This window comes from Crinia signifera, chromosome 7, assembly GCF_055691185.1.
Source record: "Crinia signifera chromosome 7, ASM5569118v1, whole genome shotgun sequence".
NCBI classification, from domain to species: Eukaryota; Metazoa; Chordata; class Amphibia; order Anura; family Myobatrachidae; genus Crinia; species Crinia signifera.
Window position 1 is genome coordinate 169,478,531 of NC_139223.1, and position 144,179 is coordinate 169,622,709.

The 144,179-nt window shown below is 51.4% G+C and overlaps 1 protein-coding gene across 1 annotated transcript; it reads left to right on the forward strand.

Annotated features, from left to right (window-relative positions):
* The first annotated feature begins 17,033 nt into the window (after window positions 1-17,033).
* Window positions 17,034-102,095, forward strand: CFAP221 (cilia and flagella associated protein 221). The gene is made up of 24 exons (XM_083154312.1): window positions 17,034-17,163; window positions 25,833-26,008; window positions 26,119-26,219; window positions 26,520-26,606; window positions 34,033-34,128; window positions 34,698-34,798; window positions 39,397-39,500; window positions 47,355-47,523; window positions 51,330-51,453; window positions 52,015-52,126; window positions 52,231-52,336; window positions 58,295-58,382; window positions 59,553-59,642; window positions 60,386-60,481; window positions 65,528-65,621; window positions 65,701-65,798; window positions 69,449-69,529; window positions 70,154-70,261; window positions 73,784-73,948; window positions 76,449-76,592; window positions 78,122-78,213; window positions 88,590-88,682; window positions 89,204-89,284; window positions 101,871-102,095. The coding sequence occupies exons 2-24, from the start codon at window positions 25,873-25,875 to the stop codon at window positions 101,995-101,997; spliced, it is 2,493 nt and encodes an 830-aa protein (XP_083010438.1). The 5' UTR covers window positions 17,034-17,163; window positions 25,833-25,872; the 3' UTR covers window positions 101,998-102,095.
* Window positions 102,096-144,179: the final 42,084 nt, after the last annotated feature.

A 144,179-nucleotide genomic window follows, 5' to 3' on the forward strand; every position in this document is an offset into this window, starting at 1 on the left:
ATTACAATAACAATGCGTACACACGGGGGGGGCACAGCGTACACACGAAGGGGGGGGCACAGCTCACACACAGGGGGCACAGCGTACACACGGGGGGGCACAGCGTACACACGGGGGGACAGCGTACACACGGGGGGGCGCACAGCGTACACACGGGGAGGCGCACAGTGTACACACGGGGGGGGCGCACAGCGTACACACGGGGGGCGCACAGCGTACACACGGGGGGGCGCACAGCGTACACACGGGGGGCACAGCGTACACACGGGGGGCACAGCGTACACACGGGGGGGGCACAGCATACACACGGGGGGGGGGGCACAGCGTACACACGGGGGGCACAGCGTACACACGGGGGGCACAGCGTACACACGGGGGGCACAGCGTACACAGCGTACACACGGGGGGGCACTGAGGGGCGATAGCGTACACACAGGGAGGCACTGAGGGGGGACAGCGTACACATGGGGGGATGCACTAAGGGGGTCACTGCATACACACGGGAGGCAATGAGGCACTGCGTACAAATGGGGGGGGCACAGCGTACACACGGGGGGCAATGAGGGTGGACAGAGTAAACACGGTGGGCACCGAGGGGGGAGAGCGTACACACGGGGGACAATGTGGGTGGACAGCGTACACACGGGGGGCAATGAGGGTGAACAGCGTACACACGGGGGGCAATGAGGGTGAACAGCGTACACACGGGGGGCAATGAGGGTGGACAGCGTACACACGGGGGGCAATGAGGGTGGACAACGTACACACGGGGGGCAATGAGGGGAGACAGCGTACACACGGGGGCAATGAGGGGAGACAGCATACACACGGGGGCAATGAGGGGAGACAGCGTACACACGGGGGCAATGAGGGGAGACAGCGTACACACGGGAGGCAATGAGGCACTGCGTACACACAGGAGGGGCACAGCATACACACGGGGGCACTGAGGGGGTACAGCGTACACACGGTGGGCACTGAGGGGGGACAGCGTACACATGGTGGGCACTGAGGGGGGACAGCGTACAAACGGGGGGCACTGAGGGGAGACAGCGTACACATGGGGGGCACTGAGGGGAGACAGCATACACACGGGGGTACTGAGGGGGGACAGCGTACACACGGGGGTCACTGAGGGGGGACAGCGTACACACGGGGGTGCACTAAAGAGGCACAACGTACACATGGGAGGCAACAAGGCACTGCATACACACGGGGGCACAGCGTACACACGGGGGGCACTGAGGGTGGACAGCGTACATACAGGGGGGCACTGAGGGGGGTCAGCGTACACACGGGGGGCACTGAGGGGGGTCAGCGTACACAGGGGGGGCAGAGCGTACACACGGGGGGGACTGGTGGGGACAGTGTACAACCGGGGGGCACTGGGGGGGGGCATCATACACACAGGGGCACTGCAGGGGTACAGCACACATATGGGGGTACTGGGGGGGTACAGCGCACACACGGGGGGCACCGGGAGGGGCACAGCGTACACACGTGGGCACTGAGGGGGGACAGCTTACACATGGTGGGCACTGAGGGGGGACAGCGTACACACGGTGGGCACTGAGGGGAGACAGCGTACACACGGGGGGCACTGAGGGGAGACAGCGTACACACGGGGGGCACTGAGGGGAGACAGCGTACACACGGGGGCACTGAGGGGAGACAGCATACACACAGGGGGGGGCACTGAGGGTAGACAGCGTACACCCGGGGGGGGGGCACTGAGGGGAGACAGCGTACACACGGGGGGCATTGAGGGGGGGTAGGGGACACACGGGGGGTGCACTAAGGAGGCACAACGTACACATGGGAGGCAACGAGGCACAGCGTACACACGGGGGACACTGAGGGTGGACAGCATACACACAGGGTGGCACTGAGGGTGGACAGCGTACACACGGTGTGCACTGAGGGGGGTCAGCGTACACACGGGGGGCACTGAGCGGGGTCAGCGTACACACGGGGGGCACTGAGGGGGGACAGCGTAAACACGGGTGTCACTGAGGGGGGACAGTGTACACACGGGGGTCACTGAGGGGGGATAGCGTACACACGGGGGGTGCACTAAGTAGGCACAACGTACACATGGGAGGCAACGAGGCACAGCGTACACACGGGGGACACTGAGGGTGGACAGCATACACACAGAGGGGCACTGAGGGTGGACAGCGTACACACGGTTTGCACTGAGGGGGGTCAGCGTACACACGGGGGGCACTGAGGGGGGTCAGCGTACACACGGGGGGCACTGAGGGGGGTCAGCGTACACACGGGGGCACTGAGGGGGGTCAGCGTACACACGGGGAGTCTGCGTACACACAGGGGGGCAGAGCATACACATGGGGGGGAAGCGTACACACGGGGGCACTGCAGGGGTACAGCACACACATGGGGGCACTGCGCACACACAGGGGAGCACCGGGAGGGGGACAGCGTACACACGGGGGGCACTGGGAGGGGGACAGCATACACACGGGGGGCACTGGGATGGGGACAGCGTACACATGGGGGCAATGGAGGAGGGACAGCGTATACACACGGGGGCACTGGGGGGACAGCATACACACACAGGGGCAACAGCATACACAGGTGGCACGGGGGGGCAGTGTACACATGGGGGGCACTGTGAGGGGGATAGCATACACATGGGGGGCACTGGGGGGGAGCGTACACACAGGGGGCACTGGAGGGGACTGCGTACACACGGGGGGCACTGGGGGAGGGACAGCGTACACATGGGGGGCACTGGGGGAGGGACAGCGTATACACATGGGGGCACTGGGGGAGGGACAGCGTATACACATGGGGGCACTGGGGGAGGGACAGCGTATACACACACAGGGGCAACAGCATACACATAGAGGGCACGGGGGGCAGTGTACACATGGGGGGCACTGGCGGGACAGCGTACACATGGGGGCACTGGGGGCCGAACAGCGTACACACGGGGGGCACTGGGAGGTGGACAGCATACACACGGGGGGCACTGGGATGGGGACAGCGTACACATGGGGGGCACTGGGGGGGGCGAAGCATACACACAGGGGGCACTGCGTACACACAGGGGCACTGCGTACACACGGGGGGAACTGGGGGAGGGACAGCGTACACATGGGGGCAATGGAGGAGGGACAGCGTATACACACGGGGCACTGGGGGGGGGACAGCATACACACACAGGGGCAACAGCATACACACAGGCGGCACAGTGTACACATGGGGGGCACTTGGAGGGGGATAGCATACACATGGTGGGCACGGGGGGGCAGCGTACGCACAGGGGGCACTGGGGGGAACAGCGTACACACGGGGGGCACTGGGGGAGGGACAGCGTACACATGGGGGCACTGGGGGAGGGACAGCGTACACATGGGGGCACTGGGGGAGGGACAGCGTATACACACGGGGGCACTGGGGGAGGGACAGCGTATACACACACAGGGGCAACAGCATACACACAGGGGGCACGGGGGGGCAGTGTACACATGGGTGCACTGGGGGGACAGCGTACACACGGGGGCACTGGGGGCCAAACAGCGTACACACGGGGGCACTGGGGAGGGCAGCATACACACGGGGGTACTGGGGAGGGCAGCATACACACGGGGGCACTGGGGAGGGCAGCATACACGGGGCACTGGGGAAGCAGCATACACACAGAGGGCTCTGGGGGGCAGCGTACACACGGGGGGCACTGGGGGGACAGCGTACACACGGGGGGCACTGGGGGGACAGCGTACACACGGGGGGCACAGCGTACACACGGGGGGCACTGGGGGGTACAGCGTACACACGGGGGGTACAGCGTGCACACGGGGGGCACAGCGTGCACACGGGGGGCACTGGGGGGTACAGCGTGCACACGGGGGGCACTGGGGGGTACAGCGTGCACACGGGGGGCACTGGGGGTTACAGCGTGCACACGGGGGGCACTGGGGGGTACAGCGTGCACACGGGGGGCACTGGGGGGTACAGCGTACACATGGGGGGCACTGGGGGGTACAGCGTACACACGGGGGGCACTGGGGTGTACAGCGTACACACGGGGGGCACTGGGGTGTACAGCGTACACACGGGGGGCACTGGGGTGTACAGCGTACACACGGGGGGCACTGGGGTGTACAGCGTACAGACCACAACGTAAACATGGGGCACTGGAGAGGAACAGCGTACACGCGGGGGGCACTGGGAGGGGGACAGCGTACACACGGGGGGGCACTGGGAGGGGGACAGCTTACACACGGCGGGGCACTGGGATGGGGACAGCGAACACAGGGGGCACTGGGATGGGGACAGCGTACACACGGGGGGCACTGGGATGGGGACAGCGTACACACGGGGGGCACTGGGTTGGGGACAGCGTACACACGGGGGCACTGGTATGGGGACAGCGTACACACGGGGACGGCACTGGGGGGGTTCAACAGCGTACACACGGGGGCTCTGGGGGGACACCGTACACACGGGGGCACTGGGGGGGAGACAGCGTACACACGGGGGCACTGGGGGGGAGACAGCGTACACACGGGGGCACTGGGGGGGAGACAGCGTACACACGGGGGCACTGGGGGATGAACAGCATACACACGGGGGCACTGGGGGATGAACAGCGTACACACGAGGGCACTGGGGGACGAACAGCGTACACACGGGGGCACTGGGGGATGAACAGCGTACACACGAGGGCACTGGGGGACGAACAGCGTACACACGGGGGCACTGGGGGACGAACAGCGTACACACGGGGGCACTAGGGGATGAACAGCGTACACACGAGGGCACTGGGGGATGAACAGCGTACACACGAGGGCACTGGGGGACGAACAGCGTACACGCGGGGGCACTGGGGGACGAACAGCGTACACGCGGGGGCACTGGGGGACGAACAGCGTACACGCGGGGGCACTGGGGGGGGCGAACAGCGTACACGCAGGGGCACTGGGGGGCGAACAGCGTACACGCGGGGGCGAACAGCGTACACACGGGGGCACTGGGGGGCGAACAGCGTACACACGGGGGCACTGGGGGGCGAACAGCGTACACAAGGGGGCACTGGGGGGCGAACAGCGTACACTCGGGGGCACTGCGGGGCGAACAGCGTACACACGGGGGGAACAGCGTACACACGGGGGGGGAACAGCGTACACACGGGGGGAACAGCGTACACACGGGGGGAACAGCATACACACGGGGGGGAACAGCGTACACACGGGGGGGAACAGCGTACACACGGGGGGGAACAGCGTACACACGGGGGCACTGGGGGGCGAACAGCGTACACACGGGGGCACTGGGGGGTACAGCGTGCACACGGGGGGCACTGGGGGGTACAGCGTGCACACGGGGGGCACTGGGGGGTACAGCGTGCACACGGGGGGCACTGGGGGTTACAGCGTGCACACGGGGGGCACTGGGGGGTACAGCGTGCACACGGGGGGCACTGGGGGGTACAGCGTACACATGGGGGGCACTGGGGGGTACAGCGTACACACGGGGGGCACTGGGGTGTACAGCGTACACACGGGGGGCACTGGGGTGTACAGCGTACACACGGGGGGCACTGGGGTGTACAGCGTACACACGGGGGGCACTGGGGTGTACAGCGTACAGACCACAACGTAAACATGGGGCACTGGAGAGGAACAGCGTACACGCGGGGGGCACTGGGAGGGGGACAGCGTACACACGGGGGGGCACTGGGAGGGGGACAGCTTACACACGGCGGGGCACTGGGATGGGGACAGCGAACACAGGGGGCACTGGGATGGGGACAGCGTACACACGGGGGGCACTGGGATGGGGACAGCGTACACACGGGGGGCACTGGGTTGGGGACAGCGTACACACGGGGGCACTGGTATGGGGACAGCGTACACACGGGGACGGCACTGGGGGGGTTCAACAGCGTACACACGGGGGCTCTGGGGGGACACCGTACACACGGGGGCACTGGGGGGGAGACAGCGTACACACGGGGGCACTGGGGGGGAGACAGCGTACACACGGGGGCACTGGGGGGGAGACAGCGTACACACGGGGGCACTGGGGGATGAACAGCATACACACGGGGGCACTGGGGGATGAACAGCGTACACACGAGGGCACTGGGGGACGAACAGCGTACACACGGGGGCACTGGGGGATGAACAGCGTACACACGAGGGCACTGGGGGACGAACAGCGTACACACGGGGGCACTGGGGGACGAACAGCGTACACACGGGGGCACTAGGGGATGAACAGCGTACACACGAGGGCACTGGGGGATGAACAGCGTACACACGAGGGCACTGGGGGACGAACAGCGTACACGCGGGGGCACTGGGGGGCGAACAGCGTACACGCGGGGGCACTGGGGGACGAACAGCGTACACGCGGGGGCACTGGGGGGGGCGAACAGCGTACACGCAGGGGCACTGGGGGGCGAACAGCGTACACGCGGGGGCGAACAGCGTACACACGGGGGCACTGGGGGGCGAACAGCGTACACACGGGGGCACTGGGGGGCGAACAGCGTACACAAGGGGGCACTGGGGGGCGAACAGCGTACACTCGGGGGCACTGCGGGGCGAACAGCGTACACACGGGGGGAACAGCGTACACACGGGGGGGGAACAGCGTACACACGGGGGGAACAGCGTACACACGGGGGGAACAGCATACACACGGGGGGGAACAGCGTACACACGGGGGGGAACAGCGTACACACGGGGGCACTGGGGGGCGAACAGCGTACACACGGGGGCACTGGGGGCGAACAGCGTACACACGGGGGCGGGACAGCGTACACACGGGGGCACTGGGGGGGGGACAGCGTACACACGGGGGGCACTGGGGGGGGCAGCGTACACACGGGGGCGCTGGCTGCATACAGGGACAGTGGGGGGGGGGGACAGGGTACACACAGGGACATTGGGGGGACGGATTTACCTGGGTGCAGCTGCTCCTCTGATGACCAGGGTGGCTTCTTTTTCCCTTCCCGGTGGCGGAGGCAACTCAAGGAGGCACCTGAATCTGGTCCGCAGGCTGTGGAAGCGCCTCAGTCCCGGCGGTACCATGGGGTGGTCAGCGTCTGGGCAGGAAACATAATAATAATATTAAAGGGCACAGCGTTCACACGGAGGAGGGCACAGCGTACACACACGGGGGGAGCACAGCGTACACACACGGGGGGAGCACAGCGTACACACACGGGGGGAGCACAGCGTACACACACGGGGGGAGCACAGCGTACACACACGGGGGGAGCACAGCGTACACACACGGGGGGAGCACAGCGTACACACACGGGGGGAGCACAGCGTACACACACGGGGGGAGCACAGAGTACACACTGGGGGGGAGCACAGCGTACACACTGGGGGGGAGCACAGCGTACACACTGGGGGGGAGCACAGCGTACACACTGGAGCACTGGGGGGGACAACGTACATACGGGGCACAATGTACATACAGGGGCACTGGGGGCACAACGTACATACAGGGGCACTGGAGGGGAACAGTGAGGGGGACAAACACACACGGGGACAGTGAGGGGACGGACACACACACACATGGAGACAGTGAGAGGACACACACACACATGGAGACAGAGAGGACACACACACAGGGACAGTGAGGGGCATGCACACACACGGGGACAGTGAGGGGCACGCACACACACGGGGACAGTGAGGGGCACGCACACACACGGGGACAGTGAGGGGCACGCACACACACGGGGACAGTGAGGGGCACGCACACACACGGGGACAGTGAGGGGCACACACACACACGGGGACAGTGAGGGGCACACACACACACGGGGACAGTGAGGGGCACGCACACACACAGGGACAGGGAGGGGCACGCACACACACGGGGACAGTGAGGGGCGCACACACACGGGGACAGTGAGAGGACTCACACACACACGGAGACAGTGAGAGGACACACACACGGGGACAGTGAGGGGCACGCACACACACGGGGACAGTGAGGGGCGCACACACACACGGGCACAGTGAGGGACGCACACACACACGGGCACAGTGAGGGACGCACACACACACACAGGGACAGTGAGGGACACACACACGGGGACAGTGAGGGACGCACACACACACGGGGACAGTGAGGGGCACACACACGGGGACAGTGAGGGGCACACACACACACGGGGACAGTGAGACACACACACACATGGAGACAGTGAGTGAGGACACACACACATACACATGGGGACAGTGAGGACACACACACACAGGGACAGTGAGGACACACACACATACACATGGGGACAGTGAGGACACACACACGGGGACATGAGGGGCGCACACACACACACACACACACACAGGGACAGTGAGGGGCGCACACACACGGGGACAGTGAGGGGCGCACACACACACACACGGGGGCAGCGTACACACGTTCATAACCACAGGCAGAAACTATACATGCAAGGAGGCGCTTACAGGTCGGGGGGAGGTGTTTGATGTGTGGAAGGTGCATACACCAATACACACACTGCCCACATAGCCTGCTAGCTCCATACTGACTTGCCACAGGCAGCCGCTGCCGCTCTGTTCCCTGTGCTCTCATCTCCCTGGCGCCTGTAGCTCCGTCTTCCCTGGCTCAGCACAGGCGCCGCTCTCTGCACACTCACTCCTCCCTGGTGCCGGCTAGATCACACTGCCCCGGCCGCTCACATAAAAAAAAAATACATGCGTCTGCGGCCGCGGCACCCCTGGGACATCGCTGCGGCACCCCAGGGAGCCGCGCGGTGCACAGTTTGGGAACCACTGCAAGTTTTCTGCCCCCCCCCCCCCTGCAAGTGCCAACACGATGCTTCAGCAGCTACAGGGACTCGAAAGAACTTCAACTCCCAGAATCCCCCATCCAGGCGCAAGGATTCTGGGAGTTGTAGTGCGAGCCTCCTGTGACGGCAACTGGGTTGCCTCGGCGTCCTGGGCTGGTTGGTAGGGGATGGAGGATGGAGGATGCCAGGGAGAGGAGAGCTGCCTAACGGGGACACAGGTACCGTTCTGCTTTTCTTCATCAGCACTCAGGACACTCATCCCTGCTAATTCAGCAGAGCCCTCGCTTCTCCGTCGGCCATCTTGGTACAGCCAAGTGAAGCCTCTCAGAGTACTCCCCCTGGTGGTGGCTTTTGCGCATGCGCAACAAGTTGGAGCTCCTATCTCTATAATGGGGCATGTTTCACTAAATTATAAAAAAACTGTACCTATCTGAAAATCCTCAACCCCAAAAGGCACTCCACTGGGACAATATCTACCTAATAAAACAAACCCCAAGTCTCAATTGTTCCTCTACCCCGAGTTATGCCTTCCCAAAAAAACCCTCATAGACTAACATGGGTGACAAAGTGTCATTTCTGAAATGGTCAGAAAAAAACTGGCAGTTGGAAGTTTAGATCGCTCCCAATTGGTCATTTTTTAATATTTCGCCCTGAAATTTGGCACGCAGCACCGGTTGACGATTCTACGCGTACAAGCCAAATTTCAGCTCAGTACGCCCAGTCACTTTTGAGGTGCAGTCCCTCAAACACCATGCCCCCATCCGAAAAGTTCCCTATGGGAAAAATCCGTTCGTTGGATTCAGCCTTAATATAAGGGCACTACCGTGCCCTTATAATATATATATATATATATATATATATATATATATATATATATATATATATATAGAGAGAGAGAGAGAGAGAGAGAGAGAGAGAGAGAGAGAGAGAGAGAGAGAGAGAGAGAGAGAGAGAGAGAGAGAGAGAGAGAGAGAGAGAGAGAGAGAGAGAGAGAGAGAGAGAGGAGAGAGAGAGAGAGAGAGAGATGTGATCCATGTGCTGGGTAGAGAAGAGCTGCTGCCAGGTAATGGGGCCCCAATGGACCCCTCTCTTACTCCCTGTGTCAGGCATCGCTGGTGTCCTGGTTGGCAGCAGGAGGTCCCAGCATTCACTGCTGAAGTTGCCGGGTCCTGCTCTGTAGTCTCCAGCTGGCTCCCTTCTGCCAGCTTCAGGTTCCTGTGTACTAGCGACTGGGGCTACCGAAAGGATGCGTGCATCGCTCTGTGCTAGGTTTAAAGGGACAGGGGCGCCTGCTGCGGTCCCTCCTGATACATTACAGTGATACTTAATATTTGCGGCTAACCCCCGAAAACGGGTGTTTCAGGGATTTAGCCGCAAATATTGTATGATAAATGTGCCCCTTAGTGTTCAGCTTGTGTGCCCTGTTCCCGGTTCCTGCCAGCTCTGTTCTACATTCCCTGCTTCTGCCATCCCTGTTCTACGTTCCCTGTTTCCGCCATCCCTGTTCTACGTTTCCATTTCCTGCCATCCCTGTTCTACGTTCCTGGTTCCTGCCATCCCTGTTCTACATTCCCAGTTCCTGCCATCCCTGTTCTATGTTCCGGTTCCTGCCATCCCTGTTCTACGTTCCCGGGTCCTGCCATCCCTGTTCTACGTTCCCGGTTCCTGCCATCCCTGTTTTACTTTCCCGGTTCCTGCCATCCCTGTTCTACGTTCCTATTTCCTGCCATCCCTGTTCTACGTTCCCATTTCCTGCCATCCCTGTTCTACGTTCCCGGTTCCTGACATCCTGTTCTACGTTCCCATTTCCTGCCATCCCTGTTCTATGTTCCGGTTCCTGCCATCCCTGTTCTACATTCCCGGGTCCTGCCATCCCTGTTCTACATTCCCGGGTCCTGCCATCCCTGTTCTACGTTCCCGGTTCCTGCCATCCCTGTTTTATGTTCCCAGTTCCTGCCATCCTGTTCTACGTTCCCGGTTCCTGCCATCCCTGTTCTACATTCCCAGTTCCTGCCATCCCTGTTCTATGTTCCGGTTCCTGCCATCCCTGTTCTACGTTCCCGGGTCCTGCCATCCCTGTTCTATGTTCCCGGTTACTGCCATCCCTGTTCTACATTCCCGGGTCCTGCCATCCCTGTTCTACGTTCCCGGTTCCTGCCATCCCTGTTTTATGTTCCCAGTTCCTGCCATCCTGTTCTACGTTCCCGGTTCCTGCCATCCCTGTTCTACATTCCAGTTCCTGCCATCCCTGTTCTATGTTCCGGTTCCTGCCATCCCTGTTCTACGTTCCCGGGTCCTGCCATCCCTGTTCTATGTTCCCGGTTACTGCCATCCCTGTTCTACTTTCCCGGTTTCCTGACATCCTGTTCTACGTTCCCATTTCCTGCCATCCCTGTTCTACATTCCCAGTTCCTGCCATCCCTGTTCTATGTTCCGGTTCCTGCCATCCTGTTCTACGTTCCCATTTCCTGCCATCCCTGTTCTACTTTCCCGGTTCCTGACATCCTGTTCTACGTTCCCATTTCTGCCATCCCTGTTCTACGTTCCCTGTTGCTTCCAGCTCTGTTCTACGTTCCCGGTTCCTGCCATCGATGTTCTACATTCCCGGTTCCTGCCATCCCTGTTCTACATTCCCATTTCCTGCCATCCCTGTTCTACGTTCCCGGTTCCTGCCATCCCTGTTCTACGTTCCCGGTTTCTGCCATCCCTGTTCTACATTCCCATTTCCTGCCATCCCTGTTCTACATTCCCAGTTCCTGCCATCCCTGTTCTACGTTCCGGGTTCCTGACATCCTGTTCTACGTTCCCATTTCCTGCCATCCCTGTTCTACTTTCCCGGTTCCTGACATCCTGTTCTATGTTCCCAGTTCCTGATATGCTTTTATTATATTGTACACGCCATTTCTGGTGGGAGAGATTGTCCTGAAGCAATATTACACTATGGCAGGGTTGCCAACTTGCCTACCTTTCCACGGGCCGGGAGGGTACCCTATTTCCGGGACCCTCCAGCCATTCCGAGAGGGTAGGCAACCATGCACTATGACACCCCCTTGTTATCTCTAAATGACTATTATTTGCTTTATTTAATCACTGAAAATAATTAACTTTTGGGGGAATTATTTAAAAAAAAATCAGTAACTGTTTCCTAGCACGGCGCCCGCGATATTAAGTCGTACGACATAGAATCGCATCACATCGCATGCCATACACCCGATGCGATTTAAAATTGTATAAGCACCTATACAATTTTTAATTGTATAAGCACCCTAATGGGGGCTTACAATGTTTAATGCACCCCCACACCACTATCAATGCCAACCCGAAGCGTGGCGAGCGCATCGAGCCCGTTGAGTGGCGGCGGTACGCGTCCTCTGACCTTTTCATACCCCCCCTATCCACATCAGCGTGGAGTTGATTTTATATAGTGTGGCGAGCGCATCGAGCCCGTGAGTGGCGGCGGTACGCGTACTCCGACCTTTTCATACCCCCACTATCCACTTCAGCGTGGAGTTGATTTTATATAGTGTGGCGAGCGTAGCAAGCCACCGAGCCCGAAGCCTGGCGAGCGGACGCGGATTACTTTACATGCATTCCGCGTCCCCTCACGGGGCTCGCTGCACTCGTCACACTATATACAATGAACTCCACACCGACGTGGATAGTGGGGTATGAAAAGGTCGGAGGACGCGTACCGCCGCCCCTCACGGGCGCCCATTAGGGTGCTTATACAATTTTAAATCATATACCATTGTATATTCCATACAATGGCATACAATGAGACGGTATACAATTTTAAATTGTATAACATCGGCTGCCATCACGTAACTTCGCATCGCATACCATCGTATGCCTTATGGTCTGCGATGCGATGGGCGCCGTGCTAGGAAACAAGTACCAAAAAATCTATTAGCCAGTGAAGTTCATTCCCTGTTATCCCGACTATTTACTCTGCGGAATCTGTGCTCATGGCCCATTATCAGGGATTTGCTGTGTTTACTAGAGATAGGTAGAATCACTCATTGTGTAAACACCAGAAGCAGACACGTCTGGACACACACATCCAGTACGTTCTGCGTCGGCATCTAATTAATAAACAGCCGCAGGATTGGTAAGTGATGGAGATTACTGGAATACGCCACAGAATTCCTAAAATACGAGGCTGTGTTAACGGTTCCCAGGTCCAACGAGTTACACGCTAAGGGATAATAACCCAACTTTCCAAGAACATTCTTGGCTTTGATTCTGTTTATTGTGCCGACATGTAGATACAGTCAACACACTTGCCACATTTCGATGGGAGGTCTCCGGTCCGGGATGGCCACGCATGGTGCGGCAGGGAGCCGGGTGGGTGGGAGAGCCGGGGAGAAGGAGCAAGGGTGGGAGGACGAGCTGGGTTGATAGAGCCCGGGCTGGTCGCCTGGTGTGTGGGCTGGTCCGCTGGTGGGTGAGCAGGCTGGTCCGCTGGTCGGGTGGGTGTCTGGTCTGTTGGTGGGCGGGTGTTCGGGCCGGGCACAGGACGGAGGCAGCCTGTTCGGCCTGCGCAGTGTGACCTCTGACGTCGTCACGCTGCGCAGAGCCGCGCTGCCTGGGATGGGAGAAGGTATGCGCAGTCTAATCCCGAAATCCCGGGATTGGAGTTTCCAAATTGAAATCCCAGCGTTTTGGGGGCCAAATCCCGGGATACCGCTTATCCTGATCCCGGGATTGGCCACCCTAGTCCCCGGTATGGCTAATATAAGCTTAAAGTAGCCATTTTGGATTCGGCCTGTGGAAAACCGTAAATGGCTCTCTAGCGGCAACATTTTTTTAAAAGTACTGCTGTGGTTGATGTAGTCTGAATCCTCGGAATGGGCAAAGCATTAAACAGCCTTCCTCAGAATAATCTTATTGCGCCCAAACAAAATCCATCAGATTAAAGGCAACAGACAAAGACAGTAGCATATTGAATAAACAGATTTTTTATGTCTACTCTTAACAACCGTCAGCTTCTCGGTGCATCTGACATGGAATTAATGATAACTGTTACAAAGCCGGGAAGGTGATAAAAACTCTTCCAGCACAGAGTCTCCGCTGTCAGAGACCTTATTAACAAACGGAATTTAAAGGGGAATTGCTGACGTCAGAGAAGATCTGCAAAAAAAAATGATTCAGCCAGATAGTCAGAAGCAGCATCCTTCAGACCTGCATCGGTTTTAATGCCATCACAAATTCATTTTGGGCCTTATTCTGGTTCACGTGCTAAGCAGCGTAAATTTGCTGCTTAGCAAGCCATCTACTGCTGCCCCCCGGGCGAGGGAATGCCCACCCCTGCCGCCGTGAAAATTTCCTCGCCACAGCGTCCGACTCGGAAAATGGGGTGGGCGGCTGCCGTCCCTTGATGCCAGCGTTCGCACAGTTTTTGTACGCAGTTTTTGTGGGCATGCCCAGGAAACGCTGGGCATGCCCACGGTCCCCTGCCCACCTACATCCCACCCCCCGCCCCTGAAGGTGTCGGCACAGTGGCCTGCACATGCGCATATACCTGAGAGTAAACTTAGATGTGCGTGTGCCTTCCACATCATTGGATGGCAGGCTGTGGGTGTCCCCCCACTGCCTGCGAATGGATGTTTATGTTAAACATCCATTAGCAGCCCGTGCGGGTGTACCGGCATTCACAGGGTGGCATCTGGTGGACACACAAGGCTGCGGATTTGCAGCCATGCCAATCAACCAGAATAATTCCCATTACGCCACACAGTAATAGTACCCTTTACACATTAATTCCACGGAGTAATAGTGCCCTTTACACATTATGCCACACAGTAATAGTGCCCTTTACACATTATGCCACACAGTAATAGTGCCCTTTACACATTATGCCACACAGTAATAGTGCCCTTTACATATTATGCCACACAGTAATAGTGCCCTTTACACATTATGCCACACAGTAATAGTGCCCTTTACACATTATGCCACACAGTAATAGTGCCCTTTACATATTATGCCACACAGTAATAGTGCCCTTTACACATTATTCCACAAAGTACAAAGTGCCCTTTACACATTATTCCACAAAGTACAAAGTGCCCTTTACACATTATGCCACACAGTAATGGTGCCCTTTACACATTATATGCATAAAATGCAATTCAGATATTTAAAGTAAAGGTACTTGTTTCCTAGAACGGCCACAATCGTGAGTGATCGTGGCTCTTAATTAAGGGACACGATCCTCACGATGTGGCCGATTTTTTACAATTTTTTCACTTTGAATGACAGAAATCGGGTCAATCGGTCGGTCGCGACCAATTAAAATCGGCCGCGATGCGACCGACCGATTCACCCGATTTTTCCATAGACTTCAATGTTAAAAAATCTTTTAACATTGAAATCGGGAGGATCGCGTTGGTCTTGTGCCATTATAATGGCACAAGATTAGATGGACTTGATTAAGTCCATCTCACATAGGGAAAAATGATAAAAAAGGTGAAATGGGCCAATATGACCCATTTCACATTTTTTATGTGCCCGCCATGACCCCACGATAGACGTCAACCCGAAGCGTGGCGAGCGCAGCGCGCCCGCGAGGGGCGGCGGTACGCGTCCTCCGACCTTTTCATTCCCCTACTATCCACGTCGGCGTGGAGTTGAGAATATATAGTGTGGCGAGCGCAGCGAGCCACCGAGCCCGAAGCGTGGCGAGCGCAGCGAGCCCCACGAGGGGACGCGTATACCTGTGAAGTTATACGCGTGCGCTCGCCACGCTTCAGGCTCGGTGGCTCGCTGCGCTCGCCACACTATATATTCTCAACTCCACGCCGACGTGGATAGTAGGGGAATGAAAAGGTCGGAGGACGCGCACCGCCGCCCCTCGCGGGCTCGCTGCGCTCGCCACGCTTCGGGTTGACGTCTATCGTGGGGTCTAGCCCACTTAGTAACATTTGGGGGGGCAATTGAAAAAAATCTGGTGAAAAAAAAAAAAAATCGGGTGAAAAATCGGTCGGTCGGATCGGTCGCATCGTATGCGACCAAATCGCATGCGATGCGATCGATCCGATTTTTTATCTTACGACCACAACGATCTAAATCGTTGTGGCCGTGCTAGGAAACAAGTACCAAAGTAAATGTGCTATGATGTAAGATAGGAAGAGACAGAGCACAAACCTGATACTGTCCAAGAGACTGTAAGGTGGGGAGAATATTTTAACAGCACAAAAATTCTGGATTCTAATATACATTAGGTGGGTGTAACATATGTCTTTTTATCAACTAAAACGGGTGGAGGCACAGGGATAAGGGCACAGCGATGACAAGAGGCACAGAGATAAGAACACGGGGATGACCGGAGGCACAGGTATAAAGGCACAGAGATGACAGGAGGCACAGAGATAAGAGAACAGGGATGACAGGAGGAACAGGGATAAGGGCATGGGGATGAGGGAGCCTCAGCACAACCACAGTTATAAGGACATGGGGATGACAAGAGGCACAGGAATAAGGGCACAGGGATGTGCCGCTAGTTAGTGAACGACATGTATGTTACAGGCTAGTTAGTGAACGACATGTATGTTACAGGCTAGTTAGTGAACGCCATGTATGTTATAACCTAGTTCAGTGGTAGCCAACCCTAGCCTACGAGAGCTACCAACAGTTCACATTTTCCAGACAACCTAGCTGCTGCACAGCTGCACTCATTAATCACTGACACATTTTAAAAGATACACAGATGGAGCTAATTATCTCACTTGTGATTCTGTGAGGAGACCTGCAAAACATGCCCTGTTGGTAGCTCTCGAGGACTAGGGTTGGCTACCCCAGAGCTAGTTAGTATGTTACAGGCTAGTTAATGAACGACATGTATGTTACAGGCTAGTTAGTGAACGCCATGTATGTTACAAGCTAGTTAGTATGTTACAGGCTAGTTATTGAACGACATGTATGTTACAGGCTAGTTAATGAACGACATGTATGTTACAGGCTAGTTAGTGAACGCCATGTATGTTATAAGCTAGTTACTATATGTTACAGGCTAGTTAGTGAACGACATGTACAGTATGTTACAATATAATTAACAGCGCCGGGAACAGAACCTCGTAGGGTCACAGGCTGGAGGGACCCTGTGCCTCCTTGCCCGGCCCGGAATCGGACCCAGAGTAATCTGATCTGCAGCTGCAGTGCCGGCAGGTATATCTGCTCCTCCCCCCTCACATGCAGTACCATGGTCTCCCAGTAGCCGCCCTCCCCTACCCAGCGCGCACTTGGTACAGCCCGACGTCCTCTGTCACCTTGGCAACGCGTCCTCCTTACAGGAGGGAGGGGGAGAGGAGACACCCGGCCGCAGCATGTTACCCGAGCAGTGACCCGCAGCTCCAGTATGTTCTACCTGCTGTATATGCTCTGTGTACAGACTCACACATACATACCATGTACACAAGGTATATTATACATACTACACACATATACACTGTATATACATAGTACACCCATATACACTGTATATTATACATACTACACCCAAATACACTGTATATTATATACATACTACACCCATATACACTGTATATTATACATACTACACCCATATACACTGTATATTATACATACTACACCCATATACACTGTATATTATACATACTACACCCATATCCACTGTATATTGTACATAGTACCCCCAAATACACTGTATATTATACATACTACACCCATATACACTGTATATTATACATACTACACCCATATACAGTACACTGTATATTATACATACTACACCCATATACCCGGTATATACATAGTACACCCATATACACTGTATATACATAGTACACCCATATACACTGTATATTATACATGCTATATAAGAAACTGTTAATAAATAAATAAATAATACTACACCCAAATACACTGTATATTATACATACTACACCCATATACACTGTATATTATACATACTACACCCATATACACTGTATATTATACATAATACACCCATATACACTGTATATTGTACATAGTACCCCCAAATACACTGTATATTATACATACTACACCCAAATACACTATATTATACATACTACACCCATATACAGTACACTGTATATTATACATACTACACCCATATACCCGGTATATACATAGTACACCCATATACACTGTATATACATAGTACACCCATATACACTGTATATTATACATACTACACCCAAATACACTGTATATTATACATATTACACCCATATACACTGTATATTATACATACTACACCCATATACACTGTATATACATAGTACACCCATATACACTGTATATACATAGTACACCCATATACCCTGTATATTGTACATACCACACCCATATACACTGTATATTATACATACTACACCCATATACACTGTATATTATACATAGTACACCCATATACCCTGTATATTGTACATACTACACCCATATACACTGTATATTATACATACTACACCCATATACACTATATTATACATACTACACCCATATACAGTACACTGTATTATTATACATACCACACCCATATACACTATATTATACATACTACACCCATATACAGTACACTGTATGTTATACATACTACACCCATATGCACTGTATATTATACATACTACACCCATATACACTGTATATTATACATAGTACACCCATATACACTGTATATTATACATAGTACACCCATATACACTGTATATACATAGTACACCCATATACACTGTATATACATAGTACACCCATATACACTGTATATTATACATACTACACCCAAATACACTGTATATTATACATACTACACCCATATACACTGTATATTATACATACTACACCCATATACACTGTATATTATACATACTACACCCATATACACTGTATATTATACATACTGCACCCATATACACTGTATATTATACATACTGCACCCATATACACTGTATATTATACATAGTACACCCATATACACGGTATATACATAGTACACCCATATACACTGTATATACATAGTACACCCATATACACTGTATATTATACATACTACACCCAAATACACTGTATATTATACATACTACACCCATATTCACTGTGTATTATACATACTACACCCATATTCACTGTGTATTATACATAGTACCCCATATTCACTGTGTATTATACATACTACACCCATATACACTGTATATACATACTACACCCATATACACTGTATATTATACATAGTACACCCATATACTGTACACTGTATATTGTACATACTGCACCCATATACACTGTATATTATACATACTGCACCCATATACACTGTATATTATACATACTACACCCATATACACTGTATATTATACATACTACACCCATATACACTGTATATTATACATACTACACCCATATACACTGTATATACATAGTACACCCATATACACTGTATATACATAGTACACCCATATACACTGTATATACATAGTACACCCATATACACTGTATATTATAAATACTACACCCAAATACACTGTATATTATACATACTACACCCATATACACTGTATATTATACATACTACACCCATATACACTGTATATTATACATACTACACCCATATACACTGTATATTATACATACTGCACCCATATACATACTACACCCATATACACTGTATATAAATAGTACACCCATATACACTGTATATTATAAATACTACACCCAAATACACTGTATATTATACATACTACACCCAAATACACTGTATATTATACATACTACACCCATATACACTGTATATTATACATACTACACCCAAATACACTGTATATTATACATAGTACACCCATATACACTGTGTATTATACATAGTACACCCATATACACTGTATATTATACATACTACACCCATATACACTGTATATTGTACATACTACACCCATATACACTGTATATTGTACATACTACACCCATATACACTGTATATTATACATACTACACCCATATACACTGCATATTATACATACTGCACCCATATACACTGTATATTATACATACTACACCCATATACTCTGTATATTGTACATAATACACCCATATACACTGTATATACATAGTACACCCATATACACTGTATATTATACATACTACACCCATATACATACTACACCCATATACACTGGATATTATAAATACTACACCCATATACACTGTATATTATACATACTACACCCGGCATATACACTGTATATCGTACATACTACACCCATATACACTGTATATACATACTACACCCATATACACTGTATATTATACATAGTACACCCATATACACTGTATATTATACATACTACACCCATATACACTGTATATTATACATACTACACCCATATACACTGTATATACATAGTACACCCATATACACTGTATATTATACATACTACACCCATATTCACTGTGTATTATACATACTACACCCATATTCACTGTGTATTATACATACTACACCCATATACACTGTATATTATACATAGTACACCCATATACTGTACACTGTATATTGTACATACTGCACCCATATACACTGTATATTATACATACTACACCCATATACACTGTATATTGTACATACTACACCAATATACATAGTACACCCATATACACTGTATATTATACATAGTACACCAATATACACTGTATATTATACATACTACACCCATATACACTGTATATTATACATACTACACCCATATACAGTGTATATTATACATACTACACCCATATACATACTACACCCATATACACTGGATATTATAAATACTACACCCATATACACTGTATATTATACATACTGCACCCATATACACTGTATATTATACATACTGCACCCATATACACTGTATATTATACATAGTACACCCATATACACGGTATATACATAGTACACCCATATACACTGTATATACATAGTACACCCATATACACTGTATATTATACATACTACACCCATATACACTGTATATTATACATACTACACCCATATACACTGTATATTATACATACTACACCCATATACACTGTATATTATACATACTACACCCATATACACTGTATATTGTACATAGTACACCCATATACACTGTATATTATACATACTACACCCATATACACTGTATATTGTACATAGTACACCAATATACACTGTATATTATACATATTACACCCATATACACTGTATATTGTACATAGTACACCCATATACACTGTATATTGTACATAGTACACCAATATACACTGTATATTATACATACTACACCAATATACACTGTATATTATACATACTACACCCATATACACTGTATATTGTACATAGTACACCCATATACACTGTATATTGTACATACTACACCCATATACACTGTATATTATACATACTACACCCATATACACTGTATATTATACATACTGCACCCATATACACTGTATATTATACATACTACACCCATATACACTGTATATTATACATAGTACACCCATATACACGGTATATACATAGTACACCCATATACACTGTATATACATAGTACACCCATATACACTGTATATTATACATACTACACCCAAATACACTGTATATTATACATACTACACCCATATTCACTGTGTATTATACATACTACACCCATATTGACTGTGTATTATACATAGTACCCCATATTCACTGTGTATTATACATACTACACCCATATACACTGTATATACATACTACACCCATATACACTGTATATTATACATAGTACACCCATATACTGTACACTGTATATTGTACATACTGCACCCATATACACTGTATATTATACATACTGCACCCATATACACTGTATATTATACATACTACACCCATATACACTGTATATTATACATACTACACCCATATACACTGTATATACATAGTACACCCATATACACTGTATATACATAGTACACCCATATACACTGTATATACATAGTACACCCATATACACTGTATATTATAAATACTACACCCAAATACACTGTATATTATACATACTACACCCATATACACTGTATATTATACATACTACACCCATATACACTGTATATTATACATACTACACCCATATACACTGTATATTATACATACTGCACCCATATACATACTACACCCATATACACTGTATATAAATAGTACACCCATATACACTGTATATAAATAGTACACCCATATACACTGTATATACATAGTACACCCATATACACTGTATATACATAGTACACCCATATACACTGTATATACATAGTACACCCATAAACACTGTATATCATAAATACTACACCCAAATACACTGTATATTATACATACTACACCCATATACACTGTATATTATACATACTACACCCATATACACTGTATATTATACATACTACACCCAAATACACTGTATATTATACATAGTACACCCATATACACTGTGTATTATACATAGTACACCCATATACACTGTATATTATACATACTACACCCATATACACTGTATATTGTACATACTACACCCATATACACTGTATATTGTACATACTACACCCATATACACTGTATATTATACATACTACACCCATATACACTGCATATTATACATACTGCACCCATATACACTGTATATTATACATACTACACCCATATACTCTGTATATTGTACATAATACACCCATATACACTGTATATACATAGTACACCCATATACACTGTATATTATACATACTACACCCATATACATACTACACCCATATACACTGGATATTATAAATACTACACCCATATACACTGTATATTATACATACTACACCCGGCATATACACTGTATATCGTACATACTACACCCATATACACTGTATATACATACTACACCCATATACACTGTATATTATACATAGTACACCCATATACACTGTATATTATACATACTACACCCATATACACTGTATATTATACATACTACACCCATATACACTGTATATACATAGTACACCCATATACACTGTATATTATACATACTACACCCATATTCACTGTGTATTATACATACTACACCCATATTTACTGTTTATTATACATACTACACCCATATACACTGTATATTATACATAGTACACCCATATACTGTACACTGTATATTGTACATACTGCACCCATATACACTGTATATTATACATACTACACCCATATACACTGTATATTGTACATACTACACCAATATACATAATACACCCATATACACTGTATATTATACATAGTACACCAATATACACTGTATATTATACATACTACACCCATATACACTGTATATTATACATACTACACCCATATACACTGTATATTATACATACTACACCCATATACACTGTATATTATACATACTACACCCATATACACTGTATATTATACATACTACACCCATATACACTGTATATTGTACATAGTACCCCCAAATACACTGTATATTATACATACTACACCCAAATACACTATATTATACATAGTACACCCATATACTGTACACTGTATATTGTACATACTGCACCCATATACACTGTATATTATACATACTGCACCCATATACACTGTATATTATACATACTACACCCATATACACTGTATATTATACATACTACACCCATATACACTGTATATACATAGTACACCCATATACACTGTATATACATAGTACACCCATATACACTGTATATACATAGTACACCCATATACACTGTATATTATAAATACTACACCCAAATACACTGTATATTATACATACTACACCCATATACACTGTATATTATACATACTACACCCATATACACTGTATATTATACATACTACACCCATATACACTGTATATTATACATACTGCACCCATATACATACTACACCCATATACACTGTATATAAATAGTACACCCATATACACTGTATATAAATAGTACACCCATATACACTGTATATACATAGTACACCCATATACACTGTATATACATAGTACACCCATATACACTGTATATACATAGTACACCCATATACACTGTATATCATAAATACTACACCCAAATACACTGTATATTATACATACTACACCCATATACACTGTATATTATACATACTACACCCATATACACTGTATATTATACATACTACACCCAAATACACTGTATATTATACATAGTACACCCATATACACTGTGTATTATACATAGTACACCCATATACACTGTATATTATACATACTACACCCATATACACTGTATATTGTACATACTACACCCATATACACTGTATATTGTACATACTACACCCATATACACTGTATATTATACATACTACACCCATATACACTGCATATTATACATACTGCACCCATATACACTGTATATTATACATACTACACCCATATACTCTGTATATTGTACATAATACACCCATATACACTGTATATACATAGTACACCCATATACACTGTATATTATACATACTACACCCATATACATACTACACCCATATACACTGGATATTATAAATACTACACCCATATACACTGTATATTATACATACTACACCCGGCATATACACTGTATATCGTACATACTACACCCATATACACTGTATATACATACTACACCCATATACACTGTATATTATACATAGTACACCCATATACACTGTATATTATACATACTACACCCATATACACTGTATATTATACATACTACACCCATATACACTGTATATACATAGTACACCCATATACACTGTATATTATACATACTACACCCATATTCACTGTGTATTATACATACTACACCCATATTTACTGTTTATTATACATACTACACCCATATACACTGTATATTATACATAGTACACCCATATACTGTACACTGTATATTGTACATACTGCACCCATATACACTGTATATTATACATACTACACCCATATACACTGTATATTGTACATACTACACCAATATACATAATACACCCATATACACTGTATATTATACATAGTACACCAATATACACTGTATATTATACATACTACACCCATATACACTGTATATTATACATACTACACCCATATACACTGTATATTATACATACTACACCCATATACACTGTATATTATACATACTACACCCATATACACTGTATATTATACATACTACACCCATATACACTGTATATTGTACATTGTACACCCATATACACTGTATATTATACATACTACACCCATATACACTGTATATTGTACATAGTACACCAATATACACTGTATATTATACATATTACACCCATATACACTGTATATTGTACATAGTACACCCATATACACTGTATATTGTACATAGTACACCAATATACACTGTATATTATACATACTACACCCATATACACTGTATATTGTACATAGTACACCCATATACACTGTATATTGTACATAGTACACCAATATACACCGTATATTATACATACTACACCCATATATTCTGTGTGTTACCGGCTTAGCGGGATCTCCTAGTAGGGCTGCTGACCTATTCTGTGTGTTACCAGCTTAGCGGGATCTCCTAGTAGGGCTGCTGACCCATTCTGTGTGTTACCAGCTTAGCGGGATCTCCTAGTAGGGCTGCTGACCCATTCTGTGTGTTACCAGCTTAGCGGGATCTCCTAGTAGGGCTGCCGACCTATTCTGTGTGTTACTAGTTTTTCACAATTGGAGGTGGGATAATGGTGCATATGTACCAATGGGGCCGAAAAACAGACGCCGTCTCATTCCTTTTCACTCATATGATTGATTATCTATAGTAAATGTATATCCACTGCCAATTAGTTTACCACCTCTCCTGTTAGTACCTCTTTATATAATAAAACATTTTTATATTTGGTTATGTTTAATATTTTGTGCTATATACCCTGAACCCCACTGATGATTTAAAGTATACACTTTGTTTGATATTATGTTGCATTTTATTTCACCAGACACTGCTTCCCCTTCCTCCGCACTGACCGCTGCGTAATCATGGAGGTCGCCCAGCCTCCTACAGTGGACTTTGCCGTAACTGACCAAACGCTTGGGAAACGGTCACCCCTTTTTCTTGATAGCTTGGTGCGAGAGCCGCAGAGGAGACCTGTCTACAACCACCTGCTGGAATCAAGTACGTAGCACTGCTATAGGTGTACCTGTGCGATAACCCCACCCCCTGCTTCCTGCCTAGGCCCCGCCCACACACAAGTCATTACTAGGAATGATTTTATATCTTTGCAGAGATTTACGCAAAACTCGTCAGGAACGCGTCAGTGGAGGCTGAGCCTGGAGTTCTTCATTTTGGGGGATACGAAATTGGCAAATGTCACCAGCAAACCCTTGTAAGTGTCATTTCAGTAAATCTGCCCTATTTACAAATCGTATTTCTTTAAAAATATGTCCGTACCCATTCGTATCGATTCCTATTACGAATACGACTGAGTCATATTCGTATTCTTAGTATGTTTCCCCATTATGGAATGAGGCTTATTCACACCTTTTCTTTTAGAGCATTTGCTCCTAGTTATTTGAATTACACAGGTTTGCTGTTGCTTGTAGTCCCACCCCCGCTGACAGCGGTTCTAATCCGTGTGTATTTCTAGGTGATTTGTGTACACAGTGTAATTATATCTGTTTTCCAGAAACTGCTAAATATCTCCTCTGATGTCAGCAACCTGCACATCATCCCCCCGCAGAACAAGCACTTCACAATCAGCTACACGAAGGCCGTGAGTATCATTTGCACGTGACTGATTTCCTATGAGGTGATTGGCCTCCCCTCCTTCAGTGTCTGGATATATTTAAAACATTAACGGACATGTATAGTAAGCGAGATGGGGGGGGCAGTAGCGCACGCAGGGTGGTTTCTGAGTACCTAGAAACCCCCCCATGAGTCTAAGGGCCCTAGGCTCAAAGCTGAGGGTCCCCTCTTTCCATGGGTACAAGAATTTTACAAATCGGCCCTTGGGAATCGGAGATATCTGACTTCAAAACAGTGGTCCCCATCCAAGCCTGTTAATTGCTCTTCCCAGTCAGTTATTTCAGGTTATGTCTGACTTAGGGGGATATTCAATCTCCGTCGAGCATCTCCCGTGGGGGAGATGCTCGACGGGCCCTATTCAATGCTGTCTTCCCCGACAGCATTGAACAGGGTTTTCTTCCAGAACGAGCCCGACATCTCTAGCTGTCGGGCTCGTTCTGCCGAGAACAGCCGTGAAGTGACGAGCTGCCGGCTGCAGCTCGTCACTTCCCGGCCGCAACTCGCGGCCACGCCCCCTTCTCGCCCCGCTGCAGGTGGGACATTGAATCCCGCCTGCGTGTTCTCGGTCGAGCTGACCGAGAACGGGACTGGGTCACGGCAGGCGAGCAAGCTCGCCTGCCGTGACCTACAGATTGAATATCCCCCTCAGAGTTTTTCTGAGGTATATTCCAAAAGCTGGGACTCTCCCCCTTTGATGGACACTAGTAGCTTGTCTCTACTGTTCCCAAAACCAGAGATATCAGCCTTCCAGCAGCTGGTTACTGCTCCAGCTCCACACACCTGGTATGTACTGTAGTTGTATATACTCATTGGCAGATTGCTCTGCCTTCTGAATTCTGGTCCCCTAGTCCATAATACCATTTGGTAGGTGGGATTCTCTAGTTTTTAATTCCATTAAAATCTAAGAAATCTATTTCCGGGAACTGGAGATATCTGCAGTCAAGCAAGCTGTCCTCCCACCAGAAAATTATGAATAATAAGCCCACTCCACTACACACCCCTCCTCTGCATATTAAACATCCTCTACCACCCTGGAAGTTATGTATCAGGGCCCCTTCATTCAGCCCAATGCCCCCTTCTCCCACCCCATCTCCCATCATCTGTGCAGTAAAGGGGTAATTAGTGGAATTTACTGATCCAGACCCTACATGCTGAGCGGTTGATATAATACCCCCTACCACCCGTGGGACATCAAAGCTTCCCCCACCCCTACTGCTGGAGGATCGGTAGGGGCCCCAATACATTGCTATGCCCAGGGGTTTACACTGCTGTTGACGCCCCTGTATGTATATATATCTATGTATATGTATGTAAATATATATATATATATATATATATATATATATTTTTTTTTAGTTATTATTTATATACATTTGGTCTATCTATAATACTTTAACTGACCCGGCATATACTGGGTCACCTAAGTGTCCATCTCCGTGCTTTGCTCCGCCCCTCTGGAAACCCCCTTCTGAAAATCCTGCGTTTGCCACTGGGGGGATTAATCAGTGGCGGCCCATTCAGATCGGGGATGAGGGCAGGAGCTCTGCCACTGGGGTCTGTTACCACTAGGGGGTGGGACCTGATAATTCTGGTGATCTTTTTCCACTGGGGGGAGGGGTCTACTTTTGATGGGGGTGGGATGGAGGCATAATTTTGTAATGGAGGCCCATGGTCATGGGGGATAGGGAATGGGAGGGGGTGCAGAATAAAATAATTCAAAATAGTGTATTAGAGTAGATGCAGGGTAACCGGTGTAACTGCAGGATGGTGGCTGGCTGCGGTGGAAGGACAGTCTGCATAGTGTATTAGAGTAGATGCAGGGTACCCGGTGTAACTGCAGGAATGTGGCTGGCTGCGGTGGTAGGACAGTCTGAATAGTGTATTAGAGTAGATGCAGGGTAACCGGTGTAACTGCAGGATGGTGGCTGGCTGCGGTGGTAGGACAGTCTGCATAGTGTATTAGAGTAGATGCAGGGTAACCGGTGTAACTGCAGGATGGTGGCTGGCTGCGGTGGAAGGACAGTCTGCATAGTGTATTAGAGTAGATGCAGGGTACCCGGTGTAACTGCAGGAATGTGGCTGGCTGCGGTGGTAGGACAGTCTGAATAGTGTATTAGAGTAGATGCAGGGTAACCGGTGTAACTGCAGGATGGGGGCTTGCTGCGGTGGTAGGACAGTCTGCATAGTGTATTAGAGTAGATGCTGGGTAACCGGTGTAACTGCAGGATGGGGGCTGGCTGCGGTGGAAGGACAGTCTGCATAGTGTATTAGAGTAGATGCTGGGTAACCGGTGTAACTGCAGGATGGTGGCTGGCTGCGGTGGTAGGACAGTTTGCATAGTGTATTAGAGTAGATGCAGGGTAACCGGTGTAACTGCAGGATGGTGGCTGGCTGCGGTGGTAGGACAGTCTGCATAGTGTATTAGAGTAGATGCAGGGTAACCGGTGTAACTGCAGGATGGGGGCTGGCTGCGGTGGTAGGACAGTCTGCATAGTGTATTAGAGTAGATGCAGGGTAACCGGTGTAACTGCAGGATGGTGGCTGGCTGCGGTGGTAGGACAGTTTGCATAGTGTATTAGAGTAGATGCAGGGTAACTGGTGTAACTGCAGGATGGTGGCTGGCTGCGGTGGTAGGACAGTTTGCATAGTGTATTAGAGTAGATGCAGGGTAACCGGTGTAACTGCAGGATGCGGGCTGGCTGCGGTGGTAGGACAGTCTGCATAGTGTATTAGAGTAGATGCAGGGTAACCGGTGTAACTGCAGGATGGGGGCTGGCTGCGGTGGTAGGACAGTCTGCATAGTGTATTAGAGTAGATGCAGGGTAACCGGTGTAACTGCAGGATGGGGGCTGGCTGCGGTGGTAGGACAGTCTGCATAGTGTATTAGAGTAGATGCAGGGTAACCGGTGTAACTGCAGGATGGGGGCTGGCTGCGGTGGTAGGACAGTCTGCATAGTGTATTAGAGTAGATGCAGGGTAACCGGTGTAACTGCAGGATGGTGGCTGGCTGCGGTGGTAGGACAGTCTGCATAGTGTATTAGAGTAGATGCAGGGTACCCGGTGTAACTGCAGGATGGGGGCTGGCTGCGGTGGTAGGACAGTCTGCATAGTGTATTAGAGTAGATGCAGGGTAACCGGTGTAACTGCAGGATGGGGGCTGGCTGCGGTGGTAGGACAGTCTGCATAGTGTATTAGAGTAGATGCAGGGTACCCGGTGTAACTGCAGGATGGGGGCTGGCTGCGGTGGTAGGACAGTCTGCATAGTGTATTAGAGTAGATGCAGGGTAACCGGTGTAACTGCAGGATGGGGGCTGGCTGCGGTGGTAGGACAGTCTGCATAGTGTATTAGAGTAGATGCAGGGTAACCGGTGTAACTGCAGGATGGGGGCTGGCTGCGGTGGTAGGACAGTCTGCATAATGTTCAGGTAGGATAGGAACGAGTGAAATATGATGGGGTACTGTGGAGGGTTGGTCCACTAACCTAACGAATATGCCATGACGAGGACATGCATGGTTACATCAGCCCCACCTGCAGCGCGGCATGGTGTTACCCAGGTGCACATGTTACATCAGCCCCACCTGCAGTGCAGCATGGTGTTACCCCGGTGCATGTTGCATCTGCCCCACCTGCAGTGCAGCATGGTGTTACCCAGGTGCATGTTACATCTGCCCCACCTGCAGCGCGGCATGGTGTTACCCAGGTGCACATGTTTACATCAGCCCCACCGGCAGTGCAGCATGGTGTTACCCAGGTGCATGTTACATCTGCCCCACCTGCACTGCGGCATGGTGTTACCCAGGTGCACATGTTAAATCAGCCCCACCTGCAGTGCAGCATGGTGTTACCAAGGTGCATGTTACATCTGCCCCACCTGCAGTGCAGCATGGTGTTACCCAGGTGCATGTTACATCAGCCCCACCTGCAGTGCAGCATGGTGTTACCCAGGTGCATGTTACATCTGCCCCACCTGCAGTGCAGCATGGTGTTACCCAGGTGCATGTTACATCAGCCCCACCTGCAGTGCAGCATGGTGTTACCCAGGTGCATGTTACATCTGCCCCACCTGCACTGCAGCATGGTGTTACCCAGGTGCATGTTACATCTGCCCCACCTGCACTGCGGCATGGTGTTACCCAGGTGCATGTTACATCAGCCCCACTTGCAGTGCAGCATGGTGTTACCAAGGTGCATGTTTACATCAGCCCCACCTGCAGTGCAGCATGGTGTTACCCAGGTGCATGTTACATCTGCCCCACCTGCAGTGCAGCATGGTGTTACCAAGGTGCATGTTTACATCAGCCCCACCTGCTGTGCAGCATGGTGTTACCCAGGTGCATGTTACATCTGCCCCACCTGCACTGCGGCATGGTGTTACCCAGGTGCATGTTACATCAGCCCCACCTGCAGCGCGGCATGGTGTTACCCAGGTGCACATGTTACATCAGCCCCACCTGCAGTGCAGCATGGTGTTACCCCGGTGCATGTTGCATCTGCCCCACCTGCAGTGCAGCATGGTGTTACCCAGGTGCATGTTACATCTGCCCCACCTGCACTGCGGCATGGTGTTACCCAGGTGCATGTTACATCTGCCCCACCTGCAGCACAGCATGGTGTTACCCAGGTGCATGTTACATCTGCCCCACCTGCACTGCGGCATGGTGTTACCCAGGTGCATGTTAAATCAGCCCCACCTGCAGTGCAGCATGGTGTTACCAAGGTGCATGTTACATCTGCCCCACCTGCAGTGCAGCATGGTGTTACCCAGGTGCATGTTACATCAGCCCCACCTGCAGTGCAGCATGGTGTTACCCAGGTGCATGTTACATCTGCCCCACCTGCACTGCAGCATGGTGTTACCCAGGTGCACATGTTACATCTGCCCCACCTGCAGTGCAGCATGGTGTTACCAAGGTGCATGTTACATCTGCCCCACCTGCAATGCAGCATGGTGTTACCAAGGTGCATGTTACATCTCCCCCACCTGCAGCGCGGCATGGTGTTACCCAGGTGCACATGTTACATCTGCCCCACCTGCAGTGCGGCATGGTGTTACCCAGGTGCACATGTTACATCTGCCCCACCTGCAGTGCAGCATGGTGTTACCCAGGTGCACATGTTACATCTGCCCCACCTGCAGTGCAGCATGGTGTTACCAAGGTGCATGTTACATCTGCCCCACCTGCAGTGCAGCATGGTGTTACCCAGGTGCATGTTACATCAGCCCCACCTGCAGCGCAGCATGGTGTTACCCAGGTGCACATGTTACATCAGCCCCACCTGCAGTGCAGCATGGTGTTACCCAGGTGCACATGTTACATCTGCCCCACCTGCAGCGCAGCATGGTGTTACCCAGGTGCACATGTTACATCAGCCCCACCTGCAGTGCAGCATGGTGTTACCCAGGTGCATGTTACATCTGCCCCACCTGCAGTGCAGCATGGTGTTACCCAGGTGCACATGTTACATTAGCCCCACCTGCAGTGCAGCATGGTGTTACCCAGGTGCACATGTTACATCTGCCCCACCTGCAGTGCAGCATGGTGTTACCAAGGTGCATGTTACATCTGCCCCACCTGCAGTGCAGCATGGTGTTACCCAGGTGCATGTTACATCAGCCCCACCTGCAGTGCAGCATGGTGTTACCCAGGTGCATGTTACATCAGCCCCACCTGCAGTGCAGCATGGTGTTACCCAAGTGCACATGTTACATCTGCCCCACCTGCAGTGCAGCATGGTGTTACCAAGGTGCACATGTTACATCTCCCCCACCTGCAGTGCAGCATGGTGTTACCAAGGTGCATGTTACATCAGCCCCACCTGCAGTGCAGCATGGTGTTACCCAGGTGCACATGTTACATCTGCCCCACCTGCAGTGCAGCATGGTGTTACCCAGGTGCATGTTACATCAGCCCCACCTGCAGTGCAGCATGGTGTTACCCAGGTGCATGGTACATCAGCCACACTTGCAGTGCAGCATGGTGTTACCCAGGTGCATGTTACATCAGCCACACCTGCAGTGCAGCATGGTGTTACCCAGGTGCATGTTACATCAGCCCCACCTGCAGTGCAGCATGGTGTTACCCAGGTGCATGGTACATCAGCCACACCTGCAGTGCAGCATGGTGTTACCCAGGTGCATGTTACATCAGCCACACCTGCAGTGCAGCATGGTGTTACCCAGGTGCATGTTACATCAGCCCGACCTGCAGTGCAGCATGGTGTTACCCAGGTGCATGTTACATCAGCCCCACCTGCAGTGCAGCATGGTGTTACCCAAGTGCACATGTTACATCTGCCCCACCTGCAGTGCAGCATGGTGTTACCAAGGTGCATGTTACATCTCCCCCACCTGCAGTGCAGCATGGTGTTACCCAGGTGCATGTTACATCAGCCCCACCTGCAGTGCAGCATGGTGTTACCCAAGTGCACATGTTACATCTGCCCCACCTGCAGTGCAGCATGGTGTTACCAAGGTGCATGTTACATCTCCCCCACCTGCAGTGCAGCATGGTGTTACCAAGGTGCATGTTACATCAGCCCCACCTGCAGTGCAGCATGGTGTTACCCAGGTGCACATGTTACATCTGCCCCACCTGCAGTGCAGCATGGTGTTACCCAGGTGCATGTTACATCAGCCCCACCTGCAGTGCAGCATGGTGTTACCCAGGTGCATGTTACATCAGCCCCACCTGCAGTGCAGCATGGTGTTACCCAGGTGCATGTTACATCAGCCACACCTGCAGTGCAGCATGGTGTTACCCAGGTGCATGTTACATCAGCCCCACCTGCAGTGCAGCATGGTGTTACCCAGGTGCATGTTACATCAGCCCCACCTGCAGTGCAGCATGGTGTTACCCAGTTCTTTGCTGTTTTTGCTTTTCTAACTAAACTGAATCAGGCCCATAGTGTGTACACACTGAACAATTTTCATTTGTCGTATCATATGTATTGTTATCGGCAAATGTTGTCTAGTGTGTGGCCAGCTTCTCTGATAGGGAGGAGGGTAATGCTGGATCTGTAAGTGACATAGGGGTTTACATGAAATGATGAATGGGGAGATGAATGGGGAGATGAATGAGGAGATGAATGCTTCGCTATATTGTAGCATTGGGTGACTAATACTGACTTCAGGCTGAAGTAGATGAAGGATAATAATACTCAGGTTAGAATAGCAGTGCGCTTGTCCTGACTGTGTCAGAGACTGTTTATACATCAATGTTTTCCTCCGGTAAGACAGAACGATGACGACGGTGACCGGGATATACATAATAACCCTCTTCTATTGCAGAATCCAACTGACTTTATGTATTTGTCTCATGTGTTTGTGTAATTGTATTGTATTTACATCCCGAATACAAGGCCAGACCTGACCCTTTCATGTTACATCCTACAGAACAGACTGGTTCCGGGCCTGGCTATTACTGTCCACGTTCGATTCATTGCTGATGAATGGAGATATTACTACGATTGTATTCGTGTTCACTGCAAGGTAAGACTACATGGAGGGAGTGTTGCTGTACGGCAGGTCTATGGCGTATTTATAGGCTATGTATGGGGGTCATAGTGGCAAAGAGAGGGGGGTTGGAAGGCTACTAATTACCCAGGACCAGGACTAGTGGGACCAGTTACCTGACAAATGGAGTAGTTCTTCTCAACCCAGCACACGCTGCTCTGTGTTGGGCTGCAGTGTGGCCAAGCAGGTGCTTAAAGTACGGCATATTTTATTCTAAAGGTGCATGGCCACGCCTTCCACAATTAAGCCATGCCCCCGGAAAAGTACCTAGGCCCAGACTGGCTCTCTACTGCCCTGCATATTGGGCATGTGCAATGGGAATGGTGTGTGTATATTTAAATATGGTATATATGGGGTATATATATATATATATAGGCTGTGTATGGAAGACGTATTGGGCATGTGCATGGGGGATATGTCGTAAATACTTGGGGAAGTAAGGCGGACGTGTAGGCGGTTGGCCGCTGTGTATAAATGCATCAGGCTTGTGAATACTGGCTACCATCTGTCTATACTCTATCTGACCCAAATGGTTCTGTTCCCAGGGTGACGAGACTCTGCTGGTGCCCCTGCACGCTTATCCAGCCATAAACCTGACAGACTTCCCCTCTCACATAACCTTATCTGATGTTGCTCTCGGACAGAGGTGAGCTCCACAATCTATCACAGGATCAAATTGAACGACAAATATTGATTTTTCTGTTTAGTGTTTTCCTGTTTGCGCAGTGTGGGAGGGAGGGTTGCACCGAAGTATCAGGGAGCCGCTATATAATAGCGGGTAATGGCAGGATGTGCGCTTCGGAGGAAATTCTAGTCTTAAAAGCCTTAGACAATGGACTGTTATGAGGACCGGCAAACAGATCCTCTCAGAAGGAGATTGGGTTACTTGTGATTACACAAACGTTCTCCTTCTAGAACACAAATTAGATTTCAGCGCTGATAATAACATGAAGTACTGACTGATAGGAGCATGGATGGTCTCGGATGAGACCACCGCCTGATAAACTGCTGTCTGTTTAATAGACTTCTCAGGCCGGGAAGTGAGGAGCAGATGTTGTGTCATGACTGCAGCAATGCGTTTAGGTGTTAAGTATACCAGTTGTGAGACCAGCGCTGTCTCTCGGACAGGATGAAGCCATTTGTTTTATCTCTGGAAGGACTGTTTATAGAGTCCTGAGTGTGTTTCCTTTGAAGCATTGGCCCGAGACCATGTACTGACAAGTGCCGTATGTAACGCAATGAAGTGTTTGATGTGTTTATATATTGAGCAAGACTGTCAGTAAGTGCATACAATCTACTGTCTGTCATCTGTCCATACAGCAAATCAGTGCTGTTATGCATCATGTAGGTGATAAGAGAGCCCCCGGATCCTGGTTCTGGTTCTATGGAGCAGGCAATACATAGTCTCACAGCAGAACCCGGAGCAGGTAGTCCAGATTGATCCCAGTTACTGTGGCGTCTTATATGTAAGTGATGAGGATGCTCTGAATGTGGAAAGTTGGAGATGTTAAGGGATTTTTAGTTTAATTAAAATGATAATATTGTCCGGGAGCGAGCAGCTAGAGATGGGTCAGAGGCCAGACAGGACCAGCGTAATAGCTTGGAGATGACGTCTGCTGGGACTGAGACCGTAGGGGGAAGTAATAGAGGAGTGTAGAGAGCCAGCTTCATTAGGGCTGTAGATAGGGAGATAGAGAATCACTGTGGGTAAGTAAATGGATGAGGAGTAAGGGACGCAGGCTGCTAAGTTATAAAAGTGATGGGAGACATATTGTCCTATGCACAAAGAGAATACATTTATATTGTACATCTATGTCATGCTTAAATAAAGAAAATATATATATATAAAAAAAAAAGTGATGGGAAACTCAGCCTGGAGTGTAGATAGACGATAAGTGGATGAGGGGTAAGATAGGCAGGCCACAAGTTATCAAAGTGATGGGAGACTCAGCCTAGATTGTAGATAGATGATAAGTGGATGGGAGGTAAGATACTGTAGGCAGGCTGCAAAATCATCAAAGTGCTGGGAGACACAACCTGGAGTGTAGATGGATGATAAGTGGATGAGGGGTAAGATAGGCAGGCTGCAAAATTATCAAATTGCTGGGAGACTCAGCCTGGAGTGTAGATAGATGATAAGTGGATAAGGGGTAAGATAGGTAGGCCACAAGTTATCAGTGATGGGAGACTCCGCCTGGAGTGTAGATGGATGATAAGTGGATGGGAGGTAAAGGCTGCAAAGTGGATCTATGGGCTACTTTACAGGCTAATTTATAGGTCCTTGTTTGCGTTTCTTGTACCTGATTTGCCAAAAGAACTAGCCACACTCTGAGAGTCCTTCCGCTTCTAAAGAATGAGCCCTTCAATAATAGATCTAGTGATGAGTTATGAATTAAGGGTTACCCATTTGGACAGAGGGAGACTGCTGAGGAGAGTCCCACTGAGATGTTGCTTCTCAGCAACAATCTGCTCCAAATCCCTTGCCACTGGTGCTGGTGAGTTGCTGATTTTGGCCACTAGGCCTGATGTGCCTCCTACCAAGGTGTTACCGGCTACCAGTCTTCAAGCTCCTGTGGGCACACTAGCTTCACCCAATATATGGGCTTCTCCAAGTTTGACTTTGTTTAGTAGGACAGAAGGTGATCTCTTCTCTTTAGGCAGTCCCACAACTATTTATCAATTTTGGAGATACCTGGTGGGAATCAAAATTCCAATTCCCAAGTTATCCCATGTCAAGAACGGACTAAAAAGTACTTTTGAAACCTATTCTTTCCCCACAATGAGGTGACACCCCTGGGTGTGAGTTACAAAGCTCTAGGCACTGGTATTGGGTGCTTTAAGTTAATTATTTTAATTCTCATTTCCTGAATATTGAATTCTGACTGTTGAGTTACAGTCGAGCTTGGCCAAAACGGCCCAGGATTCCGACTGTCGGGACGCCCTGAGATAAAATCCCAGATAAAATAACGCCCATAATGTCCTAACATCAGGTGTAAGATTTTGCTGTTGGTGGAAACATGGTCACACATCAAGGAGCGTAGTGGGATCAGATTTCTGCAGGGGGGACACCAGCAGCTGATATTCATCACCAACTTGTTGATGTGTACGGTAATAACGTCATGTCACGGAAATAGGTCACAACCTTTGATAACGGAAGGAGAAACATCGCCACTCGTTTTGAACGTCTGCACTTTCAACCCACATTCTTTCATGATGCCCGTCTCATTGCACTATATGCGATTGTGACCAGAGGCCTTTGATCTTTGCCAGGTCCACCTTTTTTTACCTAAAGTCAACATACAGGTGTTGATGGTAATGGTTGCTTGGGGATACTATCATCAGCATATCTATAAAGAGTGCAGGGTAAGCAGTCGTTTTTTAGAACAATGCGCAGTTGAAAGATATCGCCCATTTAGGAAAAATCTTGCCATTGCGTGTGACTCGTATCAGGCTCCTCGTGTATTGTAGTAGATCCTTAGGTGTGCAGGTATCTAAGAGTCTTGCATAGCTGTCAGTCCCATCAGGTATAGCTTCTGCTTAATTCACTCAGTTATCCAGGCTCAGGCTGCCAAGACAACAGCCAAATACATTTCTCTATTTATCAGTAAGATCTCAACAGCATTCGCTGCTCCAATCACTGTAGACACAACCGTGGTAATTATTTATCACGGTAAATAGAGACATGTGTTTGCTTTGGTAACCATGAATGTCCACTTGCCATAAAAAAATCTATTATTTAGCATAACTTTCAATGGAAACCAATTAAACATATACTGTAATCTCCTTACATAATATAATAGAAAGTCTCAGAAGCGCATCTGTCTGAACGCGCTAATCTTGGAAACCGCTGGACACAATTTTTGTGCAGTTTTCACTATTATATAGTGCAGTTCTCGAGGAAGGTTTAGATATATTATTATTAAACATCGTCCTATCCCATATGGGAGCCAAGTTTAGTGAATCAAGTTGATGAAAAATCACTGTGGAAGGGCCAGGCAGTGTATGTGAGAAGACTTGGCGAGGGGCGGGGCGGGTGATGTCAGCACACCTGGCAACAGTAAAATGAAAATGCATCAATACTCATAAAGAGGAAAGCTCCCATAATATATAACCAAGTAATAATAATAATCACAATAATCAAATATCCAACAAAATTCTTAATCGTGTTTTATGTGTCCAATATAGAAGAAATATAGGATAGTGTAAAGTTGTGTTCTGTATTTGCCTCTGATTGTGTACCTATGATGGTGACCACAGAGTGAGAGATTTAGGCTGGCAGCTGACCTTTTGAAAGAGGGGAAAGAGGATACAACAGTAAATCCCTCTTTGGTTCTGCTGTCAGCGGCCTGTCTGTAGACACTGTAGAACTAATCAGACTTTTCCAGGGTGATTATTGCTAAAGTCATAAACAAAGTGTCAGGTAACACGTAACTATCAATTAATTCCAAATATATTTGCTGCATATAGTCTTTCTCGCTTTGTTCATTTGTTATGGTGTTTTCTGTTATTAAACAGGACTCACTAAATCACCATCGAAAACACATGATAAATAATTGAAATTAAAAATGTAATATAATATAATTTGTATTTGACAAAACGCAGTATAAGTAGGATAATACATTGCACAGAAAAGTGTGATTGTTATAATCTTCAATCTCCATAGTATAGCATGTATTAAAAAGGACATCAAAAGAGATAGTGGAGACTTTATGACAAAAAATTCTAATTGCATACTCATGGATTGATGCTGACATGCGTTTCGCCCTTTGACATAATAAAAGGCAAAACGGCTGCATGGTGCTATACCGGTCACATCTGCACCAGTTTCCTCCAACAAGCCCAGGTATCTGCCCAACTCCATCTCGGCACCACTGATAAGTCTGACTGTCCGACAGCCTTATCAGTTGTGCCAAGAGGGAGTTGGGCAGATACCAGGGCTTGTTGGAGGAAACTGGTGCCATGCAGCCATTTAGCCTTTGATTTTGTCAACAGGCGAAACGCACGTCAGCATCAGTCCAGAGAACCCAGAGTTAATAAATACATTTTTCTCAGGTAATGAGGAATTGAGACTGATGTAGAAGGTCCAGTTTTTGTCATTTATTCCAGCAATTTACAAAAATATATTTTAAATATGAAGGATACATTGTTTTGATAGTGAAATTTGTAAAGTACAATTATAGAATTATGTGGTCCCATAATGAACACGTGTCTGCACACTTATGATCTCTGTGTCTTTCACCACAGTGCACAGCATGTTATCACCTTACGCTGCAGCTGCCCAATTGATTTTGAGTTTTGCATCATTTCTACACAGCCTCATAAAGATTTCCACATTGCTCCAGTGTCAGGTATGTATCGCCATGACCAGTCCTGTGCTGCTGAGAGTCATGAGACCAGTCCTGTTTTATAGGTCCAATGGGAGTAATGCAAAGTCCGGGAAAAAAGATTTATCGTGCCCAGTTACTATAGTGCTATCTGTGAACATTTCAAATGGAAGTAATGGGAAGGGTCTTTCTGTTTAGTTTACGTCTGTCTCGAGATATGTCAATCCTAAAATAGAGATGGGGAAATGTAAATGTCCATACAGTCGCAGGGTGAAAACTGTGTGATACCATTTGGAATTACCTGGATTTTTTGCATGAATTGGTCAGAAAATGTGATCTAAGTTTCATGTAACATCAGATCACATTTTCTAGCCACTGTATTTGCATCTATACTAATGGGAATCTTTTATTTTAAACTTCTGCCAGATTTTAAAGGATAAATACGCCTGGTGCCCTCTTAGGTAATTTCAAATAGACATAGGAAAGTAGCGGCACTCTTGGATTTAGAAAAGAGAAATACACTAAGCAAAGTGAAACGTTTCGATTTTAATTCACAAAACCGTCATCAGAAATAAAGCATACAAAAAGGTCTTCCCTTAAATAACATATTCTCGATCACCCAGTGCAAATCACATGTGAACAACTACTCCTGCAGTTCCGGTGAAGCCCGTAACAGTGCACAGTCCCACTGTCATGACATCATTCACCAGAGTTCCGCCACATGGTCAGAAATATGGCTACAAATAGGCGTATTTTTATCCGTTCTGCTTAGTGCATTTCTCCTATAGAGTTAGATTGCCGAGCGTAGCGAGGCCCCGTCCCCGAACCTTGGCGAGCGAAGCAAGCCATGCCATGCAATGGGACATGGCACATTTATACGGAAGGGACCTTTTGGGGCGGTACCAGGAAGTGGTGACAAACACTCAAAGGTGGCTACAGCATCTGACTCCATGCAGCCGTTCCCCCCCCCCATTACAATAGGGTCACTCATAAAGACCCATTTAAGATCTGTGATTGCATTGAGTCTTTGTATGCAGTTGCTGAGATTAGACCAGTCCTGCCAGCTGAGACATATTCTTGCACATTCTCTGTAAGAATACAGCAGAGAATGCCATTAGTGTATATCTATGAATACCACAGTATAGCGCTACCTTTTATAAGGACACCACCGTGAACTAATAAAAAATTATTAGTACTTCCCTTCCTTTGAGTTTGAGTGTGATTTCTTTGTGTTTCCTGATCGGTTGACTCTGTCAGTAGACTCCGAAATGTATTTTCCAAATGTGTATATGGAAATAGAGAAAGAAAACACTGGTTGTGTATCTGTAGTTGTCTTATTCTTTTTATATTATGTTTGCGAGGCTTGAAATCAATGCATACCTCACTTACATAATATCAGACATTATAAATCATATAAAGGTATCTTTCAAAACCAGTGGGTATCGTACCCGTACTCACGATGTGATGGCGGTGTAGACTCGTATCAAGGTATCTTTTCCAGATTCTTGTTCAAAAACAATGTATGGTACTTATGTAGTAACTGGGCTGCCGATTTTGAAATCGGGTCCATCGCATCGCATCGCACCCGACCAAATCGCATGCGATGCGATGCGATGCGATGCGATGGACCCGATTTTTCCATAGGATTCAATGTTAAAATGGACTGAGTCCATTTTAACATGGAATTCAATGGGAAAAAGGGGTCCTTTTCATACCCCTACTATCCAAGTGGGCATGGAGTTGGACATAAACCTGTGGCGAGCGTAGCGAGCCACCGAGCCCGAAGCGTGGCGAGCGTAGCGAGCCCCGCGAGGGGACACAGAATACCGTCCCCTCGCGGGGCTCGCTTCGCTCGCCACGCTTCGGGCTCGGTGGCTCGCTACGCTCGCCACAGGTTTATATCCAACTCCATGCCCACTTGGATAGTAGGGGTATGAAAAGGACCCCTTTTTCCCATTGAATTTCATGTTAAAATGGACTCAGTCCATTTTAACATTGAATCCTATGGAAAAATCGGGTCATCGCATCGCATCGTATGCGATGCGATGCGATATCGCATCGCATCGCATCTGATTGTATGCCTTAACTTAAGGCATACAATCAAAAAATCGGCAGCCCAGATACTACATAAGTACCCAATGTATTTATTGATAAAAATACAATACAGAATAAAACGTAATTTTATTCTGTATTGTATTTTTATCAATAAATACATTGTTTTTGAACAAGAATCTGGAAAAGATACCTTGATACGAGTCTACACCGCCATCACATCGTGAGTACGGGTACGATACCCACTGGTTTTGAAAGATACCTTTATATGATTTATAATAGTATTCAAGGAAGAAAAAAGATGACTCTTTTTTTGGGGCACAACTTATAAATGATCTATTATGATTTTTTTAAATCTACATATGAGAGCCCCTACTCATGACACTACACAAGTCACTACTACATGAGAAGAATGTTACAAGAATTACATTTTTTTTTTATATATATTTTATGCATATAGGTAAGGGAGTGGGAACACCAAATGAAAAACAGTAAAAATCCGTGAAAAATTAATAGAGTGTTACAGCCTTGGTTTGAGATGATCTCAATATTGGGGTAATTTCCCCTGAGGCATTGATATAACCAGGCTGTGATTTATATAAAGTGACAAATTGTGCTGAAAATAATAATAAAGAAAAATATATTATAATAAATAATATAAACGTGAAAGATATATAAATGGTTAAAATTGGCGAAATATCGTTGTTATCAGGGTTAACAAGGCTTATGGTCCTGTGGTAATTTACGACGCACTGTCTAAACTGTAGATTATTTCGGCGGAGCCAGAGGGGGAGATTGTTCAAATATAGGATGGCAGATAGAGAGTATAAAGTGATCTCCTGACTCTCAAACCATTCCTGCTTTCCGGCCGTGTGCCACTTGGGCAGTGAACGGACCGAATGAGGGGGTGTGGTATATTTTGAGATCAATTGGAGATCAGTGGAAGGAAGAAAAAATAGGGATCTGCTGTTGTAGCCTGGGTCCAGTATTACCCCTGTTAGAGTATCCAGCGCAGGAGGTCAATCTGTAGCCAGGTACAATGAGAGTCCCTTATATATGGAGATAAAGAAAACCCCTTGTGGGGAAAGATTGTTGATTTATATAGTACATATATCTCTTAACCACTATCCACAATTTATTCTATTGGCCAAATCCTATAAGCTATATTCAAAGTTGCACTAATATGGTTGATCCTTTAATATAAATCAAAACTGTAGTCCATATCTGAAGCAAATCGCTGGCTAGTAAATATATGGAGATTAATTACACAGATAACGTATTATTAAACATAGTCACCACAGATGTTTAGACACAACTAGTTATTTTGGTACTATATATACAGAGTTGCATACCCTATATAGGTCCACCTGTGCGTCACAATGAATATGTATGTGTGTAGTAATTTCCTGCGATGTGCTCTTTAAAAATCAAGAAAGAGAGAGCTCTGCAGCCCCAAGCCAAATGTGGTATTATTAGCCCCAAAACAATACAAGGATAAGTAATTTGCTAATTGCACATAAGTATTAGTTGGGTGGCTCTTCTGTCACAGTCAATAATGATACTATGCAGTTCAATATAAGTGCAACAATCGCAAGAATCTAGCCATATCAGATTATATGGAGTAACATAACAAATGGATCACTTAGCGTGCACATCCTCTGGCTCCCATTTTCCAGCGTCAATCTAGCCCATCTGTGCCCGTCACCCGTCTCTGGACGCGCATTTCGCCTGAGCTTGTTCACCTGCATATGCTGTGAATCCAGCAGCGTGTTTTATACTGTTTATCTTTCGCGGGTGTCTAGTCCCCTCCTATTGCTGGACAGATGCGTTCGGCATTCTGACTATGTAACTGGCTGTCCCCACTGTCAATCTCTTAACGGCAACCATGGCAACTATATGCGCCGACCACTGACAATGATGTGATGCGTATGAAGCACCACACGATAGAGGTAAATCTCAGGTACTACGTGCAAGTGCCGCACGTAGCGTGGAGGGGGAGGGAGTGGGTGAACAGGGGAAGAGATTGACAGCGGGGACAGCCAGTTACATAGTCAGAATGCCGAACGCATCTGTCCAGCAATAGGAGGGGACTAGACACCCGCGAAAGATAAACAGTATAAAACACGCTGCTGGATTCACAGCATATGCAGGTGAACAAGCTCAGGCGAAACGCGTGTCCAGAGACGGGTGACGGGCACAGATGGGCTAGATTGACGCTGGAAAATGGGAGCCAGAGGATGTGCACGCTAAGTGATCCATTTGTTATGTTACTCCATATAATCTGATATGGCTAGATTCTTGCGATTGTTGCACTTATATTGAACTGCATAGTATCATTATTGACTGTGACAGAAGAGCCACCCAACTAATACTTATGTGCAATTAGCAAATTACTTATCCTTGTATTGTTTTGGGGCTAATAATACCACATTTGGCTTGGGGCTGCAGAGCTCTCTCTTTCTTGATTTTTAAAGAGCACATCGCAGGAAATTACTACACACATACATATTCATTGTGACACACAGGTGGACCTATATAGGGTATGCAACTCTGTATATATAGTACCAAAATAACTAGTTGTGTCTAAACATCTGTGGTGACTATGTTTAATAATACGTTATCTGTGTAATTAATCTCCATATATTTACTAGCCAGCGATTTGCTTCAGATATGGACTACAGTTTTGATTTATATTAAAGGATCAACCATATTAGTGCAATTTTGAATATAGCTTATAGGATTTGGCCAATAGAATAAATTGTGGATAGTGGTTAAGAGATATATGTACTATATAAATCAACAATCTTTCCCCACAAGGGGTTTTCTTTATCTCCATATATAAGGGACTCTCATTGTACCTGGCTACAGATTGACCTCCTGCGCTGGATACTCTAACAGGGGTAATACTGGACCCAGGCTACAACAGCAGATCCCTATTTTTTCTTCCTTCCACTGATCTCCAATTGATCTCAAAATATACCACACCCCCTCATTCGGTCCGTTCACTGCCCAAGTGGCACACGGCCGGAAAGCAGGAATGGTTTGAGAGTCAGGAGATCACTTTATACTCTCTATCTGCCATCCTATATTTGAACAATCTCCCCCTCTGGCTCTGCCGAAATAATCTACAGTTTAGACAGTGCGTCGTAAATTACCACAGGACCATAAGCCTTGGTAACCCATTTGTGACTGTCACCTGATAACAACGATATTTCGCCAATTTTAACCATTTATATATCTTTCACGTTTATATTATTTATTATAATATATTTTTCTTTATTATTATTTTCAGCACAATTTGTCACTTTATATAAATCACAGCCTGGTTATATCAATGCCTCAGGGGAAATTACCCCAATATTGAGATCATCTCAAACCAAGGCTGTAACACTCTATTAATTTTTCACGGATTTTTACTGTTTTTCATTTGGTGTTCCCACTCCCTTACCTATATGCATAAAAAATATATATAAAAAAAAAAAAAAAAAAGAAAATGTAATTCTTGTAACATTCTTCTCATGTAGTAGTGACTTGTGTAGTGTCATGAGTAGGGGCTCTCATATGTAGATTTAAAAAAATCATAATAGATTATTTATAAGTTGTGCCCCAAAAAAAGAGTCATCTTTTTTCTTCCTTGAATACTATTGTAACTACCTATGACTCTTGGGAGCACCACCAACGAGAGGGATAGGACCAATTGGTCCAGTTATTATAAATATGTTGGTCTATTTAATTGTGATAATTTGAACAAAATGTCAGTGCTAGTCACCCCCCTTTTTTCCTGTCTATGATTTATAATGTCTGATATTATGTAAGTGACATTGATTTCAAGCCTCGCAAACATAATATAAAAAGAATAAGACAACTACAGATACACAACCAGTGTTTTCTTTCTCTATTTCCATATACACATTTGGAAAATACATTTCGGAGTCTACTGACAGTGTCAACCGATCAGGAAACACAAAGAAATCACACTCAAACTCAAAGGAAGGGAAGTACTAATCATTTTTTATTAGTTCACGGTGGTGCCCTTATAAAGGTAGCGCCATACTGTGGTGTATCACCCCTCTTTTTTTCTTCAATTCCATATTTGGGCCTTAAAGGTTAGACCCTGTTGATACACTACCAGCTGCAACCCTGTGAGCGCCTGAGAAAAATCCCGAACCCCAAATTCGTATCTATGAATACCGTCCATGTTGAGTCCAGGTGGACATTTACTCCCTGTAGATGGACTGACTCCTAACTGTGAATGAGGCCCTTGGTTGTGACGCGGTAAATACACTGATCTCCATGACAACACATCTGTATTATTTATGCTGTATTCTCCCTAATGAGACTGGGTGCGCAGGATTTCCTATTGTTCTTTATCCAAATTAAATTCAGTGTAATAAAATAGTCATTAGAATTTACTTGTGTTAATCATTTCTTATGTGTTTGCTTGGTTTTATCATTCACAGCAGGATGTGTAACTAATAGTCGCCATAACCAGATTACTGTAATAACTCGGTGAAATGGGTCCAGTCTTCATCATTACGACAAACCTGTCATGCTTATTCATAATTAGCCAATAAGCTTTCTGAGTTTTATAAACGCGGAAATTCATTGTAAAATAAGTCACAATATTAAATCTGTTAAGTTATAGCAGCAACAACAGAACGACCTAAGTAAAATTAGACAGTGGTGGGATTCATCCGGTTCGCACCGGTTCTGCAGAACCGATACCTAATGTTCTATTGGTTCTGCAGAACCGTTCGCTAGCGCCGTCCGCTACTTGTAATTTAGACAGTTGCCAGCCGCAGACAATGTAAAGCTGTGAGAGCTGAGCGGAGAGCAGTGCACTGCCCGGCTGTATGCACAAAACAGGTCAGCGGCTATTGTGAACGCTCCCACTGGACCGCGAGCTAATGGGAGCTCACGATCCGGCAGCCAATCAGAATCGACAGTGGTGGCTCCTTATAGGCTGCCGGGCCGCAAGCTCCTATTGGCTTGAGAGTTCAAAAAAGCCTTGGACCTGCTTTTCAGTATATAGCCGGGCAGCCCAGCGTTCTCTTCCCGGTTGTCACAGTTTTACATTGTGTGCGGCTGGCGGTGGCGTTACATATAAAATGCAGCAGCATTTCACTCCCCCTTGACAACGAGAAATTTACACCCCCCCCCCCCTTGGCATCCAGCATGAGCCCCCTGGCATCCAGCTTGAACCCCCTGGCATTGAGCATGAAGCTCCTGGCATCGAGCAACCCCCCCCCCCCTCCCCCCTAGCAGTGAGCATATAGGTAAGTGGCACTTATGTGTCAAATATGTGATGGGCATCATGGTGTGCGGCATAATGTGTTATGGGCATTACGGTGTGTGGCCTTATGTGTAATTGGCATTATGGCATGCAGCTTTATGTGCAATGGTCATTAGGACAGAGAACCTGTTGTTAATTTATTTGAATCCCACCACTGAAATTAGCTATATTCATTTATTATAACCAACCTAAACTAGAACGGGGAGTAACCTGGTAGATTTGCTGCGAGCATAGACCACGCCCCTTTTCTGGAAGACCACGCCCGCTTCCACTGCCACCAAGGTTGGGTGGCATGATATCCTGGATTTTAAAGTATGAATGCAAACAATTCGGCTCTTCACCAGGGTCGGGCTGAGACCTGGGACTTTGTCGTCTTGCTATTTCCAGCAATTTCCCGGGACGCAGTCTGAAAGGGGTATTAATCATTACAAAGTGTTTTTTTAGGATTTAACCCTGAACTGTCCACATCATATCAGGGAAAGGAGCTTTATGATTCTGACACAGATGGTTACTTTGTCTTCCATCTGTTTCAGGCATTATTCCCGCGAATGGCGTAGTGGATGTGATTGTGACGTATACACCTACGAGCTACGGAACAGCTCAGGTCAGCCTGGAGTTACTGATCTCTGAGTTCAACGCTAAGCCGCGCTGCTGTGTCATTACTGGGACCTGCTCCCCAAATCTGTCTGCAGCTGATAAACAGTAAGTACCCCCTTTTCAGTCTGCGACTGGGTCAGAGTTGCGTCCTAATAAGGCTTATTCACTAATGTGTAATAAAGGTGCAGATTATAGACTTTTGCTTCTCTACCAACACTGCCATCATACAAGGCTGTAGGTGCCCATGCCGCGTACCCTGCTAGTAGATATATCGCTTCTCCATGCGCGGATTTGTGCCTTACAAATCCAGCTTTGCCCAAATCTGCTCAAAAACGCACCAGTGAGTGGGTGTATGGAGCCAGAGCTCCATACACCCACTCACTGGTGCGTTTTTGAGCAGATTTGGGCACAGCTTGATTTGTAAGGCACAGGGGACAGTTTTCACTTTGGAATTGCGCTGCATGTAAGGACATATTTCCATGTGTTTGAAAAACACTGAAACCAGAATAAAAGATCCTGTAATACAGTATAAACCCAATTTATTTCCCTATGGGCCAGATTTACTAAGCTTTGAAAAGTGATAAAATGGAAAGATAAATGACCAACCAATCAGCTACCAACTGTCATTTTTCAAACCCAGACTGTAACATGGCAGTTAGAGCTGATTGGTATTTGTGTGGGCCCATTGTGAAGGGATATTGATACCTGTGTATATTATTGTGGGTGCGGGGATTGTGGTGTCCGTGTATATTATTGTGGGTGGTCCCTAATGTGCGAGGATTGTGGTGTCCATGTACATTATTATGGGTGGTCCCTAATGTGCGAGGATTGTGGTGTCCGTGTACATTATTATGGGTGGTCCCTAATGTGCGAGGATTGTGGTGTCCGTGTACATTATTATGGGTGGTCCCTAATGTGCGGGGATTGTGGTGTCCGTGTACATTATTATGGGTGGTCCCTAATGTGCGGGGATTGTGGTGTCCGTGTACATTATTATGGGTGGTCCCTAATGTGCGGGGATTGTGGTGTCCGTGTACATTATTTTGGGCGGACCCTAATGTGCGGGGATTGTGCTGTCCGTGTACATTATTGTGGGCGGTCCCTAATGTGCGGGATTGTGGTGTCCGTGTACATTATTGTGGGCGGTCCCTAATGTGCGGGGATTGTGGTGTCCGTGTACATTATTATGGGTGGTCCCTAATGTGCGGGGATTGTACTGTCCGTGTACATTATTATGGGTGGTCCCTAATGTGTGGGGATTGTGGTGTCCATGTACATTATTGTGGGTGGTCCCTAATGTGCGGGGATTGTGGTGTCCGTGTACATTATTATGGGTGGTCCCTAATGTGCGGGGATTGTGTTGTCCGTGTACATTATTGTGGGTGGTCCCTAATGTGCGGGAATTGTGGTGTCTGTGTACATTATTGTGAGTGGTCCCTAATGTGCGGGGATTGTGGTGTCCGTGTACATTATTGTGGGTGGTCCCTAATGTGCGGGGATTGTGGTGTCCGTGTTCATTATTGTGGGCGATCCCTAATGTGCGGGGATTGTGGTGTCCGTTTATATTATTGTGGGTGCGGGGATTGTGGTGTCCGTGTACATTATTGTGGGTGGTCCCTAATGTGCGAGGATTGTGGTGTCCGTGTACATTATTATGGGTGGTCCCTAATGTGCGAGGATTGTGGTGTCCGTGTACATTATTATGGGTGGTCCCTAATGTGCGGGGATTGTGGTGCCCGTGTACATTATTGTGGGTGGTCCCTAATGTGCGGGGATTGTGGTGTCCGTGTACATTATTATGGGTGGTCCCTAATGTGCGGGGATTGTGGTGTCCGTGTACATTATTATGGGCGGTCCCTAATGTGCGGGGATTGTGCTGTCCGTGTACATTATTATGGGTGGTCCCTAATGTGCGGGGATTGTGGTGTCCGTGTACATTATTGTGGGTGGTCCCTAATGTGCGGGGATTGTGGTGTCCGTGTACATTATTGTGGGTGGTCCCTAATGTGCGGGAATTGTGGTGTCCGTGTACATTATTATGGGTGGTCCCTAATGTGCGGGGATTGTGGTGTCCGTGTACATTATTGTGGGTGGTCCCTAATGTGCGGGAATTGTGGTGTCTGTGTACATTATTGTGAGTGGTCCCTAATGTGCGGGGATTGTGGTGTCCGTGTACATTATTGTGGGCGATCCCTAATGTGCGGGGATTGTGGTGTCCGTGTACATTATTGTGGGTGGTCCCTAATGTGCGGGGATTGTGGTGTCCTTGTACATTATTGTGGGCGATCCCTAATGTGCGGGGATTGTGGTGTCCGTTTATATTATTGTGGGTGCGGGGATTGTGGTGTCCGTGTACATTATTATGGGTGGTCCCTAATGTGCGGGGATTGTGGTGTCCGTATACATTATTATGGGTGGTCCCTAATGTGCGGGGATTGTGGTGTCCGTGTACATTATTGTGGGCGGTCCCTAATGTGCGGGGATTGTGGTGTCCGTGTACATTATTGTGGGTGGTCCCTAATGTGCAGGGATTGTGCTGTCTGTGTACATTATTGTGGGTGGTCCCTAATGTGCGGGGATTTTGTTGTCTGTGTACATTATTGTGGGTGGTCCCTAATGTGCGGGGATTGTGCTGTCCGTGTACATTATTGTGGGTGGTCCCTAATGTGCGGGGATTGTACTGTCCGTGTACATTTTATGGGTGGTCCCTAATGTGCGGGGATTGTACTGTCCGTGTACATTTTATGGGTGGTCCCTAATGTGCGGGGATGGTGGTGTCTGTGTATATTATTGTGGGTGGTCCCTAATGTGCGGGGATTGTGGTGTCCGTGTACATTATTGTGGGTGGTCCCTAATGTGCGGGAATTTGGGTGTCCGTGTACATTATTGTGGGTGGTCCCTAATGTGCGGGGATTGTGGTGTCCGTGTACATTATTGTGGGTGGTCCCTAATGTGCGGGGATTGTGGTGTCCGTGTACATTATTGTGGGTGGTCCCTAATGTGCGGGGATTGTGGTGTAGGTGTACATTATTATGGGTGGTCCCTAATGTGCGGGGATTGTGGTATCCGTGTACATTATTATGGGTGGTCCCTAATGTGCGGGGATTGTGGTTTGCGTATACATTATTATGGGTGGTCCCTAATGTGCGGGGATTGTGGTTTGCGTATACATTATTATGGGTGGTCCCTAATGTGTGGGGATTGTGGTGTCCGTGTACATTATTATGGGTGATCCCTAATGTGCGGGGATTGTGGTGTCCGTGTACATTATTATGGGTGGTCCCTAATGTGCGGGGATTGTGGTGTCCGTGTACATTATTATGGGTGGTCCCTAATGTGCGGGGATTGTGGTGTCCGTGTATATTATTATGGGTGGTCCCTAATGTGCGGGGATTGTGGTGTCCGTGTACATTATTGTGGGTGGTCCCTAATGTGCGGGGATTGTGGTGTAGGTGTACATTATTGTGGGTGGTCCCTAATGTGCGGGGATTGTGGTGTCCGTGTACATTATTGTGGGTGGTCCCTAATGTGCGGGGATTGTGGTGTAGGTGTACATTATTGTGGGTGGTCCCTAATGTGCGGGGATTGTGGTATCCGTGTACATTATTATGGGTGGTCCCTAATGTGCGGGGATTGTGGTTTGCGTGGGCGCCCGGTGGAGCCACAGTAACTATAGAACACTAGGCCTGATGTCGCCATCACATTATGTACTGTTGTGTACAGCTTATATGTTTTGTATACCTGCGTCTTTACTTCAGGTAATTTCCATACTGTGCACTAAATATTCCGCTGTATCTAATAATAGCCACATTCTTTTCCCGTTGCCCCAATGATCCCTATAATCCCTACTTGTTCCCGCCACTGTGTTTGTTTTGCCCCCTGCCCCTAATGGTCTTGTGACTTTTCTGAAGGAAAGAAAGCTCAGAGAAAGCCTCGGCTTTTCCCAAGGAGCGACCAAAGGGCCCGGATAAGGTGACCTTTCAGGTGTCCCGGAAGAAGAGACACTTAAAGACACTCCAACAGAATGCGTCTCAGGTTAGTTATAATGCTTGTCCCGAGCAGCCGAGTTCCATTACTGGTCTTCTGGCTTATATCAGGGGTCATTCAGACCTGATCGCAGACCGAGTGTTATTGAATGATCGTAGCCTGCATGCGCAGGGTCATCCTGCTATAAAACCCAGCGCTTCTACTAATTGTTATCCATTCGCACATTGATTGACAGGAGGCCGGCGTTTGTCTGGGTGTGTGAGAAAAAAGTCCGGCGTGCCCAGGTATTTTCTGGGAGGGTCTGTGACGTCAGCTCAGGCCCCGATCAGCCTGTTTATATCACAGCCGGCATGTTAGGTCCTGGAATACGCACAGACCGCGCACACTCGCGAAATCATTCTATGGCGAGTGATTGCGACTGGATTTGCCGATTATCGCCGGGCTGCGATATTTTTCGCGAGCCATTCCTAGGCTTGCACGGGGCTGGGGCTTTTTACTGTGGCAACAGCTATCTGATCCCAGGTGCTGCTAAATTGGGCCACTGCGGTCAGGTCTGAATAACCCCCTAAGTGTGTAATAATATGTCCTCTTATTTCCTGTCCATTATAGGTCACCGAGTTCCACAATCTGAAATTCCCAGTGAATTTGTCCAACCCCCATTCTGTGGCCATGGTACTGAACCAACAGCCGGGAAAGCTGAGAGTGAAGGACCTGCGGGATGGTAAGAAGTCCGCCCATTATCCTTACACCAGAACCTCCTCTGCGCCGGACTGTAAGGGGTCTGGACCAGCCTGCATCATCTCTCCCGGTGTTTGTGCCCCGCAGGTCTCACCTTCCCCGGCATAGTAAGAGGTCGCCAGGAGAAAGAGACGCTATTCCAGCAGCTGGTGCAGCAGAATGTCACCGCCGAGGAGACTAATCAGCTGCGATGGTGAATGAGCTCCATTCTGTATTACTGCAGACCAGAATGTCACCCACTTGTTCATAACCCACGCACAAGTTCTGATAGAATAATTACAGTAGCGCAGTGGTGTTATGGCACCCTGTGTCTGCATTTCCCGTTAGATCAGAGATTGTGGTAGCACCCTGTGTCTGCATTTCCCGTTAGATCAGAGATTGTGGTAGCACCCTGTGTCTGCATTTCCCGTTAGATCAGAGATTGTGGTAGCACCCTGTGTCTGCATTTCCCGCCAGATCAGAGATTGTGGTAGCACCCTGTGTCTGCATTTCCCGCCAGATCAGAGATTGTGGTAGCACCCTGTGTCTGCATTTCCCGCCAGAGCAGTGATTGTGGTAGCACCCTGTGTCTGCATTTCCCGCCAGAGCAGTGATTGTGGTAGCACCCTGTGTCTGCATTTCCCGCCAGAGCAGTGATTGTGGTAGCACCCTGTGTCCGCATTTCCCGCCAGATCAGAGATTGTGGTAGCGCCCTGTGTCCGCATTTCCCGCCAGATCAGAGATTGTGGTAGTTTTGGCAGGTTTTATTGAATTACTTTGAGAGGTTATGGCAGCCGCAAGTGTACCACCAGATATGTAGATGTCCACGCCAGCTTACAGCCACCCCAACCAGTCCAACTGTAATTAACTGGTTTCTTGTTCTTATGTGAAGGACAATGTATTTTATTTTTGATACCTGTGGGGACCAGTGTGATTGTTTATTCCTGTGGGGACCAGTTGGTGTGGTTTGCCAATTTTAAAATATTCAAAGAAAAAAAATCTAAAATAAGAACACCGCTCTAAACTTTGTCCGGCTGCTGCTGGATCCACAAAGAGATAGTTCAACCTTAAACTATCAACACAGTATAAAAAATTTCGAAACATGGGGATACACCACAGCGCCAGACTTCTGGCTTTTTTAAAGAGTACTTCAATTAATCCAATAAGTCCACTTCTCATAGATTCCTACTGAAAGGCAGGAACATAAACCATCCAGCAACGATTCATAAACAGTCCTTCTTATTTTTCTTAAAGATAAATTATTTTTATTTAATCTGGTATTAGAACAGTTCCACCACCACTTTTAGATATAAAAAAATAGACAAAACCTTTTCTTAAAAATAAATAAAAAATTCCAGACAAAAATTGCTGACAAACAATCACATAAAAAAGCTTCTTATTTTACTTTGTCAAGGCACCTTGACAAAGACCCGTGAGGGAAGAAACGCGTAGGAGCAGCGGAAGTACGTCGCCAGTATCAGACACAGCGGGAGAAGGGGAGAGAGGAGAGGAGGGCTGATCAAGCTGACCGCGCGAGAAAGCTGGGCAAAGATCTAAAAAAAGCAGTGGGTGCAGCACGCAGCAATTAGCTGTGAAACATTGTTGCACTGGGACCAACAAGCCACCCCACACAGGGAATCTGGTGAGACGGAAGGACCGTACCCTGACCCGACTCCCTGAATCAAGTCACTGCGATCCCAAGGGACAGACTTCCCGGGCGCAGGAAAGGTGGGCGATGAGCAGCAGAGCCCATTACTCTGCACGAACGGCAGTCACTCTCAGAGAGCACAGGAAGCCGGGAATGAGGTATCCAGGGGGCTGTAGTGGCAGTACAGCCACCTGAGGGACTGTGATGGCAGCACGGTGACTGAGAAGCCACATCCCGGCATAGAACAACGGTCCTGCTAATATAAAGATCATCCCAGAGGATGGGTGAGATTGTATCACATTTCCCCGTTTTTTATCCCCTCACCCATCAGTAAGACTCTGAAAGGTTTTGGGTACACAATAGCCAAATATTCCCACAAAAATTCACCGGAACAACACCAGTGTGTGGGATTTTTGGCAGTGTAGATCATTTACCCCAAAAGTTCCGGTGGTTTGCCTTTATCCTTTCTGACTGAATCTGAGGGAAATTTATGTGATTGTTTGTCGGCAATTTTTGTCAGGAATTTTTTATTTCTTTTTAAGAAAAGATTTTTTCTATTTTTTATGTCAAAGTGGTGGTGGAACTGTTCTAATACCAGATTAAATAAAAATCATTTATCTTTAAGAAAAATAAGAAGGACTCTGTTTATGAATGTTTGTTTGCTGGGTGGTTTATGTTTGTCTTTCAGTAGGAATCTATGAGAAGTGGACTAATTGAATTAATTGAAGTACTCTTGAAACAAAGCCAGCTGTCTGGCGCTGTGGTGTATCCCCATGTTTAGAAATTTTTGAATTTGAAAATACTGTTTGGTGTGCCGCCGGTTGAAAATCACTGGGTTATGGTATAGAACACAGGTTCTCAAAGTCGGTCCTCAGGACCCCACAGGGTGCATGTTTCACAAGTCTCCTCACAGAGGGGTAGATTTATTAATGGTCGATCAGGGGAATATGCGCTATCCCCCGGGGGGGACACCGCCGGAGGGCGGAGTTAGCACTCCCCCGCTTCGGCCGGCAAGATGTTGATACATCTTGTCGGTGTCCCCTCCTGCTTCGCCTCGCTAATGAGACGAGGCAGGAATTGTTATAGCAGCGTGTTTAGCGTTGTGATCTACCTCTGAATCACAAGTGAAATAACTGGCTCCACCTGTGGGTCTTTAAAAATGTGTCAATGAGTAATGAATGCACCCGTGCGCCTGCCGGGTGGCCTGGAAAATGTGAATTGTATGGGACCCTGGGGACCGAGTTTGAGAATCCCTGGTATAGAAGTTCAGCAATGTCTAGATTGACAATGACTAGTGATTAGTTAGACGCCTAAAAATAGACGCCATCATCTAGATCGACAGTAAGAGAAAAGCAACGCAAACAAAAGGTCGACAGGAAAGTGGTTGACACCAGTTTTTCACATTTTTTTGTTGGTTTCTATGTCGACATAGACACCGTATAAGTATACAGCGTCCCCTCGCATGGCATACTATGTTATTCCCCCTCGATGTCCTCCAGGATGGTAAAGTATGAACAAGCCAATTAAAAAAAAAAAATCATGAAAACTCAAGTTGATCTTTTGGCTTGTGTCGACCTTTTGTCAGTGTGGATTTAGTGTATGCTGACCATTTTAAGGCATCTAACTAGTCCAGTCGGGTTGAGTCGAATCATTATCGATATAGACATCGTCCGTCCGTCGATCGGATAGCACTTTGAGAATACACAATACCTCAGTATATAAATAAACGCCAGAAGCAGCGGGATTCTCACTAGGCCCGTTATTAATTTGCTATGTAAACCGTCGCAGACTATGACAGAGATGCCGAAAGCCGCACACGCTACTGGAAATATAGGGGGTGATTCAGGTTGGTTTGCAAAAGTAAACTTCTTTAATGGACAAAACCATGCTGCACTGCAGGTGGGCAGATGTAACATGTGCAGAGAGAGTTCGATTTGGTCGGGGTGTGTTGTAACTAAAATCTAAATCGCAGTGTGAAAAAAAAGCAGCCATTATTTACTCTGCACATAAACAAAATATCTCCCCCATATATAACTCTCTCTGCACATGTTACATCTGCCCCACCTGCAGTGCGCCATGGTTTTGTCCATGAAAGGAGTTTGCTTTTGCAAACCAACCTGAATCACCCCATAATGCAGTGCAGTAGAGATTCTTTGGGCTGTCCCCAGTGTTTCCCGAGCAGCGGCTGTATACACCTTGCTGTAGTGCTGAGTTCTCTCTGCTGTTAGCAGGAATCGGGCAATGACGCATTGGGGGGATTACAGGTTGTATGTGAGTGTCCGCAGGTTCTCTCCCCATCACCTCCAGAACAGCCAGAGGTTGTGTGGTCACTGACACGTGACAGCTGGAATCCCGGGTCACAGTCCGTATACTGTAGTAAGCCATTGTGCACTTGACACATGACGGGACGGAGACAGACATGACAGTTCCCTGTTTACATGTTCATGTATCTGATTGTGCAGCAGCAGCAGCAGCACAACTGTTCTCACAGAGATGAGAAGGTTGGTCTGTGCGCCCAGTGTATAATGTGGCTGTGGGAACCTCACATGTGCTGCTGGTCCACAGACCTTCGTGCTGTGAAATCCCTGAACAGGAGCCAATCTGGAAGTGTCTGTTGTCCCTATGGGCAGGTTTCCAATCTCCTGGCCGGTTAATATATTATTATAATAGTAATAATCTCGGAGCCCTGCAAACAGACCTGGACAAATAACACTTGCAGTATGTCGGATATGGCCGATACTGCAGGAGCTGTTATGTGAAGTGCTGGAGTTTAATGGTCTGTGTTTCCTTGTTATTAGTCTTTATGTAGATACCAGAGATTTGGGCTCTGACGTTTGTCTCCTGATATAATTACCGGAATGTGGTCTGATGATGTTCTCTCTGTGACTAATGTGGTCACTAATGAAGTCCCATAACTTAAGGCAGGGAAGGGGAACCTTTGTTGCTCCAGCTGTTGTGGAACTATGCATCCCAGCATGCCCTGCAACAGTTTTAGCATGGCCAAATGGCAAAGCTGTAGCAAGGCATGCTGGGATGTGTAGTTCAACAACAGCTGGAGGGCCTCCATCCCTGACTTAAGGGAACAGTAGGTCTCTGTACAAGTTGGGACACGATGGTCTCTAGAAAGTGGACCATATGAGGAGGTATGGGCTTGGACATGGTATATGTATGGATTAGGAAACACGGGGCTCATTACTGCTGGGGCAAACTTACCTATTTTCTGGCTGCCCTCTCTGGGACAGGGCAGCCAGCTCAGGGGGGCGGGGCCACCAGGAGTGAAAAGGGGTGTGGCCACAGAAGGTGGCATCATTTTAGACACGCCCCACATCATGACTTCAGGCATTGCACTGCTGTGGGTGGGCATCATTTAACCCACGCACACCCCTGCCGAGGGGGTCGCGGAAGTTGGGAGGGGGGCCCGATTTCCGGGACCCTCCCTGCCATTCTGGGAAGGTAGGCAACCCTGCTGCTGGGGTGGATGGTTCTCTGTACTGGCTCCTATATGGATGGGTAAATGGGGCCAGAGGGCAGATTGGCCAGCGACTTAACAGGGAAAATTCCCGGTAGGCCGGCCCTTCTGTGAGGCCACCTGACAGCCAGAGTAGTGGCCCGCCCCCTCTTATCTCACACACAAACAGCCTCTGTCAGTTCACAGAGCAGAGAACCCGACTCTGCAAATATTCCCCTAATTCCCCCATACACACGGTTCAATGTGGTCTATTTTTTTTAATTCAATTTTGCTTATTATAAGCAACATCGAATCAAAATCAATTGTATTCGATTTGATCCCAATGCGCGGTATCAAAATCGATCAGGTTTTATTGTATTAATTTGAGAGGTTATGGCAGCGTCATCTATAGATGTCCACGCCAGCTTACAGCCACCACAACCAGTCCAACTGTTATTCACCGGTTTCTTGTTGTTATGTGAGGCCAATGTATTTTATCTTTGTTACCTGTGGGGACCGGTGCGATTGTTTGTTCCTGTGGGGACCTATATGGTTTTCCCCCGTGGGGGTCAGTTGTGTGCCTTGGCAAATTTAAAATATTGTTTGGTGTGTCACTAATTGAAAATCACTGAGTTATCCAGTAGGGGAAGGGGTGGGGATAGTTGTGATATTCGAGGGATTATGGTAATGAGTTGTGTGTCTGTTTATTAGAGGTTTTTGGGTTTGTAGTCAGTGTCAGTGGGGGGAGGTGAGGTATTATAATGTGGAGGTTTGTGGTTTGTCACAGCAGTTGGGAGCCAAGCATATTAAAACCAACGGCTTCCACACAGGTCTAGTGATGTACAGTATTAATCCCTTTTTGTTGGTGTTGGCTCCGCCTACATTTGATTAGGTGCCGCCCACATGAGGCTACTTCTAGAGATATTTCCAGGGTCACTCAAACCACCCGTGGATGGGGCTCAGTACTTCTGAGGTCCAGAAATTCCTCTTTATTATTACTTTATGTCATATCTTGACATATATGAGAATCCGTATCAGCCCTGTTCTTTATATATAATTTCTGTGTAACCCACCAGGCAGGTACACCTCGGCAGTGACCCCATGTCTCCCAACCAACGGAAAAGAATAACTGAGGATCGTCAAAGAGCCGAGGCAGAATATCAGGTCTGTAACATTCACACTCCGCTAACCCGCAATGAGAGTTTGAGTGCCGGACTTGCGGTCTCCTTACTAACACACTCGCAGCACTCCCATAACACACCCAGACCATTTTTGCATTTGTTAAAAGCCATCGCCCAGGGATGTCCAGCACCTTTCCCAAGACATTTATGATACACTCGGTTTTCCAGGTTTTAGGGATTTTCACATAGGCAGTAGCTAAAAAAAACGGAAACTTTGTGGACATTGGGCTTTCTCCAGTTGTCACACTGTAAAAACGTCTTTTATATCCTAACTAGTTAAAAGCCAGTGAAAGTGACGGCTTCTGCAATGATCTTTCACATTGAGCTGTGACAGTTTTTACTTTCACTTTGAGCTGTGACCGTTTTTATCCCACAAACTCTCCACGCCACCCTCAGTCCCTATCTGCTCCTACCTTCAGTTTCTGTTTTCACAGCTCCCTCTCTCCATATCCAGCGAGTTTGAAACAGTCCCTGCAAAAATTACTTTCACTTTCTGTTATGACATATTTTAGCACACATAGTGTGTCATTTGGTCTGTCGCGTGGCCTCTAGCGGTCAGTGGCCTACACCTCATAGAGGTGAGGAGTATTTAGCCTCTTCCATATATATAAATATCACTGATGAAAAGGAGACACTGCTACAGTCATAGGGCGGGGGGGAGAGAGACCCGAAGGCAAGAGTGAGGGAGCAGCAGGAGGAGACGCTGCTGCTGTCACTTGGAAGGGGGAAATGACACGAAGGGAGGAGGGAGCCCTTCTGCCGCTGATCTCCCCGGCGCTGACCTCCTGCAGCCATTAGGGAGTATACACGGTAGAGCGCAGCTGGTGATTTATCGCCAGCAGCCCTCCAAATCACTGGCAATATGGTCGCTCAGCGACCATATTGCCATCGATTTCAGCCAATATCGCCTCTGTGTGTACACACCTTTTAGTTTTACCTTTTTAATTTTTTAGGTCAGTGGTTCTCAAATGCGGTCCTTCAGGCACTGCAACTTGGACTGTTGTGGTGCCTTGAGGACCTTGTTTGGGAACCACTGGTCTAAGCGAATTCTCCCCAGCGCATATTTTGGTTACAAAATGTTCCTATTGCTATATGTGATATGTTACTAGCCTCCAGTGGCCTTCAGTAAACACCCCAATTCTGTGCATTGCAGGTGAAGAGAGGTCGCGCTGACCTTGGGCGAGAATATAAGAGGGAGGCTCTGTGCGCCGGATCACAGCGAGTGTTACGGACTGTAGCGCAGGTAAGTGTAGGTAATATTGTAACACGGTAATGTCTGTGGGCAGTATTCAATGAGAAAAATTTGCCGTGTTTTATGGCAAGTTTGTGCTTTTCTCGCGTTGGACGGATACTTTTGCTCTCAAAAAGCGAACAACCCTATTCAACGTGCACTTCTCGCCGTCTTTCTGAGTGATTTTCGCTGTGTCTCTCCATGTAGCAATTCTCCATCTTTTCATGGAGAAGTGGAATGTGAACTTTTTAAATAAAATTATTTTTTGTTTTAATTTTGGTGTAAAAAAATCAGGAATTTTATTCTGTGAAGGGGCATGTTATTTTTATTCATGTGCTTATAGCACATGAATATATATTTTAATTTAAAAAAAAAAATTTTTTTTTTTTTACACAGAGCAGCCAGCAGGGGGCCGGGAGCTCATTAGATATTCATATATTCACTGCACCCGATCATTACATATGCATGATCGGGAGAAGTGACTATACCTGGTCCCCTGCTGGCTCTGGGGGGGGGGGGGGGGGGGGCAGCTTTTGCTGCCTGGGTCCCGGGGAGCCCTCCTCCCCTCCACAAAAGTTCTGGGGCAGGCAGGGAGACTTCAATCTCCCTGCCTGCCACTGTCCACACCAGCCAGCCCTCCGGAACACAGCGAGTGTGCAGCGAATCCTAAACAGGATTCGCTGCACACGGCGATATTTTATATTGAATACTGCCCTGTGACAACATGTCAGTAACATGACGGATATTGTGTTCAGGGTTCCACGGTCCAGCCACAGTTTGACCTCTATCTGAATGACCTGTGGGCCAACAGAAACCGGGCATTGAGACGCTTCCAACAAGCCGCCCGCAAGGTAAGGGCTCAGTGTGCCAATGAATAGTACTCAGTGACAGTAGTGGGTCAAGATACTCTGTGTGTTGTTAGGCTGCACTGGAGTGAGGGTTAGGCTGTGGGGGGAGGAGTTTAGGCACTACAGTGTAGATTAGGGTTAGGCTGCACTGGCGTGAGGGTTAGGCTGCGGGGGGGGGGGGGGGTTTAGGCGCTACAGGGTAGAGTAGGGTTAGGCTGCACTGGTGTTAGGGTTAGGCTGTGGGGGGAGTTTAGTTTTAGGCACTACAGTGTAGATTAGGGTTAGGCTGCACTGGTGTTAAGGTTAGGCTGCAGGGGGAGGAGTTTAGGCACTACGGTGTAGATTAGGGTTAGGCTGCACTGGCATGAGGGTTAGGCTGCGGGGGGAGGAGTTTAGGCATTATAGGGTAGATTAGGGTTAGGTTGCACTGGAGTGAGGGTTAGGCTGTGGGGGGAGGAGTTTGGGCACTACAGTGTAGATTAGGGTTAGGTTGCACTGGTGTTAAGGTTAGGCTGCAGGGGGAGGAGTTTAGGTTTAGGCACTACAGTGTAGATTAAGGTTAGGCTGCACTGATGCAAGGGTTAGACTGCAGGGGAAAGAGTTTAGGCTCTAAAGTGTAGATTAGGGTAAGGCTGTGGGGGTGTGAGGGTTAGGCTGCGGGGGGGGGGGGGGGGGGCGGGGAGGAAGAGTTTAGGTTTAGGCAATACAGTGTAGATTAGGGATAGGCTGCACTGGTGTAAAGGTTAGGCTGCAGGGGGAGGAGTTTAGGCACTACAGTGTAGATTAGGGTGAGGTAAGGGTTATGCACTAAGGGAGCACAGTGAGGGTTATACACTAAGGGAACACGGTGAGGGTTATACACTAAGGGAACACGGTGAGGGTTATACACTAAGGGAGCACGGTGAGGGTTATGCACTAAGGGAGCACGGTGAGGGTTATACACTAAGGGAACACGGTGAGGGTTATACACTACGGGAACACTGTGAGGGTTATACACTACGGGAACACTGTGAGGGTTATGCACTAAGGGAACACTGTGAGGGTTATGCACTAAGGGAACACTGTGAGGGTTATGCACTAAGGGAGCACAGTGAGGGTTATACACTAAGGGAACACTGTGAGGGTTATGCACTAAGGGAACACTGTGAGGGTTATACACTAAGGGAACACGTGAGGGTTATACACTAATGGAACATGTGAGGGTTATACACTAAGGGAACACGGTGAGGGTTATACACTAAGGGAACACGGTGAGGGTTATACACTAAGGGAACACGGTGAGGGTTATGCACTAAGGGAGCACGGTGAGGGTTATACACTAAGGGAGCACGGTGAGGGTTATACACTAAGGGAGCACGGTGAGGGTTATACACTAAGGGAGCACGGTGAGGGTTATGCACTAAGGGAGCACAGTGAGGGTTATACACTAAGGGAACACGGTGAGGGTTATACACTAAGGGAACATGTGAGGGTTATACACTAAGGGAACATGGTGAGGGTTATACACTAAGGGAACACGGTGAGGGTTATACACTAAGGGAACACTGTGAGGGTTATACACTAAGGGAGCACGGTGAGGGTTATGCACTAAGGGAGCACGGTGAGGGTTATACACTACGGGAACACTGTGAGGGTTATGCACTAAGGGAACACTGTGAGGGTTATGCACTAAGGGAGCACAGTGAGGGTTATACACTAAGGGAACACTGTGAGGGTTATGCACTAAGGGAACACTGTGAGGGTTATACACTAAGGGAACACGTGAGGGTTATACACTAATGGAACATGTGAGGGTTATACACTAAGGGAACACTGTGAGGGTTATACACTAAGGGAACACGGTGAGGGTTATACACTAAGGGAACACGGTGAGGGTTATACACTAAGGGAGCACAGTGAGGGTTATACACTAAGGCAGGCATTCCGAACCACGGTCCTCAAGGCACACCAACAGTGCAGGTTTTGTAGATATCCAGGCTTGAGCACAGGTGACTAAATTAGTATCTAAGGGATTCTGATTAAACCATCTGTGCTGAAGCCTGGATATCACTAAAACCTGCACTGTTGGTGTGCCTTGAGGACCGTGGTTGGGAATGCCTGCACTAAGGGAACACGTGAGGGTTATACACTAAGGGAACACGTGAGGGTTATACACTAAGGGAGCACGGTGAGGGTTATGCACTAAGGGAGCACGGTGAGGGTTATACACTAAGGGAGCACAGTGAGGGTTATACACTAAGGGAACACGGTGAGGGTTATACACTATGGGAACACTGTGAGGGTTATGCACTAAGGGAACACTGTGAGGGTTATGCACTAAGGGAACACTGTGAGGGTTATACACTAAGGGAGCACGGTGAGGGTTATACACTAAGGGAGCACAGTGAGGGTTATACACTAAGGGAACACGGTGAGGGTTATGCACTAAGGGAGCACAGTGAGGGTTATGCACTAAGGGAGCACGGTGAGGGTTATACACTAAGGGAACACGGTGAGGGTTATACACTACGGGAACACTGTGAGGGTTATGCACTAAGGGAACACTGTGAGGGTTATGCACTAAGGGAGCACAGTGAGGGTTATACACTAAGGGAATACTGTGAGGGTTATGCACTAAGGGAACACTGTGAGGGTTATACACTAAGGGAACACGTGAGGGTTATACACTAATGGAACATGTGAGGGTTATACACTAAGGGAACACGTGAGGGTTATACACTAATGGAGCACGGTGAGGGTTATGCACTAAGGGAGCACAGTGAGGGTTATACACTAAGGGAGCACAGTGAGGGTTATACACTAAGGGAGCACGGTGAGGGTTATACACTAAGGGAACACGGTGAGGGTTATACACTACGGGAACACTGTGAGGGTTATGCACTAAGGGAACACTGTGAGGGTTATGCACTAAGGGAGCACAGTGAGGGTTATACACTAAGGGAGCACAGTGAGGGTTATACACTAAGGGAGCACGGTGAGGGTTATACACTAAGGGAACACGGTGAGGGTTATACACTACGGGAACACTGTGAGGGTTATGCACTAAGGGAACACTGTGAGGGTTATGCACTAAGGGAGCACAGTGAGGGTTATACACTAAGGGAATACTGTGAGGGTTATGCACTAAGGGAACACTGTGAGGGTTATACACTAAGGGAACACGTGAGGGTTATACACTAATGGAACATGTGAGGGTTATACACTAAGGGAACACGTGAGGGTTATACACTAATGGAACATGTGAGGGTTATACACTAAGGGAACACGGTGAGGGTTATACACTAAGGGAACACGGTGTATAAGGGAACACGGTGAGGGTTATACACTAAGGGAACACGGTGAGGGTTATGCACTAAGGGAGCACGGTGAGAGTTATACACTAAGGGAGCACAGTGAGGGTTATACACTAAGGGAGCACGGTGAGGGTTATGCACTAAGGGAGCACAGTGAGGGTTATACACTAAGGGAGCACAGTGAGGGTTATACACTAAGGGAACACGGTGAGGGTTATACACTAAGGGAGCACAGTGAGGGTTATACACTAAGGGAACACTGTGAGGGTTATGCACTAAGGGAACACTGTGAGGGTTATACACTAAGGGAGCACAGTGAGGGTTATACACTAAGGGAACACTGTGAGGGTTATGCACTAAGGGAACACTGTGAGGGTTATACACTAAGGGAACACGTGAGGGTTATACACTAAGGGAACACGGTGAGGGTTATACACTAAGGGAACACTGTGAGGGTTATGCACTAAGGGAACACTGTGAGGGTTATACACTAAGGGAACACGTGAGGGTTATACACTAATGGAACATGTGAGGGTTATACACTAAGGGAACACGGTGAGGGTTATACACTAAGGGAGCACAGTGAGGGTTATACACTAAGGCAGGCATTCCCAACCACGGTCCTCAAGGCACACCAACAGTGCAGGTTTTGTAGATATCCAGGCTTGAGCACAGGTGACTTAATTAGTATCTAAGGGATTCTGATTAAACCATCTGTGCTGAAGCCTGGATATCACTAAAACCTGCACTGTTGGTGTGCCTTGAGGACCGTGGTTGGGAATGCCTGCACTAAGGGAACACGTGAGGGTTATACACTAAGGGAACACGTGACGGTTATACACTAAGGCATGGGTCCTCAAACTGCGGCCCTCCAGATGTTGTGAAACTACAATTCCCAGCATGCCTTGCCACAGTTTTGCTATAAGGGAGTGTTAAATCTGTGGCAAGGCATGCTGGGATTTGTAGTTTCACAACATCTGGAGGGCCGCAGTTTGAGGACCCATTCACTAAGGGAACATGTGAGGGTTATACACTAAGGCAGGGCTGGGCAACACCGGCCCTCCAGATGTTAATGAACTACACATCCCAGGATGCTTTGCATTAGGTTTGCTATGTGGCCATGCTTAAACTGATGCAAGGCATTCTGGGATGTGTAGTTCATTAACATCTGGAGGGCCGGTGTTGCCCAGCCCTGCACTAAGGGAACATGGTGAGGGTTATACACTAAGGGAACACGGTGAGGGTTATACACTAAGGGAACACGGTGAGGGTTATACACTAAGGGAACACGGTGAGGGTTATACACTAAGGGAACACGGTGAGGGTTATACACTAAGGGAACACGGTGAGGGTTATACACTAAGGGAACACAGTGAGGGTTATACACTAAGGGAACACGGTGAGGGTTATACACTAAGGGAACATGGTGAGGGTTATACACTAAGTGTATACAGTTAATGTTAGGCATTATGTGGATACAGTTGGGCTACAGGTAGAGAGGGTTAAGGTTTGTTGGGTAGGGGGAGAGGGTTAGGATACTTGGCTACAAGGGTTAGGGATCCCCCGCATTGGAATGCATCTGTCAGTTATCTGACAACCGGCATCCTAAGTACCGGGATCCCCTACCAAACGCCATGCATCTCCCCAGAAGACATTACCACTACAGCTAGCTACATATCACAGTGTCCTACCACTCTGAGAATAATACACATGGACTGTGGGGGTACACAGAACCCTAATACTGATTGTGTTGCAGGTTCTTATACGATGCCGAGTGAACCTCCGATTGATATCTTTGAGGAATGCGGTGCAGGGCCGGAGCTCTGCGCTGGCAGGAAGCTCTGTGCTCGGTAAGACGTATGCAGATTATCAGTGTAATAATAACTGTATGTCTTTATATCATTTACATCCAAACATTGTCTTGTACAGACAGCAGCGATGAGGAAATGATCCACATGTTCCCATTACCCACTGATCACATTCTATCTTATGAGTTTCCTCCTTATCCTGCTGAGCCAGATGGATCAGTGAGTACAGATTCATTACTGGAAAGTTATATTATATGCACAGTCTGTGCTGTAATGCAGCGGTTCCCAAACGCAGCATTCAAGGTACCCCAACAGTCCAGGTTATAAGGATATCCATGAATAGGCGTAGGTTACTTAATGAATACCTTGGTCCAGTTGATTATATCATCTGAGCACAAGCAGAGATAATCCTGAAACCCTGTCTGTTGGGGGTGTTTTAAGGACAACTGTACTGTCTGTTGTGTGTGGTCTCTGCTGTAATGTCTGCTGTGATCTGTCACTGCTGTTGTAGTGTCTGCTATCTCAGCTGTCTGCCTTGTGTGCAAAGTATCTGCTGTGCTGTCTCTTGTGCTCTGTCTCCCCTGCGCCATCCTCTGTTCTGTCCTCTGTCCATGCTGCACCCTCCCCTGTGCTGTCCTCTGTATCTGCTGCACCCTCCCATGTGCTGTACTCTGTCTGTGCTGCACCCTCCCCTGTGCTGTCCTCTGTCTGTGCTGGACCCTCCCCTGTGCTGTCCTCTGTCTGTGCTGCACCCTTACCCTGTGCTGTCCTCTGTCTCTGCTACACCCTCCCCTGTGCTGTCCTCTGTCTGTGCTGCACCCTCCCCTGTGCTGTCCTCTGTCTGTGCTGCACCCTCCCCTGTGCCTTCCTATGTCTCTGCTGCACCCTCCCCTGTGCTGTCCTCTGTCTGTGCTGCACCCTCCCCTGTGCTGTCCTCTGTATCTGCTGAACCCTCCCCTGTGCTGTCCTCTGTCTCTGCTACACCCTCTACTGTGCTGTCCTCTGTCTGTGCTGCACCCTCCCCTGTGCTGTCCTCTGTCTGTGCTGCACCCTCCCCTGTGCTGTCCTCTGTCTGTGCTGCACCCTCTCCTGTGCTGTCCTCTGTCTGTGCTGCACCCTCCCCTGTGCTGTCCTCTGTCTGTGCTGCACCCTCCGCTGTGCTGTCCTGTCTGTGCTGCACCCTCCCCTGTGCTGTCCTCTGTCTCTGCTGCACCCTCCCCTGTGCTGTCCTCTGTCTCTGCTGCACCCTCCCCTGTGCTGTCCTCTGTCTCTGCTGCACCATCCCCTGTGCTGTCCTCTGCTGCACCCTCCCCTGTGATGTCCTCTGTCTCTGCTGCACCCTCCCCTGTGCTGTCCTCTGTCTCTGCTGCACCCTCCCCTGTGCTGTCCACTGTCTCTGCTGCACCCTCCCCTGTGCTGTCCTCTGTCTGTGCTGCACCCTCCCCTGTTCTGTCCTCTGTCTCTGCTGCACCCTCCCCTGTGCTCTCCTCTGTCTCTGCTGTACCATCCCCTGTTCTGTCCTCTGTCTCTGCTGCACCCTCCCCTGTGCTCTCCTCTGTCTCTGCTGCACCCTCCCCTGTGCTCTCCTCTGTCTCTAATACACCGTCCCCTGTGCTGTCCTCTGTCTCTGCTGCACCCTCCCCTGTGCTGTCCTATGTCTCTGCTGCACCCTCCCCTGTGCTGTCCTCTGTCTCTGCTGCACCCTCCCCTGTGCTGTCCTCTGTCTCTGCTGCACCCTCTCCTGTGCTGTCCTCTGTTTCTGCTGCACCCTCCCCTGTGCTGTCCTCTGTCTCTGCTGCACCCTCCCCTGTGCTGTCCTCTGTGCTGCACCCTCCCCTGTGCTGTCCTCTGTCTCTACTGCACCCTCTCCTGTGCTGTCCTCTGTCTCTGCTGCACCCTCCCCTGTGCTGTCCTCTGTCTCCCCTGCACCCTCCCTGTGCTGTCCTCTGTCTCTGCTGCACCCTCCCCTGTGCTGTCCTCTGTATCTGCTGCACCCTCCCCTGTGCCATCTTGTGTCTATGCTGCACCCCCCCCTGTGCTGTCCTCTATCTCTGCTGCACCCTCCCCTGTGCTGTCCTCTGTCTCCCCTGCACCCTCCCCTGTGCTGTCCTCTGTCTCCCCTGCACCCTCCCCTGTGATGTCCTCTGTATCTGCTGCACCCTCCCCTGTGCTGTCCTCTGTATCTGCTGCACCCTCCCCTGTGCCATCTTGTGTCTATGCTGCACCCTCCCCTGTGCTGTCCTCTGTCTCTGCTGCACCCTCCCTGTGCTGTCCTCTGTATCTGCTGCACCCTCCCCTGTGCCATCTTGTGTCTATGCTGCACCCTCCCCTGTGCTGTCCTCTGTCTCTGCTGCACCCTCCCCTGTGCTGTCCTCTGTCTCTGCTGCACCCTCCCCTGTGCTGTCCTCTGTCTCTGCTGCACCCTCCCCTGTGCTGTCCACTGTCTCTGCTGCACCCTCCCCTGTGCTGTCCTCTGTCTGTGCTGCACCCTCCCCTGTTCTGTCCTCTGTCTCTGCTGCACCCTCCCCTGTGCTCTCCTCTGTCTCTGCTGTACCATCCCCTGTTCTGTCCTCTGTCTCTGCTGCACCCTCCCCTGTGCTCTCCTCTGTCTCTGCTGCACCCTCCCCTGTGCTCTCCTCTGTCTCTAATACACCGTCCCCTGTGCTGTCCTCTGTCTCTGCTGCACCCTCCCCTGTGCTGTCCTATGTCTCTGCTGCACCCTCCCCTGTGCTGTCCTATGTCTCTGCTGCACCCTCCCCTGTGCTGTCCTCTGTCTCTGCTGCACCCTCTCCTGTGCTGTCCTCTGTCTCTGCTGCACCCTCCCCTGTGCTGTCCTCTGTCTCTGCTGCACCCTCCCCTGTGCTGTCCTCTGTGCTGCACCCTCCCCTGTGCTGTCCTCTGTCTCTACTGCACCCTCCCCTGTGCTGTCCTCTGTCTCTGCTGCACCCTCCCTGTGCTGTCCTCTGTATCTGCTGCACCCTCCCCTGTGCCATCTTGTGTCTATGCTGCACCCTCCCCTGTGCTGTCCTCTGTCTCTGCTGCACCCTCCCCTGTGCTGTCCTCTGTCTCTGCTGCACCCTCCCCTGTGCTGTCCTCTGTCTCTGCTGCACCCTCCCCTGTGCTGTCCACTGTCTCTGCTGCACCCTCCCCTGTGCTGTCCTCTGTCTGTGCTGCACCCTCCCCTGTTCTGTCCTCTGTCTCTGCTGCACCCTCCCCTGTGCTGTCCTCTGTCTCTGCTGTACCATCCCCTGTTCTGTCCTCTGTCTCTGCTGCACCCTCCCCTGTGCTCTCCTCTGTCTGTGCTGCACCCTCTCCTGTGCTCTCCTCTGTCTCTAATACACCGTCCCCTGTGCTGTCCTCTGTCTCTGCTGCACCCTCCCCTGTGCTGTCCTCTGTCTCTGCTGCACCCTCCCCTGTGCTGTCCTCTGTCTGTGCTGCACCCTACCCTGTGCTGTCCTCTGTCTCTGCTGCACCCTCCCCTGTGCTGTCCTCTGTCTCTGCTGCACCCTCTCCTGTGCTGTCCTCTGTCTCTGCTGCACCCTCCCCTGTGCTGTCCTCTGTCTCTGCTGCACCCTCCCCTGTGCTGTCCTCTGTGCTGCACCCTCCCCTGTGCTGTCCTCTGTCTCTGCTGCACCCTCCCCTGTGCTGTCCTCTGTCTCCCCTGCACCCTCCCCTGTGCTGTCCTCTGTATCTGCTGCACTGTCCCCTGTGCTGTGCTTTGACATACTGAAAGCGTTGTGTATGTATGTGTGGGCTCTGTATAAGCATGAGTGTGTTGTTCATACACTTTTGTACATCCTTGGGGGTCTGATCCCCTCATTACGCAGAAATAACTGCCTGTACATTGTGTATAATCATTCTGTTCTCAGGTTCCAGGAGATGTTGGTTCCGTTCCACCCAAACCCGCAGCCGTCCAGCTCAAACAGAGATTTATGTTCTATGACTTACAGGTGATTCGTAGAGACCCTGCGCTCCTGGACTACAGATACTCTGCACTGTACACAATCTACGACTCTGCACTGGCTTATATACCCTGCACTGTACACAGTCTACCTTTCTCTGCAATGACCTATATACTGTACTCTGCACTGTACGCAATCTACCACTCTATGCAATGACCTATATACTGTACTCTGCACTGTACACAATGTACCACTCTCTGCACTGAGTTATATACCCTGCACTGTACACAATCTACCACTCTCTGCACTGGCTTATATACCCTGCACTGTACACAATCTATCACTCAATGGCTTATATACACATGCCTGTACACAGTCTACCACTCTTAATTTATGTACAGTGCTGAGTATATAAGTATCTCTCACTACCCTGACTTATATACACAGCACTTAATATACAGCACTGTGTATTCTCTCTCGCTCACTGACCTGCATACACAGCACTGTGTATTCTCTCTCGCTCACTGACCTGTATACACAGCACTGTGCAATCTCATACAACATATATATCATGTATTACCTAAGCCACACGTGTAGCATGTACATCAGAAGACTCACATGTAGTATGGATACCCCAGAACCTTGTATGTTAATAAACCGCTCTGTTTTCAGGTTCCCCAACATTTCAAGCTGATGGGATATGAGCCGGTTACTTTTCATGGGACGTCTTCCACATACCAAACCCCACAGCTGGCGCGGCCATTGAGGAGGGGGGCAGAGGTAACTGCTATATGGGGGGCCGCCATGTTCACCGTTATGATATTGTTAAAATTTTGACTGACAACTTGTCACCATCCGCAGAATAACAAATGACAAATCCTGCCAATTTTAGAATGTCGGTGTTAGGGTTAGGCTGCTGGCCGGGATGATAGGGGAGTGGGGGGGTTGTTAGACTTAGGCTGCAAAGGTGGCGGTGTAGTTAGGGCTAGACACAAGGGGGCGTATTGGTTAGACTTTGGGGTGGTAGTCAGTATTAGGCACTGGGTTAGGGGAAGGCTACATAGTGGAGTGCTGGCGTCTCCGATATCTTAACCGGAACTGCTCATCTCATGATCGATGGGCAACCAGGGATGGCTTGTCAACATTCTATCATGTAGACATTTCAGCAGTGTTCACATGATAAATGTCGACATGTTGAGTGTCAAGAAGCTAGGCATGTCCCCAGTCCAACCATGTCAACATTATTAATGTCGATGCAATAAATGTCAACCTAATGTACAACACCCATTTATCCGACTGAAATAATCCCATCCAGAGACATCTGGCACATTGTACATGGGCATCGCCTGCAGTGCAGGACAGGAAACCGGATGGAAGAGGTTTTTTTACATTTTAAGATTAGGCGCTTGAGGGGAGGTCAGGCAGCACTAGGGGAAAGGTTTGGGCTCGGCTGGGGGAGGGGAGAGCAAAGCTGCTGCAGGGAGGGTTAGAGTTAGGCCCCAGGGGGAGGGTTAGAGTTAGACACCAGGAGGGAGGGTAGACACCAGGGGGGAGGGTTAGAGTTAGTCCCCAGGGGGGAGGCTTGGAGTTAGACCCCAGGGGAGAAGGTTAGATTTAGGCCCCAGGGGGAGGGTTAGAGTTGGACACCAGGGTGAGGGTTAGGCCCCAGGGGGCAGGGTTAGAGTTAGGCCCCAGGGGGGAGGGTTAGAGTTAGGCCCCAGGGGGAGGGTTAGAGTTAGGCCCCAGGGGGAGGGTTAGAGTTAGGCCCCAGGGGAGGGTTGGATTTAGACACCAGGGGGGAGGGTTAGAGTTAGGCCCCAGGGGGGAGGGTTAGAGTTAGGCCCCAGGGGGGAGGGTTAGAGTTAGGCCCCAGGGGGGAGGGTTAGAGTTAGGCCCCAGGGGGGAGGGTTAGAGTTAGGCCCCAGGGGGGAGGGTTAGAGTTAGGCCCCAGGGGGGAGGGTTAGAGTTAGGCCCCAGGGGGGAGGGTTAGAGTTAGGCCCCAGGGGGGAGGGTTAGAGTTAGACACTAGGGGGGGGGGGGGGGGTTAGAGTTAGGCACCAGGGGGAGGGTTAGAGTTAGACACTAGGGGGGGAGGGTTAGAGTTAGGCACCAGGGGGAGGGTTAGAGTTAGGCACCAGGGGGAGGGTTGGAGTTAGACACCAGGGGTGAGTGTTAGATTTAGACACCAGGGGGGAGGGTTAGAGTTAGACACCAGGGGGGAGGGTTAGAGTTAGACACCAGGGGGTGAAGGTTAGAGTTAGACACCAGGGGGGGCGAGTTAGAGTTAGACACCAGGGGGGGCGAGTTAGAGTTAGACACCAGGGGGAAGGGTTAGAGTTAGACAACATGGGGGAGGGTTAGAGTTAGACACCAGGGGGAGGGTTGGAGTTAGACACCAGGGGGGAGGGTTAGATTTAGACACCAGGGGGGAGGGTTAGATTTAGACACCAGGGGGAGGGTTAGAGTTAGGAACCAGGGGGGAGGGTTAGAGTTAGGAACCAGGGGGGAGGGTTAGATTTAGACACCAGGGGGGAGGGTTAGAGTTAGACACCAGGGGGGAGGGTTAGAGTTAGACACCAGGGGGGAGGGTTGGAGTTAGGCCCCAGGGGGGAGGGTTAGAGTTAGGCCCCAGGGGGGAGGGTTAGAGTTAGGCCCCAGGGGGGAGGGTTAGAGTTAGGCCCCAGGGGGGAGGGTTAGAGTTAGGCCCCAGGGGGAGGGTTAGAGTTAGGCCCCAGGGGGAGGGTTAGAGTTAGGCCCCAGGGGAGGGTTGGATTTAGACACCAGGGGGGAGGGTTAGAGTTAGGCCCCAGGGGGAGGGTTAGAGTTAGGCCCCAGGGGGGAGGGTTAGAGTTAGGCCCCAGGGGGGAGGGTTAGAGTTAGGCCCCAGGGGGGAGGGTTAGAGTTAGGCCCCAGGGGGGAGGGTTAGAGTTAGGCCCCAGGGGGGAGGGTTAGAGTTAGGCCCCAGGGGGGAGGGTTAGAGTTAGGCCCCAGGGGGGAGGGTTAGAGTTAGGACCCAGGGGGGAGGGTTAGAGTTAGACACTAGGGGGGGAGGGTTAGAGTTAGGCACCAGGGGGAGGGTTAGAGTTAGGCACCAGGGGGAGGGTTAGAGTTAGGCACCAGGGGGAGGGTTAGAGTTAGGCACCAGGGGGAGGGTTGGAGTTAGACACCAGGGGTGAGTGTTAGATTTAGACACCAGGGGTGAAGGTTAGAGTTAGACACCAGGGGTGAAGGTTAGAGTTAGACACCAGGGGTGAGGGTTAGAGTTAGACACCAGGGGGGGCGAGTTAGAGTTAGACACCAGGGGGGGCGGGTTAGAGTTAGACACCAGGGGGAGGGTTTGAGTTAGACAACATGGGGGAGGGTTAGAGTTAGACACCAGGGGGAGGGTTAGATTTAGACACCAGGGGGGAGGGTTAGATTTAGACACCAGGGGGGAGGGTTAGATTTAGACACCAGGGGGAGGGTTAGAGTTAGGAACCAGGGGGGAGGGTTAGAGTTAGGCCCCAGGGGAAGGGTTAGATTTAGACACCAGGGGGGAGGGTTAGAGTTAGACACCAGGGGGGAGGGTTAGAGTTAGACACCAGGGGGGAGGGTTGGAGTTAGGCCCCAGGGGGGAGGGTTAGAGTTAGGCCCCAGGGGGGAGGGTTAGCGTTAGGCCCCAGGGGGGGAGGGTTGGAGTTAGGCCCCAGGGGGAGGGTTAGAGTTAGACACCAGGGGGGAGGGTTAGAGTTAGGCCCCAGGGGGGAGGGTTAGAGTTAGGCCCCAGGGGGGGGGGATTGGAGTTAGGCCCCAGGGGGGAGGGTTGGAGTTAGGCCCCAGGGGGAGGGTTAGAGTTAGACACCAGGGGGGAGGGTTAGAGTTAGGCCCCAGGGGGGAGGGTTAGAGTTAGACCCCAGGGGGGAGGGTTGGAGTTAGGCCCCAGGGGGGAGGGTTGGAGTTAGGCCCCAGGGGGGAGGGTTGGAGTTAGGCCCCAGGGGGAGGGTTAGAGTTAGGCCCCAGGGGGAGGGTTAGAGTTAGACACCAGGGGGGAAGGTTAGAGTTAGGTACAAGGGGGTAGTTTGGGGGGGGGGGGGCAGGACCCGGCTTCTATCACTGTGTAGTGAGGGATCGTTCACACCTCCCATTGCCCTGTACAGCACCTAATACACCAGTAACACGTGTAGTAATGTATACTATGCTGTGAGAGGGGTAGAACGTGGGTATTTACAGCTAATCTGATGGTGTATATAGTATCATCCTCCCAGACCTGCGGATCCCATACACTAACATCTGCTGGGAGTAACTCTCTTTTCGTTCCTGCAGGATGAGCTGACGCCAGACGCGGTCTCACAGATTGATACATCTGGGTCAGCGCCCAGTGACCGAGCGAGTATCCGCTTTCAGAGAGAGCAGGAGAAGGGAGCACTAACACTGACACCCCCGGAGCAGCTACTGAGCCCCCCCGATTTCCATCCATTGCACGTGTTTGTGAGTATTATACATTAGTGATCCGCAGACTGGTCTTTATATTACAGTAGGATCTGCAACGATTATATGAGTAATATGTTCTGCTCGCAATTCATGTTATCATTCATTAATTTGGCCCCCCTGAGTGTCTGTGTGCCATGTGGGGAGAGTTCTAGTATACGAAGGAGGCAATTCAATTGTTTTTTAGGCACCCGACGGCAGCAACTCATTTGATTTTGCATTTGGTCGCGATCTCCACCGGCGCTAATCGCAGTCTCCGGAAACCGTGTCCCGTGGAATTTCACATTGCAGGCACTATATAATCAGTGAAAGCGGTCAAAAAGCGATGAAAGCCTGATCAACGAAACAATTGAATTGCTCTGATGGGCACTTGAATCACCCCACAAAAGTACATACAGTATCAGATCCCTACATGTAAAATAAATGAACTATGTTAAAGCTTGCACTATGTATTGGGGCGCAGCATGTGAATATGTATTGGGGGGGCAGTGTGCATGTATTGGTGCACAGCGTGTGTGTATTGGTGGGCAGCATGTGAGTATGTATTGGGGTGCAGCGTGTTAGTATGTATTGGGGCGCAGCGTGTGAGTATGTATTGGGGGGCAGCGTGTGGTTATGTATTGGGGGGCAGCGTGTGGTTATGTATTGGGGTGCAGCGTGTGAGTATGTATGGGGTGCAGCGTGTGAGTATGTATGGGGGGCAGCGTGTGAGTATATATTGGGGGGCAGCGTGTGGTTATGTATTGGGGGGCAGCGTGTGAGTATGTATTGGGGTACAGCGTGTGAGTATGTATTGGGGGGGCAGCGTGTGAGTATGTATTGGGGCGCAGCGTGTGAGTATGTATTGGGGCGCAGCGTGTGAGTATGTATTGGGGGGGCAGCGTGTGAGTATGTATTGGGGTGCAGCGTGTGAGTATGTATTGGGGTGCAGCGTGTGAGTATGTATTGGGGTGCAGCGTGTGGTTATGTATTGGGGTGCAGCGTGTGGTTATGTATGGGGTGCAGCGTGTGTGTATGTATTGGGGTGCAGCGTGTGAGTATGTATTGGGGTGCAGCGTGTGAGTATGTATTGGGGTGCAGCGTGTGAGTATGTATTGGGGTGCAGCGTGTGTGTATGTATTGGGGTGCAGCGTGTGTGTATGTATTGGGGTGCAGCGTGTGAGTATGTATTGGGGCGCAGCGTGTGAGTATGTATTGGGGGGGCAGCGTGTGAGTATGTATTGGGGTGCAGCGTGTGGTTATGTATTGGGGTGCAGCGTGTGGTTATGTATTGGGGTGCAGCGTGTGAGTATGTATTGGGGGGCAGTGTGTATGTATTGGGGCGCAGCGTGTATGTATTGGGGCGCAGCGTGTGGTTATGTATTGGGGGGCAGCGTGTGGTTATGTATTGGGGGGCAGCGTGTGGTTATGTATTGGGGGGCAGCGTGTGGTTATGTATGGGGGGCAGCGTGTGGTTATGTATGGGGGGCAGCGTGTGGTTATGTATTGGGGGGCAGCGTGTGGTTATGTATGGGGGGCAGCGTGTGGTTATGTATGGGGGGCAGCGTGTGGTTATGTATGGGGGGCAGCGTGTGGTTATGTATTGGGGGGCAGCGTGTGGTTATGTATGGGGGGCAGCGTGTGGTTATGTATTGGGGGGCAGCGTGTGGTTATGTATTGGGGGGCAGCGTGTGGTTATGTATGGGGGGCAGCGTGTGGTTATGTATGGGGGGCAGCGTGTGGTTATGTATGGGGGGCAGCGTGTGGTTATGTATGGGGGGCAGCGTGTGGTTATGTATGGGGGGCAGCGTGTGAGTATGTATTGGGGGCAGCGTGTGAGTATGTATTGGGGGCAGCGTGTGGTTATGTATTGGGGGGCAGCGTGTGGTTATGAATTGGGGGGCAGCGTGTGAGTATGTATTGGGGAGCAGCGTGTGGTTATGTATTGGGGGGCAGCGTGTGGTTATGTATGGGGGGCAGCGTGTGGTTATGTATGGGGGGCAGCGTGTGGTTATGTATGGGGGGCAGCGTGTGGTTATGTATGGGGGCAGCGTGTGGTTATGTATGGGGGGCAGCGTGTGAGTATGTATTGGGGGCAGCGTGTGAGTATGTATTGGGGGGCAGCGTGTGGTTATGTATTGGGGGGCAGCGTGTGGTTATGTATTGGGGGGCAGCGTGTGAGTATGTATTGGGGAGCAGCGTGTGAGTATGTATTGGGGAGCAGCGTGTGAGTATGTATTTGTGCGCAGCGTGTGTGTATTGGGGGGCAGCGTGTGAGTATGTATTGGGGTGCAGCGTGTGAGTATGTATTGGGGTGCAGCGTGTGAGTATGTATTGGGGTGCAGCGTGTGGTTGTATAGACATTTAGGGGTACTTGTAATAAAGTTAGGTGCTCCCTAAGATCATGTGATATACAATCGGAGAGTGCTGAGCAGGATATGACAGGACCTGGCTCAGGAACCTTTACATCGGGTCCATTCACGTTCTCTGATTTCTGTTCTGTGTCATTTGTGGTCTGTAGAATCCGGCACCGGGGCTTCTGGCCTTTAAGACACCTCTGTCCTACTCCGAAATAGACATAGAGTATCATCTCTGCCCACTGCCAAAGTACCCGCACCAGGGTGAGACCGCTGGGAACATGCAGAGGAAGTTCCTAAGCCGAGAGGTAAGGGCTGGATCATGTAACCTGCGTGTTCTGGGAACACATACAGTATAGAAAGCTTCTCTGCCAGGTGGTAAGGGCTGGATCATGTAATCATGCGTGTTCTGGGAACACATACAGTATAGAAAGCTTCTCTGCCAGGTGGTAAGGGGCTGGATCATGTAATCATGCGTGTTCTGGGAACACATACAGTATAGAAAGCTTCTCTGCCAGGTGGTAAGGGGCTGGATCATGTAATCATGCGTGTTCTGGGGACACATACAGTATAGAAAGCTTCTCTGCCAGGTGGTCAGGGCGTGATCATGTAATCATGCGTGTTCTGGGGACACATACAGTATAGAAAGCTTCTCTGCCAGGTGGTAAGGGCTGGATCATGTAACCTGCGTGTTCTGGGAACACATACAGTATGGAAAGCTTCTCTGCCAGGTGGTAAGGGCTGGATCATGTAATCATGCGTGTTCTGGGAACACATACAGTATAGAAAGCTTCTCTGCCAGGTGGTAAGGGGCGTGATCATGTAATCATGCGTGTTCTGGGAACACATACAGTATAGAAAGCTTCTCTGCCAGGTGGTAATGGCTGGATCATGTAATCATGCGTGTTCTGGGAACACATACAGTATAGAAAGCTTCTCTGCCAGGTGGTAATGGCTGGATCATGTAATCATGCGTGTTCTGGGGACACATACAGTATAGAAAGCTTCTCTGCCAGGTGGTAAGGGCTGGATCATGTAATCATGCGTGTTCTGGGAACACATACAGTATAGAAAGCTTCTCTGCCAGGTGGTAAGGGGCGTGATCATGTAATCATGCGTGTTCTGGGAACACATACAGTATAGAAAGCTTCTCTGCCAGGTGGTAATGGCTGGATCATGTAATCATGCGTGTTCTGGGAACACATACAGTATAGAAAGCTTCTCTGCCAGGTGGTAATGGCTGGATCATGTAATCATGCGTGTTCTGGGAACACATACAGTATAGAAAGCTTCTCTGCCAGGTGGTAAGGGGCGTGATCATGTAATCATGCGTGTTCTGGGAACACATACAGTATAGAAAGCTTCTCTGCCAGGTGGTAAGGGCTGGATCATGTAACCTGCGTGTTCTGGGAACACATACAGTATAGAAAGCTTCTCTGCCAGGTGGTAAGGGGCGTGATCATTTAATCATGCGTGTTCTGGGAACACATACAGTATAGAAAGCTTCTCTGCCAGGTGGTAAGGGGCGTGATCATGTAACCTGTATGTTCTGGGAACATATACAGAATAGAAAGCTTCTCTGCCAGGTGGTAAGGGCTGGATCATGTAATCATGCGTGTTCTGGGAACACATACAGTATAGAAAGCTTCTCTGCCAGGTGGTAAGGGGCGTGATCATGTAACCTGTATGTTCTGGGAACATATACAGTATAGAAAGCTTCTCTGCCAGGTGGTAAGGGCTGGATCATGTAATCATGCGTGTTCCGGTGCATCTTCCGGGGAGAGCATCACGTATGGACAACTGGTCCCAGCTTACATTTCAATATCTGTCATTCTAGGAAGTTATTAAAGGACTGATGACCTGGAAGAAGTTCCCAAGTTCCAGCCTGTCTGCTTCTCTCCCAGGCCCTGGGGCCAGCAGACCCCGCTGGTAAGGTCCTGCATAACACTGGTGTAACATAAGGTGCACATATATACACTGAAGTCATTGCCCATCAGAGTACCCATCTCTTGGGGAATATATTCTTATCTCCCCCTTACCTGATAGACCTCAATGTAATCACTCCTTAGAATTCCGTGAGAGAGGGACCCTGTATAGAAATGATCAGTAATCGGAGACCACGTAATGCAGGGTACAACTCTGCTTTTAATGGGGGCTTACAGCATATTTATAACAATACATAGAATGTAGGCTCGACAAGCTAATAGGCTGGCATATAGGTAGGTGGGTACAGTGTCTAGGGAGGGGTGAGTACAAGTTACCATATAGGGCCATAGTGTAGAATACAGCAATTTTGGACAAATCACAAAACATACAGTTATCTGAAAAATACACCATCCAGAGTGAACTGAGAAAGGATGGGGAAGTAGCAACACGTGACATGCAGGAAAAGAAACTTACAGAGTGTGTAGGAGAAACGAAACTCAGGGACACACTTAAGAATGTACAGGAGAAATGAAACTCAAGAAGTACATTAAGACAAGATGGCTGATTAACCCTTCAATCCCCTCTTAGAATCATAGTCTCTCAGACTATCTGATTCTTATAAACGGCTTCCCTCTTCTGGCGTTGCTGTGTGACATAAGCAGCGTAATCTTCTGGGGAAGGGGTCTTGGCAGACAAATCAGTATACATAACAGGTGTAGCATTGTCTAGGTATTTTGCCCCAATCTTCTTGCACAGGGGGAAAACACAATAAGCAATAATCATAAATAATATCAGTACTACAAGTAGGAAAATGCCTAGCTGAGCTAAGGCATGTTTCCAATTGTTCATCCATCCAAACCAAGCACTCCAGGGGTCGGTGACACCTGAGTTCTTCTTGAGTTCGATGGATAGATCTTCTAACTTTTTAATAGCTAAAGTGATTTTACCGTTGGGACCTGTGTTGTCAGGTATGTACGTACAGCATCCTGCTACTTTATTAATATACACACAAGTTCCTCCTTTTTCAGCAAGAATCATATCTAAGGCCATTCGATTTTGGAATGTCATCTGGGAGGTGGCCTCTAATTGTTCAGCTATACCTTTCAAAGCATCTCGGGTATCATTAACAAATCTCTGCTGATTATAATACATATAATTTATCCATGCTACATTTTTATTGATTGTCACAATGGGTATCAGTGATTCAAAGCCGGCAGCAACTTCGTTTCGTGCTTTGAACTCATCTGGGACCCCTCTTGGGACACCAATAGTATCTATGTATACATGGGGATCAAAACTTTCCTTAGGTGTTTCTCTTTTACTTCTAATAATGTTTAATGGTTTTGTTGTGGGTGCAGGTGCGGGTATTTCAATGCTGGAGGGTAGAATGTGGATAGGCATAATGACTTTAGCCAGGGCACATTCTCCTTTCCATGCGTTTTCGAGTCTGGTTCTAATTTTCATATCACCACAGATAAAATAAATATCACCAAGGGACTTTTTCATAATGGGTAGGGCAAAGAATCTGCGAGTGGCACATAATCCTTCAGGAAATACTTTCAAATCAGCTCCATTGGTGATATTTGAGTAATAACAAGTGTAATTACCTGGGTAGATGGTGATAGCGTTACCTGGGTTGGTGTGTTTAGACAAAATGAGGTAGTTCCTTTTCCATGACTCACATTCATTATCTAATGTCTTACTATCAGTGTACAAGGTAAAAAAGCATTTATCCTCTGATTCTGGTATATTCAGGGGTACAGTACCTAGATGAGGTCTAGATTTAGCTCATACATAACAATCAGTATTATTACTTTTATGGGCATTATATTTCATCCATTCTAACCAAAAATTAACATCTGAGAATCCAGTTTCCATAGCTATAGTATCTTCATAAGTGGGGTTGTTGATAGCTAACATGTCTTTGAACTTAACTATGTGTGGCATAAGAGGCTTACCTGTGTCATCCCTTCCCCTCTGTGCACTGGGGGCATAGTTTTTACCATTATACATATCCTTTAGGTAGAAGGTTTGCCGGGGGCTAGGGACTAGGCCTCGGGGGAAGTGAAGTCCAAATACGTACAGGCCACTGTCTTGGGGGCTGGGGTTTTCTATATTTATCGTAAACTGGCAGGGCTTGAGGATCTTAGGTTTCCAGTGCCCGTGGGGTCGGTCTGCGTTAGAGGTAGTGCAGATAGTGGTATGCTTGGAGATAGTCATTCTGTCTATGAGGGCCCTGTTATGTTTGTCTTTCCTGTTCAGGGCCTCGGTGGGGCGGTAATTCCACTTGTTCCCTGAATTCCAAGCTGCCGCCCCCCAATAATCGCAGTTGTGTCCCCAGTAATCACTTGTTACACAGATATAAATAACTTCGGGCCTTAAGTTGGATGGTGGTACTTGATCGAATCGCATGGCTATATCGATTTTTTTTCTCTCTTTAGCTATTTTTGGGAATTGAAAATAGTCAAGCACAAATGTGGCAACATGGGTATTAGATGAATTATACCATAGGGTTAACAGTTCGTCATCTCGAGTTATATCTACTTCAGCTTTAAGGGGTATATATACTGCAAGACCTAGCAAAGTCACTAGGGCTAAAGTGGGGGGAATCATTTCTTTCAAAGTCCCCCTCGGCTTCAGGAGTTTGTAAATCCTCGTCCTCGGTGTCTCCAACCGGCAGTTCTTCTCCAGGGTGGAGGTCAGGGTTGTCTACCCTCGTTAGCACCTCGCTGGTCCGGACTGTGTCAATCTCTGGATCGGTGTCGACCTCTGTGTCGATAGCAGCTGAAGTTGGGATTTTCTTTACTCTGGATGCGTGGATCCACGTTGGTCCCTCGTCTGTAAGAACAGCCGTTCTTGTGACAGCGACCACTTCTGTCTCTGGTCCGTATGCGAAGTCTCCGGGGTTCTTGTTCCTTGGCAGGATCTTCACAACGACCTTGTCTCCAACCCGGAATGGGTGAGTGGGTATCTGTGGATGAGAAGGATTTTAAAAAATAACATTTTGTTCAATCTCATCTAGTTTCTGTATTAGGGATCTTATGTATTCTTCTCTTATTACTTCTAAGTCCCCTTCCGCTATGACTAATGGTTTCTTCGCCCAGGGCGTGGGGAAGGGTCTGCCCATTAGCACTTCGAAGGGGGAGTAACCTAGAGTCTTTTGTGGCGTCATTCTAATTTCAGCCAGTATGATGGGAAGGACTGCCTTCCATTTGCTGAAGGTGCCGCCTGTTGCTTTTCTCAATTTATCCTTTAAAGTCCTATTCATTCGTTCCACGATACCTGAGCTCTGGGGATGATAGGGAATGTGAAATTTCCATTGGATTTGCAAGGCTTTAACTAGAGCTTCGGTGACTTTTGCAGTAAAGGCTGATCCTTTATCACTATTGATTTGTAGTGGGCATCCCCATCGCGGAATGATCTCCTGCGTGAGAATGCGGGCAACTGTTTTTGCGTCTTCGGACTTTGTTGGGAATGCTTCTGGCCATCGCGAGAACATATCAACTATGACCAAAGCGTATTCTTGTTTTCCTGTACCTGGTATATGGGTAAAATCTATTTGCAGGTGAGTAAACGGGGTGGTTGGGTATTCAAGATGCTGGTGTCTTGCTTTGTTGGGGTTGTTTGGATTATTTCTAAGACACACAATACATCTGCTAACATATTGGTTTACAAGTTCTTTTGCATTTGTGATGTAAAAATCATTGGTGAGGAGCAGTGTTGTCGTGACTTTACTGTGGTGACCTACTCCGTGGTAGTGTGCTATGAACAGTGAGGCACTTGTTTGGGGGATACACGGTTTCCCCTCTTTGCAGATTAATCCAGTCCGTGGATTCTTCTGCAGAATTGGATATGTCCAATCTGATAAATCAGAGTTAGAGGCAGCCGCCTGTAATTCCGTAAGTAAGTATGTGTCATCTAATGACGGTGGCGAGATTACGGCCAGTGTGAGATTGTATGTGGATGTGGTAGCAGCCTGTTTTGCAGCAGTGTCAGCAAGGGCATTGCCCCGCGAAATATCGTCCTTTCCTCCGGTGTGTGCTTTGCAGTGGAGGATGGCAATGTGTGAAGGCAGTGTGATTGCATGTAGGAGATCAGTGATTAATTGGGCATGTGATATGCCTTTTCCATCAGCGCCTGTGAAGCCTCGGCGCTGCCAAATCATACCATGGTCGTGGACAACGCCATAGGCATATTTGGAGTCTGTGTAAATAGTGACAGGCTTTGCAGTGTATAGGTGGCATGCTCTTGTGAGAGCAATTAGTTCAGCAGCTTGTGCTGATTGTAGAGGAACTGCTTTTGCTTCAAGGACAGTTTGAGGAAGTTTAACTACTGCGTAGCCTGCCTGGTACGTGTTGTCATTTGGTCGACTGCAAGATCCGTCAACAAAAATTATGTCGGCGTCAGGTATGGGCACAGTCGACATGTCACTTCTGGGTGAAGTTTCTGAGTCAATTGTCAGAGAACAGTCATGTGGAGGAGGTGCCTCGTCGTCAGGTCCTTTTAAGCCTAAAAGGGCATTGAGTATGGGCACCGGTCCCTCTGAATTTGTTGCGTACTTGATAATGAGTGATGGGTTACCTAGTAGGAGTACCTCGTAACCACTGAGTCTTTGGGCTGACATGTGTTGTGTATGTAAGCCTTTGAGGATGGACAGTACGTTATGTGTAGTATGAAGAACGGTACTGTGTCCTAAAGTGAGTGCGGCAGCCATTTCAACAACCATTGCACAGGCAGCCAGTGCTCGAAGACAAGCAGGCATTCCTTGTACAGTGACCAGCATTACCTTTGAAAAGAATGCGACAGGTCGCATTTTGCCTCCATGAACTTGAGTGAGCACACCCGCCATAGTTTTACAGGTGTCCCTTGCAAACAGGTGAAATGGCAAAACATAGTTGGGGAGACCAAGCGCGGGGCTTTTAACTAACATTGCTTTGAGCTTTTCATATGCAGAAAACATTTCATTTGACCATTGTATGACTTTGGGTTTGTCTTTGAGTGTGCATTGTCTCAAGATATTATCGTAATAGGAACAATCAGAAATCCACTGTCTGCAGTAATTTACCATACCCAAGAAAGACAGCATATCCTTCTGGGTAGCTGGGGTGACCAGGCCCAGTACAGACTGTATGCGTTGTGGGCTGATTTTCCTTTCTCCCTCAGAGAGCACAAAACCCAAGTAATTGACATGCTTTTGACACCATTGCATTTTTGTTTTGGACACCTTGTGTCCACATTCACATAACCAGTTTAACAGTGATATACCATCCTCCCGGCTGGCCTCCTCAGTTGGACTACAGAGTAGCAGATCGTCTGCATACTGTAGCAGGACAGAACTATGGGGGGGTGCCATGGAGCCAATGTGGCTTGGAGGACTATGCTATAGACTACAGGGGAGTCAATATAGCCTTGTGGTAAACGACACCAGGTGAGTTGTTTACCTTCAAAAGAAAAAGCAAAGAGTAATTGGGTCTCTGCGTCAATCGGGATACTGAAAAACGCATTCTTCAGATCGACAACTGAGAAAAATGCTGCGTCTGCAGGGATTGATGAAATGAGTGTGTTAATGTCTGGCACTATTGGTGCAATTGGTACTATGAGGTCATTTACTTTCCTCAAGTCCTGTACGAATCTAATGCTTCCATCAGCCTTAGCGATCGGGTTGATGGGTGTGCAGTATGGTGAGATCACATATCTCAGTATGACTTGTTCTAAGAACTCCTGTATCATTGGTCTAAGACCTTCAATCTTCTCTGGTGATAATGGGTACTGTTTACTGTACACGTGGCTTGAATCTGGTTTGAGTTTGGCTTTGTATGGCGTACAGGGTATGAAGCCTGTGTCATAGGGACCGTTGGCCCAGATTCCTGCGTTGATTTTGTCAATTGAAGTGTTTAGTGAGTCTTGGGACATTAAGAAGTGTGGTGAAGTGACGTGAAGTCCACTTCCCTTGGGTGAAGGTGTGATGGAGATGCGGAATTTATTGAAAAGGTCCCTTCCCAATAAGTTGACAGGGCATTCTGCGATGACCCTGAATTGATGTTCACCTAGATAACGTCCGTTTTCAGATTGTATGGTCAGTTCGTCAGTCAGGTAAGTGTCAGTGGGTATCCCGTTGATTCCCATTGAAGGAGTAGTCTTTTGTAATTCACCATCATAGTGTAAGGAACACAGGACACTGGTTGTGGCACCGCTGTCTACCAGAAAAGGTAGTTTCTTCCCATTCACATATAATGTGACAAGGGGTGCATCTTCCCAGTGGGTGGTAAATTGGACAAAAGATAGGATACCCTCCTCCGGGCCCCGTCACAGGGTGGGGTCGGACCAGTCAACCCTAAAACGTACATGGTCTTGGACCGTTGTGGGGCCACGGGGTGGTCTGGGTGGCCCTTGTGTGAAAGGTGGTTGTTGAGACCTGTGTGGGCCTTGTGGAGGTCGGTATGGTTGTTGTGGTCTTTGGGGTGGGAATGGGCATTCCCTAGCCCAGTGTGTATCTTGGCCACAATTGTAACAGGTTGTCTGTTTGTGTATTGCGCCAGTGTTATTATCCCTATTGTAAGGAGGGGCCCTATGGTGTATTTGGGGTGGGCCCTGTGGTGGTCTGAAGGGTTTCCTTTGGCCGTATTGGGGCGCCCTGTTCTGTCTATTTGGTGGGCCCCTGTTGTTTTGCTGGTAACTGTGGGTTGGGGCCATGGGTTTTTTAATGTCGAAACAGCCTGCGGCCTCTTTTTCATATAGGTGTGTTTCAAAGTTTTCAACAGTATCAGAGGTCCAGGAAGAGACGCTCTGTTTTACTGCGGTGGAGATGGAAAAGTGCAGATTACTGATAAAGGTGGAAATGAGTAAGTGGTGCATGTCAAGGGAGAGGCCAGCTTCCTCGGTCCAACATTTCTTAAATCTCTTCCAAAATTCAGTGACTGTTTCAGTGGCCTTTTGTCTACACGCTACAGCAATGGGTAAGGATGATCGAGTCTTAAATACTTCGACCATATATGCTTCTAATTGAGCCCACATTGCTTTTATTCCATCTGGGTGGTTCAAAGGATATCTATTAGCTCTAGAATCGGTAACTCTTTCACTAATAGTTGTGACCTTTTCCCAATTCCAGGCATGATGGTGATCTATGACATTATCGACAATTAGTCTGATATCATCCTGTGTGTAATTTCGGCCTTTACATGCCTTTTTTAGATATGCAATGCATCCTGTTGCTGTGACCGTGGGCTTAGGGCAGTGTTTGATTATCCTATTTAGGTCTTCTATCTCAATAGATTTTATGAGAAGTTGGTCTCCAATAGTCATAAATGGTGTATGTGACGCGGTAGGGGCATCATAAGTAGCACCAGATCTGACAGTTTTGGCGCCAAGATCATCAGTTATTAAAGATTGATCTGCGGTTAATCTCTTTTTACTGGTGAGTTGGATTTTTAAAGGTGTTATTCGTTCTTTCTCTTCTTTTTCCTCATCCTCACTGGTTTCTGATTTGAGGAGATCCTCCTCATCTCGGCCAGATGGTGGGGCTGTGGGTTTTAAGACATGATGTCCGACAGCCATTAATTCAACATCTGTGAGTGAGGGATATACTGGACTATAGGGAGGAGGTGACAGATTTTTAAGGGTCTTATTACTCCTTAATTCTTCTATTTTGTGTAATTTTGTTGTGACAGATTTTATCTTTCTCTGTTTCTTAGATAAGTTTGTGTCGTACCAGGAGGGAGCGATGATGAGCCATTGTTCTCCTCCTGCACGCATGTATTTCATATCCCACTTGGGATCTGCTGTGTAATATGGCCAGGCTTCTTTGTCCTCTAGACAAAGACCTTTGACCATATCCATAAAGAAAGGGTAGTTTGATCCATCACGGGGAAAGGGGTTGGGACTTACTGCTTCTGTCCACCCTGCTAAATTGTCTACCCATGGGTTAACTAAGAAGTAATCCGTGGATGAATTACGGGCAACATATTCCTTACATGTTTCACTAGGTAATGGGGGTGGATAGACTGTTTTATTCTTACTATTATTTCCACCCATGTCGGGGTATGATTGTGTATCAATATTTCTGACTGTGAATGGGAGCGTGGAAAGTTCTTAATACTCAGACCAGGGGCGCCGTCTCAGTCAGGCAGGTCGGGACCTGTGGCAGCAGACTGTGAGGGTTGGTCTTTATCTGAATATTATATGAACTATATTTCCTCTAAGTACATCCCATTAATATAAAAGTACAAAATGTTAGTGAAACAACAGACCGTCTACGTGACGGTGGACAGAGTCTTGTTGTTATGTGAATACTGTATATGAAGCCTCACGTAGCGTTATCCTTAGAGGTAAGGAAGCATCAAGGCCGCTAGTCTGTTGGCATACAGTAAACAATATTTTCCTGATGTTATGGTGCGTGAACTTACCAACCGCACTTACAATAGTTATACAGATATCAATTGTGTGTTCACTTACCAACCACACAAAAGATATTCAATAGAACAGACAGTTTTAAACATACAATAAATGAAGACAGAAAAGAATGGCCATAAGGAGACGAGTGATCAAATTGAGGTCACTAAATCGGACCCCAGGTCCTGTCTATGTGTCCCAGACACAAATGTCAATGTTCAGATCCCAGATCTGTGTGCGCACATTGAAGTGAAGTCCCTGACTTCAGAAGTCCCAGACTTCGTAAAAGTGTTCTTCTGTTCCCGGAACAGATATACACGGGTTCAAATTCTGACTGTCTGCAATCCCAAAATGACAAAAAGATTAGTTCTCTGTCAGTCTAGGGACAGACCCAGAATCCCGGACTCGCAGCCCCCAGCTCTTGGGGAATATATTCTTATCTCCCCCTTACCTGATAGACCTCAATGTAATCACTCCTTAGAATTCCGTGAGAGAGGGACCCTGTATAGAAATGATCAGTAATCGGAGACCACGTAATGCAGGGTACAACTCTGCTTTTAATGGGGGCTTACAGCATATTTATAACAATACATAGAATGTAGGCTCGACAAGCTAATAGGCTGGCATATAGGTAGGTGGGTACAGTGTCTAGGGAGGGGTGAGTACAAGTTACCATATAGGGCCATAGTGTAGAATACAGCAATTTTGGACAAATCACAAAACATACAGTTATCTGAAAAATACACCATCCAGAGTGAACTGAGAAAGGATGGGGAAGTAGCAACACGTGACATGCAGGAAAAGAAACTTACAGAGTGTGTAGGAGAAACGAAACTCAGGGACACACTTAAGAATGTACAGGAGAAATGAAACTCAAGAAGTACATTAAGACAAGATGGCTGATTAACCCTTCACCATCCCTAATACAAAGGTACATTGTACAGATGATCAGCATAACATCTCTGTGTGGTAATAGACGCCTGGTGCTGTTACGGGTGTCCTCCCTTTTATTAGCAGGTTATTGCGATACACCACCAAAATATTCTGTCGCCCCCCCCCCCTTCCTGGACCATAACAGTACCGATAGATTCATACCATAGCATATACATACACAGCTGTAACTAGTCCCAGCGACCCCCTCATTTACGCTGTTCCCGGTGACCCCCCCCCTCATCATTTAGGCTGTTCCCGGTGACCCCCTCATTTACGCTGTTCCCGGTGACCCTCTCATTTACGCTGTTCCAGGTGACCCTCTTATTTACGCTGTTCCAGGTGAACCCCTCATTTACGCTGTTTCCGGTGACCCCCTCATTTACGCTGTTCCAGGTGAACCCCTCATTTATGCTGTTACCCGTGACCCCCTCATTTACGTTGTTCCCGGTGACCCCCTCATTTACGCTGTTCCCGGTGACCTCCTCATTTACGCTGTTCCCGGTGACCTCCTCATTTACGCTGTTCCCAGTGACCCCCTTATTTACGCTGTTTCAGGTGAACCCTCATTTACGCTGTTCCCGGTGACCCCCTCATTTACGCTGTTCCCGGTGACCCCCTTATTTACCCTGTTTCAGGTGAACCCCTCATTTACGCTGTTTCAGGTGACGCCCCTCATTTACGCTGTTCCCGGTGAACCCCTCATTTACGCTGTTCCAGGTGACCCCCTCATTTACGCTGTTCCCGGTGACCCCCTCATTTACGCTGTTTCAGGTGAACCCCTCATTTATGCTGTTTCAGGTGAACCCCTCATTTACGCTGTTTCAGGTGACCCCCCTCATTTACGCTGTTCCCGGTGAACCCCTCATTTACGCTGTTCCCGGTGACCCCCTCATTTACGCTGTTCCCGGTGACCCCCTCATTTACGCTGTTCCAGGTGACCCCCTCATTTACGCTGTTCCCGGCGACCCCCTCATTTACACTGTTCGCGTTGACCCCCTCATATACTGCTGTTTGCCCTTTAATTGGCGGACTAACGCACTTCTTATTAATGTCCCCAGGTGTGACCCTTTTAATGTGGATTTGCTCCCATTGAACACCCCACCGGCTCTTCGTGACTTACCGGAGGAGGAGAAGGAGAACCTTGTACTACGGTGAGTCCTCCATGTACCCAGTGTCTCCACACTCACTCCTGCTGAGCGCCCTCAGACAACATAACTATGGCAGGTATATGGGGACGCGCCTGCACTGGGTTTATAGATTGCAGGGAAATCCATACATCTGTCACTTCCTGGACTGTGGCATCGTCATGACAGCGATGATGCCATGATGACAGGGGGGTCTCCATGTATGACCCATGCACTAAGGCGATAGCGAGTTATGGGCTAGATGTGCGCAGTGGGGGGAGTCAGGACGATGCAGTGATGACAGGGGGGGGGTCTCCATGTATGACACATGCACTAAGGCGATAGCGAGTTACGGGCTATATGTGCGCAGTGGGGGGAGCCAGGACGATGCCGTGATGACTGGGGGGGGGGGTCTCCATGTATGACACAGGCACTTAGGCGATAGCGAGTTACGCTAGATGTGCGCAGTGGGGGGAGCCAGGTGGATGCTATTGTTGCCGCCGCATCTAATCGCTGTAACTCCGATTTACTTCCCTGTGTTTGTATAGCGAGGGCGATGGCGCAGATTCCGGAGTGGCGCTGACGCCGGGAATGCTGAGGGCGGAGTTTGCTGGTGATGGCGATATGATGTGAGTATCCGTAGCGCATATTTCATTATTTATGGTCTGTCTTCTGTCTTCTCGCGTCACCGGGGCTGAGAACAGACACATCGGGGTCACACTCACTAACGCTTCTAAAAATGACCTGATGTCGCCCATAGCAACCAATCCAATTCTGTCATCATAATGTCTCTATTGCATCCTAGAAAACAAGAGAATCTGATTGTTGCTATAGGAAACGTCACCTCTTTTCATTTTAAGATGCTTTAGTAATTTACCCCCACATTACATCACTGCCCCCCCTCATTGTCTCGCCATCGCAGTGTCTTATTACATTATATATTATACATGTGATGGGGTTTCCAGATCCAGCCAATCAAAGGGCAGAACGAGCGCCTACACCTCACATTCCGTTACACACAGACCTCTTCCCGCCAGTGATGGCCGCCAGCCCAAATCCCCTCGCTACGCTGCTTACACATTCGCTCACAAGCGCCCGCACAGAGGTAAGAAGTCACCCGATGGCGCTTATCATCCGATGGCGTTTCCTCTGTTCGCAGCCAAGTAGCCAGGACTTATTTTGTGTCCTGAGCAGCGAGGGGAACGCCCACCGTTTTGGTGGACACGCCCATGAAATGTGAGGGGGTCCGCCCAGGAATGCCTCCTGTCTGTACACAGGTCACTGCCTCATATAGATTATATTTTACTTTCTACCTCTTTACTCACCACCACGACTACAGCCTCTATAGAGGACATAGGGCGAGATGTATTAAGCTGAAAATGCGATAAAGCCCCCGTTTTACCGCATTTTCCTATGTATTAAAACCTGGCCGCACCGATACCGCATAGTAGGGTATCGCCACCCTACAGAAGTCTATGGGCTTCTTTTCGCCGCCCGCCGCCTTCCTGACCGCCCTCTCCCCCTCCCCCCAGCTTTCCCTCTTGCAGAAGGTAAATCCATCCTCCCCCTAGCAACGCAGCCGCCGGACGTCCTTCCGGCTGCAGGGGGGAGGAGGATGCACCGGGGACAGCCATGAAGGGCGGCGAGGTATATTAATACATCCCGCCCATAGTGGTTTCAGACCATGCCCCAGTCCCTGTAACGCTTATAGTGCACTCAGGAGGGGAGAGCCTTTAAGATGACGCTTCCTATCATATCTGTACCAATCTGACCAATTTAAACAATACCTTCAAACAAAAAATGGGCAAATTACTTAGATGACTACTTAGAACACTGGGATAATCCTGTTTTATTCTTTATCTAAAGCGGTGATAAGAGGTCATATTATAGCTTATGCTTCGGAAAGAAATAAAGATGCCTAACACATGGAGGGGGTTATTCTGATTCACTCGGAAAGGCACAATCACTCTCTAATGGACAAAACCATGTGCACTGCAGGTGGGGCAGATGTAACATGCGCAGAGAGAGTTAGATTTGGGTGTTTTATTGTTTCTGTGCAGGGTAAATACTGGCTGCTTTATTTTTACACTGCAATATAGATCTTACTTTGAAGTACAAACCCCACCCAAATCTAATTCTCTCTGCACATGTTACATCTGCCCCACCTGCAGTGCACATGGTTTTGTCCATTAGAGAGTGATTGTGCCTTTCCGAGTGAATCAAAATAACCCCCGCAGTTACAAAATTATATGAAGACTGCTTTAATAAATGACAATTCTAATCCCATAGACACTACCCATAATAGCTATCTGGTAACTCGTCAAGCGTTGAATGACTTCCTGGTAACCCAGGCTAGAATTAAACTAGATTACCCACTACAAAACCGGCGTATTATTAGCCAATATAATTAAAGCTTCAAGCACAAGCATCACATACCACGGCTCAGTCAGCGATTCCCGACGCGGACTGAGAGGTGCTCCTTCTGTACTTTAACATTTTACAACCTGAAATTCTACCCTCACTTCTCCATCTTTATGATCATATACAAAATGATAACCCCGTCTTTAGTACCTTTAATCAGGCATTTACTTCCCTTATTCCAAAACATGATAAAGATACTACACTCCCTTCCTCTTACCGCCCAATAACATTACTGAATGTGGACACTATCAAAAATATTAGCTGATTGACTACAATGTTTCTTAGCTTTAAAACTTACTAAACATCAATTGGCTTTTACTAAGGGCGGACATTCTGTCCATGGGATCCGTACAGCGGTGGCAGCTAGTCTCCAGAATACCACATCAAATATGCTTCTTAGCCTGGATGTTACTAAAGCATTTGATATGGTGTCTTGGACGTATATCTCTAGAATATTCTCGATAGAAGGGGGTATGGTCCTAAGTTTCAACACATAATAAAAAAAAATGTATTCTTCTCCAACAACTTTATTAATCATTAATGGCACTGCGGGAGAGCCGATTACTTTCACTGGGAGCACAAGACAGGGCTGCCCACTTTCACCCTTACTTTTTAATTTAGTACTTGACCCCCATGCTTCGGGTGTTGCAGAATTGGCCATCAGTCTAGGTGATGAGGAATTTAAGCTATCTGCCTTTGCAGATGATGTTGTGTTATTTATATCTTCCCCGAGACGATCCTTTAGACCATTGATTGATCTTATCAAGGAGCTTGGTACGGTCTCAGATTTTGAATTGAACTTCAAGAAACCAACAGCCTTCTTTTTTTTAACCCCTTCATGACAGAGCCAGTTTGTGCCTTCATGACAGAGCCCTTTTTTTCAAATCTGACATGTCTCACTTAAGTGGGGATAACTTTTTTTTGCTTTTACTTATCCCAGTGATTTTGAGATTGTTTTCTCGTGACACATTGTACTTCAAGTTAGTGGTAAATTTTGGTCGATACAGTCTGTGTTTTTTTGTGAAAAATACCAAAATATCGTGAAAAAATGGAAAATTTAGCAATATGCAAAATGTTAAATTTTCTGCTTGTGAGACAAATAATCATACCACTCAAAATAGTTAATAACTAACATAGACCATATGTCTACTTTATGTTGCCATCATTATTTCAACCCCCTTTTCATTTTTTTGGACACTAGGAGGCTTCAAATATGACTAGCAAATTCTCAAATTTTCAAGAAAATTTCAAACACTGATTTTTTTAGGGACCAGTTCAGTTCTGATGTGACTTTGAGGGACTTGTATGTGAGACACCCCCATAAATGATGCCATTTCAAAAACTGCACCCCTCACAGTATTCAAAACAGCATTTTGGAAGTTTGTTAACCCTTTAGGTGTTTCACAGGAATTAAAACAAAGTGTAGGTGAAATTTCAAAATTTCTTTTTTTTTTGCAGAGTTTCAATTTTAATACATTTTTCTAACAAATACAGTAGATTTTACTAGAGAAATGTGACTAAAAATTGATTCCCCCAATTCTTGTGTTTTCAAAAATATCCTATATGTGGCCCTAGTGTGCACGTTGACCAAACCACAGGCTTCATAATAGAAGGAGCACCTACTTGATTTTGGAGCCTCCTTTTTATGAGATTTTTTTTTAGGCACCATGTAGGTTTCTAGGCACCATAAGTGCTAAAAGTTAGGAACCTTCCCCACAAGTCACCCCATTTTGCAATCTACACCCCTCAGGGAATTCATCTAGGGGTATAGTGTACATTTCAAACCCCCAGGGGTTTCACCAATTTTGGTACAACTGGGATGTGAAAATGGAAAATTACATTTTTTTACACAAACATGCAGTTCTGGCTCAAAATTTTTCATTTTCACAAGGAATGAAGGAGACAAAGCACCCCAAAATCTGTGCCCCAATTTCTCCCGAGTACGGCAATGCCTCACATGTGACCAAAAAATACCAGTGGGGCGCATAGCAGGACTCAGAAGGGAAGGAGTGATTTTTGGATTTGGCAGCACAGATTTTGGTGGAATGAATGGTGGGTGCCATGTTGCATTAGCAAGACTCCCAAAGCACCAATACAGTGGAACCCCCCCACAAGTCACCCCATTTTGCAAAGTACACCCCTCAGGGAATTCATCTAGGGGTATAGTGTACATTTCAAACCCCCAGGGGTTTCACCAATTTTGATACAACTGGGATGTGAAAATGGAAAATTACATTTTTTTACACAAACATGCAGTTATGGCTCAAAATTTTTCATTTTCACAAGGAATGAAGGAGACAAAGCACCCCAAAATCTGTGCCCCAATTTCTCCCGAGTACGGCAATGCCTCACATGTGACCAAAAAATACCAGTTGGGTGCATGGCAGGACTCAGAAGGGAAGGAGTGATTTTTGGATTTTGCAGCACAGATTTTGGTGGAATGAATGGTGGGTGCTATGTTGCATTACCAATACAGTGGAACCCCCCCACAAGTGACCCCATTTTGCAAACTACACCCCTCAGGGAATTCATCTAGGGGTATAGTGTACATTTCAAACCCCCAGGGGTTTCACCAATTTTGGTACAACTGGGCTGTGAAAATGAAAAATTACATTTTTTTACACAAAAATGCAGTTCTGGCTCAAAATTTTTCATTTTCACAAGGAATGAAGGAGACAAAGCACCCCAAAATCTGTGCCCCAATTTCTCCCGAGTACGGCAATGCCTCACATGTGACCAAAAAATACCAGTTGGGCGCATGGCAGGACTCAGAAGGGAAGGAGTGATTTTTGGATTTGGCAGCACAGATTTTGGTGGAATGTTGGTGGGTGCTATGTTGCATTACCAATACAGTGGAACCCCCCCACAAGTGACCCCATTTTGCAAACTACACCCCTCAGGGAATTCATCTAGGGGTATAGTGTACATTTCAAACCCCCAGGGGTTTCACCAATTTTGGTACAACTGGGCTGTGAAAATGAAAAATTACATTTTTTTACACAAAAATGTACTTCTGGCTCAAAATTTTTCATTTTCACAAGGAATGAAGGAGACAAAGCACCCCAAAATCTGTGCCCCCATTTCTCCAGAGTACGGCAATGCCTCACATGTGACCAAAAAATACCAGTGGGGCGCATGGCAGGACTCAGAAGGGAAGGAGTGATTTTTGGATTTTGCAGCTCAGATTCTGGTGCAATGAATGGTGGGTGCTATGTGGCATTAGCAAGACCCCCGATGCACGGTGAAATGATGAACCTAATAATCCATCGATGTGTGGTATATTTTGAAACACTCCTTTATACATAGGCCGGGTTTGTCGGGGCAAGTTTCACAGTGGAAAATAGTTTCCTTTCTTATTCCCTTTTTATAGCAAACTTTGCACCTTTTTTGTGTCCTGCCCTTTCTTGCAGTGGAGGGGATTTCGTTGGGAAAATGCTGCCCTGGTACAATACGGGGGCCAGTACTAGAAGTACTGGGGCCCTCTGCCTGCTGGTTCCCAAATATTAGGCCCTTTATGACTTCCTCTTGAAAGTGCATAAATGTCCCCCTCTGGCCGGTAGAACGGAATAGCACGTAAGCGTTATACAGTGCCATCTGGATGATATACACGGCCAGCTTCTTGTACCAGATATTTGTTTTCCGCAGGGCACTGTACGGCTTCAGTACCTGATCTGAAAGATCCACTCCGCCCATGTACTTATTGTAATCTAGGATACAATTTGGTTTTGAGGTGTGGGTACTGGTACCTCGTACAGGGATGGAGGTGGTACTGTCTCCATGAATTGTTGTCAGTATAAGGACATCCCTCTTGTCCTTATATTTGACCAACAACATATTTTCGGTGCATATTCCCCTGCTTTCACCCCTTCTCATTACTTGGGCAATGTGCGTTTTGGGGAGGCCTCTTTGGTTCTTGCGCACAGTACCGCAAGCTGCTGTACCTCTTGAACCAAGGGCCTTAAACAGGGGGATGCTGGTGTAAAAGTTATCCACATAGAGGTGATAACCCTTATCCAGGAAGGGGTGCATTAAATCCCAGACAATTTTGCCACTAACACCTACGAGGGAGGGGGGGCATTCTGGCGGTTCAATTCTTGAATCCTTCCCTTCATATACCCTAAACTTGTGGGTGTACCCTGTGGTGCTTTCACACAGCTTATACATTTTTATGCCATACCTTGCCCTCTTACTGGGAAGGTACTGGCGGAATTTAACCCTTCCTTTAAAATGTATAAGGGACTCGTCAATACAAATAAATTTTTCAGGGATGTATAGCTCTGCAAATTTGGCACTGAAATGATCAATGACCGGCCTGACTTTGAATAGCCGGTCAAAGGTGGGATCATCTCTGGGTGGGCACTGTGCATTATCGGTGTAATGTATAAATTTATGGATTGCCTCAAAACGAGTCCGAGTCATGGCCATACGGTAAAATGGGGTGCTGTACAGAACATCTGTACTCCAATATTGCCTAATTTGTGGCTTTTTTACTATGCCCATATGAAACACCAGACCCCAAAACGTCATCATCTCTACTGCATCTACAGGGGTCCACCTAGCAAATGATGACGTGGGGTTTTGAGCAATAAACTGCTGGGCATATAAATTAGTTTGGTCCACCATTAAATTTATAAAATCATCAGAGAAAAATAATTTGAAAAAGTCAATTTCTCTGAGACCTGTGGAATCAAATTGGATTCCTGGCATGGCCAAAAACTCAGGAACCTGGGGCTCAAAATTGTCTGGTGGTGGGGTCCATACGAGATCAATTATTGGGGGGGGGGGGTCTCAGCTGCTCTACGGGGGCGTCTTTGAGGGGGTCCCTCATCACCAGAGGAGGAAGAGGAGCTTAAGACGAATCCTTCAAATTCCCCGCTTGCCTCACTGGCTGTGTCAGAATCAGAGGCAAGCATGGCATATGCCTCCTCCACTGAATACATTCTTCTGGATGACTGGGATGACATTTGGGATGACATTTGGGATGACATTTTTATTTTTGTGTTACTGGTAGTGAAATGTTTCAACACGTGTATAGTGTAGGGGGGGGTACAAACTTTATTTCAACCCGGGGGGTATGTAGTGTGTTGTGTGTATGTAGTGCAGAACAAAAAAAATACTTTATACAAAAAAAAAAAAATGAAGGGGTTAAAAAAAAAAAAAATTGAAGGGGTTAAAAAAAAAAAAAATTGAAGGGGTTAAAAAAACAAAAAAAAAGGTCCTGCACCAAAAATTGAGCACAGATGTTGGTCAGTAACGTCTGTCACTGAACAGCGCTCAAAGGCAACAGGAATTTGATCAAAAAAAAAAAAAATAGATCAACCCTGTGCCGAAAAAGCTGATCAGTGATGTACGTCACTGATCAGCGCACAGTGGCCACAGGACACCCACAAAATCACAGTGTGTGTAAAAAAAAAATTAAAAAAAGACCACACAGCACCCACAAAAAAAAAAAAAAAGGTGATCAGTGATGCGACACTGATTACCAGTGAGGGGCAGCAGGTGCACAACCTTTGGTGCAACTGGCAGCAACTGACAGGTATATATAAAAAAAAAAACCTCTGCACCCCCAAAAAGTTGCTGATCACCTCAGATATAGTGATCAGCACAAAAGGCGGGGGTAGCAGACACAAAATATACACTCTCTATCACTCTCTGTCACTATCTCTCTCTATCTCTCACTATCTATCACTATCTATCACACTGCAGCAGCAGCACTGACAGTTATATGTATAAAAAAAAACCTGCACCCCCAAAAAGGGGGGGTAGCAGACACAAAATATACACTCTCTATCACTCTCTGTCACTATCTCTCTCTATCTCTCTATCTCTCACTATCTATCACTATCTATCACTATGACACTGCAGCAGCAGCACTGACAGTTATATATATAAAAAAAAAAACTGCACCCCCAAAAAAGGGGGGGTAGCAGACACAAATCTCTCTATCTCTCACTATCTATTACTATCTATCACTATCTCTCACTATCTATCACTATCTATCACTATGACACTGCAGCAGCAGCGACAGTTATTTATATATAAAAAAACCCTGCACCCCCAAAAAGGGGGGGTAGCAGACACAAAATATAGCTCTCTCTGTCACTATCTCTCTATCTCTCTCTATCTCTCTCTCTCTATCTCTCTATCTCTCTATCACACTGCAGCAGCAGCAGGAAGTCTCAGGAAGTCAGATCCAGGAAGCGTCCAGCACGCTACAAGCAGTGATCAAGTGATCAGGTAAGGTATTTGCAAGGATCAGGTAAGTATTAGCAAGGATCAGGTCAGTATCACGGCAGATAGGCACGGTGACCGCTCTGCACGCTACTCCAGACCGGAATGGCGTCTGCAGCGCAGTCACCGTTAGTTTAAATGTCGCGCCTTGGCTGTGATTGGTCCGTGGGTCCCACGGACCAATCACAGCCTTGGGGGCAGGTGGGGTGAGGTGTCATCGTCACCGATGACCCCCTCATGCCCCCTGACGCCCGGCGGTGATTGACACCTGTGTTACCAAGCGTCTGATTCGCTGGTAACACAGGAAAACGCTGTGAATGGCTGTTCACACTGAACAGCCAATCACAGCGATCGCCGACGGGGGGGCGACATCGCAGCCCCCCCTGGGCATGCAGGGACATGTCTGCTGTCAGGGACAGCAGACATCGTCCCTCTGTCACTGCGTCTCGAGACGCAGTGACAGTTTAAAGTCATGACGTATATATACGTCATGTGTCGGGAAGTACTTCCCGGCCATGACGTATATATACGTCAAATGTCGTGAAGGGGTTAAAACCACATTTGGGCATTCAATTACCGAAATACATAGATAACTGATACAATCTCAATAGGAGAACTACAATTAGACGTATAAAATATGATATCGATAGTTGGAAACACTTAAAATTATTGTGGGTGGTGCTAACTTGGTCCTTTTCCCGAGAATCCTACACCCTCTCCAATCCCTCCCGATTTTATTGACAAAACGAGACACACTGGAAATGAAGATCATACGTACATTCATTTGGAATGGTAAGAGGGTGAGGATTGATACAATTACAACAACCTAGATCGAATGGCGGCATTAATCTTCCTAATAATCTTCCTAATAATCTTCCTAATATCATGGGATATAGTTATGCCTCCCATTTACGGCAAAGATATGTATGCGGATTCTACAGTAGATTCTACTTTCTTATATGGGATAACTTAATTGTTTTTCTACATCGGCATGATGAGGAATTGCCCCACAGAATAACCCGCCACTTGTCAAGTATGGCGCTTATTACGCCATAATCAATCGCTAAATCCATATTTTTCCCTACTCTCCCTCTGGTAGCTAACCCACAGTTTCAGCACGGATCAGCTCAATGTCCATTCACTTTATGGCAGTGTCATAGGATTATTAACTTGGGTCAATTTGTTGACAGGGACTCTACAAAGCCAATAATATTTATTCAAGCCATAAAAAAATCCCAATCTTAGTCCCTTGCTGGTCTCTCCAGGGTCCTTTCCCCCAAATATTATAATAATCCGCTGGGTACGCTTTTGAGACGGGAAAATTTACCTTTTAAGGCGATCTCGACTCATTGTGCATTCCTTCATTCCCCTCTCCACCATGACAAATTACGTACTGGGATGACACAATGGAGAGAACATCTTCCTATGTTGACCATAAAAAAAATTGTTAACAACTTTGGAATTTTCCATCAAACTGGTGCCAGCGGCCTCCTATATAGAGTTATTTCTTAATGTTCTATACTTATCACCACATCCTAAATATCTGATGGGGTTATTGCCTGATCATTTGTGTCTTCAATGTGGTTCCCAGGGGGCCGAGTTATTTCATTGTTTGTGGCAATGTCCAGTGATAAGAGGGTTCTGGAACCAGGTGTGGAGATATACCACACGACAACTGGTCACTGCATTATTATTGTCCTCGGAATGGGCGATATTTGCCATTATGCCCGCAGGCACTTGCATAACACAATGAGTTTGCAAATGATTAATTATTGTGTCTACTATTGCAAAGATATGTATTTTACAATTTTGGTTGCACCCCACAGCACCCCCATTCTCACTTTTCCTTAATAAGTTACACCGTTTTAAAAAAAAAACGTCTCTCTACGGAAAGATACGTCTCTCTACAGAAAGATATGGTCACGGATTATTTACCCTGCCCCCCCCCCCCCCCCACAAAAAAAACCCAGTGATTTTCAACTTTTTTACCTTGCGGAACATTAAATAAGATTTTAAAATTGCCAAGGCACACCTTAAAATCCCCACAGGGCAAAACACATTGGCCCCCACAGGAAAAAAAAAAACTATTAGCCCCCATATAAAACAATCACACTGGTCCCCACAGGTAACAAAAATAAAATACATTGGCCCTTTACATGAAAAGAAGAGACCAGTAAATAACAGTTGAACTGGTGGTGGCTGTAAACTGGTTTGGGCATCTCTAGATCTGAGGGTACACCTGAGAGCAGCTCAAGGCCCACTAGCGGTTGAAAAACACCGATATAAAGGATCAGATGTTTAAATGTTTTCAGAATGCACTTTGGTATGAGACCTGTATGGGTAGGCAAGAACCCCCCGATTTTTTTTTTTATATTATCCAACACTAACAATCTATGCTCGGATTTGGGATAATCCACCAGGGGACTGTTGACAGTTCCATTTGGTCTACCGTTTTGATATTTAAGGTGTCGCTTTATGTTCAAAGAATTTTATGGTACTTGTTTCCTAGAACGGCGCCCACGATTTTGATCTTAGGCATCGCAAGGAAAAAAATCGGGTCGGTCGCATCGCATGCGTCCAAAAAAAAATAGCATGCGATGCGACCGCGATTACCGCGATTTTACATAGGGAACAATGTTAAATGGCCCAATTGACCCGATTTCACATAGGGAACAATGTTAAATGGCCCACAGACCCCAAATACCCACCCTGAAGTGTGAAATGCCCCCCCCCAATTGTTAACGCCACCCCACGATCAACGTCAACCCGAAGCGTGGTGAGCGCAGCGGTACGCGTCCTCCGACCTTTTCATCACCCACTATCCACGTCGGTGTGGAGTTTAGAACAGAAAGTGTGGCGAGCGCAGCAAACCAACGAGCCCGAAGCGTGGCAAGCGCAGCGAGCCCCGCGAGGGGACACAGATTACTTAACATGTATTCTGCGTCCCCTCGCGGGGCTCGCTGCGCTCACCACGCTTCGGGCTCGTATTCCGCGTCCGCTCGCCGCGCTTTGGGCTCGCTGCGCTCGCCACACTTTCTACTCTCAACTCCACGCCGACGTGGATAGTGGGGGTATATAAAGGTCGGAGGACGCGGGCTCGCTGCGCTCGCCACGCTTCGGGTTGACGTTGATGGTGGGGTGGCGTTAACAATTGGGGGGGCCATATCACACTTCAGGGTGGCTATTTGGGGTCTGTGGGCCATTTAACATTGTTCCCTATGTAAAATCGGGTCAATTGGGCCATTTAACATTGTTCCCTATGTAAAATCGGTAATCGCGTTGGTCGCATCGCATGAGATTTTTCGGCCGCATGCGATGCGACCGACGCGATTTACATTTTACCATGCATTTCTATGTAAAATCACGGGCATCGCATCGGTCGCATCGCATGCCATTATAATGACATGCGATGCCCGCGATGGGCGCCGTTCTAGGAAACAAGTACCAATTTTATTTTAAGATACGGGTAGAATATACTTTGATACTTTTCGGACAGATGGATACATATTCATATACTGTATTGTAAATGATACATGAAATGTTTGTATGTACTATTTTTTGGTTCTTTTACGCTTCAATAAAAGATAGTTAAAAGAGAACTTAAGCCAATTGCGCTCGCAGCCGTGGCCTGATGCACATTGGCAACAGGTGGAGGGGCCGAATTCGCTGCTCAACGGACAGGTCTGAAGTGCCCCTAGATACGGACATTGCCTCCTACAGGTCACTTACTGTATGTACAGTTTGCGCTCTTATCCCCAAGACCTAGTAATCTAAGCTACAAGCTCCTCTCTGTGGCGATTGTCATCACTCCGACCGGTATTCCATTATCGGGGGATTTCAGTTATCAGTGAAAAGCCGCTATTCAACAATTGACCACGGAAATGATCTTCAATAATTCTCCATAGGATTACCGCAAGTTTATTTTCACCGCCTCCCAAGCACTGGTACATTTACTAATGCTTGTAAAAATTAAAAGACCAACCAAGCTTTTAAAAATGGCACCCAGTCAGTCTTTCTAGGCTTGAAGTTGGGAGTTTTTGTTTTTTTGGAGGGAAGTGTTCTGAAAGTGGCTTAAAATGCCCCAAATAATTATACCCATTTTATGTACCCCCCAATTTAATATGAGCGCTTATTTTGCTGTTGTTATATATGGGGGTGTTCAGACTTTTCCCAGCCATCCGCTTATCTGAATGTTCTGAGCCAGTACATGGTGGTTGTACATGATATATATATTATAAATAGATTGTTCCATCAGCATCACTCACAGCACAAGGCTATAGTGCCTCCGCTCAGTTACTTATTAATTACGTGGTGACTTCGCAGTGAAGGGAACGGTGATTACTCTGGACAGCTGACAGGTTATTGAACGCTTATTATTAATGTCCCATTGCTGCATGTTTATCGTGAAGGGGACACATGAACAATGAAACAAGACGACCAGGCCTGGAATGTTTTGTGTACTAAATAATGCTCAGATCCATGTCACAATGGCTGGAGCATAAAGGGTTAACGCCTTATTAGCGCTCAGAACCTAAGCATCCGCTACCTTTGTGTCCTCCCCAGTTCCCCCAGCGAGAATCTGATGGCGGCGCCCGTCCCGGCCGAGGGGAACTCACTGGCGGATAAGGTCCTGGGGAACCTGGAAAAGATGAAGCTGCTGTTACATAATAAGAAGCTGATATTACACTGAGATGGGAATTATATCTAATATATCATTATATTTGTGCCAGTAACCGCTATACAATTAAAGGTGAACAATTACAAGAAGAAAATGTTCTATCAATTATAAATGACATTTCTTTATAACTGTGTACCAGCGTTTTCTTATGTTTCCCACCTGGGTTCTCTATATTTTATTGACATTATCGCGACGTCGACATGCCTGCAGTGTTCACAATGACCATGTCAAGATTCATCATGACACTGAGGAACTGTCGACATAGATTGTTGACAGAAGATTACTGGTGGCCTAGCGGTATCTTACCTGGTCCGGTGGCTCTAGCCGGGTACCCCTGGTCTGGCGTTGGCTTCCGGTGATGTCGGGTTTGAGTATCACTAACCCCTACAGTAACTCTAACGCTCCCCTCCCTTAGTCTAAGCCTACCCCCATGCTGCTACAGCCTCACCCTCCAGTCCATACAGAATGTTGGCATTTCACATGTCCACATCCTGCAAAGGTCTCCGTGTTCCAATAATGGCATTGTGGTGTCTACATTCTGATGGTCATGATTGTATACAGTATGTTCACATAACCCCCAAACCACCTCATTCGGTTTTGGTTTTGCAGATCAAGAATGACTCTTGGTCAAACACGTCTAGTTAGATGCCTAAACATAATCAACAGCATTAAGATTTTAGACACAAGCGTTAGATTGACGCGGACGTGTGACAGTTACAAGTTTAACAAGTTTTTCACAGTTCTTTTGGTGACTATATCAACAAAGGTCAACGGGTACACCAAATAAGTGTACAGTGTTCCCATGCTGCGCTCACCATGGTTCAGGCATGGTACCCCACTATACTCAACCCACTATTATAATCTAACTCTATGCCTTGGATGGTAAAGTATGAACCAAGTCGGTCTATAGCTGAAAAATCTGAAAACTCGTGTCGCTCTTGTGACTGTAAATCACGTTGACCTTTCGTCTAACCTTCGTTACTGACGATCTAGACACCGTCTACTATCTTTAGGTGTCTAACTAGACCCGTTCGTCCAACAGTGGTCAACCAAGTGATTGTCATTCCTGGTCACTGACTTAGGGGGGGTATTCAATTGCCAGCGACCTGGCCGCCGGGCCCTATTCAATGCTGTCTTCCTTGACAGCATTGAGCAGGGTATCTCAGCAGAACAAGCCCGACTTCACAAGCTGTTGGGCTCGTTATGCCGAGAACGTCCGGGAAGTGACGAACTGCCGGCTGCAGCTCGCCACGCCCCCTTTTCGTCCTGCTGCAGGCGGGACATTGAAATAATGCCACCAGCATGTTCTCGGTCAAGCTGACCGGGACAGGGTCACGGCGGTCGAGCAAGCTCAACCGCCGTGAACACCAGATTGAGTACCCCCCTTACCTCTCCATGCAGAAGCAATGACACGTACAGGTAGATAACAGTGACGTCATAGGGTGGAAATCTGCCAGGGCTTCATCAGTCTTACTGCAGAGACCTTAAACAATGCGAATCAATATTGGTGTTCGGCAAACACCGATACAGGCCCAGCGGTCACAATCACTCACAATAAAGTTCAAGTTGGTGATAAGATTTCATGTCTCTGCAGTTCCCAGTTACGGTTCTCAGCTGCGGAGACCAGTGGGAGCTTTTCTCTGGTAAGTGTTAATCTGATTACTCATGGCTGCTGCAATGGCAAAACAGCCCGAAACGCGTTTAACCCCTTCCCAAATACCAGCACCACCTACTGTTTTAGGTGCCTGTTAAAATGATAAAACTGTTTATTTGCAATTCGTTTGACAATTTAAACTGATTAACTAATACCCCTTTCACACCAGAAATGCAGAGACAAACCCGGGAATTAAATTCCAGGGACAAGCAGGGACATTCCCGGGTTGGGACCCATTCACACATGCTTTTGACGCAGGGACAACCCAGGTCGGCACCTTTCACACTGAACCCGGGATAACCCTGCATTTCTATGAGAATAGCATTGAAAATGGCATTTTTTAGGCTCACATTAGATTATTGATTATTAATAATTAAGACACAAAACATTTGTAGTATTTAAGCCTTTGTTTACTTGTATAAAACAAATTAAAAGGCATATGACAGCATCTTCCCCTCTAATGATTAATAGCGCCCTCACCTCCTCATTTGTCCAAGACATGGCACACATTGCAGGCTTTCAGGGGTTAAAATGCACTTCTGGGGTCTGTGTGATGCTACAGAACATGCACAGTGTCTCCCTGCACGCTGTATGCTGTCTCTGGGTGTGTCTGTGAGTGTCCACCACAACAGGAAGTTGCCCTGCTAGCAAATCAGCACTAGCAGAGGCAACACGGGAAGCAGGGACATGTCCCTGCACCTTTCACACCAGCCAGTAACCCTGGAAGGACCCGGGAGCAACCCTGCTACCTAGCAGGGTTGAATTGCCGGCAAATTAACGCGGGAATTTGTCTCTGGAACCCTTCACACCAGAGCAAGTCCTGGGTTGTTCCCGGACCCAACCCGGGAATTTAGGCTGGTGTGAAAGGGGTAATACAGTATTAAAAAGAAAGCAGCAGAGCCAATCAGAAGAAACTATGGGCCTTATTCTGGTTCACTCTTAGAGTCAAATTCCTTCTCAGATTGACAAAACCATGTGCACTGCAAGGGGGCAGATGTAACCGGTGCAGATAGAATTAGATTTGGGTGACTTATTTTGTTTCTGTGCAGGGATACTAACTGGCTGCTTTATTTTTACACTGCAATATAGATCTCACTTTGAAGAAAAACCCCACCCAAATCTAACTCTCTCTGCACATCTTACATCTGCCCCACCTGTAGTGCACATGGTTTTGTCCATTTGAGAAGGAATTTGCCTCTAAGAGTGAACTAGAATAAGGCCCAATATCCTTGATACATTCAAAAATGGCAATAGGTGAAACGACCTAACCCCAGCATATTCAAATATAAGGTACTTGTGTAGTATCACGGCTCCCACGATGGGCATCGTATAGGAAAAAATCGCATGCGATGCAATGCGATGCAATGCCATTTTTCACAGAAATCATTGACATGTGTTGAAATCATGTTAAATGCACCCCAAAGGGCATTTGTTACTGTACCCAGTGGCGTAGCTTGTGTAAGGCAGCCCCCGCCACTGCTTGGAGGAGCGGGGGCTGCCTGGGCGCCGGAAGCCTCTCACTCTAACCTGCTGAGGTGAGGTCCGTCCTGTCTCACTCCGTCTCTCTCCCCCCCCTTCCTCCCAGCAGCAGCAGCATGCAGGCAGGAAGTTCGGAACTGTTTCTGTGTACACAGTACACACAACCTCCGTCCCTCCGCGCAGGCTGGGCAGCTGCAGCATCATCCCTCTCCCTGCTTTCTGTTCTTGACTGTCCTGCTCCAGCGGCTGCCTTCTATTCCCCTGCACTCTGCACTCCGGTTACAGAGCCCTCCCCTTCTACAAGCTTCAGCACAGGAGCTGAACACAACAATAAGGTTAACCCTTTCAAACCCTGGTTTTCTACAGTGGGATGCAAAGCATTCAGTGTCTGTGTCATCACATGTCAGCATATTTGTGTCAGTGTCTGGGTGTCTGTGTTATGTCTCTAGATGTCAGCATCTGTCAGCATCAGTGTCTCTATGTGCAGTCCGTGTGTCAGCGTATCCCTGTGTGTAGGCGTCTTTCAGTGTCCATGTGTCAACATATGTGTCTGTGTCGGCGTCCATGTATCAACTTGTCAGCGCCCGTGTTTTAGGATCTGTCCGTTTGTCAGTATCTGTCTGTTTGTCGGCGTCTGCGTGTCCATGCGTTATCATCTGTCTGAGGGGCTGGGGGCATGCCAGAAGCTCACAGAGCGCTTAACATGCCTCCATAGTGATGAAAACGGGAGGCATGGCTTGTGGGAGCATTATTCCCAATAAGCCTTTCCCCCTCTCAGTGAGGTCACACCCTTTTTCTGGCGGCAGTGCGACTTCGTCGACAGCGGACATCTCGCCCGAGTTCAGTGTAGTGCGAGATGTCCGCTGAATTCGGACATTTTTTTAAAGGGGAATTAACTTACAAGGCAAAACCATGCCTAGTAAGTTAATTCCCCTTTAAAAAACATCAGAATTCATCGGTTATCTCGCACTGCACTGAACTCGGGCGGCATGAAATTCCGGCCATAGTGTAAGGTGCATTTAGATTTGTGGAGTATAAGTTTAATGACGGCATGTGGCATATAGTGCAAGGGGCATTATGATGTGTGACGTAATGTTTAAGGGGCATGGGGGGGGGGGGGGGCGCCAGAAACTGTTTTTGGCTGGGGGGAGCAAAATTTATAGTTACGCCACTGACTGTACCACCCCCACTATGAACGTCAACCCGAAGCGTGGCGAGCCTGCGAGGGGCGGCGGTACGCGTCCCACGACCTTTTCATAACCCCACTATCCACGTCGGCGTGGAGTTGAGAATAGAAAGTGTGGCGAGCGCAGCGAGCCCCGCGAGGGGACACGTATAGCTGTGAATCCCGCGAGGGGACACGGATACCTGTGAAGGTATCCGCGTCCCCTCGCGGAGCTCGCTGCGCTCACCACGCTTCGGGCTCGGTGGCTCGCTACGCTCGCCACACTTTCTGTTCTCAACTCCACGCCGACGTGGATAGTGGGGGTATAAAAAGGTCGTAGGACGCGTACCGCCGCCCGTCGCGGGCTTGCTGCGCTCGCCACGCTTCGGGTTGACGTTGATAGTGGGGGTGGTACAGTGTGAAAATTGACATTTGGGGTGCATTTAACATGTTTGCTACTAATTTAAATGCATTTGTGATCAAAATCGCATGCCATCGCATCGCATGGCATGCGATTTTTATAACAAATGCATAAAAAAAAAACGGAAAAATCGCATGCCACTACATATGGCATGCGATGGCGTGCGATGGGAGCCGTGAAGGTATACAAGTACCAAATATAATTACATACTGGAAACATTTCTTCTGCACTCCTTTCTAAAGAAGCCTATATACAGTACATGAAGCCTATATGTGAGTGCATCAGGAATAAACCCTTATTTTTAAATAGGACAATTCAGTGCTATAATCGCAATGCTAACTTGCAGTGTGGCTTATGGCAGCCAGCAGCATTCCATGTTTTCCTCACACCCCATAGAAGTTTATTGGAAAATGTGTGATGTTGAGTGTGTCGCTGGCTGGCAGCGGGCTGTGAGCTGTGTGGTGCTGGCAGTGTGTGACTGGCTCGCAGCGGGCTGTAAGCTGTGTGGTGCCGCCAGTGTGTGACTGGCTCGCAGCGGGCTGTGAGCTGTGTGGTGCCGGCAGTGTGTGACTGGCTGGCAGCGGGCTGTGTGGTGCCGGCAGTGTGTGACTGGTTGGCAGCGGGCTGTGTGCTGTGTGGTGCCGGCAGTGTGTGACTGGCTGGCAGCGGGCTGTGTGGTGCCGGCAGTGTGTGACTGGTTGGCAGTGGGCTGTGTGGTGCCGGCAGTGTGTGACTGGTTGGCAGTGTGTGACTGGCTGGCAGCGGGCTGTGTGGTGCCGGCAGTGTGTGACTGGTTGGCAGCGGGCTGTGTGCTGTGTGGTGCCGGCAGTGTGTGTGTGTCTGGCTGGCAGCGGGCTTTGGGCTGTGTGGTGCTGGCAGTGTGTGACTGGCTGGCAGCGGGCTGTGTGGTGCTGGCAGTGTGTGACTGGCTGGCAGTGGGCTGTGTGGTGCCAGCAGTGTGTGACTGGCTGGCAGCGGGATGTGTGGCGCCGGCAGTGTGTGACTGGCTGGCAGCGGGCTGTGTGGTGCCGGCAGTGTGTGACTGCCTGGCAGCGGGCTTGTGCTGTGTGGTGCTGGCAGTGTGTGACTGGTTGGCAGCGGGCTGTGTGCTGTGTGGTGCCAGCAGTGTGTGTGTGTCTGGCTGGCAGCGGGCTTGTGCTGTGTGGTGCTGGCAATGTGTGACTGGCTGGCAGCGGGCTGTGTGGTGCTGGCAGTTTGTGACTGGCTGGCAGCGGGCTGTGTGGTGCCGGCAGTGTGACTGGCTGGGAGCGGGCTGTGAGCTGTGTGGTGCTGGCAGTGTGTGACTGGTTGGCAGCGGGCTTGTGCTGTGTGGTGCTGGCAGTGTGTGACTGGTTGGCAATGGGCTGTGTGCTGCCGGCAGTGTGTCTGGCTGGCAGCGGGCTTTGGGCGGTGTGGTGCTGTCAGTGTGTGACTGGCTGGCAACGGGCTGTGTGGTGCCGGCAGTGTGTGACTGCCTGGCAGCGGGCTTGTGCTGTGTGGGGCCAGCAGTGTGTGTCTGGCTGGCAGCGGGCTGTGTGCTGTGTGGTGCCGGCAGTGTGTCTGGCTGGCAGTGGGCTTTGGGCTGTGTGGTGCTGGCAGTGTGTATGACTGGCTGGCAGCGGGCTGTGTGGTGCCGGCAGTGTGTGACTGCCTGGCAGCAGGCTTGTGCTGTGTGGTGCTGGCAGTGTGTGACTGGTTGGCAGCGGGCTTGTGCTGTGTGGTGCTGGCAGTTTGTGACTGGCTGGCAGCGGGCTGTGTGGTGCCGGCAGTATGTGACTGGCTGGCAGCGGGCTGTGAGCTGTGTGGTGCTGGCAGTGTGTGACTGGTTGGCAGCGGGCTTGTGCTGTGTGGTGCCGGCAGTGTGTCTGGCTGGCAGTGGTGTGGTGCTGGCAGTGTGTGACTGGCTAGCAGCGGGCTGTGTGGTGCTGGCAGTTTGTGACTGGCTGGCAGCGGGCTGTGTGGTGCCGGCAGTGTGTGACTGGCTGGCAGCGGGCTGTGAGCTGTATGGTGCTGGCAGTGTGTGACTGGCTGGCAGCGGGCTGTGTGCTGTGTGGTGCTGGCAGTGAGTGACTGGCTGGCAGTGGGTTGTGAGCTGTGTGGTGCCGGCATTGTATGTCTGGCTGGCAGTGAGCTGTGTGGTGCTGCCAGTGTGTGACTGGCTGGCAGCGGGCTGTGAGCTGTGTGGTGCCGGCAGTGTGTGACTGGCTGGCAGCGAGCTGTATGGTGCCAGCAGTGTGTGACTGGCTGGCAGCAGGCTGTGTGGTGCTGGCAGTGTGTGACTTCTTGGCATCGGGCTGTGAGCTGTGTGGCGCCAGCAGTGTGTGACTGGTTGGCATTGGGCTGTGTAGTGCCGGCAGTGTGTGACTGGCTGGCAGCGGGCTTTGTGGTGCTGGCAGTGTGTGTGACTTGTTGGCATCGGGCTGTGAGCTGTGTGGTGCTGGCAGTGTGTGACTGGCTGGCAGCAGGCTGTGTGGTGCCGGCAGTGTGTGACTTATTGGCATCGGGCTGTGAGCTGTGTGGCGCCGGCAGTGTGTGACTGGCTGGCATCGGGCTGTGTGACGCCGGCAGTGTGTGACTGGCTGGCATTGGGCTGTGAGCTGTGTGGTGCTGGCAGTGTGTGACTGGTTGGCAGCGGGCTTGTGCTGTGTGGTGCTGGCAGTGTGTGACTGGTTGGCAGCGGGCTGTGTGCTATGTGGTGCCTGCAGTGTGTCTGGCTGGCAGCGGTGTGGTGCTGGCAGTGTGTGACTGGCTGGCAGCGGGCTGTGTGGTGCTGGCAGTTTGTGACTGGCTGGCAGCGGGATGTGTGGTGCCGGCAGTGTGTGACTGGCTGGCAGCGGGCTGTGAGCTGTATGGTGCTGGCAGTGTGTGACTGGCTGGCAGCGGGCTGTGTGGTGCTGGCAGTGAGTGACTGGCTGGCAGTGGGTTGTGAGCTGTGTGGTGCCGGCATTGTGTGTCTGGCTGGCAGTGAGCTGTGTGGTGCCGGCAGTGTGTGACTGGCTGGCAGCGGGCTGTGAGCTGTGTGGTGCCGGCAGTGTGTGACTGGCTGGCAGCGGGCTGTGTGCTGTGTGGTGCCGGCAGTGTGTGACTGGCTGGCAGTGGGCTGTATGGTGCCGGCAGTGTGTGACTGGCTGGCAGCAGGCTGTGTGGTGCTGGCAGTGTGTGACTTCTTGGCATCGGGCTGTGAGCTGTGTGGTGCTGGCAGTGTGTGACTTCTTGGCATCGGGCTGTGAGCTGTGTGGCGCCAGCAGTGTGTGACTGGTTTGCATCGGGCTGTGTAATGCCGGCAGTGTGAGACTGGCTGGCAGCGGGCTTTGTGGTGCTGGCAGTGTGTGACTTGTTGGCATCGGGCTGTGAACTGTGTGGCACCAGCAGTGTAGTGCTGGCAGTGTGTGACTGGCTGGCAGCGGGCTTTGTGGTGCTGGCAGTGTGTGACTTGTTGGCATCGGGCTGTGAGCTGTGTGGTGCCGGCAGTGTGTGATTGGCTGGCATCGGGCTGTGAGCTGTGTGGCGCCGGCAGTGTGTGACTTGTTGGCATCGGGCTGTGAGCTGTGTGGTGCTGGCAGTGTGTGACTTGTTGGCATCGGGCTGTGAGCTGTGTGGTGTCAGCAGTGTGTGACTTGTTGGCATCGGGCTGTGAGCTGTGTGGTGCTGGCAGTGTGTGACTGGCTGGCAGCAGGCTGTGTGGTGCCGGCAGTGTGTGACTTATTGGCATCGGGCTGTGAGCTGTGTGGCGCCGGCAGTGTGTGACTGGCTGGCATCGGGCTGTGTGACGCCGGCAGGGTGTGACTGGCTGGCATTGGGCTGTGAGCTGTGTGGTGCTGGCAGTGTGTGACTGGTTGGCAGCGGGCTTGTGCTGTGTGGTGCTGGCAGTGTGTGACTGGTTGGCAGCGGGCTGTGTGCTATGTGGTGCCGGCAGTGTGTCTGGCTGGCAGCGGTGTGGTGCTGGCAGTGTGTGACTGGCTGGCAGCGGGCTGTGTGGTGCTGGCAGTTTGTGACTGACTGGCAGCGGGCTGTGTGGTGCCGGCAGTGTGTGACTGGCTGGCAGCGGGCTGTGAGCTGTGTGGCGCCGGCAGTGTGTGACTGGCTGGCAGCGGGCTGTGTGGTGCCGGCAGTGTGTGACTGGCTGGCATTGGGCTGTGAGCTGTGTGGTGCTGGCAGTGTGTGACTTGTTGGCATCAGGCTCTGAGCTGTCTGGTGCTGGCAGTGTGTGACTTGTTGGCATCGGGCTGTGAGCTGTGTGGTGCCGGCAGTGTGTGACTGGCTGGCAGCGGGCTGTGTGGTGCTGGCAGTGGGTGACTGGCTGGCAGCGGGCTGTGTGGTGCTGGCAGTGTGTGACTTGTAGGCATCGGGCTGTGAGCTGTGTGGTCCTGGCAGTGGGTGACTGGCTGGCAGCGGGCTGTGTGGCGCCGGCAGTGTGTGACTGGCTGGCATTGGGCTGTGAGCTGTGTGGTGCTGGCAGTGTGTGACTTGTTGGCATCGGGCTCTGAGCTGTCTGGTGCTGGCAGTGTGTGACTTGTTGGCATCGGGCTGCGAGCTGTGTGGTGCCGGCAGTGTGTGACTGGCTGGCAGCGGGCTGTGTGGTGCTGGCAGTGTGTGACTGGCTGGCAGCGGGCTTTGTGGTGCCAGCAGTGTGTGAATGGCTGGCAGCGGGATGTGTGGCGCCGGCAGTGTGTGACTTCCTGGCAGCGGGCTGTGTGTGACTGGCTGGCAGCAGGCTGTGAGCTGTGTGGTGCCAGACATATCAGTAATGTGAATTACTCATATGCTACAGCAATATATACTGTTCTCTATTAGGTAACTAACTTTATAAAACTAGTAATATGTTGTGAGCCGCCTTCCGTCCATTTTTATGTAAATGTCCTTTCATTTTAACAAATGTATTCTCATTTCATTCCCTTTTTGTTAATCCATTAATCCACATAAAACTTAGATCATACTATATCCTCTTTCTTAAAGAATGGAACGCAATCACAATGCTGACTGATAAATTATACTTTAATTTTAGAACCCCCATTTTTGCCAACTCCCGGTCTATGTATTGCCGGTCTCCACCGCTTACACCCATGCGTAGACTGCCGTAGGATGGTGCACAGTGCCACAGACAGACAATACAAGTGACTATTACTAAAATAATCCACCAAATGACATTTCTAGCCAGACAGAATTAGCCAGACTCGGAATATTGTAGGTTCATGATGATGACTGATCTGCCGCATTCAATGTACTGTACCTATGTAACTTGGTCAGGGTAGCAGTTGCTCCTTTGGGCATGGGGGGAGGGGGGGTTGCATTATAGGATGCAGTTACCTGTGTAAGAGGGCCATACAACCACATATTGCTGTATACTGTCCAATACGTGGCTTGTGTCCCTCTCTGTTACACCCAGGTCCCAAGCGTCTGCACAGCAGTGTCCCGGTAATGCCGAATGAGGCAATCTGGTCTTGGTGAATTGCTGACACTTGTGATTCCATTATTGCTGGGTGATAAGTGCGCTGATATTGCCGCCTCCAGTCTGGTGGAATTAAGTAGGATAATAGGATTCTAATTGGACGGTATTTAGTGTGTAATTTTATTAGATTGTTAATTTGCTCAGAGATGAGTCTGTGAAGTCTTATTAGAACAGAACAACTAGAATTGTCAGAGGTGGAAGATGAATCACTGTACAGTACATTCCCGTATTACTGACACACACACACACAGGCAGCTACCATTCCCGTATTACTGACACACACACACACACACACACGCAGGCAGCTACCAGCATAGAGGGGGAGCAGCGAAATACCCCCCTACCTATCCACCACCATCCACAGGATTCCTCCCTGTTCGCAAGTACTAAGTATACACTTACTCAGTGCTGCGAAGGCCGTGGGGTGATGACGCGTCAGGATACGGTCGGTTGGTCAACCTAAAAGATGGTCGACAGTCATTATTACTAGATCCAGAGGCGGAACTACCATTGGTGCAGCAGGTGCATTGCACCGGGGCCCATGAGGACTAAAGGGCCCACTTTTGTGTAGAATATTGTGAACTTGGGTTGGAGTGGAGGTGGGGGGGGCAAATTCTGTTTTTGCACCTGGGCCAAATACTCTCAAGTTCCACCACTGACTAGATCGACATATTGCAAGGTCGACATGGGTCTAGGTCAACGCGGGACAAGGTCAACAGGTGTTAAGGTCGACACAAGCACTAGGTCGACATGGTCTAGGTCGACATCAAAAGGTTTTTCACTGTTTTTTGAGCCGACATGTGCCAACAGGCGGTATTTCATGCCCTACCATCCACTAGGGCAGGGGTGGGGAACCTTTTTTGTGCCAAGGGCCGTTTGTATGGGGAAAAAATCTTTCAGGGGCCATATGTAAAAATTTCTCTTACAAATTGTCCTGCTGCAGCCGTCCCACGCTCCGGCGGCTGTCACTGAATAGGACTGACAGTCTCCGGCTGCTGTTGATTAAGAGGAATCTCGCAAGAAATACAGACCTCAAGCGAGAATTCACCTGTACTTGACTCCTGGTAAAGCCGCTGGGCAGGTGGGAGGGCCACTCAGACCGGCTAAGGGGGCCGCATACGGCCCCCGGGCCTGAGGTTCCCCACCCCTGCACTAGGGCATGGTGGGAGAATAAGACAGTGTGCCGAACATAGCGAAGGGACACAGTGCACTTAATCCTGTGTCCATGTTGACTGCGTCAACATTCGGGTAAAAACCAGTGAAAATCACCATGTTGACCTTTTGACTGTCGACTTTGACTATGTCGACCGGATGCTTGTGTCGACCTTAACACCTGTCGACCTTGTCCAAGGTCAACCTTGCAGTATGTCGACCTAATGACTGTCGACCATCTTTAGGTCGACCCAATGATCCCATTCCGTGACGTCAGTGGCCCGCCCTCCCAGAAAATGCCGGGTTACTGCCCCAAACGACGCAGAGTGTCAATCACCTTGCGTACAGACAGCAAAGACTATCCTTCACTAGAACCATGCGTACAGATGTCTCGCACGTGTGCTCAGCGTACCGCGCGCATGCGCATTTGTCCGATAATAGTCAGGACAGCAAATTCCAGATTACCTCCAACAACTAAAGGACGACAAAACCTGTTTGAGTTTCTGCATCCATTACAGTGCTCATCAGACAGTGATTCTCAGCCGACAGCCCCGGTCTCTGTCCTTTATCAGGACGTTGGCACTTGGATGTCGTCCAGTAGATACATTCGGTTTCTAGGTGCTGCAGGAATCGGCAGCCTCAGAGCCCATTTCCAGCTTATCCGGAATGTCTCTTATCTCCAGAATCAATATTATCTTCCACTATCACTGCTCACTGCTGCCACCACCAGGTCATGATGGAAATGACAATTATGTTGGTTATTTACGTTAAAATGATGTTGGTTATTTACCGTAATGATTAACGAGTTCTTTTGTCTCCGCTGCCCCAGGAATTTGGCATATTTTCCCCTCGCTGGCTGTTTTTGTTCCTCACTGGTCTCCTAGCATTTCATTGATTAAGTGTCCCATTTGTCTCAGTGCAGAGCTGTTATTGAGTTCTTTGGCTGATAGCCTTGACTTCACTTGAACAGTCAGTCTTTTGTGTCCATGTGGTCTAGTGTATATAGCAGGGCCTGGAGAGAAATAAAGTACCATACAATAAGCTCCTAATGGCTCCTACACGCGGGAATCCTAGAACGCTCAGCACAGCGATGTATCGGCGCTGAGTGCTGAACCATCTGTCAGGGACAGTCTCCGGTGAGAACGCTGGCCCTGACCGGTGATTAGGTGATTATTATCTGGCGTGCTGGATATTAATCGCTGGGCGATAGTGACGCGCGGGTCCATGCTCCGCTATCGCTATGGCGATGTAGGGGCATTTCTAAGTGATCTAGCGAGGTCACTTAGAAAACGCCCTGAAATCGCCCCAAGTGTAGGCCCCATAACTGCCAGATTACAGGCTGTGTTTGAAAAATAACAGTTAGGACCTGGTTAGTTGGTGCATCTCTCTACAACAGTGGTTCTCAACTTTGGTTCTCAAGTACCCTCAACAGGGCAAGTATTGCAGGTCTCCTCACAGAATCACAAGTGGAATAATTATCTCCACCTGAGGATCTTTTAAAATGTGTCAGTGAGTAATGAGTGCACCTGTGCACCTGCCGGGTGACCTGGAAAACATGAACTGTTGGGGGACCGAGGTTGAGAACCCCTGGTCTACAAGACTCTGTACATAGAGCCCCCATGTCTTCCCTGTGTAGCTGGCATCATCTGGGAGGGGCGCGGGTACGGAGAGGCAGCCTCACAAATGATCAACTGTAATATAATTACAGATGTTGCATTATCATGTCCCCAAGTCCTGGTGGCTTATCTGATGGACAGTGGCATAACTATAGCACCGCAGCCCCCGCGGTCGCGGGGGGGGCGCTGTGCATGTGGGGGCGCCGGGGGGCTGCGGTGCTATAGTAATGCCCCCGCCCCCATCCCCCGCAGGCTTACCTGTCTGCGCATCACGGCTCCCCTCCTGGCTTCAATCAATTCCATGGAGATGGACCACGATAAAATGGCTGCCCCATAAAGCAGACAGTTCTCTGAAACTGTCTGTGGTATGGGGGCGGCCATTTTATCGTGGTCTGTCTGCATAGAATTAATTGAAGCCAGGAGGGGAGCCGGGACGCGCAGACAGGTAAGCCTGCGGCGATGGGGGGAGTCGGGGGCAGGGGGGCCGGGGGGGAGGCGCCCCCCATTAACGGCGGGGGGGGGGGGGGCGTCCCAAACCTAGCTACGCCACTGCTGATGGAGATTACAACGTTGCCTCTATAGGTGTGTACACACGGGCGTGATTTTTGCTAATATCGCGGGCAATATGGTCGCTTAGCGGGAACCCCACAGGCTGCTCCCCCTGTATAATAAAAATACATCACAGGCTGCTTCCCCTGTATGATAACAGGACACAACAGGCTGCTCCCCCTGTATAACATGACCCCACAGGCTGCTCCCCCTTTATAATAATAACTGGACCCCCACAGGCTGCTCCCCCTGTATAATAACTGGACCCCACAGGCTGCTCCGCCTGAACAGTTCCTCTTACCTGATCTTGATGCCGGACACCAAGGCAGGCTGCAGCATGGGGAAGTAGGTGGAACACACAGAGTCTCTGTAGTGGCCTCCTGCACTAGACATGTCCTTAGTGCAGGAGGCCGGCGGCCATGCTTCTGGAGACCAGTCGGAGACTGGTCAGCCGTGGCTGCAGCAGCAGCCTCAGAACAATGGCAGCCCGCACACAAAACGATTGAGCGGCCCGGGGGGCACATGGCACCCTGCCCCCAGGCCCAGCCCGCCCCTGCCTCCCATCAAGCAACTTAAATGTTTGCAACAAATTAACATCCATCCACGACCTCCTCATCTCTCATAACTTCAACCTGATGGCCATTACAGGAACCTGGCTCACACAATCAGACATGGCCTCACCTGCAGCACTGTCACATGGTGGTTTTCACTTCACTCACACCTCCAGGCCTGGTAACTGTAACATAGTCACACAATCAGACACAGCCTCCCCTGCAGCACTGTCACATACCTCCCAACTGTCACGATTACAGTGGGACAGTCCTGATTTTCGGGTCCTGTCCCTCTGTCCCACCCGCGGCAGGCATTGTCCCGCTACGGGGGGGTGGCAGTTGGGAGACCCCCCCAATCTAATAGAATAGACACTGTGCGCATGCGCACAGCGTCTATTCTCGTATGAAAATGAGGTTGCATAATTAGCATAAGCCACACCCTCATTTGCACATGCCCCGCCCCCTTTTCGGACGCTAGTGTCCCTATTTCATCGGCACCGAAGTTGGGAGGTATGCTGTCACATGGTGGTCTCACACCTCCAGGCCTGGTAACTGTAAAGGGGTTGGTATATTACTGTCACAAGCCTTCACATACTCCGTTCTACAACCAGTTCCTTCACTCACATTTACATCATTTGAAGTTCACTATTAGGATTTTTTCCCCTTTCTCTCTGCGTGTTGCTGCCATCTGGCTTCCCAAATCTCAATGTCTGGAAGTTTACTCTGCCTGGCTCCCCCACTTCTTATCCTCTGACATCGCCACCATCATCCTGGCCCAGAACCGCCCCTGGCAGGCACCCCCCCCTGTCGCCGCCGCCTCTTCTCCCGGTCCCCGCAGAGTGAGAGTTCCCAGCGCCTGTGCTATGATGACTGGCGCCGGGACTGGTGCATGTGCAGTACAAACATCTGTACTGCGCATGTGGCTAGCTTCTATAGGCTGCTTCCGCAGCAGCCCATGGAAGGGAATCATGGTCCCGGCGCCTATATAATACAAATGACAGGCACCAGGACCAGTGCATGCGCAATCATGGAATTTGCTCAGCAGCCCGCAGATAGGCGTCCCGGAGGGAGGGAACACCGTCCAATGGGACTGCCTTGGTGACTGGCAAGACGGACGTCCAATAGGAAGTCACTGCCAGTCACACCGAAGCCAGTCTCACAGACTGCATCTGGCTTCACTACAGTGGTGGATTTTTAGCTGGGGGGGGGGGGGGGGGGGGCTGGGGGGGGGGGGTGGGGTGCTGCAGCCCTGCAGCTCATAGGTAAAAACCGCCACTGCCTTCCCTCTCTCTGATCACAATCTCATTACCCTCTCGCTCTCCTCCATTACCCCAAGCTCACTGACACAGAAATCATGCAAGCCTACTCTAACCCGCAGAAATACTAATGCTATTAATTTTCCACAACTTTCCACCTCCCTGCAACAACAGCTCTCACTAATTTCTACATTTACCTCTCCTGACGCTGCTGTTTCCCACCTCTACCAGACTCTTGAAACAGCCCTTGATGACGTGGCTCCAGCTACCCATTACACCCCACGTAGGCTTAGATGCCAACCGTGGCACTCCAAAACAACAAGACAACTACGAAATCAGTCACGTAAAGTAGAACACCAATGGCGCAAATCTTGTAATATGACTGATTTCCCCACATATAAGACTAGCTACCACTCCTACTGCAATGCTTTGGACACGGCCAAACAAACATACTACCAATCTCTCATCTATTCTCATGCCACCAACCCTAAGTGACTTTTTAACACATTTAAGTATCTTCTGTACCCTCCCCCTCCTCCTCCTACTACTACCATCAGAGCACAATTACTTGCCTCCTACTTTAAGGACAAGATAGATAACATCCGAGATGAAATTGTATGCTCTTCCTCAACCTCCAACCCACTTTCTTCCACACCTGAACCCTCTGGCACTTTCTCTTCATTTGAGCCCACAATCCTCCTACTCTACTACCTCTCCTCTTGATCCTATAGCTGCACAAGTCATTAAAACTCTGGCTCCTGTGCTTATTCCAACCTTAACTAAAATCTGCAATCTCTTGCTACTGGTACTTTTCTATCTCTGTTCAAACATGCAGTGATTACTCCCATTCTGAAAAAACACAATTCTGTCCCTAACTCTCTCTCTAACTACCGTCCTATCTCTCAGCTCCCATGCTTCTCCAAGCTACTCGAGAGACTTGTCTACTCTTGCCTCACACACTTTCTTAAATCTAACACCCTATTAGGCCCACTTCAGTCCGGCTTTCGTTCCCAACACTCCACTGAGACAGCACTGACTAAAGTTGTGAATCATCTGGTAACTGCTAAGTCTGAAGGTTATTTCTCACTTATTATTATTCTAGATCTCTTGGCTGCGTTTCACACTGTTGACCGCACACTTCTCCTACAAACACTACACTCCATAGGTCTTAATGACACAGCCCCTTCCTGGTTCACATCTTACCTTTCTGATCGCTCTTTCAGTGTTCGCTTCTCTGACTCTACTTCCTCTTCACTACCTCTGTCAGTCGGAGTTCCGCAAGGCTCAGTCTTAGGTCCTCTGCTTTTCTCAATCTATACCTCCTCTCTTGGCAAACTAATCAGCTCTTTTGGATTTCAGTATCACTTATATGCAGATGATACTCAAATCTATCAACCCCTGAGTTGTCACCAGTGGTCTTTGGCCGACTCCGAGTCTGAATGTCTCTCTGCCATCTCATCAATTCGACAATCTACCCTACCCCATAAGCTTGTTGCCTAGGGGTCATCCTCGACTCTGAACTATCCTTTGTACCCCACATTCAAGCCTCAACAAGCCTGATTCCAGCCCAGTTGGTGTCTTTTACTATATCATGTAATACTGTAGGCACATAAAGAAAGTAGGTATTCACCTGGTGCACTCACCCAATAAAGGGCCTGATTCATATTTGCAAGCAAAGGAAACTGGGCAAAACCATGCTGCACTGCAGGTGGGCAGATGTGATGTGCAGAGAGGGTAAGATGTGTCACTGGGTATGCTGACACCCGATTTGCACTCTATTCCCCCTTGTGCACTAAATGGGTACAATAAAACTATATATAAACTAAAGGGCTCCCTGTTTTATCTCACTTAGGGGCACATTTATCAATTTAGAGCGATGCCGGCACGATTACATCGCTGGACATCACATTGCGGCGTTGTGAAATACCGCTGGTATGTATCATTATGAGGGCGCAGGGACAGGGCAGTGCGATAAGTAGCTATAGGCTACAATGGGCTATCGCCATATCAGAATGGCGATAGCCCAGGGGTGCGATGCCGGGCTGCCCGATGTTGATACATCGGGCAGCTTCGCATCCCCCATAGAAACCTATGGGGGATGCGGACGGTGGCGCTGCAGGGGGGATCGCAGCAGGGATCGGAGATTCCTGCTGCGGTCCCCTGTGATGCATTAGGGGGATACTTTATATTTGCGGTTAGCCCCCGAAAACTGGTGTTTTCTGGGATTTAGCCGCAAATATTACTTGATAAATGGGCCCCTTAGCAGGTGGTGTTTGCAGTGTATATGCTGTAAGGGGAGAGCTTTAGTTTACATATAGTAATTTTTGTACTCCTCTCCGGCATGTCCATGCACCCAACGTCATACGCACATGTGTGTGTGTGTGTGTATCTCGGCGCTTCCCACAGGCTCCTCCAAGTCCCTGTGGGGTCTGCAGCGACCATTGCTGTGCCACTTGAAGTGCTTTAACAAGCTGGGAGAGGAGTTTTATTAACTTTTTTTTTTTAGTTTTACAGTTAGTAATATCATGTTAGCACTGCGGCGCCATCTGGTGGCTGAATATAATATAGTGGTAGCTGCTCTTCTCATTCACAAAATAACAGTAGTTATGATATATAGTCACATTTCTATATATAGCCAGCATATTGCTCAGCTCATTACAGAGACTACGTTGCTTCAGATGAGATATCATATCTCAAATCTGACAGAGGTCAGATGAAACTGGGATAACAGTACAAAATGCTGGCAACAGAGCTCATTATCACCCAATACATGGAAAGTGTTACCGCTGGCGATAGCGCTGTTCTCACCAGTGATAACACTGCTCATGGAGTACCCTTGTGATGCTTTGGGGCAAACTGTATGTACTAAGGGTACTTGTGTAGTTTCATGGAGGCAGTTACGTCATACCTCCCAACTGTCACGTTTCCGTCGGGACAGTCCCGATTTTCGGGTCCTGTCCCGACGTCCCACCCGCGGCAGGCATTGTCCCGCTGCGGGGGGTGGCAGTTGGGAGACCCCCCAATCTAGTAGAATAGACGCTGTGCGCATGCGCACAGCGTCTATTCTCGTATGAAAATGAGGTCGCGGCTAATTAGCATAAGCCGCGCCCTCATTTGCATACACCCCGCCCCCTTTTCGGGCGCTCGCGCGGCTTCGCCGCGCGAGTGTCCCTATTTCATCCGGACACAAGTTGGGAGGTATGGTTACGTAGTCAGCGTCACCTGTCAGAATGAGCGTAGTGTTCCCGCGGCCAGCGTAGTTAAAAGTAGCGTAGTGTTTACTTGTGTAGTTTCACGGCGGCAGTTATGTAGTCAGCGTAGCGTCCCTGTCAGAATGAGAAGTGATGTCCCCACCTGATACTATTCCGTCCCTGTCCTGTCCCCACCTGATACTACTCCCTCCCTGTCCTGTCCCCACCTGATACTATTCCCTCCCTGTCCTGTCTCCACCTGATATTACTCCCTCCCTGTCCTGTCCTGTCCCCACCTGATACTACTCCCTCCCTGTCCTGTCCCCACCTGATACTATTCCCTCCCTGTCCTGTCTCCACCTGATATTACTCCCTCCCTGTCCTGTCCTGTCACCACCTGATACTACTCCCTCCCTGTCCTGTCTCCACCTGATACTATTCCCTCCCTGTCCTGTCTCCACCTGATACTTCTCCCTCCCTGTCCTGTCTCCACCTGATACTATTCCCTCCCTGTCCTGTCTCCACCTGATATTACTCCCTCCCTGTCCTGTCCCCACCTGATACTATTCCCTCCCTGTCCTGTCCCCACCTGATACTACTCCCTCCCTGTCCCCACCTGATACTATTCCCTCCCTGTCCCCACCTGATACTACTCCCTCCCTGTCCTGTCCCCACCTGATACTATTCCCTCCCTGTCCTGTCCCCACCTGATACTACTCCCTCCCTGTCCTGTCCCCACCTGATACTACTCCCTCCCTGTCCTGTCCCCACCTGATACTACTCCCTCCCTGTCCTGTCCCCACCTGATACTACTCCCTCCCTGTCCTGTCCCCACCTGATACTACTCCCTCCCTGTCCTGTCTCCACCTGATACTATTCCCTCCCTGTCCTGTCCCTTAAGCCCCCTGCCATGCCCAGGGTTGCCCTGGCAACTGTTGCTGGCCCCCAAAGCGGAAGTGGGCGGGTCCTGGCCCCCTTAAGCCCCCTGCCATGCCCAGGGTTGCCCTGGCAACTGTTGCTGGCCCCCAAAGCGGAAGTGGGCGGGTCCTGGCCCCCTTAAGCCCCCTGCCATGCCCAGGGTTGCCCTGGCAACTGCTGCTGGCCCCCAAAGCAGAAGTGGGCGGGTCCAGGCCCCCTTAAGCCCCCTGCCATGCCAAGGGTTGCCCTGGAAACTGTTGCTGGCCCCAAAGCGGAAGTGGGCGGGTCCAGGCCCCCTTAAGCCCCCTGCCATGCCCAGGGTTGCCCTGGCAACTGTTGCTGGCCCCCAAAGCGGAAGTGGGCGGGTCCAGGCGCCCTTAAGCCCCCTGCCATGCCCAGGGTTGCCCTGGCAACTGTTGCTGGCCCCCAAAGCGGAAGTGGGCGGGTCCAGGCGCCCTTAAGCCGCCTGCCATGCCCAGGGTTGCCCTGGCAACTGTTGCTGGCCCCCAAAGCGGAAGTGGGCGGGTCCAGGCCCCCTTAAGCCCCCTGCCATGCCCAGGGTTGCCCTGGCAACTGTTGCTGGCCCCCAAAGCGGAAGTGGGCGGGTCCAGGCCCCCGTAAGCCCCCTGCCGAGCCCAGGGTTGCCCTGGCAACTGTTGCTGGCCCCCAAAGCGGAAGTGGGCGGGTCCAGGCGCCCTTAAGCCCCTGCCTTGCCCAGGGTTGCCCTGGCAACTGTTGCTGGCCCCCAAAGTGGAAGTGGGCGGGTCCTGGCGCCCTTAAGCTTCCTGCCATGCCCAATGTTGCCCTGGCAACTGTTGCTGGCCCCCAAAGCGGAAGTGGGCGGGTCCTGGCCCCCTTAAGCCCCCTGCCATGCCCAAGTTTGCCCTGGCAACTGTTGCTGGCCCCCAAAGCGGAAGTGGGCGGGTCCTGGCGCCCTTAAGCCCCCTGCCATGCCCAGGGTTGCACTGGCAACTGTTGCTGGCCCCCACAGCGGAAGTGGGCGGGTCCAGGCCCCCTTAAGCCCCCTGCCATGCCCAGGGTTGCCCTGGCAACTGTTGCTGGGCCCCAAAGCGGAAGTGGGCGGGTCCAGGCCCCCTTAAGCCCCATGCCATGCCCTGGTTAGCCCTGCCAACTGTTGCTGGCCCCAAAGCGGAAGTGGGCGGGTCCAGGCCCCCTTAAGCCCCCTGCCATGCCCTGGTTAGCCCTGGCAACTGTTGCTGGCCCCCAAAGCGGAAGTTGGCGGGTCCAGGCCCCCTTAAGCACCCTGCCTTGCCCAGGGTTGCCCTGGCAACTGTTGCTGGCCCCCAAAGCGGAAGTGGGCGGGTCCAGGCCCCCTTAAGCCCCCTGCCTTGCCCAGGGTTGCCCTGGAAACTGTTGCTGGCCCCCAAAGCGGAAGTGGGCGGGTCCTGGCACCCTTAAGCCGCCTGCCATGCCCAATGTTGCCCTGGCAACTGTTGCTGGCCCCCAAATTGGAAGTGGGCGGGTCCTGGCCCCCTTAAGCCCCCTGCCATGCCCAGGTTTGCCCTGGCAACTGTTGCTGGCCCCCAAAGCGGAAGTGGGCGGGTCCAGGCCCCCTTAACCCATCTGCCATGCCCAGGGTTGCCCTGGCAACTGTTGCTGGCCCCCAAAGCTGAAGTGGGCGGGTCCAGGCCCCCTTAAGCCCCCTGCCATGCCCAGGGTTGCCCAGGCAACTGTTGCTGGCCCCCAAAGCGGAAGTGGGCGGGTCCTGACTCCCTTAAGCCCCTGCCATGCCCAATGTTGCCCTGGCAACTGTTGCTGGCCCCCAAAGCGAAAGTGGGCGGGTTCTGGTGCCCTTAAGCCCCCTGCCATGCCCAGGGTTGCCCTGGCAACTGTTGCTGGCCCCAAAGCGGAAGTGGGCTTGTCCAGGCCCCCTTAAGCCCCCTGCCATGCCCTGGTTAGCCCTGGCAACTGTTGCTGGCCCCCAAAGCGGAAGTGGGCGGGTCCAGGCCCCCTTAAGCCCCCTGCCATGCCCATGGTTGCCCTGGAAACTGTTGCTGTCCCCCAAAGCGGAAGTGGGCGGGTCCAGGCCCCCTTAAGCCCCCTGCCATGCCCAGGGTTGCCCTGGCAACTGTTGCTGGCCCCCAAAGCGGAAGTGGGCGGGTCCAGGCCCCCTTAAGCCCCCTGCCATGCCCAGGGTTGCCCTGGCAACTGTTGCTGGCCCCCAAAGCGGAAGTGGGCGGGTCCTGGCCCCCTTAAGCCCCCTGCCATGCCCAGGGTTGCCCTGGCAACTGTTGCTGGCCCCCAAAGCGGAAGTGGGCGGGTCCTGGCCCCCTTAAGCCCCCTGCCATGCCCAGGGTTGCCCTGGCAACTGTTGCTGGCCCCCAAAGCGGAAGTGGGCGGGTCCAGGCCCCCTTAAGCCCCCTGCCATGCCCAGGGTTGCCCTGGCAACTGTTGCTGGCCCCCAAAGCGGAAGTGGGCGGGTCCAGCCCCCTTAAGCCCCCTGCCATGCCCAGGGTTGCCCTGGCAACTGTTGCTGGCCCCCAAAGCGGAAGTGGGCGGGTCCTGGCCCCCTTAAGCCCCCTGCCATGCCCAGGGTTGCCCTGGCAACTGTTGCTGGCCCCAAAGCGGAAGTGGGCGGGTCCTGGCCCCCTTAAGCCCCCTGCCATGCCCAGGGTTGCCCTGGCAACTGTTGCTGGCCCCCAAAGCGGAAGTGGGCGGGTCCTGGCGCCCTTAAGCCCCCTGCCATGCCCAGGGTTGCACTGGCAACTGTTGCTGGCCCCAAAGCGGAAGTGGGCGGGTCCAGGCCCCCTTAAGCCCCCTGCCATGCCCAGGGTTGCCCTGGCAACTGTTGCTGGCCCCCAAAGCGGAAGTGGGCGGGTCCAGGCGCCCTTAAGCCCCCTGCCATGACCAGGGTTGTCCTGGCAACTGTTGCTGGCCCCCAAAGCGGAAGTGGGCGGGTCCAGGCCCCCTTAAGCCCCCTGCCATGCCCAGGGTTGCCCTGGCAACTGTTGCTGGCCCCCAAAGCGGAAGTGGGCGGGTCCAGGCACCTTTAAGGGTACTTATGTAATATCTGGGCTCCCGTTTTTCTTATGAGACCGCATCCCCTCGCGGGGCTCGCTTCGCTCGCCACGCTTCGGGCACGGTGGCTCGCTGCGCTCGCCACACTATATAAAATAAACTCCATGCGTAGTTGGATAGTAGGGGTATGAAAAAATGGGGTAGATTTAACATGAGAGCCCAGATAATACATAAGTACCCCTTTAAGCCCCCTGCCATGCCCAGGGTTGCCCTGGCAACTGTTGCTGGCCCCCAAAGCGGAAGTGGGCGGGTCCAGGCACCCTTAAGCCCCCTGCCATGCCCAGGGTTGCCCTTGCAACTGTTGCTGGCCCCAAAAGCGGAAGTGGGCGGGTCCAGGCCCCCTTAAGCCCCCTGCCATGCCCAGGGTTGCCCTGGCAACTGTTGCTGGCCCCCAAAGCGGAAGTGGGCGAAACCAGGCCCCCTTAAGCCCCCTGCCATGCCCAGGATTGCCCTGGCAACTGTTGCTGGCCCCCAAAGCGGAAGTGGGCGGGTCCAGGCCCCCTTAAGCCCCCTGCCATGCCCAGTTTTGCCCTGGCAACTGTTGCTGGCCCCCAAAGCGGAAGTGGGCGGGTCCAGGCCCCCTTAAGCCCCCTGCCATGCCCAGGGTTGCCCTGGCAACTGTTGCTGGCCCCCAAAGCGGAAGTGGGCGGGTCCAGGCCCCCTTAAGCCCCCTGCCATGCCCAGGGTTGCCCTGGCAACTGTTGCTGGCCCCCAAAGCGAAAGTGGGCGGGTCCTGGCCCCCTTAAGCCCCCTGCCATGGCTAGGGTTGCCCTGGCAACTGTTGCTGGCCCCCAAAGCGGAAGTTGGCGGGTTCTGGCCCCCTTAAGCCCCCTGCCATGCCCAGGGTTGCCCTGGCAACTGTTGCTGGCCCCCAAAGCGGAAGTGGGCGGGTCCAGGCCCCCTTAAGCCCCCTGCCATGCCCAGGGTTGCCCTGGCAACTGTTGCTGGCCCCCAAAGCGGAAGTGGGCTTGTCCAGGCACCCTTAAGCCCCCTGCCATGCCCTGGTTAGCCCTGGCAACTGTTGCTGGCCCCCAAAGCGGAAGTGGGCGGGTCCAGGCCCCCTTAAGCCCCCTGCCATGCCCATGGTTGCCCTGGAAACTGTTGCTGTCCCCCAAAGCGGAAGTGGGCGGGTCCAGGCCCCCTTAAGCCCCCTGCCATGCCCAGGGTTGCCCTGGCAACTGTTGCTGGCCCCCAAAGCGGAAGTGGGCGGGTCCAGGCCCCCTTAAGCCCCCTGCCATGCCCAGGGTTGCCCTGGCAACTGTTGCTGGCCCCCAAAGCGGAAGTGGGCGGGTCCTGGCCCCCTTAAGCCCCATGCCATGCCCAGGGTTGCCCTGGCAACTGTTGCTGGCCCCCAAAGCGGAAGTGGGCGGGTCCTGGCCCCCTTAATCCCCCTGCCATGCCCAGGGTTGCCCTGGCAACTGTTGCTGGCCCCCAAAGCGGAAGTGGGCGGGTCCTGGCCCCCTTAAGCCCCCTGCCATGCCCAGGGTTGCCCTGGCAACTGTTGCTGGCCCCCAAAGCGGAAGTGGGCGGGTCCTGGCCCCCTTAAGCCCCCTGCCATGCCCAGGGTTGCCCTGGCAACTGCTGCTGGCCCCCAAAGCAGAAGTGGGCGGGTCCAGGCCCCCTTAAGCCCCCTGCCATGCCAAGGGTTGCCCTGGAAACTGTTGCTGGCCCCAAAGCGGAAGTGGGCGGGTCCAGGCCCCCTTAAGCCCCCTGCCATGCCCAGGGTTGCCCTGGCAACTGTTGCTGGCCCCCAAAGCGGAAGTGGGCGGGTCCAGGCGCCCTTAAGCCCCCTGCCATGCCCAGGGTTGCCCTGGCAACTGTTGCTGGCCCCCAAAGCGGAAGTGGGCGGGTCCAGGCGCCCTTAAGCCGCCTGCCATGCCCAGGGTTGCCCTGGCAACTGTTGCTGGCCCCCAAAGCGGAAGTGGGCGGGTCCAGGCCCCCTTAAGCCCCCTGCCATGCCCAGGGTTGCCCTGGCAACTGTTGCTGGCCCCCAAAGCGGAAGTGGGCGGGTCCAGGCCCCCGTAAGCCCCCTGCCGAGCCCAGGGTTGCCCTGGCAACTGTTGCTGGCCCCCAAAGCGGAAGTGGGCGGGTCCAGGCGCCCTTAAGCCCCTGCCTTGCCCAGGGTTGCCCTGGCAACTGTTGCTGGCCCCCAAAGTGGAAGTGGGCGGGTCCTGGCGCCCTTAAGCCCCCTGCCATGCCCAATGTTGCCCTGGCAACTGTTGCTGGCCCCCAAAGCGGAAGTGGGCGGGTCCTGGCCCCCTTAAGCCCCCTGCCATGCCCAAGTTTGCCCTGGCAACTGTTGCTGGCCCCCAAAGCGGAAGTGGGCGGGTCCTGGCGCCCTTAAGCCCCCTGCCATGCCCAGGGTTGCACTGGCAACTGTTGCTGGCCCCCACAGCGGAAGTGGGCGGGTCCAGGCCCCCTTAAGCCCCCTGCCATGCCCAGGGTTGCCCTGGCAACTGTTGCTGGGCCCCAAAGCGGAAGTGGGCGGGTCCAGGCCCCCTTAAGCCCCATGCCATGCCCTGGTTAGCCCTGCCAACTGTTGCTGGCCCCAAAGCGGAAGTGGGCGGGTCCAGGCCCCCTTAAGCCCCCTGCCATGCCCTGGTTAGCCCTGGCAACTGTTGCTGGCCCCCAAAGCGGAAGTTGGCGGGTCCAGGCCCCCTTAAGCACCCTGCCTTGCCCAGGGTTGCCCTGGCAACTGTTGCTGGCCCCCAAAGCGGAAGTGGGCGGGTCCAGGCCCCCTTAAGCCCCCTGCCTTGCCCAGGGTTGCCCTGGAAACTGTTGCTGGCCCCCAAAGCGGAAGTGGGCGGGTCCTGGCACCCTTAAGCCGCCTGCCATGCCCAATGTTGCCCTGGCAACTGTTGCTGGCCCCCAAATTGGAAGTGGGCGGGTCCTGGCCCCCTTAAGCCCCCTGCCATGCCCAGGTTTGCCCTGGCAACTGTTGCTGGCCCCCAAAGCGGAAGTGGGCGGGTCCAGGCCCCCTTAACCCATCTGCCATGCCCAGGGTTGCCCTGGCAACTGTTGCTGGCCCCCAAAGCTGAAGTGGGCGGGTCCAGGCCCCCTTAAGCCCCCTGCCATGCCCAGGGTTGCCCAGGCAACTGTTGCTGGCCCCCAAAGCGGAAGTGGGCGGGTCCTGACTCCCTTAAGCCCCTGCCATGCCCAATGTTGCCCTGGCAACTGTTGCTGGCCCCCAAAGCGAAAGTGGGCGGGTTCTGGCGCCCTTAAGCCCCCTGCCATGCCCAGGGTTGCCCTGGCAACTGTTGCTGGCCCCAAAGCGGAAGTGGGCTTGTCCAGGCCCCCTTAAGCCCCCTGCCATGCCCTGGTTAGCCCTGGCAACTGTTGCTGGCCCCCAAAGCGGAAGTGGGCGGGTCCAGGCCCCCTTAAGCCCCCTGCCATGCCCATGGTTGCCCTGGAAACTGTTGCTGTCCCCCAAAGCGGAAGTGGGCGGGTCCAGGCCCCCTTAAGCCCCCTGCCATGCCCAGGGTTGCCCTGGCAACTGTTGCTGGCCCCCAAAGCGGAAGTGGGCGGGTCCAGGCCCCCTTAAGCCCCCTGCCATGCCCAGGGTTGCCCTGGCAACTGTTGCTGGCCCCCAAAGCGGAAGTGGGCGGGTCCTGGCCCCCTTAAGCCCCCTGCCATGCCCAGGGTTGCCCTGGCAACTGTTGCTGGCCCCCAAAGCGGAAGTGGGCGGGTCCAGGCCCCCTTAAGCCCCCTGCCATGCCCAGGGTTGCCCTGGCAACTGTTGCTGGCCCCCAAAGCGGAAGTGGGCGGGTCCAGCCCCCTTAAGCCCCCTGCCATGCCCAGGGTTGCCCTGGCAACTGTTGCTGGCCCCCAAAGCGGAAGTGGGCGGGTCCTGGCCCCCTTAAGCCCCCTGCCATGCCCAGGGTTGCCCTGGCAACTGTTGCTGGCCCCAAAGCGGAAGTGGGCGGGTCCTGGCCCCCTTAAGCCCCCTGCCATGCCCAGGGTTGCCCTGGCAACTGTTGCTGGCCCCCAAAGCGGAAGTGGGCGGGTCCTGGCGCCCTTAAGCCCCCTGCCATGCCCAGGGTTGCACTGGCAACTGTTGCTGGCCCCAAAGCGGAAGTGGGCGGGTCCAGGCCCCCTTAAGCCCCCTGCCATGCCCAGGGTTGCCCTGGCAACTGTTGCTGGCCCCCAAAGCGGAAGTGGGCGGGTCCAGGCGCCCTTAAGCCCCCTGCCATGACCAGGGTTGTCCTGGCAACTGTTGCTGGCCCCCAAAGCGGAAGTGGGCGGGTCCAGGCCCCCTTAAGCCCCCTGCCATGCCCAGGGTTGCCCTGGCAACTGTTGCTGGCCCCCAAAGCGGAAGTGGGCGGGTCCAGGCACCTTTAAGGGTACTTATGTAATATCTGGGCTCCCGTTTTTCTTATGAGACCGCATCCCCTCGCGGGGCTCGCTGCGCTCGCCACGCTTCGGGCACGGTGGCTCGCTGCGCTCGCCACACTATATAAAATCAACTCCATGCGTAGTTGGATAGTAGGGGTATGAAAAAATGGGGTAGATTTAACATGAGAGCCCAGATAATACATAAGTACCCCTTTAAGCCCCCTGCCATGCCCAGGGTTGCCCTGGCAACTGTTGCTGGCCCCCAAAGCGGAAGTGGGCGGGTCCAGGCCCCCTTAAGCCCCCTGCCATGCCCATGGTTGCCCTGGAAACTGTTGCTGTCCCCCAAAGCGGAAGTGGGCGGGTCCAGGCCCCCTTAAGCCCCCTGCCATGCCCAGGGTTGCCCTGGCAACTGTTGCTGGCCCCCAAAGCGGAAGTGGGCGGGTCCAGGCCCCCTTAAGCCCCCTGCCATGCCCAGGGTTGCCCTGGCAACTGTTGCTGGCCCCCAAAGCGGAAGTGGGCGGGTCCTGGCCCCCTTAAGCCCCCTGCCATGCCCAGGGTTGCCCTGGCAACTGTTGCTGGCCCCCAAAGCGGAAGTGGGCGGGTCCTGGCCCCCTTAAGCCCCCTGCCATGCCCAGGGTTGCCCTGGCAACTGTTGCTGGCCCCCAAAGCGGAAGTGGGCGGGTCCAGGCCCCCTTAAGCCCCCTGCCATGCCCAGGGTTGCCCTGGCAACTGTTGCTGGCCCCCAAAGCGGAAGTGGGCGGGTCCAGCCCCCTTAAGCCCCCTGCCATGCCCAGGGTTGCCCTGGCAACTGTTGCTGGCCCCCAAAGCGGAAGTGGGCGGGTCCTGGCCCCCTTAAGCCCCCTGCCATGCCCAGGGTTGCCCTGGCAACTGTTGCTGGCCCCAAAGCGGAAGTGGGCGGGTCCTGGCCCCCTTAAGCCCCCTGCCATGCCCAGGGTTGCCCTGGCAACTGTTGCTGGCCCCCAAAGCGGAAGTGGGCGGGTCCTGGCGCCCTTAAGCCCCCTGCCATGCCCAGGGTTGCACTGGCAACTGTTGCTGGCCCCAAAGCGGAAGTGGGCGGGTCCAGGCCCCCTTAAGCCCCCTGCCATGCCCAGGGTTGCCCTGGCAACTGTTGCTGGCCCCCAAAGCGGAAGTGGGCGGGTCCAGGCGCCCTTAAGCCCCCTGCCATGACCAGGGTTGTCCTGGCAACTGTTGCTGGCCCCCAAAGCGGAAGTGGGCGGGTCCAGGCCCCCTTAAGCCCCCTGCCATGCCCAGGGTTGCCCTGGCAACTGTTGCTGGCCCCCAAAGCGGAAGTGGGCGGGTCCAGGCACCTTTAAGGGTACTTATGTAATATCTGGGCTCCCGTTTTTCTTATGAGACCGCATCCCCTCGCGGGGCTCGCTGCGCTCGCCACGCTTCGGGCACGGTGGCTCGCTGCGCTCGCCACACTATATAAAATCAACTCCATGCGTAGTTGGATAGTAGGGGTATGAAAAAATGGGGTAGATTTAACATGAGAGCCCAGATAATACATAAGTACCCCTTTAAGCCCCCTGCCATGCCCAGGGTTGCCCTGGCAACTGTTGCTGGCCCCCAAAGCGGAAGTGGGCGGGTCCAGGCACCCTTAAGCCCCCTGCCATGCCCAGGGTTGCCCTTGCAACTGTTGCTGGCCCCAAAAGCGGAAGTGGGCGGGTCCAGGCCCCCTTAAGCCCCCTGCCATGCCCAGGGTTGCCCTGGCAACTGTTGCTGGCCCCCAAAGCGGAAGTGGGCAAAACCAGGCCCCCTTAAGCCCCCTGCCATGCCCAGGATTGCCCTGGCAACTGTTGCTGGCCCCCAAAGCGGAAGTGGGCGGGTCCAGGCCCCCTTAAGCCCCCTGCCATGCCCAGTTTTGCCCTGGCAACTGTTGCTGGCCCCCAAAGCGGAAGTGGGCGGGTCCAGGCCCCCTTAAGCCCCCTGCCATGCCCAGGGTTGCCCTGGCAACTGTTGCTGGCCCCCAAAGCGGAAGTGGGCGGGTCCAGGCCCCCTTAAGCCCCCTGCCATGCCCAGGGTTGCCCTGGCAACTGTTGCTGGCCCCCAAAGCGGAAGTGGGCGGGTCCTGGCCCCCTTAAGCCCCCTGCCATGGCTAGGGTTGCCCTGGCAACTGTTGCTGGCCCCCAAAGCGGAAGTTGGCGGGTTCTGGCCCCCTTAAGCCCCCTGCCATGCCCAGGGTTGCCCTGGCAACTGTTGCTGGCCCCCAAAGCGGAAGTGGGCGGGTCCAGGCCCCCTTAAGCCCCCTGCCATGCCCAGGGTTGCCCTGGCAACTGTTGCTGGCCCCCAAAGCGGAAGTGGGCTTGTCCAGGCACCCTTAAGCCCCCTGCCATGCCCTGGTTAGCCCTGGCAACTGTTGCTGGCCCCCAAAGCGGAAGTGGGCGGGTCCAGGCCCCCTTAAGCCCCCTGCCATGCCCATGGTTGCCCTGGAAACTGTTGCTGTCCCCCAAAGCGGAAGTGGGCGGGTCCAGGCCCCCTTAAGCCCCCTGCCATGCCCAGGGTTGCCCTGGCAACTGTTGCTGGCCCCCAAAGCGGAAGTGGGCGGGTCCAGGCCCCCTTAAGCCCCCTGCCATGCCCAGGGTTGCCCTGGCAACTGTTGCTGGCCCCCAAAGCGGAAGTGGGCGGGTCCTGGCCCCCTTAAGCCCCATGCCATGCCCAGGGTTGCCCTGGCAACTGTTGCTGGCCCCCAAAGCGGAAGTGGGCGGGTCCTGGCCCCCTTAATCCCCCTGCCATGCCCAGGGTTGCCCTGGCAACTGTTGCTGGCCCCCAAAGCGGAAGTGGGCGGGTCCAGGCCCCCTTAAGCCCCCTGCCATGCCCAGGGTTGCCCTGGCAACTGTTGCAGGCCCCCAAAGCGGAAGTGGGCGGGTCCAGGCCCCCTTAAGCCCCCTGCCATGCCCAGTTTTGCCCTGGCAACTGTTGCTGGCCCCCAAAGCGGAAGTGGGCGGGTCTAGGCCCCCTTAAGCCCCCTGCCATGCCCAGGGTTTCCCTGGCAACTGTTGCTGGCCCCAAAGCGGAAGTGGGCTTGTCCAGGCCCCCTTAAGCCCCCTGCCATGCCCTGGTTAGCCCTGGCAACTGTTGCTGGCCCCCAAAGCGGAAGTGGGCGGGTCCAGGCCCCCTTAAGCCCCCTGCCATGCCCAGGGTTGCCCTGGCAACTGTTGCTGGCCCCCAAAGCGGAAGTGGGCGGGTCCAGGCCCCCTTAAGCCCCCTGCCATGCCAAGGGTTGCCCTGGCAACTGTTGCTGGCCCCCAAAGCGGAAGTGGGTGGGTCCAGGCCCCCTTAAGCCCCCTGCCATGCCCAGAGTTTCCCTGGCAACTGTTGCTGGCCCCAAAGCGGAAGTGGGCTTGTCCAGGCCCTCTTAAGCCCCCTGCCATGCCCTGGTTAGCCCTGGCAACTGTTGCTGGCCCCCAAAGCGGAAGTGGGCGGGTCCAGGCCCCCTTAAGCCCCCTGCCATGCCCATGGTTGCCCTGGAAACTGTTGCTGTCCCCCAAAGCGGAAGTGGGCGGGTCCAGGCCCCCTTAAGCCCCCTGCCATGCCCAGGGTTGCCCTGGCAACTGTTGCTGGCCCCCAAAGCGGAAGTGGGCGGGTCCTGGCCACCTTAAGCCCCCTGCCATGGCTAGGGTTGCCCTGGCAACTGTTGTTGGCCCCCAAAGCGGAAGTGGGCGGGTTCTGGCCCCCTTAAGTCCCCTGCCATGCCCAGGATTGCCCTGGCAACTGTTGCTGGCCCCCAAAGCGGAAGTGGGCGGGTCCAGGCCCCCTTAAGCCCCCTGCCATGCCCAGGGTTGCCCTGGCAACTGTTGCTGGCCCCCAAAGCGGAAGTGGGCGGGTCCAGGCCCCCTTAAGCCCCCTGCCATGCCAAGGGTTGCCCTGGCAACTGTTGCTGGCCCCCAAAGCGGAAGTGGGCGGGTCCAGGCCCCCTTAAGCCCCTGCCATGCCAAGGGTTGCCCTGGCAACTGTTGCTGGCCCCCAAAGCGGAAGTGGGCGGGTCCAGGCCCCCTTAAGCCCCCTGCCATGCCCAGGGTTGCCCTGGCAACTGTTGCTGGCCCCCAAAGCGGAAGTGGGCGGGTCCAGGCACCCTTAAGCCCCCTGCCATGCCCAGGGTTGCCCTTGCAACTGTTGCTGGCCCCAAAAGCGGAAGTGGGCGGGTCCAGGCCCCCTTAAGCCCCCTGCCATGCCCAGGGTTGCCCTGGCAACTGTTGCTGGCCCCCAAAGCGGAAGTGGGCGAAACCAGGCCCCCTTAAGCCCCCTGCCATGCCCAGGATTGCCCTGGCAACTGTTGCTGGCCCCCAAAGCAGAAGTGGGCGGGTCCAGGCCCCCGTAAGCCCCCTGCCATTCCCAGTTTTGCCCTGGCAACTGTTGCTGGCCCCCAAAGCGGAAGTGGGCGGGTCCAGGCCCCCTTAAGCCCCCTGCCATGCCCAGGGTTGCCCTGGCAACTGTTGCTGGCCCCAAAAGCGGAAGTGGGCGGGTCCAGGCCCCCTTAAGCCCCCTGCCATGCCCAGGGTTGCCCTGGCAACTGTTGCTGGCCCCCAAAGCGGAAGTGGGCGGGTCCTGGCCCCCTTAAGCCCCCTGCCATGGCTAGGGTTGCCCTGGCAACTGTTGCTGGCCCCCAAAGCGGAAGTTGGCGGGTTCTGGCCCCCTTAAGCCCCCTGCCATGCCCAGGGTTGCCCTGGCAACTGTTGCTGGCCCCCAAAGCGGAAGTGGGCGGGTCCAGGCCCCCTTAAGCCCCTTGCCATGCCCAGGGTTGCCCTGGCAACTGTTGCTGGCCCCCAAAGCGGAAGTGGGCTTGTCCAGGCACCCTTAAGCCCACTGCCATGCCCTGGTTAGCCCTGGCAACTGTTGCTGGCCCCCAAAGCGGAAGTGGGCGGGTCCAGGCCCCCTTAAGCCCCCTGCCATGCCCATGGTTGCCCTGGAAACTGTTTCTGTCCCCCAAAGCGGAAGTGGGCGGGTCCAGGCCCCCTTAAGCCCCCTGCCATGCCCAGGGTTGCCCTGGCAACTGTTGCTGGCCCCCAAAGCGGAAGTGGGCGGGTCCAGGCCCCCTTAAGCCCCCTGCCATGCCCAGGGTTGCCCTGGCAACTGTTGCTGGCCCCCAAAGCGGAAGTGGGCGGGTCCTGGCCCCCTTAAGCCCCATGCCATGCCCAGGGTTGCCCTGGCAACTGTTGCTGGCCCCCAAAGCGGAAGTGGGCGGGTCCTGGCCCCCTTAAGCCCCCTGCCATGCCCAGGGTTGCCCTGGCAACTGTTGCTGGCCCCCAAAGCGGAAGTGGGCGGGTCCAGGCCCCCTTAAGCCCCCTGCCATGCCCAGGGTTGCCCTGGCAACTGTTGCAGGCCCCCAAAGCGGAAGTGGGCGGGTCCAGGCCCCCTTAAGCCCCCTGCCATGCCCAGTTTTGCCCTGGCAACTGTTGCTGGCCCCCAAAGCGGAAGTGGGCGGGTCCAGGCCCCCTTAAGCCCCCTGCCATGCCCAGGGTTTCCCTGGCAACTGTTGCTGGCCCCAAAGCGGAAGTGGGCTTGTCCAGGCCCCCTTAAGCCCCCTGCCATGCCCTGGTTAGCCCTGGCAACTGTTGCTGGCCCCCAAAGCGGAAGTGGGCGGGTCCAGGCCCCCTTAAGCCCCCTGCCATGCCCATGGTTACCCTGGAAACTGTTGCTGTCCCCCAAAGCGGAAGTGGGCGGGTCCAGGCCCCCTTAAGCCCCCTGCCATGCCCAGGGTTGCCCTGGCAACTGTTGCTGGCCCCCAAAGCGGAAGTGGGCGGGTCCAGGCCCCCTTAAGCCCCCTGCCATGCCCAGGGTTGCCCTGGCAACTGTTGCTGGCCCCCAAAGCGGAAGTGGGCGGGTCCTGGCCCCCTTAAGCCCCCTGCCATGCCCAGGGTTGCCCTGGCAACTGTTGCTGGCCCCCAAAGCGGAAGTGGGCGGGTCCTGGCCCCCTTAAGCCCCCTGCCATGCCCAGGGTTGCCCTGGCAACTGTTGCTGGCCCCCAAAGCGGAAGTGGGCGGGTCCAGGCCCCCTTAAGCCCCCTGCCATGCCCAGGGTTGCCCTGGCAACTGTTGCTGGCCCCCAAAGCGTAAGTGGGCGGGTCCTTGCCACCTTAAGCCCCCTGCCATGGCTAGGGTTGCCCTGGCAACTGTTGCTGGCCCCCAAAGCGGAAGTGGGCGGGTTCTGGCCCCCTTAAGCCCCCTGCCATGCCCAGGGTTGCCCTGGCAACTGTTGCTGGCCCCCAAAGCGGAAGTGGGCGGGTCCAGGCCCCCTTAAGCCCCCTGCCATGCCCAGGGTTGCCCTGGCAACTGTTGCTGGCCCCCAAAGCGGAAGTGGGCGGGTCCAGGCCCCCTTAAGCCCCCTGCCATGCCAAGGGTTGCCCTGGCAACTGTTGCTGGCCCCCAAAGCGGAAGTGGGTGGGTCCAGGCCCCCTTAAGCCCCCTGCCATGCCCAGAGTTTCCCTGGCAACTGTTGCTGGCCCCAAAGCGGAAGTATGCTTGTCCAGGCCCTCTTAAGCCCCCTGCCATGCCCTGGTTAGCCCTGGCAACTGTTGCTGGCCCCCAAAGCGGAAGTGGGCGGGTCCAGGCCCCCTTAAGCCCCCTGCCATGCCCATGGTTGCCCTGGAAACTGTTGCTGTCCCCCAAAGCGGAAGTGGGCGGGTCCAGGCCCCCTTAAGCCCCCTGCCATGCCCAGGGTTGCCCTGGCAACTGTTGCTGGCCCCCAAAGCGGAAGTGGGCGGGTCCTGGCCACCTTAAGCCCCCTGCCATGGCTAGGGTTGCCCTGGCAACTGTTGTTGGCCCCCAAAGCGGAAGTGGGCGGGTTCTGGCCCCCTTAAGTCCCCTGCCATGCCCTGGTTGCCCTGGCAACTGTTGCTGGCCCCCAAAGCGGAAGTGGGCGGGTCCAGGCCCCCTTAAGCCCCCTGCCATGCCCAGGGTTGCCCTGGCAACTGTTGCTGGCCCCCAAAGCGGAAGTGGGCGGGTCCAGGCCCCCTTAAGCCCCCTGCCATGCCAAGGGTTGCCCTGGCAACTGTTGCTGGCCCCCAAAGCGGAAGTGGGCGGGTCCAGGCCCCCTTAAGCCCCTGCCATGCCAAGGGTTGCCCTGGCAACTGTTGCTGGCCCCCAAAGCGGAAGTGGGCGGGTCCAGGCCCCCTTAAGCCCCCTGCCATGCCCAGGGTTGCCCTGGCAACTGTTGCTGGCCCCCAAAGCGGAAGTGGGCGGGTCCTGGCCCCCTTAAGCCCCCTGCCATGCCCAGGGTTGCCCTGGCAACTGTTGCTGGCCCCCAAAGCGGAAGTGGGCGGGTCCAGGCCCCCTTAAGCCCCCTGCCATGCCCAGGGTTGCCCTGGTTACTGTTGCTGGCCCCCAAAGCGGAAGTGGGCGGGTCCAGGCCCCCTTAAGCCCCCTGCCATGCCCAGTTTTGCCCTGGCAACTGTTGCTGGCCCCCAAAGCGGAAGTGGGCGGGTCCAGGCCCCCTTAAGCCCCCTGCCATGCCCAGGGTTGCCCTGGCAACTGTTGCTGGCCCCCAAAGCGGAAGTGGGCGGGTCCAGGCCCCCTTAAGCCCCCTGCCATGCCCAGGGTTGCCCTGGCAACTGTTGCTGGCCCCCAAAGCGGAAGTGGGCGGGTCCTAACCCCCTTAAGCCCCCTGCCATGCCCAGGGTTGCCCTGGCAACTGTTGCTGGCCCCCAAAGCGGAAGTGGGCGGGTCCAGGCCCCCTTAAGCCCCCTGCCATGCCCAGGGTTGCCCTGGCAACTGTTGCTGGCCCCCAAAGCGGAAGTGGGCGGGTCCAGGCCCCCTTAAGCGCCCTGCCATGCCAAGGGTTGCCCTGGCAACTGTTGCTGGCCCCCAAAGCGGAAGTGGGCGGGTCCAGGCCCCCTTAAGCCCCCTGCCATGCCAAGGGTTGCCCTGGCAACTGTTGCCGGCCCCCAAAGCGGAAGTGGGCGGGTCCAGGCCCCCTTAAGCCCCCTGCCATGCCCAGGGTTGCCCTGGCAACTGTTGCCGGCCCCCAAAGCGGAAGTGGGCGGGTCCTGGCCCCCTTAAGCCCCCTGCCATGCTCAGGAATGCCCTGGCAACTGTTGCTGGCCCCCAAAGCGGAAGTGGGCGGGTCCAGGCCCCCTTAAGCCCCCTGCCATGCCCAGGGTTGCCCTGGTTTCTGTTGCTGGCCCCCAAAGCGGAAGTGGGCGGGTCCAGGCCCCCTTAAGCCCCCTGCCATGCCCAGTTTTGCCCTGGCAACTGTTGCTGGCCCCCAAAGCGGAAGTGGGCGGGTCCTGGCCCCCTTAAGCCCCCTGTCATGCCCAGGGTTGCCCTGGCATCTGTTGCTGGCCCCCAAAGCGGAAGTGGGCGGGTCCAGGCCCCCTTAAGCCCCCTGCCATGCCCAGGGTTGCCCTGGCAACTGTTGCTGACCCCCAAAGCGGAAGTGGGCGGGTCCTGGCCCCCTTAAGCCCCCTGCCATCGCCAGGGTTGCCCTGGCAACTGTTGCTGGCCCCCAAAGCGGAAGTGGGCGGGTCCTAACCCCCTTAAGCCCCCTGCCATGCCCAGGGTTGCCCTGGCAACTGTTGCTGGCCCCAGAAGCGGAAGTGGGCGGGTCCAGGCCCCCTTAAGCCCCCTGCCATGCCCAGGGTTGCCCTGGCAACTGTTGCTGGCCCCCAAAGCGGAAGTGGGCGGGTCCTGGCCCCCTTAAGCCCCCTGCCATGGCTAGGGTTGCCCTGGCAACTGTTGCTGGCCCCCAAAGCGGAAGTGGGCGGGTCCTGGCCCCCTTAAGCCCCCTGCCATGCCCAGGGTTTCCCTGGCAACTGTTGCTGGCCCCCAAAGCGGAAGTGGGCGGGTCCAGGCCCCCTTAAGCCCCCTGCCATGCCAAGGGTTGCCATGGCAACTGTTGCTGGCCCCCAAAGTGGAAGTGGGCGGGTCCAGGCCCCCTTAAGCCCCCTGCCATGCCCAGGGTTGCCCTGGCAACTGTTGCTGGCCCCCAAAGCGGAAGTGGGCGGGTCCAGGCCCCCTTAAGCCCCCTGCCATGCCCAGGGTTGCCCTGGCAACTGTTGCTGGCCCCCAAAGCGGAAGTGGGCGGGTCCTGGCCCCCTTAAGCCCCCTGCCATGGCCAGGGTTGCCCTGGCAACTGTTGCTGGCCCCCAAAGCGGAAGTGGGCGGGTCCTGGCCCCCTTAAGCCCCCTGCCATGCCCAGGGTTGCCCTGGCAACTGTTGCTGGCCCCCAAAGCGGAAGTGGGCGGGTCCAGGCCCCCTTAAGCCCCCTGCCATGCCCAGGGTTGCCCTGGCAACTGTTGCTGGCCCCCAAAGCGGAAGTGGGCGGGTCCAGGCCCCCTTAAGCGCCCTGCCATGCCAAGGGTTGCCCTGGCAACTGTTGCTGGCCCCCAAAGCGGAAGTGGGCGGGTCCAGGCCCCCTTAAGCCCCCTGCCATGCCAAGGGTTGCCCTGGCAACTGTTGCCGGCCCCCAAAGCGGAAGTGGGCGGGTCCAGGCCCCCTTAAGCCCCCTGCCATGCCCAGGGTTGCCCTGGCAACTGTTGCCGGCCCCCAAAGCGGAAGTGGGCGGGTCCTGGCCCCCTTAAGCCCCCTGCCATGCTCAGGAATGCCCTGGCAACTGTTGCTGGCCCCCAAAGCGGAAGTGGGCGGGTCCAGGCCCCCTTAAGCCCCCTGCCATGCCCAGGGTTGCCCTGGTTTCTGTTGCTGGCCCCCAAAGCGGAAGTGGGCGGGTCCAGGCCCCCTTAAGCCCCCTGCCATGCCCAGTTTTGCCCTGGCAACTGTTGCTGGCCCCCAAAGCGGAAGTGGGCGGGTCCTGGCCCCCTTAAGCCCCCTGTCATGCCCAGGGTTGCCCTGGCATCTGTTGCTGGCCCCCAAAGCGGAAGTGGGCGGGTCCAGGCCCCCTTAAGCCCCCTGCCATGCCCAGGGTTGCCCTGGCAACTGTTGCTGACCCCCAAAGCGGAAGTGGGCGGGTCCTGGCCCCCTTAAGCCCCCTGCCATCGCCAGGGTTGCCCTGGCAACTGTTGCTGGCCCCCAAAGCGGAAGTGGGCGGGTCCTAACCCCCTTAAGCCCCCTGCCATGCCCAGGGTTGCCCTGGCAACTGTTGCTGGCCCCAGAAGCGGAAGTGGGCGGGTCCAGGCCCCCTTAAGCCCCCTGCCATGCCCAGGGTTGCCCTGGCAACTGTTGCTGGCCCCCAAAGCGGAAGTGGGCGGGTCCTGGCCCCCTTAAGCCCCCTGCCATGGCTAGGGTTGCCCTGGCAACTGTTGCTGGCCCCCAAAGCGGAAGTGGGCGGGTCCTGGCCCCCTTAAGCCCCCTGCCATGCCCAGGGTTTCCCTGGCAACTGTTGCTGGCCCCCAAAGCGGAAGTGGGCGGGTCCAGGCCCCCTTAAGCCCCCTGCCATGCCAAGGGTTGCCATGGCAACTGTTGCTGGCCCCCAAAGTGGAAGTGGGCGGGTCCAGGCCCCCTTAAGCCCCCTGCCATGCCCAGGGTTGCCCTGGCAACTGTTGCTGGCCCCCAAAGCGGAAGTGGGCGGGTCCAGGCCCCCTTAAGCCCCCTGCCATGCCCAGGGTTGCCCTGGCAACTGTTGCTGGCCCCCAAAGCGGAAGTGGGCGGGTCCTGGCCCCCTTAAGCCCCCTGCCATGGCCAGGGTTGCCCTGGCAACTGTTGCTGGCCCCCAAAGCGGAAGTGGGCGGGTCCTGGCCCCCTTTAGCCCCCTGCCATGCCCAGGGTTGCCCTGGCAACTGTTGCTGGCCCCCAAAGCGGAAGTGGGCGGGTCCAGGCCAACTTAAGCCCCCTGCCATGCCCAGGGTTGCCATGGATAACTGTTGCTGGCCCCCAAAGCGGAAGTGGGCGGTTCCAGGCCCCCTTAAGCCCCCTGCCATGCCCAGGGTTGCCCTGGCAACTGTTGCTGGCCCCCAAAGCGGAAGTGGGCGGGTCCAAGCCCCCTTAAGCCCCCTGCCATGCCCAGGGTTGCCCTGGCAACTGTTGCTGGCCCCAAAGCGGAAGTGGGCGGGTCCAGGGCCACTTAAGCCCCCTGCCATGCCCTGGTTAGCCCTGGCAACTGTTGCTGGCCCCCAAAGCGGAAGTGGGCGGGTCCAGGCCCCCTTAAGCCCCCTGCCATGCCCATGGTTGCCCTGGAAACTGTTGCTGTCCCCCAAAGCGGAAGTGGGCGGGTCCAGGCGCCCTTAAGCCCCCTGCCATGCCCAGGGTTGCCCTGGCAACTGTTGCTGGCCCCAAAGCGGAAGTGGGCGGGTCCAGGCCCCCTTAAGCCCCCTGACATGCCCAGGGTTGCCCTGGCAACTGTTGCTGGCCCCCAAAGCGGAAATGGGCGGGTCCAGGCCCCCTTAAGCCCCCTGCCATGCCCAGGGTTGCCCTGGCAACTGTTGCTGCCCCCCAAAGCGGAAGTGGGCGGGTCCTGGCCCCCTTAAGCCCCCTGCCATGCCCAGGGTTGCCCTGGCAACTGTTGCTGGCCCCCAAAGCGGAAGTGGGCGGGTCCTGGCCCCCTGCCATGCCCAGGGTTGCCCTGGCAACTGTTGCTGGCCCCCAAAGCGGAAGTGGGCGGGTCCAGGCCCCCTTAAGCCCCCTGCCATGCCCAGAATTGCCCTGGCAACTGTTGCTGGCCCCCAAAGCGGAAGTGGGCGGGTCCAGGCCCCCTTAAGCCCCCTGCCATGCCCAGTTTTGCCCTGGCAACTGTTGCTGGCCCCCAAAGCGGAAGTGGGCGGGTCCAGGCACCCTTAAGCCCCCTGCCATGCCCAGGGTTGCCCTGGCAACTGTTGCTGGCCCCCAAAGCGGAAGTGGGCGGGTCCAGGCCCCCTTAAGCCCCCTGCCATGCCCAGGGTTGCCCTGGCAACTGTTGCTGACCCCCAAAGCGGTAGTGGGCGGGTCCTGGCCCCCTTAAGCCCCCTGCCATGGCCAGGGTTGCCCTGGCAACTGTTGCTGGCCCCCATAGCGGAAGTTGGCAGGTCCTGGCCCCCTTAAGCCCCCTGCCATGCCCAGGGTTGCCCTGGCAACTGTTGCTGGCCCCAGAAGCGGAAGTGGGCGGGTCCAGGCCCCTTTAAGCCCCCTGCCATGCCCAGGGTTGCCCTGGCAACTGTTGCTGGCCCCCAAAGCGGAAGTGGGCGGGTCCTGGCCCCCTTAAGCCCCCTGCCATGGCTAGGGTTGCCCTGGCAACTGTTGCTGGCCCCCAAAGCGGAAGTGGGCGGGTCCTGGCCCCCTTAAGCCCCCTGCCATGCCCAGGGTTTCCCTGGCAACTGTTGCTGGCCCCCAAAGCGGAAGTGGGCGGGTCCAGGCCCCCTTAAGCCCCCTGCCATGCAAAGGGTTGCCCTGGCAACTGTTGCTGGCCCCCAAAGCGGAAGTGGGCGGGTCCAGGCCCCCTTGAGCCCCCTGCCATGCCCAGGGTTGCCCTGGCAACTGTTGCTGGCCCCAAAGCGGAAGTGGGCGGGTCCAGGCCCCCTTAAGCCCCCTGCCATGCCCTGGTTAGCCCTGGCAACTGTTGCTGGCCCCCAAAGCGGAAGTGGGCGGGTTCAGGCCCCCTTAAGCCCCTTGCCATGCCCATGGTTGCCCTGGAAACTGTTGCTGTCCCCCAAAGCGGAAGTGGGCGGGTCCAGGCCCCCTTAAGCCCCCTGCCATGCCCAGGGTTGCCCTGGCAACTGTTGCTGGCCCCCAAAGCGGAAGTGGGCGGGTCCAGGCCCCCTTAAGCCCCCTGCCATGCCCAGGGTTGCCCTGGCAACTGTTGCTGGCCCCCAAAGCGGAAGTGGGCGGGTCCTGACTCCCTTAAGCCCCTGCCATGCCCAATGTTGCCCTGGCAACTGTTGCTGGCCCCCAAAGCGAAAGTGGGCGGGTTCTGGCGCCCTTAAGCCCCCTGCCATGCCCAGGGTTGCCCTGGCAACTGTTGCTGGCCCCAAAGCGGAAGTGGGCTTGTCCAGGCCCCCTTAAGCCCCCTGCCATGCCCTGGTTAGCCCTGGCAACTGTTGCTGGCCCCCAAAGCGGAAGTGGGCGGGTCCAGGCCCCCTTAAGCCCCCTGCCATGCCCATGGTTGCCCTGGAAACTGTTGCTGTCCCCCAAAGCGGAAGTGGGCGGGTCCAGGCCCCCTTAAGCCCCCTGCCATGCCCAGGGTTGCCCTGGCAACTGTTGCTGGCCCCCAAAGCGGAAGTGGGCGGGTCCAGGCCCCCTTAAGCCCCCTGCCATGCCCAGGGTTGCCCTGGCTACTGTTGCTGGCCCCCAAAGCGGAAGTGGGCGGGTCCTGGCCCCCTTAAGCCCCCTGCCATGCCCAGGGTTGCCCTGGCAACTGTTGCTGGCCCCCAAAGCGGAAGTGGGCGGGTCCTGGCCCCCTTAAGCCCCCTGCCATGCCCAGGGTTGCCCTGGCAACTGTTGCTGGCCCCCAAAGCGGAAGTGGGCGGGTCCAGGCCCCCTTAAGCCCCCTGCCATGCCCAGGGTTGCCCTGGCAACTGTTGCTGGCCCCCAAAGCGGAAGTGGGCGGGTCCAGCCCCCTTAAGCCCCCTGCCATGCCCAGGGTTGCCCTGGCAACTGTTGCTGGCCCCCAAAGCGGAAGTGGGCGGGTCCTGGCCCCCTTAAGCCCCCTGCCATGCCCAGGGTTGCCCTGGCAACTGTTGCTGGCCCCAAAGCGGAAGTGGGCGGGTCCTGGCCCCCTTAAGCCCCCTGCCATGCCCAGGGTTGCCCTGGCAACTGTTGCTGGCCCCCAAAGCGGAAGTGGGCGGGTCCTGGCGCCCTTAAGCCCCCTGCCATGCCCAGGGTTGCACTGGCAACTGTTGCTGGCCCCAAAGCGGAAGTGGGCGGGTCCAGGCCCCCTTAAGCCCCCTGCCATGCCCAGGGTTGCCCTGGCAACTGTTGCTGGCCCCCAAAGCGGAAGTGGGCGGGTCCAGGCGCCCTTAAGCCCCCTGCCATGACCAGGGTTGTCCTGGCAACTGTTGCTGGCCCCCAAAGCGGAAGTGGGCGGGTCCAGGCCCCCTTAAGCCCCCTGCCATGCCCAGGGTTGCCCTGGCAACTGTTGCTGGCCCCCAAAGCGGAAGTGGGCGGGTCCAGGCACCTTTAAGGGTACTTATGTAATATCTGGGCTCCCGTTTTTCTTATGAGACCGCATCCCCTCGCGGGGCTCGCTGCGCTCGCCACGCTTCGGGCACGGTGGCTCGCTGCGCTCGCCACACTATATAAAATCAACTCCATGCGTAGTTGGATAGTAGGGGTATGAAAAAATGGGGTAGATTTAACATGAGAGCCCAGATAATACATAAGTACCCCTTTAAGCCCCCTGCCATGCCCAGGGTTGCCCTGGCAACTGTTGCTGGCCCCCAAAGCGGAAGTGGGCGGGTCCAGGCACCCTTAAGCCCCCTGCCATGCCCAGGGTTGCCCTTGCAACTGTTGCTGGCCCCAAAAGCGGAAGTGGGCGGGTCCAGGCCCCCTTAAGCCCCCTGCCATGCCCAGGGTTGCCCTGGCAACTGTTGCTGGCCCCCAAAGCGGAAGTGGGCGAAACCAGGCCCCCTTAAGCCCCCTGCCATGCCCAGGATTGCCCTGGCAACTGTTGCTGGCCCCCAAAGCGGAAGTGGGCGGGTCCAGGCCCCCTTAAGCCCCCTGCCATGCCCAGTTTTGCCCTGGCAACTGTTGCTGGCCCCCAAAGCGGAAGTGGGCGGGTCCAGGCCCCCTTAAGCCCCCTGCCATGCCCAGGGTTGCCCTGGCAACTGTTGCTGGCCCCCAAAGCGGAAGTGGGCGGGTCCAGGCCCCCTTAAGCCCCCTGCCATGCCCAGGGTTGCCCTGGCAACTGTTGCTGGCCCCCAAAGCGGAAGTGGGCGGGTCCTGGCCCCCTTAAGCCCCCTGCCATGGCTAGGGTTGCCCTGGCAACTGTTGCTGGCCCCCAAAGCGGAAGTTGGCGGGTTCTGGCCCCCTTAAGCCCCCTGCCATGCCCAGGGTTGCCCTGGCAACTGTTGCTGGCCCCCAAAGCGGAAGTGGGCGGGTCCAGGCCCTCTTAAGCCCCCTGCCATGCCCAGGGTTGCCCTGGCAACTGTTGCTGGCCCCCAAAGCGGAAGTGGGCTTGTCCAGGCACCCTTAAGCCCCCTGCCATGCCCTGGTTAGCCCTGGCAACTGTTGCTGGCCCCCAAAGCGGAAGTGGGCGGGTCCAGGCCCCCTTAAGCCCCCTGCCATGCCCATGGTTGCCCTGGAAACTGTTGCTGTCCCCCAAAGCGGAAGTGGGCGGGTCCAGGCCCCCTTAAGCCCCCTGCCATGCCCAGGGTTGCCCTGGCAACTGTTGCTGGCCCCCAAAGCGGAAGTGGGCGGGTCCAGGCCCCCTTAAGCCCCCTGCCATGCCCAGGGTTGCCCTGGCAACTGTTGCTGGCCCCCAAAGCGGAAGTGGGCGGGTCCTGGCCCCCTTAAGCCCCATGCCATGCCCAGGGTTGCCCTGGCAACTGTTGCTGGCCCCCAAAGCGGAAGTGGGCGGGTCCTGGCCCCCTTAATCCCCCTGCC

What these genes read in the sequence shown, in the direction of transcription:
- CFAP221 (XM_083154312.1), top strand. Translation starts at nt 25,873, where the DNA reads ATGGAGGTCGCCCAGCCTCCTACAGTGGACTTTGCCGTAACTGACCAA. An exon ending in TCCAACAAGCCGCCCGCAAG is followed by an intron (nt 60,482 to 65,527) that starts GTAAGGGCTCAG and finishes ATTGTGTTGCAG; the next exon opens with GTTCTTATACGATGCCGAGT. An exon ending in AAGGAGAACCTTGTACTACG is followed by an intron (nt 88,683 to 89,203) that starts GTGAGTCCTCCA and finishes GTGTTTGTATAG; the next exon opens with CGAGGGCGATGGCGCAGATT.